Raw genomic sequence first — 144,179 nt, 5'->3', positions numbered from 1 at the left:
AACCGAGTGGGTCGTCTGAAAGAGAGGTGAGCATCAGCACCCAATCCGGCATCGGTCCCACACAAGGGGTTTCCTGGAAGGCAGCTTCCACAGAACAGCCTTCTGCATCGTTTGGGAGCAGCACTCCAGGCAGGACAGCCCACTTCTCAGTTACCACTAGAGATCTCAGGGAAAGCTCAAGTGCTGATCAACACCCGGAGACCTTCTCCTCTTCAGCACCACCTCCGTCTCCTGTATCGTCGCACAGCTCCTCCTCGGGCAGCACCCAACCCATCACTGAAGCCGTCACCAACGAGTCAGAAACTTCAGGCATCTCAGCCAGCAGCAGCCTCGCCAAGGTCACCGGGACAAATACTCTTGCTTCCCGGAAGACAGCCCCGGCAGAAACATCCGGAGTGCAACCCACGCCAGCCTCGGACACGGCACCCACCACTTCGGAAACACTGAGCAGCTCTCGGGATGGAAGCCAGGCAAGTAGCACAGCAGCTGAAACCAGCACCCCATCCACAGAGATTAGTTTCTCCACCTTCTCTGCCAGAGGATTTCCTTCCCCTTCCATTCCTAGCAACACTCTGCCAGAAGAGACATCCACGGAACACGCAGCATCATCCGAAAGTGCAAGAATCTCCCAAGGCACCATCCAGACTGGATCCAGCACAACCCTTGTGCCAGAACGGGAGAGCCGTCCTGAAGCCACCTCCCTATCTCCAACCACAGGGCACAAAGAGGTCTCCGCAGGCATTTCCCCAGCATCGGTTTCATTCGGGACAGGCCAAAGTACCTTCAGCACTCAGGGTCTCCACAGAAGCCCTACAGCAGAACGGCTGGAGGGCTCTTCCTCTCTTTTCACCTCAGCATCACAAGGGCTCGTGGGCAGCACCTCTTCCACCAGCACCCAGGTGTTCAATCACCTGACCTCCCAACAGCAGAACTCGGACCACACATCAACACCAAAGACATTCCCCGAGCCCTCCGCAACCCCCAGTCCGCTTTCCAAGAGAACCGAGGAGTCGTCCAGCTCAGCACCCTCAGCTCTGCAGTCTAGCACCTCTCTCCAACCGAGTGGGTCGTCTGAAAGAGAGGTGAGCATCAGCACCCAATCCGGCATCGGTCCCACACAAGGGGTTTCCTGGAAGGCAGCTTCCACAGAACAGCCTTCTGCATTGTTTGGGAGCAGCACTCCAGGCAGGACAGCCCACTTCTCTATTACCACTAGAGATCTCAGGGAAAGCTCGAGTGCCGATCAACACCCGGAGACCTTCTCCTCTTCAGCACCACCTCCGTCTCCTGTATCGTCGCACAGCCCCTCCTCGGGCACCACCCAACCCATCACTCAAGCCGTCACCAACGAGTCAGAAACTTCAGGCATCTCAGCCAGCAGCAGCATCGCCAAGGTCACCGGGACAAATACTCTTGCTTCCCGGAAGACAGCCCCGGCAGAAACATCCGGAGTGCAACCCACGCCAGCCTCGGACACGGCACCCACCACTTCGGAAACACTGAGCAGCTCTCGGGATGGAAGCCAGGCAAGTAGCACAGCAGCTGAAACCAGCACCCCATCCACAGAGATTAGTTTCTCCACCTTCTCTGCCAGAGGGTTTCCTTCCCCTTCCATTCCTAGCAACACTCTGCCAGAAGACACATCCACGGAACACGCAGCATCATCCGAAAGTGCAAGAATCTCCCAAGGCACGATCCAGACTGGATCCAGCACAACCCTTGTGCCAGAACGGGAGAGCCGTCCTGAAGTCACCTCCCTTTCTCCAACCACAGGGCACAAAGAGGTCTCCGCAGGCATTTCCCCAGAATCGGTTTCATTCGGGACAGGTCAAAGCACCTTCAGCACTCAGGGTCTCCACAGAAGCCCTACAGCAGAACGGCTGGAGGGCTCTTCCTCTCTTTTCACCTCAGCATCACAAGGGCTCGTGGGCAGCACCTCTTCCACCAGCACCCAGGTGTTCAATCACCTGACCTCCCAACAGCAGAACTCGGACCACACATCAACACCAAAGACATTCCCCGAGCCCTCCGCAACCCCCAGTCCGCTTTCCAAGAGAACCGAGGAGTCGTCCAGCTCAGCACCCTCAGCTCTGCAGTCTAGCACCTCTCTCCAACCGAGTGGGTCGTCTGAAAGAGAGGTGAGCATCAGCACCCAATCCGGCATCGGTCCCACACAAGGGGTTTCCTGGAAGGCAGCTTCCACAGAACAGCCTTCTGCATTGTTTGGGAGCAGCACTCCAGGCAGGACAGCCCACTTCTCTATTACCACTAGAGATCTCAGGGAAAGCTCGAGTGCCGATCAACACCCGGAGACCTTCTCCTCTTCAGCACCACCTCCGTCTCCTGTATCGTCGCACAGCCCCTCCTCGGGCACCACCCAACCCATCACTCAAGCCGTCACCAACGAGTCAGAAACTTCAGGCATCTCAGCCAGCAGCAGCATCGCCAAGGTCACCGGGACAAATACTCTTGCTTCCCGGAAGACAGCCCCGGCAGAAACATCCGGAGTGCAACCCACGCCAGCCTCGGACACGGCACCCACCACTTCGGAAACACTGAGCAGCTCTCGGGATGGAAGCCAGGCAAGTAGCACAGCAGCTGAAACCAGCACCCCATCCACAGAGATTAGTTTCTCCACCTTCTCTGCCAGAGGGTTTCCTTCCCCTTCCATTCCTAGCAACACTCTGCCAGAAGACACATCCACGGAACACGCAGCATCATCCGAAAGTGCAAGAATCTCCCAAGGCACGATCCAGACTGGATCCAGCACAACCCTTGTGCCAGAACGGGAGAGCCGTCCTGAAGTCACCTCCCTTTCTCCAACCACAGGGCACAAAGAGGTCTCCGCAGGCATTTCCCCAGAATCGGTTTCATTCGGGACAGGTCAAAGCACCTTCAGCACTCAGGGTCTCCACAGAAGCCCTACAGCAGAACGGCTGGAGGGCTCTTCCTCTCTTTTCACCTTAGCTTCACAAGGGCTCGTGGGCAGCACCTCTTCCACCAGCACCCAGGTGTTCAATCACCTGACCTCCCAACAGCAGGACTCGGACCACACATCAACACCAAAGACATTCCCTGAGCCCTCCGCAACCCCCAGTCCGATTTCCAAGAGAACCGAGGAGTCGTCCAGCTCGGCACCCTCAGGTCTGGAGTCTAGCACCTCTCTCCAACCGAGTGGGTCGTCTGAAAGAGAGGTGAGCATCAGCACCCAATCCGGCATCGGTCCCACACAAGGGGTTTCCTGGAAGGCAGCTTCCACAGAACAGCCTCCTGCATCGTTTGGGAGCAGCACTCCAGGCAGGACAGCCCACTTCTCTGTTACCACTAGAGATCTCAGGGAAAGCTCGAGTGCCGATCAACACCCGGAGACCTTCTCCTCTTCAGCACCACCTCCGTCTCCTGTATCGTCGCACAGCCCCTCCTCGGGCAGCACCCAACCCATCACTGAAGCCGTCACCAACGAGTCAGAAACTTCAGGCATCTCAGCCAGCAGCAGCCTCGCCAAGGTCACCGGGACAAATACTCTTGCTTCCCGGAAGACAGCCCCGGCAGAAACATCCGGAGTGCAACCCACGCCAGCCTCGGACACGGCACCCACCACTTGGGAAAAACTGAGCAACTCTCGGGATGGAAGCCAGGCAAGTAGCACAGCAGCTGAAACCAGCACCCCATCCACAGAGATTAGTTTCTCCACCTTCTCTGCCAGAGGATTTCCTTCCCCTTCCATTCCTAGCAACACTCTGCCAGAAGAGACATCCACGGAACACGCAGCGTCATCCGAAAGTGCAAGAATCTCGCAAGGCACCATCCAGACTGGATCCAGCACAACCCTTGTGCCAGAACGGGAGAGCCGTCCTGAAGCCACCTCCCTATCTCCAACCACAGGGCACAAAGAGGTCTCCGCAGGCATTTCCCCAGAATCGGTTTCATTCGGGGCAGGCCAAAGCACCTTCAGCACTCAGGGTCTCCACAGAAGCCCTACAGCAGAACGGCTGGAGGGCTCTTCCTCTCTTTTCACCTCAGCTTCACAAGGGCTCGTGGGCAGCACCTCTTCCACCAGCACCCAGGTGTTCAATCACCTGACTTCCCAACAGCAGAACTCGGACCAGACATCAACACCAAAGACATTCCCCGAGCCCTCCGCAACCCCCAGTCCGATTTCCAAGAGAACCGAGGAGTCGTCCAGCTCGGCACCCTCAGGTCTGCAGTCTAGCACCTCTCTCCAACCGAGTGGGTCGTCTGAAAGAGAGGTGAGCATCAGCACCCAATCCGGCATCGGTCCCACACAAGGGGTTTCCTGGAAGGCAGCTTCCACAGAACAGCCTTCTGCATCGTTTGGGAGCAGCACTCCAGGCAGGACAGCCCACTTCTCTGTTACCACTGGAGATCTCAGGGAAAGCTCGACTGCCGATCAACACCCGGAGACCTTCTCCTCTTCAGCACCACCTCCATCTCCTGTATCGTCGCACAGCCCCTCCTCGGGCACCACCCAACCCATCACTCAAGCCGTCACCAACGAGTCAGAAACTTCAGGCATCTCAGCCAGCAGCAGCCTCGCCAAGGTCACCGGGACAAATACTCTTGATTCCCGGAAGACAGCCCTGGCAGAAACATCCGGAGTGCAACCCACGCCAGCCTCGGACACGGCACCCACCACTTCGGAAACACTGAGCAGCTCTCGGGATGGAAGCCAGGCAAGTAGCACAGCAGCTGAAACCAGCACCCCATCCACAGAGATTAGTTTCTCCACCTTCTCTGCCAGAGGGTTTCCTTCCCCTTCCATTCCTAGCAACACTCTGCCAGAAGACACATCCACGGAACACGCAGCATCATCCGAAAGTGCAAGAATCTCCCAAGGCACGATCCAGACTGGATCCAGCACAACCCTTGTGCCAGAACGGGAGAGCCGTCCTGAAGCCACCTCCCTTTCTCCAACCACAGGGCACAAAGAGGTCTCCGCAGGCATTTCCCCAGAATCGGTTTCATTCGGGACAGGTCAAAGCACCTTCAGCACTCAGGGTCTCCACAGAAGCCCTACAGCAGAACGGCTGGAGGGCTCTTCCTCTCTTTTCACCTCAGCTTCACAAGGGCTCGTGGGCAGCACCTCTTCCACCAGCACCCAGGTGTTCAATCACCTGACCTCCCAACAGCAGGACTCGGACCACACATCAACACCAAAGACATTCCCCGAGCCCTCCGCAACCCCCAGTCCGCTTTCCAAGAGAACCGAGGAGTCGTCCAGCTCCGCACCCTCAGCTCTGCAGTCTGGCACCTCTCTCCAACCGAGTGGGTCGTCTGAAAGAGAGGTGAGCATCAGCACCCAATCCGGCATCGGTCCCACACAAGGGGTTTCCTGGAAGGCAGCTTCCACAGAACAGCCTTCTGCATCGTTTGGGAGCAGCACTCCAGGCAGGACAGCCCACTTCTCTGTTACCACTAGAGATCTCAGGGAAAGCTCAAGTGCTGATCAACACCCGGAGACCTTCTCCTCTTCAGCACCACCTCCGTCTCCTGTATCGTCGCACAGCTCCTCCTCGGGCAGCACCCAACCCATCACTCAAGCCGTCACCAACGAATCAGAAACTTCAGGCATCTCAGCCAGCAGCAGCCTCGCCAAGCTCACCGGGACAAATACTCTTGCTTCCCGGAAGACAGCCCCGGCAGAAACATCCGGAGTGCAACCCACGCCAGCCTCGGACACGGCACCCACCACTTGGGAAAAACTGAGCAACTCTCGGGATGGAAGCCAGGCAAGTAGCACAGCAGCTGAAACCAGCACCCCATCCACAGAGATTAGTTTCTCCACATTCTCTGCCAGAGGATTTCCTTCCCCTTCCATTCCTAGCAACACTCTGCCAGAAGAGACATCCACGGAACACGCAGCGTCATCCGAAAGTGCAAGAATCTCCCAAGGCACCATCCAGACTGGATCCAGCACAACCCTTGTGCCAGAACGGGAGAGCCGTCCTGAAGCCACCTCCCTTTCTCCAACCACAGGGCACAAAGAGGTCTCCGCAGGCATTTCCCCAGAATCGGTTTCATTCGGGACAGGCCAAAGCACCTTCAGCACTCAGGGTCTCCACAGAAGCCCTACAGCAGAACGGCTGGAGGGCTCTTCCTCTCTTTTCACCTCAGCTTCACAAGGGCTCGTGGGCAGCACCTCTTCCACCAGCACCCAGGTGTTCAATCACCTGACTTCCCAACAGCAGAACTCGGACCACACATCAACACCAAAGACATTCCCCGAGCCCTCCGCAACCCCCAGTCCGCTTTCCAAGAGAACCGAGGAGTCGTCCAGCTCGGCACCCTCAGCTCTGCAGTCTAGCACCTCTCTCCAACCGAGTGGGTCGTCTGAAAGAGAGGTGAGCATCAGCACCCAATCCGGCATCGGTCCCACACAAGGGGTTTCCTGGAAGGCAGCTTCCACAGAACAGCCTTCTGCATCGTTTGGGAGCAGCACTCCAGGCACGACAGCCCACTTCTCTGTTACCACTGGAGATCTCAGGGAAAGCTCGAGTGCCGATCAACACCCGGAGACCTTCTCCTCTTCAGCACCACCTCCATCTCCTGTATCGTCGCACAGCCCCTCCTCGGGCAGCACCCAACCCATCACTCAAGCCGTCACCAACGAGTCAGAAACTTCAGGCATCTCAGCCAGCAGCAGCCTCGCCAAGATCACCGGGACAAATACTCTTCCATCCCGGAAGACAGCCCCGGCAGAAACATCCGGAGTGCAACCCACGCCAGCCTCGGACACGGCACCCACCACTTCGGAAACACTGAGCAGCTCTCGGGATGGAAGCCAGGCAAGTAGCACAGCAGCTGAAACCAGCACCCCATCCACAGAGCTTAGTTTCTCCACCTTCTCTGCCAGAGGGTTTCCTTCCCCTTCCATTCCTAGCAACACTCTGCCAGAAGAGACATCCACGGAACACGCAGCGTCATCCGAAAGTGCAAGAATCTCCCAAGGCACCATCCAGACTGGATCCAGCACAACCCTTGTGCCAGAACGGGAGAGCCGTCCTGAAGCCACCTCCCTATCTCCAACCACAGGGCACAAAGAGGTCTCCGCAGGCATTTCCCCAGAATCGGTTTCATTTGGGACAGGCCAAAGTACCTTCAGCACTCAGGGTCTCCACAGAAGCCCTACAGCAGAACGGCTGGAGGGCTCTTCCTCTCTTTTCACCTCAGCTTCACAAAGGCTCGTGGGCAGCACCTCTTCCACCAGCACCCAGGTGTTTAATCACCTGACCTCCCAACAGCAGAACTCGGACCACACATCAACACCAAGCACATTCCCCGAGCCCTCCGCAACCCCCAGTCCGCTTTCCAAGAGAACCGAGGAGTCGTCCAGCTCGGCACCCTCAGGTCTGGAGTCTAGCACCTCTCTCCAACCAAGTGGGTCGTCTGAAAGAGAGGTGAGCATCAGCACCCAATCCGGCATCGGTCCCACACAAGGGGTTTCCTGGAAGGCAGCTTCCACAGAACAGCCTCCTGCATCGTTTGGGAGCAGCACTCCAGGCAGGACAGCCCACTTCTCTGTTACCACTAGAGATCTCAGGGAAAGCTCGAGTGCCGATCAACACCCGGAGACCTTCTCCTCTTCAGCACCACCTCCGTCTCCTGTATCGTCGCACAGCCCCTCCTCGGGCAGCACCCAACCCATCACTCAAGCCGTCACCAATGAGTCAGAAACTTCAGGCATCTCAGCCACCAGCAGCCTCGCCAAGGTCACCGGGACAAATACTCTTGCTTCCCGGAAGACAGCCCCGGCAGAAACATCCGGAGTGCAACCCACGCCAGCCTCGGACACGGCACCCACCACTTCGGAAACACTGAGCAGCTCTCGGGATGGAAGCCAGGCAAGTAGCACAGCAGCTGAAACCAGCACCCCATCCACAGAGATTAGTTTCTCCACCTTCTCTGCCAGAGGATTTCCTTCCCCTTCCATTCCTAGCAACACTCTGCCAGAAGAGACATCCACGGAACACGCAGCGTCATCCGAAAGTGCACGAATCTCCCAAGGCACGATCCAGACTGGATCCAGCACAACCCTTGTGCCAGAACGGGAGAGCCGTCCTGAAGCCACCTCCCTATCTCCAACCACAGGGCACAAAGAGGTCTCCGCAGGCATTTCCCCAGAATCGGTTTCATTCGGGACAGGCCAAAGTACCTTCAGCACTCACGGTCTCCACAGAAGCCCTACAGCAGAACGGCTGGAGGGCTCTTCCTCTCTTTTCACCTCAGCATCACAAGGGCTCGTGGGCAGCACCTCTTCCACCAGCACCCAGGTGTTCAATCACCTGACCTCCCAACAGCAGGACTCGGACCACACATCAACACCAAAGACATTCCCCGAGCCCTCCGCAACCCCCAGTCCGATTTCCAAAAGAACCGAGGAGTCGTCCAGCTCGGCACCCTCAGGTCTGGAGTCTAGCACCTCTCTCCAACCGAGTGGGTCGTCTGAAAGAGAGGTGAGCATCAGCACCCAATCCGGCATCGGTCCCACACAAGGGGTTTCCTGGAAGGCAGCTTCCACAGAACAGCCTCCTGCATCGTTTGGGAGCAGCACTCCAGGCAGGACAGCCCACTTCTCTGTTACCACTAGAGATCTCAGGGAAAGCTCGAGTGCCGATCAACACACGGAGACCTTCTCCTCTTCAGCACCACCTCCGTCTCCTGTATCGTCGCACAGCCCCTCCTCAGGCACCACCCAACCCATCACTCAAGCCGTCACCAACGAGTCAGAAACTTCAGGCATCTCAGCCAGCAGCAGCCTCGCCAAGGTCACCGGGACAAATACTCTTGCTTCCCGGAAGACAGCCCCGGCAGAAACATCCGGAGTGCAACCCACGCCAGCCTCGGACACGGCACCCACCACTTCGGAAACACTGAGCAGCTCTCGGGATGGAAGCCAGGCAAGTAGCACAGCAGCTGAAACCAGCACCCCATCCACAGAGATTAGTTTCTCCACCTTCTCTGCCAGAGGGTTTCCTTCCCCTTCCATTCCTAGCAACACTCTGCCAGAAGACACATCCACGGAATACGCAGCATCATCCGAAAGTGCAAGAATCTCCCAAGGCACCATCCAGACTGGATCCAGCACAACCCTTGTGCCAGAACGGGAGAGCCGTCCTGAAGCCACCTCCCTTTCTCCAACCACAGGGCACAAAGAGGTCTCCGCAGGCATTTCCCCAGAATCGGTTTCATTCGGGACAGGTCAAAGCACCTTCAGCACTCAGGGTCTCCACAGAAGCCCTACAGCAGAACGGCTGGAGGGCTCTTCCTCTCTTTTCACCTCAGCTTCACAAGGGCTCGTGGGCAGCACCTCTTCCACCAGCACCCAGGTGTTCAATCACCTGACCTCCCAACAGCAGGACTCGGACCACACATCAACACCAAAGACATTCCCCGAGCCCTCCGCAACCCCCAGTCCGATTTCCAAGAGAAACGAGGAGTCGTCCAGCTCGGCACCCTCAGGTCTGGAGTCTAGCACCTCTCTCCAACCGAGTGGGTCGTCTGAAAGAGAGGTGAGCATCAGCACCCAATCCGGCATCGGTCCCACACAAGGGGTTTCCTGGAAGGCAGCTTCCACAGAACAGCCTTCTGCATCGTTTGGGAGCAGCACTCCAGGCAGGACAGCCCACTTCTCTGTTACCACTAGAGATCTCAGGGAAAGCTCAAGTGCTGATCAACACCCGGAGACCTTCTCCTCTTCAGCACCACCTCCGTCTCCTGTATCGTCGCACAGCTCCTCCTCGGGCAGCACCCAACCCATCACTCAAGCCGTCACCAACGAGTCAGAAACTTCAGGCATCTCAGCCAGCAGCAGCCTCGCCAAGGTAACCGGGACAAATACTCTTGTTTCCCGGAAGACAGCCCGGGCAGAAACATCCGGAGTGCAACCCACGCCAGCCTCGGACACGGCACCCACCACTTGGGAAAAACTGAGCAACTCTCGGGATGGAAGCCAGGCAAGTAGCACAGCAGCTGAAACCAGCACCCCATCCACAGAGATTAGTTTCTCCACCTTCTCTGCCAGAGGATTTCCTTCCCCTTCCATTCCTAGCAACACTCTGCCAGAAGAGACATCCACGGAACACGCAGCGTCATCCGAAAGTGCAAGAATCTCCCAAGGCACGATCCAGACTGGATCCAGCACAACCCTTGTGCCAGAACGGGAGAGCCGTCCTGAAGCCACCTCCCTATCTCCAACCACAGGGCACAAAGAGGTCTCCGCAAGCATTTCCCCAGAATCGGTTTCATTCGGGACAGGCCAAAGCACCTTCAGCACTCAGGGTCTCCACAGAAGCCCTACAGCACAACGGCTGGAGGGCTCTTCCTCTCTTTTCACCTCAGCTTCACAAGGGCTCATGGGCAGCACCTCTTCCACCAGCACCCAGGTGTTCAATCACCTGACCTCCCAACAGCAGGACTCGGACCACACATCAACACCAAAGACATTCCCCGAGCCCTCCGCAACCCCCAGTCTGCTTTCCAAGAGAACCGAGGAGTCGTCCAGCTCGGCACCCTCAGGTCTGGAGTCTAGCACCTCTCTCCAACCGAGTGGGTCGTCTGAAAGAGAGGTGAGCATCAGCACCCAATCCGGCATCGGTCCCACACAAGGGGTTTCCTGGAAGGCAGCTTCCACAGAACAGCCTTCTGCATCGTTTGGGAGCAGCACTCCAGGCAGGACAGCCCACTTCTCTGTTACCACTAGAGATCTCAGGGAAAGCTCGAGTGCCGATCAACACCCGGAGACCTTCTCCTCTTCAGCACCACCTCCGTCTCCTGTATCGTCGCACAGCCCCTCCTCGGGCAGCACCCAACCCATCACTCAAGCCGTCACCAACGAGTCAGAAACTTCAGGCATCTCAGCCACCAGCAGCCTCGCCAAGGTCACCGGGACTAATACTCTTGCTTCCCGGAAGACAGCCCCGGCAGAAACATCCGGAGTGCAACCCACGCCAGCCTCGGACACGGCACCCACCACTTCGGAAACACTGAGCAGCTCTCGGGATGGAAGCCAGGCAAGTAGCACAGCAGCTGAAACCAGCACCCCATCCACAGAGATTAGTTTCTCCACCTTCTCTGCCAGAGGATTTCCTTCCCCTTCCATTCCTAGCAACACTCTGCCAGAAGAGACATCCACGGAACACGCAGCGTCATCCGAAAGTGCACGAATCTCCCAAGGCACGATCCAGACTGGATCCAGCACAACCCTTGTGCCAGAACGGGAGAGCCGTCCTGAAGCCACCTCCCTATCTCCAACCACAGGGCACAAAGAGGTCTCCGCAGGCATTTCCCCAGAATCGGTTTCATTCGGGGCAGGCCAAAGCACCTTCAGCACTCAGGGTCTCCACAAAAGCCCTACAGCAGAACGGCTGGAGGGCTCTTCCTCTCTTTTCACCTCAGCTTCACAAGGGCTCGTGGGCAGCACCTCTTCCACCAGCACCCAGGTGTTCAATCACCTGACCTCCCAACAGCAGGACTCGGACCACACATCAACACCAAAGACATTCCCCGAGCCCTCCGCAACCCCCAGTCTGCTTTCCAAGAGAACCGAGGAGTCGTCCAGCTCGGCACCCTCAGGTCTGGAGTCTAGCACCTCTCTCCAACCGAGTGGGTCGTCTGAAAGAGAGGTGAGCATCAGCACCCAATCCGGCATCGGTCCCACACAAGGGGTTTCCTGGAAGGCAGCTTCCACAGAACAGCCTTCTGCATCGTTTGGGAGCAGCACTCCAGGCAGGACAGCCCACTTCTCTGTTACCACTAGAGATCTCAAGGAAAGCTCGAGTGCCGATCAACACCCGGAGACCTTCTCCTCTTCAGCACCACCTCCGTCTCCTGTATCGTCGCACAGCCCCTCCTCGGGCAGCACCCAACCCATCATTCAAGCCGTCACCAACGAGTCAGAAACTTCAGGCATCTCAGCCACCAGCAGCCTCGCCAAGGTCACCGGGACAAATACTCTTGCTTCCCGGAAGACAGCCCCGGCAGAAACATCCGGAGTGCAACCCACGCCAGCCTCGGACACGGCACCCACCACTTCGGAAACACTGAGCAGCTCTCGGGATGGAAGCCAGGCAAGTAGCACAGCAGCTGAAACCAGCACCCCATCCACAGAGATTAGTTTCTCCACCTTCTCTGCCAGAGGATTTCCTTCCCCTTCCATTCCTAGCAACACTCTGCCAGAAGAGACATCCACGGAACACGCAGCGTCATCCGAAAGTGCAAGAATCTCCCAAGGCACCATCCAGACTGGATCCAGCACAACCCTTGTGCCAGAACGGGAGAGCCGTCCTGAAGCCACCTCCCTATCTCCAACCACAGGGCACAAAGAGGTCTCCGCAGGCATTTCCCCAGAATCGGTTTCATTCGGGACAGGCCAAAGCACCTTCAGCACTCAGGGTCTCCACAGAAGCCCTACAGCACAACGGCTGGAGGGCTCTTCCTCTCTTTTCACCTCAGCTTCACAAGGGCTCGTGGGCAGCACCTCTTCCACCAGCACCCAGGTGTTCAATCACCTGACCTCCCAACAGCAGGACTCGGACCACACATCAACACCAAAGACATTCCCCGAGCCCTCCGCAACCCCCAGTCCGCTTTCCAAGAGAACCGAGGAGTCGTCCAGCTCGGCACCCTCAGGTCTGGAGTCTAGCACCTCTCTCCAACCGGGTGGGTCGTCTGAAAGAGAGGTGAGCATCAGCACCCAATCCGGCATCGGTCCCACACAAGGGGTTTCCTGGAAGGCAGCTTCCACAGAACAGCCTTCTGCATCGTTTGGGAGCAGCACTCCAGGCAGGACAGCCCACTTCTCTGTTACCACTAGAGATCTCAGGGAAAGCTCGAGTGCCGATCAACACCCGGAGACCTTCTCCTCTTCAGCACCACCTCCGTCTCCTGTATCGTCGCACAGCCCCTCCTCGGGCAGCACCCAACCCATCACTCAAGCCGTCACCAACGAGTCAGAAACTTCAGGCATCTCAGCCAGCAGCAGCCTCGCCAAGGTCACCGGGACAAATACTCTTGCTTCCCGGAAGACAGCCCCGGCAGAAACATCCGGAGTGCAACCCACGCCAGCCTCGGACACGGCACCCACCACTTCGGAAACACTGAGCAGCTCTCGGGATGGAAGCCAGGCAAGTAGCACAGCAGCTGAAACCAGCACCCCATCCACAGAGATTAGGTTCTCCACCTTCTCTGCCAGAGGATTTCCTTCCCCTTCCATTCCTAGCAACACTCTGCCAGAAGAGACATCCACGGAACACGCAGCGTCATCCGAAAGTGCAAGAATCTCCCAAGGCACGATCCAGACTGGATCCAGCACAACCCTTGTGCCAGAACGGGAGAGCCGTCCTGAAGCCACCTCCCTATCTCCAACCACAGGGCACAAAGAGGTCTCCGCAGGCATTTCCCCAGAATCGGTTTCATTCGGGACAGGCCAAAGTACCTTCAGCACTCAGGGTCTCCACAGAAGCCCTACAGCAGAACGGCTGGAGGGCTCTTCCTCTCTTTTCACCTCAGCTTCACAAGGGCTCGTGGGCAGCACCTCTTCCACCAGCACCCAGGTGTTCAATCACCTGACCTCCCAACAGCAGGACTCGGACCACACATCAACACCAAAGACATTCCCCGAGCCCTCCGCAACCCCCAGTCCGATTTCCAAAAGAACCGAGGAGTCGTCCAGCTCGGCACCCTCAGGTCTGGAGTCTAGCACCTCTCTCCAACCGAGTGGGTCATCTGAAAGAGAGGTGAGCATCAGCACCCAATCCGGCATCGGTCCCACACAAGGGGTTTCCTGGAAGGCAGCTTCCACAGAACAGCCTCCTGCATCGTTTGGGAGCAGCACTCCAGGCAGGACAGCCCACTTCTCTGTTACCACTAGAGATCTCAGGGAAAGCTCCAGTGCTGATCAACACCCGGAGACCTTCTCCTCTTCAGCACCACCTCCGTCTCCTGTATCGTCGCACAGCTCCTCCTCGGGCAGCACCCAACCCATCACTGAAGCCGTCACCAACGAGTCAGAAACTTCAGGCATCTCAGCCAGCAGCAGCCTCGCCAAGGTCACCGGGACAAATACTCTTGCTTCCCGGAAGACAGCCCCGGCAGAAACATCCGGAGTGCAACCCACGCCAGCCTCGGACACGGCACCCACCACTTCGGAAACACTGAGCAGCTCTCGGGATGGAAGCCAGGCAAGTAGCACAGCAGCTGAAACCAGCACCCCATCCACAGAGATTAGTTTCTCCACCTTCTCTGCCAGAGGATTTCCTTCCCCTTCCATTCCTAGCAACACTCTGCCAGAAGAGACATCCACGGAACACGCAGCGTCATCCGAAAGTGCAAGAATCTCCCAAGGCACGATCCAGACTGGATCCAGCACAACCCTTGTGCCAGAACGGGAGAGCCGTCCTGAAGCCACCTCCCTATCTCCAACCACAGGGCACAAAGAGGTCTCCGCAGGCATTTCCCCAGAATCGGTTTCATTTGGGACAGGCCAAAGTACCTTCAGCACTCAGGGTCTCCACAGAAGCCCTACAGCAGAACGGCTGGAGGGCTCTTCCTCTCTTTTCACCTCAGCTTCACAAAGGCTCGTGGGCAGCACCTCTTCCACCAGCACCCAGGTGTTCAATCACCTGACCTCCCAACAGCAGAACTCGGACCACACATCAACACCAAGCACATTCCCCGAGCCCTCCGCAACCCCCAGTCCGATTTCCAAGAGAACCGAGGAGTCGTCCAGCTCGGCACCCTCAGGTCTGGAGTCTAGCACCTCTCTCCAACCAAGTGGGTCGTCTGAAAGAGAGGTGAGCATCAGCACCCAATCCGGCATCGGTCCCACACAAGGGGTTTCCTGGAAGGCAGCTTCCACAGAACAGCCTCCTGCATCGTTTGGGAGCAGCACTCCAGGCAGGACAGCCCACTTCTCTGTTACCACTAGAGATCTCAGGGAAAGCTCGAGTGCCGATCAACACCCGGAGACCTTCTCCTCTTCAGCACCACCTCCGTCTCCTGTATCGTCGCACAGCCCCTCCTCGGGCACCACCCAACCCATCACTCAAGCCGTCACCAACGAGTCAGAAACTTCAGGCATCTCAGCCAGCAGCAGCCTCGCCAAGGTCACCGGGACAAATACTCTTGCTTCCCGGAAGACAGCCCCGGCAGAAACATCCGGAGTGCAACCCACGCCAGCCTCGGACACGGCACCCACCACTTCGGAAACACTGAGCAGCTCTCGGGATGGAAGCCAGGCAAGTAGCACAGCAGCTGAAACCAGCACCCCATCCACAGAGATTAGTTTCTCCACCTTCTCTGCCAGAGGATTTCCTTCCCCTTCCATTCCTAGCAACACTCTGCCAGAAGAGACATCCACGGAACACGCAGCGTCATCCGAAAGTGCAAGAATCTCCCAAGGCACGATCCAGACTGGATCCAGCACAACCCTTGTGCCAGAACGGGAGAGCCGTCCTGAAGCCACCTCCCTATCTCCAACCACAGGGCACAAAGAGGTCTCCGCAGGCATTTCCCCAGAATCGGTTTCATTCGGGACAGGCCAAAGCACCTTCAGCACTCAGGGTCTCCACAGCAGCCCTACAGCAGAACGGCTGGAGGGCTCTTCCTCTCTTTTCACCTCAGCTTCACAAAGGCTCGTGGGCAGCACCTCTTCCACCAGCACCCAGGTGTTCAATCACCTGACATCCCAACAGCAGAACTCGGACCACACATCAACACCAAGCACATTCCCCGAGCCCTCCGCAACCCCCGGTCCGCTTTCCAAGAGAACCGAGGAGTCGTCCAGCTCGGCACCCTCAGCTCTGCAGTCTAGCACCTCTCTCCAACCGAGTGGGTCATCTGAAAGAGAGGTGAGCATCAGCACCCAATCCGGCATCGGTCCCACACAAGGGGTTTCCTGGAAGGCAGCTTCCACAGATCAGCCTTCTGCATCCTTTGGGAGCAGCACTCCAGGCAGGACAGCCCACTTCTCTGTTACCACTAGAGATCTCAGGGAAAGCTCGAGTGCCGATCAACACCCGGAGACCTTCTCCTCTTCAGCACCACCTCCGTCTCCTGTATCGTCGCACAGCCCCTCCTCGGGCAGCACCCAACCCATCACTCAAGCCGTCACCAACGAGTCAGAAACTTCAGGCATCTCAGCCAGCAGCAGCCTCGCCAAGGTCACCGGGACAAATACTCTTGCTTCCCGGAAGACAGCCCCGGCAGAAACATCCGGAGTGCAACCCACGCCAGCCTCGGACACGGCACCCACCACTTCGGAAACACTGAGCAGCTCTCGGGATGGAAGCCAGGCAAGTAGCACAGCAGCTGAAACCAGCACCCCATCCACAGAGATTAGGTTCTCCACCTTCTCTGCCAGAGGATTTCCTTCCCCTTCCATTCCTAGCAACACTCTGCCAGAAGAGACATCCACGGAACACGCAGCGTCATCCGAAAGTGCAAGAATCTCCCAAGGCACGATCCAGACTGGATCCAGCACAACCCTTGTGCCAGAACGGGAGAGCCGTCCTGAAGCCACCTCCCTATCTCCAACCACAGGGCACAAAGAGGTCTCCGCAGGCATTTCCCCAGAATCGGTTTCATTCGGGACAGGCCAAAGTACCTTCAGCACTCACGGTCTCCACAGAAGCCCTACAGCAGAACGGCTGGAGGGCTCTTCCTCTCTTTTCACCTCAGCTTCACAAGGGCTCGTGGGCAGCACCTCTTCCACCAGCACCCAGGTGTTCAATCACCTGACCTCCCAACAGCAGGACTCGGACCACACATCAACACCAAAGACATTCCCCGAGCCCTCCGCAACCCCCAGTCCGCTTTCCAAGAGAACCGAGGAGTCGTCCAGCTCCGCACCCTCAGCTCTGCAGTCTAGCACCTCTCTCCAACCGAGTGGGTCGTCTGAAAGAGAGGTGAGCATCAGCACTCAATCCAGCATCGGTCCCACACAAGGGGTTTCCTGGAAGGCAGCTTCCACAGAACAGCCTTCTGCATTGTTTGGGAGCAGCACTCCAGGCAGGACAGCCCACTTCTCTGTTACCACTAGAGATCTCAGGGAAAGCTCGAGTGCCGATCAACACCCGGAGACCTTCTCCTCTTCAGCACCACCTCCGTCTCCTGTATCGTCGCACAGCCCCTCCTCGGGCACCACCCAACCCATCACTCAAGCCGTCACCAACGAGTCAGAAACTTCAGGCATCTCAGCCAGCAGCAGCCTCGCCAAGGTCACCGGGACAAATACTCTTGCTTCCCGGAAGACAGCCCCGGCAGAAACATCCGGAGTGCAACCCACGCCAGCCTCGGACACGGCACCCACCACTTCGGAAACACTGAGCAGCTCTCGGGATGGAAGCCAGGCAAGTAGCACAGCAGCTGAAACCAGCACCCCATCCACAGAGATTAGTTTCTCCACCTTCTCTGCCAGAGGGTTTCCTTCCCCTTCCATTCCTAGCAACACTCTGCCAGAAGACACATCCACGGAACACGCAGCATCATCCGAAAGTGCAAGAATCTCCCAAGGCACGATCCAGACTGGATCCAGCACAACCCTTGTGCCAGAACGGGAGAGCCGTCCTGAAGCCACCTCCCTTTCTCCAACCACAGGGCACAAAGAGGTCTCCGCAGGCATTTCCCCAGAATCGGTTTCATTCGGGACAGGTCAAAGCACCTTCAGCACTCAGGGTCTCCACAGAAGCCCTACAGCAGAACGGCTGGAGGGCTCTTCCTCTCTTTTCACCTCAGCTTCACAAGGGCTCGTGGGCAGCACCTCTTCCACCAGCACCCAGGTGTTCAATCACCTGACCTCCCAACAGCAGGACTCGGACCACACATCAACACCAAAGACATTCCCTGAGCCCTCCGCAACCCCCAGTCCGATTTCCAAGAGAAACGAGGAGTCGTCCAGCTCGGCACCCTCAGGTCTGGAGTCTAGCACCTCTCTCCAACCGAGTGGGTCGTCTGAAAGAGAGGTGAGCATCAGCACCCAATCCGGCATCGGTCCCACACAAGGGGTTTCCTGGAAGGCAGCTTCCACAGAACAGCCTTCTGCATCGTTTGGGAGCAGCACTCCAGGCAGGACAGCCCACTTCTCTGTTACCACTAGAGATCTCAGGGAAAGCTCAAGTGCTGATCAACACCCGGAGACCTTCTCCTCTTCAGCACCACCTCCGTCTCCTGTATCGTCGCACAGCTCCTCCTCGGGCAGCACCCAACCCATCACTCAAGCCGTCACCAACGAGTCAGAAACTTCAGGCATCTCAGCGAGCAGCAGCCTCGCCAAGGTCACCGGGACAAATACTCTTGCTTCCCGGAAGACAGCCCCGGCAGAAACATCCGGAGTGCAACCCACGCCAGCCTCGGACACGGCACCCACCACTTGGGAAAAACTGAGCAACTCTCGGGATGGAAGCCAGGCAAGTAGCACAGCAGCTGAAACCAGCACCCCATCCACAGAGCTTAGTTTCTCCACCTTCTCTGCCAGAGGATTTCCTTCCCCTTCCATTCCTAGCAACACTCTGCCAGAAGAGACATCCACGGAACACGCAGCGTCATCCGAAAGTGCAAGAATCTCCCAAGGCACCATCCAGACTGGATCCAGCACAACCCTTGTGCCAGAACGGGAGAGCCGTCCTGAAGCCACCTCCCTATCTCCAACCACAGGGCACAAAGAGGTCTCCGCAGGCATTTCCCCAGAATCGGTTTCATTCGGGGCAGGCCAAAGCACCTTCAGCACTCAGGGTCTCCACAGAAGCCCTACAGCAGAACGGCTGGAGGGCTCTTCCTCTCTTTTCACCTCAGCTTCACAAGGGCTCGTGGGCAGCACCTCTTCCACCAGCACCCAGGTGTTCAATCACCTGACCTCCCAACAGCAGGACTCGGACCACACATCAACACCAAAGACATTCCCCGAGCCCTCCGCAACCCCCAGTCCGCTTTCCAAGAGAACCGAGGAGTCGTCCAGCTCGGCACCCTCAGCTCTGCAGTCTAGCACCTCTCTCCAACCGAGTGGGTCGTCTGAAAGAGAGGTGAGCATCAGCACCCAATCCGGCATCGGTCCCACACAAGGGGTTTCCTGGAAGGCAGCTTCCACAGAACAGCCTTCTGCATCGTTTGGGAGCAGCACTCCAGGCAGGACAGCCCACTTCTCTGTTACCACTAGAGATCTCAGGGAAAGCTCGAGTGCCGATCAACACCCGGAGACCTTCTCCTCTTCAGCACCACCTCCGTCTCCTGTATCGTCGCACAGCCCCTCCTCGGGCAGCACCCAACCCATCACTCAAGCCGTCACCAACGAGTCAGAAACTTCAGGCATCTCAGCCAGCAGCAGCCTCGCCAAGGTCACCGGGACAAATACTCTTCCTTCCCGGAAGACAGCCCCGGCAGAAACATCCGGAGTGCAACCCACGCCAGCCTCGGACACGGCACCCACCACTTCGGAAACACTGAGCAGCTCTCGGGATGGAAGCCAGGCAAGTAGCACAGCAGCTGAAACCAGCACCCCATCCACAGAGATTAGGTTCTCCACCTTCTCTGCCAGAGGATTTCCTTCCCCTTCCATTCCTAGCAACACTCTGCCAGAAGAGACATCCACGGAACACGCAGCGTCATCCGAAAGTGCAAGAATCTCCCAAGGCACGATCCAGACTGGATCCAGCACAACCCTTGTGCCAGAACGGGAGAGCCGTCCTGAAGCCACCTCCCTATCTCCAACCACAGGGCACAAAGAGGTCTCCGCAGGCATTTCCCCAGAATCGGTTTCATTCGGGACAGGCCAAAGCACCTTCAGCACTCAGGGTCTCCACAGAAGCCCTACAGCAGAACGGCTGGAGGGCTCTTCCTCTCTTTTCACCTCAGCTTCACAAGGGCTCATGGGCAGCACCTCTTCCACCAGCACCCAGGTGCTCAATCACCTGACCTCCCAACAGCAGGACTCGGACCACACATCAACACCAAAGACATTCCCTGAGCCCTCCGCAACCCCCAGTCCGATTTCCAAAAGAACCGAGGAGTCGTCCAGCTCGGCACCCTCAGGTCTGGAGTCTAGCACCTCTCTCCAACCGAGTGGGTCGTCTGAAAGAGAGGTGAGCATCAGCACCCAATCCGGCATCGGTCCCACACAAGGGGTTTCCTGGAAGGCAGCTTCCACAGAACAGCCTTCTGCATCGTTTGGGAGCAGCACTCCAGGCAGGACAGCCCACTTCTCTGTTACCACTAGAGATCTCAGGGAAAGCTCCAGTGCTGATCAACACCCGGAGACCTTCTCCTCTTCAGCACCACCTCCGTCTCCTGTATCGTCGCACAGCTCCTCCTCGGGCAGCACCCAACCCATCACTGAAGCCGTCACCAACGAGTCAGAAACTTCAGGCATCTCAGCCAGCAGCAGCCTCGCCAAGGTCACCGGGACAAATACTCTTGCTTCCCGGAAGACAGCCCCGGCAGAAACATCCGGAGTGCAACCCACGCCAGCCTCGGACACGGCACCCACCACTTCGGAAACACTGAGCAGCTCTCGGGATGGAAGCCAGGCAAGTAGCACAGCAGCTGAAACCAGCACCCCATCCACAGAGATTAGTTTCTCCACCTTCTCTGCCAGAGGATTTCCTTCCCCTTCCATTCCTAGCAACACTCTGCCAGAAGAGACATCCACGGAACACGCAGCGTCATCCGAAAGTGCAAGAATCTCCCAAGGCACGATCCAGACTGGATCCAGCACAACCCTTGTGCCAGAACGGGAGAGCCGTCCTGAAGCCACCTCCCTATCTCCAACCACAGGGCACAAAGAGGTCTCCGCAGGCATTTCCCCAGAATCGGTTTCATTTGGGACAGGCCAAAGTACCTTCAGCACTCAGGGTCTCCACAGAAGCCCTACAGCAGAACGGCTGGAGGGCTCTTCCTCTCTTTTCACCTCAGCTTCACAAAGGCTCGTGGGCAGCACCTCTTCCACCAGCACCCAGGTGTTCAATCACCTGACCTCCCAACAGCAGAACTCGGACCACACATCAACACCAAGCACATTCCCCGAGCCCTCCGCAACCCCCAGTCCGATTTCCAAGAGAACCGAGGAGTCGTCCAGCTCGGCACCCTCAGGTCTGGAGTCTAGCACCTCTCTCCAACCAAGTGGGTCGTCTGAAAGAGAGGTGAGCATCAGCACCCAATCCGGCATCGGTCCCACACAAGGGGTTTCCTGGAAGGCAGCTTCCACAGAACAGCCTCCTGCATCGTTTGGGAGCAGCACTCCAGGCAGGACAGCCCACTTCTCTGTTACCACTAGAGATCTCAGGGAAAGCTCGAGTGCCGATCAACACCCGGAGACCTTCTCCTCTTCAGCACCACCTCCGTCTCCTGTATCGTCGCACAGCCCCTCCTCGGGCAGCACCCAACCCATCACTCAAGCCGTCACCAACGAGTCAGAAACTTCAGGCATCTCAGCCAGCAGCAGCCTCGCCAAGGTAACCGGGACAAATACTCTTCCATCCCGGAAGACAGCCCCGGCAGAAACATCTGGAGTGCAACCCACGCCAGCCTCGGACACGGCACCCACCACTTCGGAAACACTGAGCAGCTCTCGGGATGGAAGCCAGGCAAGTAGCACAGCAGCTGAAACCAGCACCCCATCCACAGAGCTTAGTTTCTCCACCTTCTCTGCCAGAGGGTTTCCTTCCCCTTCCATTCCTAGCAACACTCTGCCAGAAGAGACATCCACAGAACACGCAGCGTCATCCGAAAGTGCAAGAATCTCCCAAGGCACCATCCAGACTGGATCCAGCACAACCCTTGTGCCAGAACGGGAGAGCCGTCCTGAAGCCACCTCCCTATCTCCAACCACAGGGCACAAAGAGGTCTCCGCAGGCATTTCCCCAGAATCGGTTTCATTCGGGGCAGGCCAAAGCACCTTCAGCACTCAGGGTCTCCACAGAAGCCCTACAGCAGAACGGCTGGAGGGCTCTTCCTCTCTTTTCACCTCAGCTTCACAAGGGCTCGTGGGCAGCACCTCTTCCACCAGCACCCAGGTGTTCAATCACCTGACCTCCCAACAGCAGAACTCGGACCACACATCAACACCAAGCACATTCACCGAGCCCTCCGCAACCCCCAGTCCGATTTCCAAGAGAACCGAGGAGTCGTCCAGCTCGGCACCCTCAGGTCTGGAGTCTAGCACCTCTCTCCAACCAAGTGGGTCGTCTGAAAGAGAGGTGAGCATCACCACCCAATCCGGCATCGGTCCCACACAAGGGGTTTCCTGGAAGGCAGCTTCCACAAAACAGCCTCCTGCATCGTTTGGGAGCAGCACTCCAGGCAGGACAGCCCACTTCTCTGTTACCACTAGAGATCTCAGGGAAAGCTCGAGTGCCGATCAACACCCGGAGACCTTCTCCTCTTCAGCACCACCTCCGTCTCCTGTATCGTCGCACAGCCCCTCCTCGGGCACCACCCAACCCATCACTCAAGCCGTCACCAACGAGTCAGAAACTTCAGGCATCTCAGCCAGCAGCAGCCTCGCCAAGGTCACCGGGACAAATACTCTTGCTTCCCGGAAGACAGCCCCGGCAGAAACATCCGGAGTGCAACCCACGCCAGCCTCGGACACGGCACCCACCACTTCGGAAACACTGAGCAGCTCTCGGGATGGAAGCCAGGCAAGTAGCACAGCAGCTGAAACCAGCACCCCATCCACAGAGATTAGTTTCTCCACCTTCTCTGCCAGAGGGTTTCCTTCCCCTTCCATTCCTAGCAACACTCTGCCAGAAGAGACATCCACGGAACACGCAGCGTCATCCGAAAGTGCAAGAATCTCCCAAGGCACGATCCAGACTGGATCCAGCACAACCCTTGTGCCAGAACGGGAGAGCCGTCCTGAAGCCACCTCCCTATCTCCAACCACAGGGCACAAAGAGGTCTCCGCAGGCATTTCCCCAGAATCGGTTTCATTCGGGACAGGCCAAAGCACCTTCAGCACTCAGGGTCTCCACAGAAGCCCTACAGCAGAACGGCTGGAGGGCTCTTCCTCTCTTTTCACCTCAGCTTCACAAAGGCTCGTGGGCAGCACCTCTTCCACCAGCATCCAGGTGTTCAATCACCTGACATCCCAACAGCAGAACTCGGACCACACATCAACACCAAGCACATTCCCCGAGCCCTCCGCAACCCCCGGTCCGCTTTCCAAGAGAACCGAGGAGTCGTCCAGCTCGGCACCCTCAGCTCTGCAGTCTAGCACCTCTCTCCAACCGAGTGGGTCATCTGAAAGAGAGGTGAGCATCAGCACCCAATCCGGCATCGGTCCCACACAAGGGGTTTCCTGGAAGGCAGCTTCCACAGATCAGCCTTCTGCATCCTTTGGGAGCACCACTCCAGGCAGGACAGCCCACTTCTCTGTTACCACTAGAGATCTCAGGGAAAGCTCGAGTGCCGATCAACACCCGGAGACCTTCTCCTCTTCAGCACCACCTCCGTCTCCTGTATCGTCGCACAGCCCCTCCTCGGGCAGCACCCAACCCATCACTCAAGCCGTCACCAACGAGTCAGAAACTTCAGGCATCTCAGCCAGCAGCAGCCTCGCCAAGGTCACCGGGACAAATACTCTTGCTTCCCGGAAGACAGCCCCGGCAGAAACATCCGGAGTGCAACCCACGCCAGCCTCGGACACGGCACCCACCACTTCGGAAACACTGAGCAGCTCTCGGGATGGAAGCCAGGCAAGTAGCACAGCAGCTGAAACCAGCACCCCATCCACAGAGATTAGTTTCTCCACCTTCTCTGCCAGAGGATTTCCTTCCCCTTCCATTCCTAGCAACACTCTGCCAGAAGAGACATCCACGGAACACGCAGCGTCATCCGAAAGTGCAAGAATCTCCCAAGGCACCATCCAGACTGGATCCAGCACAACCCTTGTGCCAGAACGGGAGAGCCGTCCTGAAGCCACCTCCCTATCTCCAACCACAGGGCACAAAGAGGTCTCCGCAGGCATTTCCCCAGAATCGGTTTCATTCGGGACAGGCCAAAGCACCTTCAGCACTCAGGGTCTCCACAGAAGCCCTACAGCAGAACGGCTGGAGGGCTCTTCCTCTCTTTTCACCTCAGCTTCACAAAGGCTCGTGGGCAGCACCTCTTCCACCAGCATCCAGGTGTTCAATCACCTGACATCCCAACAGCAGAACTCGGACCACACATCAACACCAAGCACATTCCCCGAGCCCTCCGCAACCCCCGGTCCGCTTTCCAAGAGAACCGAGGAGTCGTCCAGCTCGGCACCCTCAGCTCTGCAGTCTAGCACCTCTCTCCAACCGAGTGGGTCATCTGAAAGAGAGGTGAGCATCAGCACCCAATCCGGCATCGGTCCCACACAAGGGGTTTCCTGGAAGGCAGCTTCCACAGATCAGCCTTCTGCATCCTTTGGGAGCAGCACTCCAGGCAGGACCGCCCACTTCTCTGTTACCACTAGAGATCTCAGGGAAAGCTCGAGTGCCGATCAACACCCGGAGACCTTCTCCTCTTCAGCACCACCTCCGTCTCCTGTATCGTCGCACAGCCCCTCCTCGGGCAGCACCCAACCCATCACTCAAGCCGTCACCAACGAGTCAGAAACTTCAGGCATCTCAGCCAGCAGCAGCCTCGCCAAGGTCACCGGGACAAATACTCTTGCTTCCCGGAAGACAGCCCCGGCAGAAACATCCGGAGTGCAACCCACGCCAGCCTCGGACACGGCACCCACCACTTCGGAAACACTGAGCAGCTTTCGGGATGGAAGCCAGGCAAGTAGCACAGCAGCTGAAACCAGCACCCCATCCACAGAGATTAGTTTCTCCACCTTCTCTGCCAGAGGATTTCCTTCCCCTTCCATTCCTAGCAACACTCTGCCAGAAGAGACATCCACGGAACACGCAGCATCATCCGAAAGTGCAAGAATCTCCCAAGGCACGATCCAGACTGGATCCAGCACAACCCTTGTGCCAGAACGGGAGAGCCGTCCTGAAGCCACCTCCCTTTCTCCAACCACAGGGCACAAAGAGGTCTCCGCAGGCATTTCCCCAGAATCGGTTTCATTCGGGACAGGTCAAAGCACCTTCAGCACTCAGGGTCTCCACAGAAGCCCTACAGCAGAACGGCTGGAGGGCTCTTCCTCTCTTTTCACCTCAGCTTCACAAGGGCTCGTGGGCAGCACCTCTTCCACCAGCACCCAGGTGTTCAATCACCTGACCTCCCAACAGCAGGACTCGGACCACACATCAACACCAAAGACATTCCCTGAGCCCTCCGCAACCCCCAGTCCGATTACCAAGAGAAACGAGGAGTCGTCCAGCTCGGCACCCTCAGGTCTGGAGTCTAGCACCTCTCTCCAACCGAGTGGGTCGTCTGAAAGAGAGGTGAGCATCAGCACCCAATCCGGCATCGGTCCCACACAAGGGGTTTCCTGGAAGGCAGCTTCCACAGAACAGCCTTCTGCATCGTTTGGGAGCAGCACTCCAGGCAGGACAGCCCACTTCTCTGTTACCACTAGAGATCTCAGGGAAAGCTCGAGTGCCGATCAACACCCGGAGACCTTCTCCTCTTCAGCACCACCTCCGTCTCCTGTATCGTCGCACAGCCCCTCCTCGGGCAGCACCCAACCCATCACTCAAGCCGTCACCAACGAGTCAGAAACTTCAGGCATCTCAGCCAGCAGCAGCCTCGCCAAGGTAACCGGGACAAATACTCTTCCATCCCGGAAGACAGCCCCGGCAGAAACATCTGGAGTGCAACCCACGCCAGCCTCGGACACGGCACCCACCACTTCGGAAACACTGAGCAGCTCTCGGGATGGAAGCCAGGCAAGTAGCACAGCAGCTGAAACCAGCACCCCATCCACAGAGCTTAGTTTCTCCACCTTCTCTGCCAGAGGGTTTCCTTCCCCTTCCATTCCTAGCAACACTCTGCCAGAAGAGACATCCACGGAACACGCAGCGTCATCCGAAAGTGCAAGAATCTCCCAAGGCACCATCCAGACTGGATCCAGCACAACCCTTGTGCCAGAACGGGAGAGCCGTCCTGAAGCCACCTCCCTATCTCCAACCACAGGGCACAAAGAGGTCTCCGCAGGCATTTCCCCAGAATCGGTTTCATTCGGGGCAGGCCAAAGCACCTTCAGCACTCAGGGTCTCCACAGAAGCCCTACAGCAGAACGGCTGGAGGGCTCTTCCTCTCTTTTCACCTCAGCTTCACAAGGGCTCGTGGGCAGCACCTCTTCCACCAGCACCCAGGTGTTCAATCACCTGACCTCCCAACAGCAGGACTCGGACCACACATCAACACCAAAGACATTCCCCGAGCCCTCCGCAACCCCCAGTCCGCTTTCCAAGAGAACCGAGGAGTCGTCCAGCTCGGCACCCTCAGCTCTGCAGTCTAGCACCTCTCTCCAACCGAGTGGGTCGTCTGAAAGAGAGGTGAGCATCAGCACCCAATCCGGCATCGGTCCCACACAAGGGGTTTCCTGGAAGGCAGCTTCCACAGAACAGCCTTCTGCATCGTTTGGGAGCAGCACTCCAGGCAGGACAGCCCACTTCTCTGTTACCACTAGAGATCTCAGGGAAAGCTCGAGTGCCGATCAACACCCGGAGACCTTCTCCTCTTCAGCACCACCTCCGTCTCCTGTATCGTCGCACAGCCCCTCCTCGGGCAGCACCCAACCCATCACTCAAGCCGTCACCAACGAGTCAGAAACTTCAGGCATCTCAGCCAGCAGCAGCCTCGCCAAGGTCACCGGGACAAATACTCTTCCTTCCCGGAAGACAGCCCCGGCAGAAACATCCGGAGTGCAACCCACGCCAGCCTCGGACACGGCACCCACCACTTCGGAAACACTGAGCAGCTCTCGGGATGGAAGCCAGGCAAGTAGCACAGCAGCTGAAACCAGCACCCCATCCACAGAGCTTAGTTTCTCCACCTTCTCTGCCAGAGGCTTTCCTTCCCCTTCCATTCCTAGCAACACTCTGCCAGAAGAGACATCCACGGAACACGCAGCGTCATCCGAAAGTGCAAGAATCTCCCAAGGCACCATCCAGACTGGATCCAGCACAACCCTTGTGCCAGAACGGGAGAGCCGTCCTGAAGCCACCTCCCTTTCTCCAACCACAGGGCACAAAGAGGTCTCCGCAGGCATTTCCCCAGAATCGGTTTCATTCGGGACAGGCCAAAGCACCTTCAGCACTCAGGGTCTCCACAGAAGCCCTACAGCAGAACGGCTGGAGGGCTCTTCCTCTCTTTTCACCTCAGCTTCACAAGGGCTCGTGGGCAGCACCTCTTCCACCAGCACCCAGGTGTTCAATCACCTGACCTCCCAACAGCAGGACTCGGACCACACATCAACACCAAAGACATTCCCCGAGCCCTCCGCAACCCCCAGTCCGCTTTCCAAGAGAACCGAGGAGTCGTCCAGCTCGGCACCCTCAGCTCTGCAGTCTAGCACCTCTCTCCAACCGAGTGGGTCGTCTGAAAAAGAGGTGAGCATCAGCACCCAATCCGGCATCGGTCCCACACAAGGGGTTTCCTGGAAGGCAGCTTCCACAGAACAGCCTTCTGCATTGTTTGGGAGCAGCACTCCAGGCAGGACAGCCCACTTCTCTGTTACCACTAGAGATCTCAGGGAAAGCTCGAGTGCCGATCAACACCCGGAGACCTTCTCCTCTTCAGCACCACCTCCGTCTCCTGTATCGTCGCACAGCCCCTCCTCGGGCACCACCCAACCCATCACTCAAGCCGTCACCAACGAGTCAGAAACTTCAGGCATCTCAGCCAGCAGCAGCCTCGCCAAGGTCACCGGGACAAATACTCTTGCTTCCCGGAAGACAGCCCCGGCAGAAACATCCGGAGTGCAACCCACGCCAGCCTCGGACACGGCACCCACCACTTCGGAAACACTGAGCAGCTCTCGGGATGGAAGCCAGGCAAGTAGCACAGCAGCTGAAACCAGCACCCCATCCACAGAGATTAGTTTCTCCACCTTCTCTGCCAGAGGGTTTCCTTCCCCTTCCATTCCTAGCAACACTCTGCCAGAAGAGACATCCACGGAACACGCAGCATCATCCAAAAGTGCAAGAATCTCCCAAGGCACGATCCAGACTGGATCCAGCACAACCCTTGTGCCAGAACGGGAGAGCCGTCCTGAAGCCACCTCCCTTTCTCCAACCACAGGGCACAAAGAGGTCTCCGCAGGCATTTCCCCAGAATCGGTTTCATTCGGGACAGGTCAAAGCACCTTCAGCACTCAGGGTCTCCACAGAAGCCCTACAGCAGAACGGCTGGAGGGCTCTTCCTCTCTTTTCACCTCAGCTTCACAAGGGCTCGTGGGCAGCACCTCTTCCACCAGCACCCAGGTGTTCAATCACCTGACCTCCCAACAGCAGGACTCGGACCACACATCAACACCAAAGACATTCCCTGAGCCCTCCGCAACCCCCAGTCCGATTTCCAAGAGAACCGAGGAGTCGTCCAGCTCGGCACCCTCAGGTCTGGAGTCTAGCACCTCTCTCCAACCGAGTGGGTCGTCTGAAAGAGAGGTGAGCATCAGCACCCAATCCGGCATCAGTCCCACACAAGGGGTTTCCTGGAAGGCAGCTTCCACAGAACAGCCTTCTGCATCGTTTGGGAGCAGCACTCCAGGCAGGACAGCCCACTTCTCTGTTACCACTAGAGATCTCAGGGAAAGCTCCAGTGCTGATCAACACCCGGAGACCTTCTCCTCTTCAGCACCACCTCCGTCTTCTGTATCGTCGCACAGCTCCTCCTCGGGCAGCACCCAACCCATCACTGAAGCCGTCACCAACGAGTCAGAAACTTCAGGCATCTCAGCCAGCAGCAGCCTCGCCAAGGTAACCGGGACAAATACTCTTGCTTCCCGGAAGACAGCCCCGGCAGAAACATCCGGAGTGCAACCCACGCCAGCCTCGGACACGGCACCCACCACTTCGGAAAAACTGAGCAACTCTCGGGATGGAAGCCAGGCAAGTAGCACAGCAGCTGAAACCAGCACCCCATCCACAGAGCTTAGTTTCTCCACCTTCTCTGCCAGAGGATTTCCTTCCCCTTCCATTCCTAGCAACACTCTGCCAGAAGAGACATCCACGGAACACGCAGCGTCATCCGAAAGTGCAAGAATCTCCCAAGGCACGATCCAGACTGGATCCAGCACAACCCTTGTGCCAGAACGGGAGAGCCGTCCTGAAGCCACCTCCCTATCTCCAACCACAGGGCACAAAGAGGTCTCCGCAGGCATTTCCCCAGAATCGGTTTCATTCGGGACAGGCCAAAGCACCTTCAGCACTCAGGGTCTCCACAGAAGCCCTACAGCAGAACGGCTGGAGGGCTCTTCCTCTCTTTTCACCTCAGCTTCACAAAGGCTCGTGGGCAGCACCTCTTCCACCAGCACCCAGGTGTTCAATCACCTGACATCCCAACAGCAGAACTCGGACCACACATCAACACCAAGCACATTCCCCGAGCCCTCCGCAACCCCCGGTCCGCTTTCCAAGAGAACCGAGGAGTCGTCCAGCTCGGCACCCTCAGGTCTGGAGTCTAGCACCTCTCTCCAACCGAGTGGGTCGTCTGAAAGAGAGGTGAGCATCAGCACCCAATCCGGCATCGGTCCCACACAAGGGGTTTCCTGGAAGGCAGCTTCCACAGATCAGCCTTCTGCATCCTTTGGGAGCAGCACTCCAGGCAGGACAGCCCACTTCTCTGTTACCACTAGAGATCTCAGGGAAAGCTCGAGTGCCGATCAACACCCGGAGACCTTCTCCTCTTCAGCACCACCTCCGTCTCCTGTATCGTCGCACAGCCCCTCCTCGGGCAGCACCCAACCCATCACTCAAGCCGTCACCAACGAGTCAGAAACTTCAGGCATCTCAGCCACCAGCAGCCTCGCCAAGGTCACCGGGACAAATACTCTTGCTTCCCGGAAGACAGCCCCGGCAGAAACATCCGGAGTGCAACCCACGCCAGCCTCGGACACGGCACCCACCACTTCGCAAACACTGAGCAGCTCTCGGGATGGAAGCCAAGCAAGTAGCACAGCAGCTGAAACCAGCACCCCATCCACAGAGCTTAGTTTCTCCACCTTCTCTCCCAGAGGCTTTCCTTCCCCTTCCATTCCTAGCAACACTCTGCCAGAAGAGACATCCACGGAACACGCAGCGTCATCCGAAAGTGCAAGAATCTCCCAAGGCACCATCCAGACTGGATCCAGCACAACCCTTGTGCCAGAACGGGAGAGCCGTCCTGAAGCCACCTCCCTATCTCCAACCACAGGGCACAAAGAGGTCTCCGCAAGCATTTCCCCAGAATCGGTTTCATTCGGGACAGGCCAAAGCACCTTCAGCACTCAGGGTCTCCACAGAAGCCCTACAGCAGAACGGCTGGAGGGCTCTTCCTCTCTTTTCACCTCAGCTTCACAAGGGCTCGTGGGCAGCACCTCTTCCACCAGCACCCAGGTGTTCAATCACCTGACCTCCCAACAGCAGGACTCGGACCACACATCAACACCAAAGACATTCCCCGAGCCCTCCGCAACCCCCAGTCTGCTTTCCAAGAGAACCGAGGAGTCGTCCAGCTCGGCACCCTCAGGTCTGGAGTCTAGCACCTCTCTCCAACCGAGTGGGTCGTCTGAAAGAGAGGTGAGCATCAGCACCCAATCCGGCATCGGTCCCACACAAGGGGTTTCCTGGAAGGCAGCTTCCACAGAACAGCCTTCTGCATCGTTTGGGAGCAGCACTCCAGGCAGGACAGCCCACTTCTCTGTTACCACTAGAGATCTCAGGGAAAGCTCGAGTGCCGATCAACACCCGGAGACCTTCTCCTCTTCAGCACCACCTCCGTCTCCTGTATCGTCGCACAGCCCCTCCTCGGGCAGCACCCAACCCATCACTCAAGCCGTCACCAACGAGTCAGAAACTTCAGGCATCTCAGCCAGCAGCAGCCTCGCCAAGGTAACCGGGACAAATACTCTTGCTTCCCGGAAGACAGCCCCGGCAGAAACATCTGGAGTGCAACCCACGCCAGCCTCGGACACGGCACCCACCACTTCGGAAACACTGAGCAGCTCTCGGGATGGAAGCCAGGCAAGTAGCACAGCAGCTGAAACCAGCACCCCATCCACAGAGCTTAGTTTCTCCACCTTCTCTGCCAGAGGGTTTCCTTCCCCTTCCATTCCTAGCAACACTCTGCCAGAAGAGACATCCACAGAACACGCAGCGTCATCCGAAAGTGCAAGAATCTCCCAAGGCACCATCCAGACTGGATCCAGCACAACCCTTGTGCCAGAACCGGAGAGCCGTCCTGAAGCCACCTCCATATCTCCAACCACAGGGCACAAAGAGGTCTCCGCAGGCATTTCCCCAGAATCGGTTTCATTCGGGGCAGGCCAAAGCACCTTCAGCACTCAGGGTCTCCACAGAAGCCCTACAGCAGAACGGCTGGAGGGCTCTTCCTCTCTTTTCACCTCAGCTTCACAAGGGCTCGTGGGCAGCACCTCTTCCACCAGCACCCAGGTGTTCAATCACCTGACCTCCCAACAGCAGGACTCGGACCACACATCAACACCAAAGACATTCCCCGAGCCCTCCGCAACCCCCAGTCCGCTTTCCAAGAGAACCGAGGAGTCGTCCAGCTCGGCACCCTCAGGTCTGGAGTCTAGCACCTCTCTCCAACCGAGTGGGTCGTCTGAAAGAGAGGTGAGCATCAGCACCCAATCCGGCATCGGTCCCACACAAGGGGTTTCCTGGAAGGCAGCTTCCACAGAACAGCCTTCTGCATCGTTTGGGAGCAGCACTCCAGGCAGGACAGCCCACTTCTCTGTTACCACTAGAGATCTCAGGGAAAGCTCGAGTGCCGATCAACACCCGGAGACCTTCTCCTCTTCAGCACCACCTCCGTCTCCTGTATCGTCGCACAGCCCCTCCTCGGGCAGCACCCAACCCATCACTCAAGCCGTCACCAATGAGTCAGAAACTTCAGGCATCTCAGCCAGCAGCAGCCTCGCCAAGGTCACCGGGACAAATACTCTTCCTTCCCGGAAGACAGCCCCGGCAGAAACATCCGGAGTGCAACCCACGCCAGCCTCGGACACGGCACCCACCACTTCGGAAACACTGAGCAGCTCTCGGGATGGAAGCCAGGCAAGTAGCACAGCAGCTGAAACCAGCACCCCATCCACAGAGCTTAGTTTCTCCACCTTCTCTGCCAGAGGGTTTCCTTCCCCTTCCATTCCTAGCAACACTCTGCCAGAAGAGACATCCACGGAACACGCAGCGTCATCCGAAAGTGCAAGAATCTCCCAAGGCACGATCCAGACTGGATCCAGCACAACCCTTGTGCCAGAACGGGAGAGCCGTCCTGAAGCCACCTCCATATCTCCAACCACAGGGCACAAAGAGGTCTCCGCAGGCATTTCCCCAGAATCGGTTTCATTCGGGACAGGCCAAAGCACCTTCAGCACTCAGGGTCTCCACAGAAGCCCTACAGCAGAACGGCTGGAGGGCTCTTCCTCTCTTTTCACCTCAGCTTCACAAGGGCTCGTGGGCAGCACCTCTTCCACCAGCACCCAGGTGTTCAATCACCTGACCTCCCAACAGCAGGACTCGGACCACACATCAACACCAAAGACATTCCCCGAGCCCTCCGCAACCCCCAGTCCGCTTTCCAAGAGAACCGAGGAGTCGTCCAGCTCGGCACCCTCAGGTCTGGAGTCTAGCACCTCTCTCCAACCGAGTGGGTCGTCTGAAAAAGAGGTGAGCATCAGCACCCAATCCGGCATCGGTCCCACACAAGGGGTTTCCTGGAAGGCAGCTTCCACAGAACAGCCTTCTGCATCGTTTGGGAGCACCACTCCAGGCAGGACAGCCCACTTCTCTGTTACCACTAGAGATCTCAGGGAAAGCTCGAGTGCCGATCAACACCCGGAGACCTTCTCCTCTTCAGCACCACCTCCGTCTCCTGTATCGTCGCACAGCCCCTCCTCGGGCAGCACCCAACCCATCACTCAAGCCGTCACCAACGAGTCAGAAACTTCAGGCATCTCAGCCAGCAGCAGCCTCGCCAAGGTCACCGGGACAAATACTCTTCCTTCCCGGAAGACAGCCCCGGCAGAAACATCCGGAGTGCAACCCATGCCAGCCTCGGACACGGCACCCACCACTTCGGAAACACTGAGCAGCTCTCGGGATGGAAGCCAGGCAAGTAGCACAGCAGCTGAAACCAGCACCCCATCCACAGAGCTTAGTTTCTCCACCTTCTCTGCCAGAGGGTTTCCTTCCCCTTCCATTCCTAGCAACACTCTGCCAGAAGAGACATCCACGGAACACGCAGCGTCATCCGAAAGTGCAAGAATCTCCCAAGGCACGATCCAGACTGGATCCAGCACAACCCTTGTGCCAGAACGGGAGAGCCGTCCTGAAGCCACCTCCATATCTCCAACCACAGGGCACAAAGAGGTCTCCGCAGGCATTTCCCCAGAATCGGTTTCATTCGGGACAGGCCAAAGCACCTTCAGCACTCAGGGTCTCCACAGAAGCCCTACAGCAGAACGGCTGGAGGGCTCTTCCTCTCTTTTCACCTCAGCTTCACAAGGGCTCGTGGGCAGCACCTCTTCCACCAGCACCCAGGTGTTCAATCACCTGACCTCCCAACAGCAGGACTCGGACCACACATCAACACCAAAGACATTCCCCGAGCCCTCCGCAACCCCCAGTCCGCTTTCCAAGAGAACCGAGGAGTCGTCCAGCTCGGCACCCTCAGGTCTGGAGTCTAGCACCTCTCTCCAACCGAGTGGGTCGTCTGAAAGAGAGGTGAGCATCAGCACCCAATCCGGCATCGGTCCCACACAAGGGGTTTCCTGGAAGGCAGCTTCCACAGAACAGCCTTCTGCATCGTTTTGGAGCAGCACTCCAGGCAGGACAGCCCACTTCTCTGTTACCACTAGAGATCTCAGGGAAAGCTTGAGTGCCGATCAACACCCGGAGACCTTCTCCTCTTCAGCACCACCTCCGTCTCCTGTATCGTCGCACAGCCCCTCCTCGGGCAGCACCCAAACCATCACTCAAGCCGTCACCAACGAGTCAGAAACTTCAGGCATCTCAGCCAGCAGCAGCCTCGCCAAGGTCACTGGGACAAATACTCTTCCTTCCCGGAAGACAGCCCCGGCAGAAACATCCGGATTGCAACCCACGCCAGCCTCGGACACGGCACCCACCACTTCGGAAACACTGAGCAGCTCTCGGGATGGAAGCCAGGCAAGTAGCACAGCAGCTGAAACCAGCACCCCATCCACAGAGATTAGTTTCTCCACCTTCTCTGCCAGAGGGTTTCCTTCCCCTTCCATTCCTAGCAACACTCTGCCAGAAGAGACATCCACAGAACACGCAGCGTCATCCGAAAGTGCAAGAATCTCCCAAGGCACCATCCAGACTGGATCCAGCACAACCCTTGTGCCAGAACGGGAGAGCCGTCCTGAAGCCACCTCCCTATCTCCAACCACAGGGCACAAAGAGGTCTCCGCAGGCATTTCCCCAGAATCGGTTTCATTCGGGGCAGGCCAAAGCACCTTCAGCACTCAGGGTCTCCACAGAAGCCCTACAGCAGAACGGCTGGAGGGCTCTTCCTCTCTTTTCACCTCAGCTTCACAAGGGCTCGTGGGCAGCACCTCTTCCACCAGCACCCAGGTGTTCAATCACCTGACCTCCCAACAGCAGGACTCGGACCACACATCAACACCAAAGACATTCCCCGAGCCCTCCGCAACCCCCAGTCCGCTTTCCAAGAGAACCGAGGAGTCGTCCAGCTCGGCACCCTCAGCTCTGCAGTCTAGCACCTCTCTCCAAACGAGTGGGTCGTCTGAAAGAGAGGTGAGCATCAGCACCCAATCCGGCATCGGTCCCACACAAGGGGTTTCCTGGAAGGCAGCTTCCACAGAACAGCCTTCTGCATCGTTTGGGAGCAGCACTCCAGGCAGGACAACCCACTTCTCCGTTACCACTGGAGATCTCAGGGAAAGCTCGAGTGCCGATCAACACCCGGAGACCTTCTCCTCTTCAGCACCACCTCCGTCTCCTGTATCGTCGCACAGCCCCTCCTCGGGCAGCACCCAACCCATCACTCAAGCCGTCACCAACGAGTCAGAAACTTCAGGCATCTCAGCCAGCAGCAGCCTCACCAAGGTCACCGGGACAAATACTCTTGCTTCCCGGAAGACAGCCCCGGCAGAAACATCCGGAGTGCAACCCACGCCAGCCTCGGACACGGCACCCACCACTTCGGAAACACTGAGCAGCTCTCGGGATGGAAGCCAGGCAAGTAGCACAGCAGCTGAAACCAGCACCCCATCCACAGAGATTAGTTTCTCCACCTTCTCTGCCAGAGGGTTTCCTTCCCCTTCCATTCCTAGCAACACTCTGCCAGAAGAGACATCCACGGAACACGCAGCGTCATCCGAAAGTGCAAGAATCTCCCAAGGCACGATCCAGACTGGATCCAGCACAACCCTTGTGCCAGAACGGGAGAGCCGTCCTGAAGCCACCTCCCTATCTCCAACCACAGGGCACAAAGAGGTCTCCGCAGGCATTTCCCCAGAATCGGTTTCATTCGGGACAGGCCAAAGCACCTTCAGCACTCAGGGTCTCCACAGAATCCCTACAGCAGAACGGCTGGAGGGCTCTTCCTCTCTTTTCACCTCAGCTTCACAAGGGCTCGTGGGCAGCACCTCTTCCACCAGCACCCAGGTGTTCAATCACCTGACCTCCCAACAGCAGGACTCGGACCACACATCAACACCAAAGACATTCCCCGAGCCCTCCGCAACCCCCAGTCCGCTTTCCAAGAGAACCGAGGAGTCGTCCAGCTCGGCACCCTCAGCTCTGCAGTCTAGCACCTCTCTCCAACCGAGTGGGTCGTCTGAAAGAGAGGTGAGCATCAGCACCCAATCCGGCATCGGTCCCACACAAGGGGTTTCCTGGAAGGCAGCTTCCACAGAACAGCCTTCTGCATCGTTTGGGAGCAGCACTCCAGGCAGGACAGCCCACTTCTCTGTTACCACTAGAGATCTCAGGGAAAGCTCGAGTGCCGATCAACACCCGGAGACCTTCTCCTCTTCAGCACCACCTCCGTCTCCTGTATCGTCGCACAGCCCCTCCTCGGGCAGCACCCAACCCATCACTCAAGCCGTCACCAACGAGTCAGAAACTTCAGGCATCTCAGCCAGCAGCAGCCTCTCCAAGGTAACCGAGACAAATACTCTTCCTTCCCGGAAGACAGCCCCGGCAGAAACATCCGGAGTGCAACCCACGCCAGCCTCGGACACGGCACCCACCACTTCGGAAACACTGAGCAGCTCTCGGGATGGAAGCCAGGCAAGTAGCACAGCAGCTGAAACCAGCACCCCATCCACAGAGCTTAGTTTCTCCACCTTCTCTGCCAGAGGGTTTCCTTCCCCTTCCATTCCTAGCAACACTCTGCCAGAAGAGACATCCACGGAACACGCAGCGTCATCCGAAAGTGCAAGAATCTCCCAAGGCACCATCCAGACTGGATCCAGCACAACCCTTGTGCCAGAACGGGAGAGCCGTCCTGAAGCCACCTCCATATCTCCAACCACAGGGCACAAAGAGGTCTCCGCAGGCATTTCCCCAGAATCGGTTTCATTCGGGGCAGGCCAAAGCACCTTCAGCACTCAGGGTCTCCACAGAAGCCCTACAGCAGAACGGCTGGAGGGCTCTTCCTCTCTTTTCACCTCAGCTTCACAAGGGCTCGTGGGCAGCACCTCTTCCACCAGCACCGAGGTGTTCAATCACCTGACCTCCCAACAGCAGGACTCGGACCACACATCAACACCAAAGACATTCCCCGAGCCCTCCGCAACCCCCAGTCCGCTTTCCAAGAGAACCGAGGAGTCGTCCAGCTCCGCACCCTCAGCTCTGCAGTCTGGCACCTCTCTCCAACCGAGTGGGTCGTCTGAAAGAGAGGTGAGCATCAGCACCCAATCCGGCATCGGTCCCACACAAGGGGTTTCCTGGAAGGCAGCTTCCACAGAACAGCCTTCTGCATCGTTTGGGAGCAGCACTCCAGGCAGGACAGCCCACTTCTCTGTTACCACTAGAGATCTCAGGGAAAGCTCGAGTGCCGATCAACACCCGGAGACCTTCTCCTCTTCAGCACCACCTCCGTCTCCTGTATCGTCGCACAGCCCCTCCTCGGGCAGCACCCAAACCATCACTCAAGCCGTCACCAACGAGTCAGAAACTTCAGGCATCTCAGCCAGCAGCAGCCTCGCCAAGGTCACCGGGACAAATACTCTTCCTTCCCGGAAGACAGCCCCGGCAGAAACATCCGGAGTGCAACCCACGCCAGCCTCGGACACGGCACCCACCACTTCGGAAACACTGAGCAGCTCTTGGGATGGAAGCCAGGCAAGTAGCACAGCAGCTGAAACCAGCACCCCATCCACAGAGCTTAGTTTCTCCACCTTCTCTGCCAGAGGGTTTCCTTCCCCTTCCATTCCTAGCAACACTCTGCCAGAAGAGACATCCACGGAACACGCAGCGTCATCCGAAAGTGCAAGAATCTCCCAAGGCACCATCCAGACTGGATCCAGCACAACCCTTGTGCCAGAACGGGAGAGCCGTCCTGAAGCCACCTCCATATCTCCAACCACAGGGCACAAAGAGGTCTCCGCAGGCATTTCCCCAGAATCGGTTTCATTCGGGACAGGCCAAAGCACCTTCAGCACTCAGGGTCTCCACAGAAGCCCTACAGCAGAACGGCTGGAGGGCTCTTCCTCTCTTTTCACCTCAGCTTCACAAGGGCTCGTGGGCAGCACCTCTTCCACCAGCACCCAGGTGTTCAATCACCTGACCTCCCAACAGCAGGACTCGGACCACACATCAACACCAAAGACATTCCCCGAGCCCTCCGCAACCCCCAGTCCGCTTTCCAAGAGAACCGAGGAGTCGTCCAGCTCGGCACCCTCAGGTCTGGAGTCTAGCACCTCTCTCCAACCGAGTGGGTCGTCTGAAAGAGAGGTGAGCATCAGCACCCAATCCGGCATCGGTCCCACACAAGGGGTTTCCTGGAAGGCAGCTTCCACAGAACAGCCTTCTGCATCGTTTGGGAGCAGCACTCCAGGCAGGACAGCCCACTTCTCTGTTACCACTAGAGATCTCAGGGAAAGCTCGAGTGCCGATCAACACCTGGAGACCTTCTCCTCTTCAGCACCACCTCCGTCTCCTGTATCGTCGCACAGCCCCTCATCGGGCAGCACCCAACCCATCACTCAAGCCGTCACCAACGAGTCAGAAACTTCAGGCATCTCAGCCAGCAGCAGCCTCGCCAAGGTCACCGGGACAAATACTCTTGCTTCCCGGAAGACAGCCCCGGCAGAAACATCCGGAGTGCAACCCACGCCAGCCTCGGACACGGCACCCACCACTTCGGAAACACTGAGCAGCTCTCGGGATGGAAGCCAGGCAAGTAGCACAGCAGCTGAAACCAGCACCCCATCCACAGAGATTAGTTTCTCCACCTTCTCTGCCAGAGGCTTTCCTTCCCTTTCCATTCCTAGCAACACTCTGCCAGAAGAGACATCCACGGAACACGCAGCGTCATCCGAAAGTGCAAGAATCTCCCAAGGCACCATCCAGACTGGATCCAGCACAACCCTTGTGCCAGAACGGGAGAGCCGTCCTGAAGCCACCTCCCTATCTCCAACCACAGGGCACAAAGAGGTCTCCGCAGGCATTTCCCCAGAATCGGTTTCATTCGGGACAGGCCAAAACACCTTCAGCACTCAGGGTCTCCACAGAATCCCTACAGCAGAACGGCTGGAGGGCTCTTCCTCTCTTTTCACTTCAGCTTCACAAGGGCTCGTGGGCAGCACCTCTTCCACCAGCACCCAGGTGTTCAGTCACCTGACCTCCCAACAGCAGGACTCGGACCACACATCAACACCAAAGACATTCCCCGAGCCCTCCGCAACCCCCAGTCCGCTTTCCAAGAGAACCGAGGAGTCGTCCAGCTCGGCACCCTCAGCTCTGCAGTCTAGCACCTCTCTCCAACCGAGTGGGTCGTCTGAAAGAGAGGTGAGCATCAGCACCCAATCCGGCATCGGTCCCACACAAGGGTTTTCCTGGAAGGCAGCTTCCACAGAACAGCCTTCTGCATCGTTTGGGAGCAGCACTCCAGGCAGGACAGCCCACTTCTCTGTTACCACTAGAGATCTCAGGGAAAGCTCGAGTGCCGATCAACACCCGGAGACCTTCTCCTCTTCAGCACCACCTCTGTCTCCTGTATCGTCGCACAGCCCCTACTCGGGCAGCACCCAACCCATCACTCAAGCCGTCACCAACGATTCAGAAACTTCAGGCATCTCAGCCAGCAGCAGCCTCGCCAAGGTCACCGGGACAAATACTCTTCCTTCCCGGAAGACATCCCTGGCAGAAACATCCGGAGTGCAACCCACGCCAGCCTCGGACACGGCACCCACCACTTCGGAAACACTGAGCAGCTCTCGGGATGGAAGCCAGGCAAGTAGCACAGCAGCTGAAACCAGCACCCCATCCACAGAGATTAGTTTCTCCACCTTCTCTGCCAGAGGGTTTCCTTCCCCTTCCATTCCTAGCAACACTCTGCCAGAAGAGACATCCACGGAACACGCAGCGTCATCCGAAAGTGCAAGAATCTCCCAAGGCACGATCCAGACTGGATCCAGCACAACCCTTGTGCCAGAACGGGAGAGCCGTCCTGAAGCCACCTCCCTATCTCCAACCACAGGGCACAAAGAGGTCTCCGCAGGCATTTCCCCAGAATCGGTTTCATTTGGGACAGGCCAAAGCACCTTCAGCACTCAGGGTCTCCACAGAAGCCCTACAGCAGAACGGCTGGAGGGCTCTTCCTCTCTTTTCACCTCAGCTTCACAAGGGCTCGTGGGCAGCACCTCTTCCACCAGCACCCAGGTGTTCAATCACCTGACCTCCCAACAGCAGGACTCGGACCACACATCAACACCAAAGACATTCCCCGAGCCCTCCGCAACCCCCAGTCTGCTTTCCAAGAGAACCGAGGAGTCGTCCAGCTCGGCACCCTCAGCTCTGCAGTCTAGCACCTCTCTCCAAACGAGTGGGTCGTCTGAAAGAGAGGTGAGCATCAGCACCCAATCCGGCATCGGTCCCACACAAGGGGTTTCCTGGAAGGCAGCTTCCACAGAACAGCCTTCTGCATCGTTTGGGAGCAGCACTCCAGGCAGGACAACCCACTTCTCCGTTACCACTGGAGATCTCAGGGAAAGCTCGAGTGCCGATCAACACCCGGAGACCTTCTCCTCTTCAGCACCACCTCCGTCTCCTGTATCGTCGCACAGCCCCTCCTCGGGCAGCACCCAACCCATCACTCAAGCCGTCACCAACGAGTCAGAAACTTCAGGCATCTCAGCCAGCAGCAGCCTCACCAAGGTCACCGGGACAAATACTCTTGCTTCCCGGAAGACAGCCCCGGCAGAAACATCCGGAGTGCAACCCACGCCAGCCTCGGACACGGCACCCACCACTTCGGAAACACTGAGCAGCTCTCGGGATGGAAGCCAGGCAAGTAGCACAGCAGCTGAAACCAGCACCCCATCCACAGAGCTTAGTTTCTCCACCTTCTCTGCCAGAGGCTTTCCTTCCCCTTCCATTCCTAGCAACACTCTGCCAGAAGAGACATCCACGGAACACGCAGCGTCATCCGAAAGTGCAAGAATCTCCCAAGGCACCATCCAGACTGGATCCAGCACAACCCTTGTGCCAGAACGGGAGAGCCGTCCTGAAGCCACCTCCATATCTCCAACCACAGGGCACAAAGAGGTCTCCGCAGGCATTTCCCCAGAATCGGTTTCATTCGGGGCAGGCCAAAGCACCTTCAGCACTCAGGGTCTCCACAGAAGCCCTACAGCAGAACGGCTGGAGGGCTCTTCCTCTCTTTTCACCTCAGCTTCACAAGGGCTCGTGGGCAGCACCTCTTCCACCAGCACCGAGGTGTTCAATCACCTGACCTCCCAACAGCAGGACTCGGACCACACATCAACACCAAAGACATTCCCCGAGCCCTCCGCAACCCCCAGTCCGCTTTCCAAGAGAACCGAGGAGTCGTCCAGCTCCGCACCCTCAGCTCTGCAGTCTGGCACCTCTCTCCAACCGAGTGGGTCGTCTGAAAGAGAGGTGAGCATCAGCACCCAATCCGGCATCGGTCCCACACAAGGGGTTTCCTGGAAGGCAGCTTCCACAGAACAGCCTTCTGCATCGTTTGGGAGCAGCACTCCAGGCAGGACAGCCCACTTCTCTGTTACCACTAGAGATCTCAGGGAAAGCTCAAGTGCCGATCAACACCCGGAGACCTTCTCCTCTTCAGCACCACCTCCGTCTCCTGTATCGTCGCACAGCCCCTCATCAGGCAGCACCCAACCCATCACTCAAGCCGTCACCAACGAGTCAGAAACTTCAGGCATCTCAGCCACCAGCAGCCTCGCCAAGGTCACCGGGACAAATACTCTTGCTTCCCGGAAGACAGCCCCGGCAGAAACATCCGGAGTGCAACCCACGCCAGCCTCGGACACGGCACCCACCACTTCGGAAACACTGAGCAGCTCTTGGGATGGAAGCCAGGCAAGTAGCACAGCAGCTGAAACCAGCACCCCATCCACAGATATTAGTTTCTCCACCTTCTCTGCCAGAGGGTTTCCTTCCCCTTCCATTCCTAGCAACACTCTGCCAGAAGAGACATCCACGGAACACGCAGCGTCATCCGAAAGTGCAAGAATCTCCCAAGGCACCATCCAGACTGGATCCAGCACAACCCTTGTGCCAGAACGGGAGAGCCGTCCTGAAGCCACCTCCCTATCTCCAACCACAGGGCACAAAGAGGTCTCCGCAGGCATTTCCCCAGAATCGGTTTCATTCGGGACAGGCCAAAACACCTTCAGCACTCAGGGTCTCCACAGAAGCCCTACAGCAGAACGGCTGGAGGGCTCTTCCTCTCTTTTCACCTCAGCTTCACAAGGGCTCGTGGGCAGCACCTCTTCCACCAGCACCCAGGTGTTCAATCACCTGACCTCCCAACAGCAGAACTCGGACCACACATCAACACCAAAGACATTCCCCGAGCCCTCCGCAACCCCCAGTCCGCTTTCCAAGAGAACCGAGGAGTCGTCCAGCTCGGCACCCTCAGCTCTGCAGTCTAGCACCTCTCTCCAACCGAGTGGGTCGTCTGAAAGAGAGGTGAGCATCAGCACCCAATCCGGCATCGGTCCCACACAAGGGGTTTCCTGGAAGGCAGCTTCCACAGAACAGCCTTCTGCATCGTTTGGGAGCAGCACTCCAGGCAGGACAGCCCACTTCTCTGTTACCACTAGAGATCTCAGGGAAAGCTCGAGTGCCGATCAACACCTGGAGACCTTCTCCTCTTCAGCACCACCTCCGTCTCCTGTATCGTCGCACAGCCCCTCATCGGGCAGCACCCAACCCATCACTCAAGCCGTCACCAACGAGTCAGAAACTTCAGGCATCTCAGCCAGCAGCAGCCTCGCCAAGGTCACCGGGACAAATACTCTTGCTTCCCGGAAGACAGCCCCGGCAGAAACATCCGGAGTGCAACCCACGCCAGCCTCGGACACGGCACCCACCACTTCGGAAACACTGAGCAGCTCTCGGGATGGAAGCCAGGCAAGTAGCACAGCAGCTGAAACCAGCACCCCATCCACAGAGATTAGTTTCTCCACCTTCTCTGCCAGAGGCTTTCCTTCCCTTTCCATTCCTAGCAACACTCTGCCAGAAGAGACATCCACGGAACACGCAGCGTCATCCGAAAGTGCAAGAATCTCCCAAGGCACCATCCCGACTGGATCCAGCACAACCCTTGTGCCAGAACGGGAGAGCCGTCCTGAAGCCACCTCCCTATCTCCAACCACAGGGCACAAAGAGGTCTCCGCAGGCATTTCCCCAGAATCGGTTTCATTCGGGACAGGCCAAAACACCTTCAGCACTCAGGGTCTCCACAGAAGCCCTACAGCAGAACGGCTGGAGGGCTCTTCCTCTCTTTTCACTTCAGCTTCACAAGGGCTCGTGGGCAGCACCTCTTCCACCAGCACCCAGGTGTTCAATCACCTGACCTCCCAACAGCAGGACTCGGACCACACATCAACACCAAAGACATTCCCCGAGCCCTCCGCAACCCCCAGTCCGCTTTCCAAGAGAACCGAGGAGTCGTCCAGCTCGGCACCCTCAGCTCTGCAGTCTAGCACCTCTCTCCAACCGAGTGGGTCGTCTGAAAGAGAGGTGAGCATCAGCACCCAATCCGGCATCGGTCCCACACAAGGGGTTTCCTGGAAGGCAGCTTCCACAGAACAGCCTTCTGCATCGTTTGGGAGCAGCACTCCAGGCAGGACAGCCCACTTCTCTGTTACCACTAGAGATCTCAGGGAAAGCTCGAGTGCCGATCAACACCCGGAGACCTTCTCCTCTTCAGCACCACCTCCGTCTCCTGTATCGTCGCACAGCCCCTCTTCGGGCAGCACCCAACCCATCACTCAAGCCGTCACCAACGAGTCAGAAACTTCAGGCATCTCAGCCAGCAGCAGCCTCGCTAAGGTCACCGGGACAAAAACTCTTGCTTCCCGGAAGACAGCCCCGGCAGAAACATCCGGAGTGCAACCCACGCCAGCCTCGGACACGGCACCCACCACTTCGGAAACACTGAGCAGCTCTCGGGATGGAAGCCAGGCAAGTAGCACAGCAGCTGAAACCAGCACCCCATCCACAGAGATTAGTTTCTCCACCTTCTCTGCCAGAGGGTTTCCTTCCCCTTCCATTCCTAGCAACACTCTGCCAGAAGAGACATCCACGGAACACGCAGCGTCATCCGAAAGTGCACGAATCTCCCAAGGCACCATCCAGACTGGATCCAGCACAACCCTTGTGCCAGAACGGGAGAGCCGTCCTGAAGCCACCTCCCTATCTCCAACCACAGGGCACAAAGAGGTCTCCGCAGGCATTTCCCCAGAATCGGTTTCATTCGGGACAGGCCAAAGCACCTTCAGCACTCAGGGTCTCCACAGAAGCCCTACAGCAGAACGGCTGGAGGGCTCTTCCTCTCTTTTCACCTCAGCTTCACAAGGGCTCGTGGGCAGCACCTCTTCCACCAGCACCCAGGTGTTCAGTCACCTGACCTCCCAACAGCAGGACTCGGACCACACATCAACACCAAAGACATTCCCCGAGCCCTCCGCAACCCCCAGTCCGCTTTCCAAGAGAACCGAGGAGTCGTCCAGCTCGGCACCCTCAGCTCTGCAGTCTAGCACCTCTCTCCAACCGAGTGGGTCGTCTGAAAGAGAGGTGAGCATCAGCACCCAATCCGGCATCGGTCCCACACAAGGGTTTTCCTGGAAGGCAGCTTCCACAGAACAGCCTTCTGCATCGTTTGGGAGCAGCACTCCAGGCAGGACAGCCCACTTCTCTGTTACCACTAGAGATCTCAGGGAAAGCTCGAGTGCCGATCAACACCCGGAGACCTTCTCCTCTTCAGCACCACCTCTGTCTCCTGTATCGTCGCACAGCCCCTACTCGGGCAGCACCCAACCCATCACTCAAGCCGTCACCAACGATTCAGAAACTTCAGGCATCTCAGCCAGCAGCAGCCTCGCCAAGGTCACCGGGACAAATACTCTTCCTTCCCGGAAGACATCCCTGGCAGAAACATCCGGAGTGCAACCCACGCCAGCCTCGGACACGGCACCCACCACTTCGGAAACACTGAGCAGCTCTCGGGATGGAAGCCAGGCAAGTAGCACAGCAGCTGAAACCAGCACCCCATCCACAGAGATTAGTTTCTCCACCTTCTCTGCCAGAGGGTTTCCTTCCCCTTCCATTCCTAGCAACACTCTGCCAGAAGAGACATCCACGGAACACGCAGCGTCATCCGAAAGTGCAAGAATCTCCCAAGGCACGATCCAGACTGGATCCAGCACAACCCTTGTGCCAGAACGGGAGAGCCGTCCTGAAGCCACCTCCCTATCTCCAACCACAGGGCACAAAGAGGTCTCCGCAGGCATTTCCCCAGAATCGGTTTCATTTGGGACAGGCCAAAGCACCTTCAGCACTCAGGGTCTCCACAGAAGCCCTACAGCAGAACGGCTGGAGGGCTCTTCCTCTCTTTTCACCTCAGCTTCACAAGGGCTCGTGGGCAGCACCTCTTCCACCAGCACCCAGGTGTTCAATCACCTGACCTCCCAACAGCAGGACTCGGACCACACATCAACACCAAAGACATTCCCCGAGCCCTCCGCAACCCCCAGTCTGCTTTCCAAGAGAACCGAGGACTTGTCCAGCTCGGCACACTCAGGTCTGGAGTCTAGCACCTCTCTCCAACCGAGTGGGTCGTCTGAAAGAGAGATGAGCATCAGCACCCAATCCGCCATCGGTCCCACACAAGGGGTTTCCTGGAAGGCAACTTCCACAGAACAGCCTTCTGCATCGTTTGGGAGCAGCACTCCAGGAAGGACAGCCCACTTCTCTGTTACCACTAGAGATCTCAGGGAAAGCTTGAGTGCCGATCAACACCCGGAGACCTTCTCCTCTTCAGCACCACCTCCGTCTCCTGTATCGTCGCACAGCCCCTCCTCGGGCACCACCCAACCCATCACTCAAGCCGTCACCAACGAGTCAGAAACTTCAGGCATCTCAGCCAGCAGCAGCCTCGCCAAGGTCACCGGGACAAATACTCTTGCTTCCCGGAAGACAGCCCCGGCAGAAACATCCGGAGTGCAACCCACACCAGCCTCGGACACGGCACCCACCACTTCGCAAACACTGAGCAGCTCTCGGGATGGAAGCCAGGCAAGTAGCACAGCAGCTGAAACCAGCACCCCATCCACAGAGCTTAGTTTCTCCACCTTCTCTGCCAGAGGCTTTCCTTCCCCTTCCATTCCTAGCAACACTCTGCCAGAAGAGACATCCACGGAACACGCAGCGTCATCCGAAAGTGCAAGAATCTCCCAAGGCACCATCCAGACTGGATCCAGCACAACCCTTGTGCCAGAACGGGAGAGCCGTCCTGAAGCCACCTCCATATCTGCAACCACAGGGCACAAAGAGGTCTCCGCAGGCATTTCCCCAGAATCGGTTTCATTCGGGACAGGCCAAAGCACCTTCAGCACTCAGGGTCTCCACAGAAGCCCTACAGCAGAACGGCTGGAGGGCTCTTCCTCTCTTTTCACCTCAGCTTCACAAGGACTCGTGGGCAGCACCTCTTCCACCAGCACCGAGGTGTTCAATCACCTGACCTCCCAACAGCAGGACTCGGACCACACATCAACACCAAAGACATTCCCCGAGCCCTCCGCAACCCCCAGTCCGCTTTCCAAGAGAACCGAGGAGTCGTCCAGCTCGGCACCCTCAGGTCTGGAGTCTAGCACCTCTCTCCAACCGAGTGGGTCATCTGAAAGAGAGGTGAGCATCAGCACCCAATCCGGCATCGGTCCCACACAAGGGGTTTCCTGGAAGGCAGCTTCCACAGAACACCCTTCTGCATCGTTTGGGAGCAGCACTCCAGGCAGGACGGCCCACTTCTCTGTTACCACTAGAGATCTCAGGGAAAGCTCGAGTGCCGATCAACACCCGGAGACCTTCTCCTCTTCAGCACCACCTCCGTCTCCTGTATCGTCGCACAGCCCCTCCTCGGGCACCACCCAACCCATCACTCAAGCCGTCACCAACGAGTCAGAAACTTCAGGCATCTCAGCCAGCAGCAGCCTCGCCAAGGTTACCGGGACAAATACTCTTCCCTCCCGGAAGACAGCCCCGGCAGAAACATCCGGAGTGCAACCCACGCCAGCCTCGGACACGGCACCCACCACTTCGGAAACACTGAGCAGCTCTCGGGATGGAAGCCAGGCAAGTAGCACAGCAGCTGAATCCAGCACCCCGTCCACATCATCTCTTTTCACCTCAGCTTCACAAAGGCCCGTGGTTAGCACCTCTTCCACCAGTACGCATCTGTTCAGTCACATGACATCCGAACAACTGGACTTTACAGACTCCTTAGCTCCAAGCTCCCAGTTTGTCACTCAAGCTGTCTCCCTCGAACCAAAGACATCAGGTGTATTAGTCACCAGCTCTGTCCCCAAGGCATCTGGAATAATTTCCGTTCATTCTGAGAGGATATCACATGGAGAATCACAAAGCTTGCAAACCACATCAGCCTCAGAACCCACCACTTTCCTTGTATTGAGCAACTTTGCAGTGGGAGAACAGGCTAAAGCTACTGACAAATTATCCAGTTCCTCCCCAATTGTGTCCTCATTCTCCATCTCTTCTGCAACAAGTCCAAACACCTTGCTTGAGATAACGTCCCTGCCAATTAGTCCTTCCATGAGAACCAAGGAAGTGTTGAGCTCTGCATCTTCAGATCTGGCATACACCACCTTTTCCCCATTGAGTACATATTCTGAGACAGGTGAGATCATTTTCACTGTATTTCACCCTGCTCCCTGCTGTCGTTTTCCTTCGCAATATTATATATTCTGGAGGACATTTTTTTTTGTCACTGTCATGGTTTGTAGCTTTCCTTTTTGTTTTATTGGAGTTCTTGTATCTCTTGAATTCTATACCAGTTAGTCATGTGCATATGACATACCGTACCTAAAATCTTAATGTGTTAAACAATAATAAATTCATGTATATTTGCCATATCATGTTGGAGACCTTGTTGCATTACTGCCTGGGTCCAAATGGCAATGAGAACCCTAGTTCATAAGATTACTCTTTAATTTGATTAATTTTGATTTTCTTTTTTGCTGCCTTTCAAGTTTCAGTACTCCATAGTGAACCCTTTTAACAGAGAAAAACCTTTAGGAAATTTAGGATGTAGGGGTATTTATTATTGAAAAAATTCTTCTGGATCTCTGGCTCTGGATTCAGGGCTGCTGTGGATCTATTTGTTGGACATAAATGTTCCCTCTTGTGATAAATTTACTTGGGTAAAATTTATCCCTTGTGGGCATCAGGATCTGAAAAGGTTTTGTCGGAAGCTTTATACTGAGATCAAATAAATTCATTCAAGGACTAAAATTGCAAGCTGATTTTCACTTTGTAAGCCAGCATTTCAAAATCAAAACAATTCCAGCCCAGAACACAAATCATCCTGAACTATGTCATAGATGTGAAATCAGAATGAGTGTTGACTTTTTTGTGGTTGCACACAGAGATGGGAAAGAATTGGGAAAAACGACATTTGATCAGGATTCGTGATTCGTTTATATTCATCAACGATGAACTGTCACAAACTTGGTAATGAAACAAACCATTTTGTGTTTTTTGTAGTTTTTTGTTGTGATTTGGGACTTCCAGTAGTGTTTAAATGACCTCTGCATATGTTAGAGCCGCTAATTTCACAGAGAGTCTTCATCTGACTCTCCTCCCCATCCCTTCCAGTTTGCTGAAGACTGGACTTGGTATGTCTAAGTTATAGGTCCCCAAAGCAGATTTCCCAGGAAAATGCCCTCTATAACTCAGACATTCCAAATACAATCGTCTCCAAACTTGGAGGGTGTGGGAAGGAGAGTCAGATGAAGATTCAATGTGAGTTTGGCATCTCTGCAGGAGCTGTTTTGCCACTCCCAAAAATCCCAAATTGCACAAACCATAGAGCAGAGGTCCCCAACCCCAGTCCATGGCCCGGCTCTGGTCTGTGGCCTGAGCCGAACCGGGCTGCAGAGACAGGCCTCCCCCCTGTGCACGCACTCACCCCCACACAGCTGATTTGGACATTACGCGCGCTGCAGCGCGCCCGTGTGAGCGCTGCACTGCCGTTTGCACAAGAGCACTCATTCGCTCATGCACACGAGCATGGGCAGTGCCCCGCCTTCCCCAGCAGGTCCACGGGGTGAAAAAGGTTGGGGACCCCTTCCATAGAGCATATGAATCGTTATTGCCAATAATAGTTCAACATTTCATTTTGTTCTGGGCAGGCGTATTTTCCCAAAGTGCCCCAAAATGAACCACAAAATGGCATAATTCATGGGGGAGGGGTTTTGCTTCATGGTTTGCTAGTTAGACAATAATTTAAAAAGAAATAATATTTATTTTCAAAATTATGTGCTCAACAACTCGACATGAATGCATGGGATCACTAGTGGTGAAAAGAAGAATAATTTAATCTGTTTAAATGGTAGAAAATAGTTTTTCTTTCTGAAACTCATGGCTGAGGACAGAGGTCAACATAACATCCACCTCACAAAATGGAGGACAAACAAGAACTAACCAAGAAAACAGTGCCTCAGAGTGAAGAAGGTTAAGCACCTACAGTGGACCCTCGACATACGGAATTAATCCGTATTGGAACGGTGGCTGCCGGTTGAAAATTCCGTAGGTCAAGGGTCCATTTCCCATAGGAATGCATTGAAAACCATTTAATCCATTCCAGCCAAAGAAAAAAAAATCCAGGCCTTCCAAAACTGCACCCACTGCCCTCTGCCTTCTGTCCCCGCTGCCCTCTGCCTCCTGTCCCCACGGGAACAGGAGGCAGATGGCACTGGGGACAGGAGACAAGAGGGCAGTGGGTGCAGCTTTCCAAGCTCCGAAAGCCGGCAGCGGGCGCGGAGCAGCTTTCAGCTTGCAAGCCAAAAGCTTTGAAAGCTGCACCCGGTGCCCTCTGACTCCTGTCCCCGGTGCCTTCTGTCTCCTGTCCCCGGTGCCTTCTGTTTCCTGTCCCTGGTGCCCTCTGCCTCCTGTCCACAGGAGGCAGAGGGCACCGGGGACAGGAGACCAGAGGGCAGCGGGGGCTGCTTTGAATTTCCCGCCCTTTCCTGCTGCCTTTCATAGGTCGAAGCTCCGGCCGCAAGTCGAACTAAAATTTTGCAGCCGGAGCTTTTCATACCTCAAAATTTCCGTAAGTAGGGACCTTTGTAAGTCGAGGGTCCACTGTAGTGGTAAGAAGGAAAGGGAGCTGTTGATTGGTTGCTTAAGTTAGTTTTCCTAGAGAGGTTTTCTCTTCTAAAGGGGATCATGTAAACAGCTGTATTAGCAATTAGTCCATGCATAGCATGGTGAGTTGCTACATATTTCAACAATTAGAATTTAAGATGAATCTGTTTTTTATATAAGAAATCAGAAGCTCCATCCTGCTTGTTTACGTGTACCTTGAAGATATACATATCTAGGTTATTCAGGCATAGTAAAAACTTTATATTTTATAAGCATACATATTAATTTTCCTTTTATTTATTTCACAGATCCTATCCTGTGTTTCAATACACATGATTTTTGCACACAGTCCACTAAATGCCTTGCCTTACAAAAAGATTACATCTGTTCAAGTAAGTTGGAAATATTTACATGAATTGTTTCACTGTAAAGAAGGAAGAATTCTGTATTGGTGGCTTTTATCCATTTTTTTCAGGAAAGTGTACTATTTGGCAGTTGTTATGCTCACATTTCTTTGAGCATATGAACTTGAATAATGAGGCCCTTTATTTACCCGTGAGCAAAATGTATAACTAGAGATGATGTGAAGCCATCTACAGGTGCAATTAATTTAAAGATGTATTTAAATCACAGCAGATAGACAGGGCATAAGATCCATGAAAATATTAAAGAAAATAAAGGAAAATCAATACAATGCAATGATGAAATGAAAAAGGCAAAGCAGAACAACCTGTATTGAAGTATCAGATGAAATTACAATTCTGCAAAATTAGCCATAGTTAGCCCTTTATCAAACACTATATTTGCCCCTAATATTCCATCAGCTTTCTGCTTAAAGCTTTCTAAGTTCAGCAGTCTTTGGCCTAAAGAGTGAGAAAGATATAGAATGGCTTTCTGAAGACTAAGGGAAATGTGTAGGAGCAATCCAGGGCATTTCAGTTGGGGAAAAAAAGAAGGAAAATGTAAAACGTAAAATAAAGTAATGAAATCAGTTTGTGTGTGTGTAATAAATAGAAAAAAGAAAAGAGTAAGGGAGGTGTAGAATCTCCCAGGAGGAATAGTGCAACCCATTGTAAAAAGTGAAACTTCGCTCAGAATCAACGCACTAAGGCCCCAAGGCTCCAGAGCAGTCAAAATCTGCAAAAGTAAAAAAATACATAAGAAAAAGTGAACTAAAAAGCATCTCTATGTGACTGTGGATGTGTGTATGAATGAATGTGACTCTGAGTCTCAGTTTCCTTGTCCCAAGCAGCAGTTGTGTTTTGCTCTACTGACCCCCAATTTTCCTGCATTCTGGTTGTCTTCCTTACCTTCACCCTTGAAATTCAGTTCTGTGTTGGTAGATGGCAAGCTGGCAGAAAAAGTCCATTGTACTACTCTTCTTTATTCCCAGAAAGTAAATCATCCCTTTGTCCTGCAGCACATGATATGACCACGGCATCATATCAGGGTATACTCTGGGCCTGGCACCCCTGAAAGTATCCAAATGTGCAGCCTGTCCATACTGTTCCATTGTCTTCCAGCTCAGCCTTGTTGCCACAGCAATTATGTGTCTCTTTCAAAATCCTTGCAAAATTCCAGGCTGGAAGAAATCCTCAGCCCTTTTTGCCAACAGGAAGCAGTCGACGGTGCTGTTTATGAAACAAACCAAAGTTTGCTTCTATGCCATTCCATAGGCAGGCCAAACCTCATGTTTGAACCACATTGGTTGAAAAGTACCTAGAAAAGGAGAAAGAACTGACAGTAACAATCAATCTCTAAATCCTAACAGGATGAGAATGTACTCGGGCATTGCCTTTCTTTCTAGCCATAATATTTCTAAATTTTACTAAGGGTCTTTCCACTACTTCATAAAAGGAAGAGTGAATCGACAGAGAAAGAAAATTGAGGTCTGCGACAGAGATTTGGTGCAAAACATTGTGAAATGATCAGGTGATGGGATATCAGTTGATAACAGATATTCTATAGACCAGTGGTTCTTAACGTGGGCGATAATGCCCCCCAGCGGGCGATTTCATTTTTCAGGGGGGCGGTAGAACGAAAAGGGGCGGCATGGGGGCGCTGGAGCAGAAGGGGGCGGTAGGGGGGCGCTGAAGCAAGCCAAACCTGTGAAGATGGCTGCAGCCTTTTTACAGTGTGCATGAATATATATTTTCCTCCAATTTTAATTTAGTTTCAGACTTTTTGTCTTGAAATTTTTAGTTCCTGCATTTGTTTTTATGCCCTTTTTATATTTCTTTTTGTGTCTTAAAATTCACTTGCAACTAAATCATTAAATGTTACTTTTTTGGGGGGCATTTCATTTTCTTGGAATTTAATTTTGTTTTCAGGGGTCATTGGATTTAACTGTCTTAAATAAATAAATAAATAAATAAATAAATAAATAAATAAATAAATAAATAAATAAATAAATATATCATCACCGCGGGGAGGGGGGCGATGATAACTTCCTCAATGGCTCAAGGGGGCGTTTCTTTCAAAAAGGTTAAGAACCACTGCTATAGACTACTGCACAAATTTACAAGAAGGCAGTACTCACCCCCAAGAAAGAAGGGGAGGAAAGGAAGTTGTAGAATGCCTTCTCTTGGGAGGTCAGGCTGGCCCCTTGCAGACTGTTCTTCAGGCGGCAGGTAAAAGCCTCCCTATAGCAGCTCAGCAGAATTTAGTTTCATAGCTAGATGCTATACATTTTTTTGTTTCTCGTGTGAGCCAGTGTTTCTCAGTGTCTTAAAACTGCTTCTATTAGCAGAGTTTATATATCACATATTTAATCATTTCTTAATTGGTATAATTAGTATTTCCAATTCAACTTGCTTTCAATGGAGTCACCTTGAATCCCAATACAAGGAGTAACAGACATAAAGATGAAATCCAGAAATAAATATGGCAAATGCATTGCACATTAGGATTTATAATTGGGCAGTCAGTGAGAAGCAAGTAAGGCTCATGAGAGATAGACAAGAACATATAGGGCTGCCATCCCTATATAGAAAAAATGGGAGTGAAAAACACACACAACCCAATAGAATCTTCACTCCCAAATGGAACAAATCAAGACATGGATTTGCATAAATTTTTCATATGCTAATTTTGTGTTTGCAAACATAAATGAAAATAATTCCTGTAGAAGATGTTTTGATGCAGAGGACTGTCTTCTGCAAAGCAGGACACATATCCACCCTAGGATCAAGCTGCATGTAGTCACGTGAACCTCAGAAGCATCATCACCTATGGAGCAGGCTACTTGTTTCCAGATGTGTTTAGAAGGCCTCAGATCCATAAGAAGAATAAACCTTGCATTGAATGTGTTCTAACAGTGACAGTGCACTGAAGTCTCTTAATAATGAAGTTGGCAAAGCATTTAAAAAGAAATGCTGCTGAAAAGTCTACAAAGTAGAGAAGAACAAGAGCATCCTTAAATGTACCTTTTTGTATGACGATATTCAGGGTAAGGTTTTTGTGGACATATTTTTATTAAAGCTGATCCACAGATGGAGCATACATTTTAGAACCTATTCTTTTAGTGGGTCATATTTTAGAACACTGAATATAGTAAATTAATAGTAATACACATGAAACTAGATCTGAAGAGAAACTAGTTGAGATGTTAATTATATTGCATTTCTTTTCAGGCAAACAAGCATTTGCTTGCAGTATTTTATTCAAAAATTGGACGTTCATATCTCCTGATCTTTATAATCCAGAAAGTGAAATCTATAAGAACCTGACTGACAAAATCAGAAACACTGTAAGTTATTTTACATGCAAGAGCTATTTGCAAAAGACTGCTGAAAATGTTACGTTGCTATTGACGTTAATGATAACAGCGAGGTGGATATATTAATTTTTTTTCTCCCAGACCTGCTCAGGTCTCTATCAGGAGTAAGCTAATGGCTCTTAATCAACTATTCAGGACCATGCCCCTTCAAACTACATTGCATAGTTCCTATCAATTGAGTTATTGGGAAAATTCATTTCCTTATGCAATACTGTTATTATTTGGTTGCATCTAATCTTAGAGGAAAGGTTCAGGAGAGGAGAGAAAATACCCTTGGCACCTGTTCTAGTTATAATAGAACACTACTTTTGGCAAAGGAAATGTAACACAGAGTTCCTTTTTTTTCTTTTTTCTTTGAATTTCCTGACCACTCATAAAACAAAGCAAGCAAATTTGTAAAGTAGAAAATTTAGAAAAACTTCTGCTATGAGAAAGAGATAGCTTTCAACACTTAATAGAGTACTGCTTCTAAATTTGGTTATGTCTGGAGTAAAACCTACAGTGGACCCTCTACTTACAGAATTAATCCGTATTGGAATGGTGGCTGCAGGTTGAAAAGTCTGTAGGTCGAGTCTCCATTGACCTACAATGCATTGAAAACCGATTAATCCCGTAACTGGCCGTTTTTGTTCCGTGTTTGTTCCATTTTGGTTTTTTTCTGGTCTGTAAGTTGATTCTCCGGCTGCAAATCGAACCTAAATTTTGAAGCCAGAGCAGTCTGTAACTCGAAAAGTCTGTAAGTTGAGCTGTCTGTAAGTCAAGGGTCCACTGTATTACATTTGTTTCTCTGAAGATACTCTTTGTTCCTTAACCTCATCTCACCCACCACTCTATCAAGGTCATGGGTATGATGTTTGAACAACATCCTCAGAGCACTATAGGATTTTTAATGCTGTCTGGTACTTCAAGCCTATAAGGTCTGTCAGACATTTTTCATTTCCCCTATTAAGGGTTTATTTCAGTGTGACATCAGATACTCTTATTAATCATATTAAAGTGCACCTGGGTATTAAAGTACGGTATAAGTATTTTCATTGTTTGAATGGTCCATATCTCTCAAGAAGATGAGAATGAGCCATTGTTTTACTCAAAGTGAAATAAGCCTCTCTAGGCATTCTTGTCATATCCATTATCACTCCAGTGAGGTTATTGTGCAGGGGAGCAAATCCACATTCTTCAAGGTCATTCTAAAATCGGGGGCCGCCTGAACAAAAAATTATAATTTGGAAACTGGACTTCAATTAAAAAAAATTGAAACTGATGCTGTCCTACTTTGGGCACATAATGAGAAGTTAGGATTCTCTGGAAAAGACCATAATGCTGGGAATGGTGGAAGGCAGCAGGAAAAGAGAAAAACCAACACCAGCATTATTTTGTGCTTACCTAGCTACAGCTGGTATGGTTCAATAGTGCTATATTGTTCTTCTACTTATTTCTTTTGCCTCTGTTCCTGCCTGAGTGTTCAAGCTTCTATGATCATGGTATCTACCGATGCTGCTGCTTGCCAACAGTTTCATTTTCAAAATGTTTACATTTTTAATCTTATCATTATTTGTATTACTCTGTTCAACTGGCATTCTTCTTATGCAGCTGTTTTTATGTAAAACTTAATAGAGTTTGCTTGGTTTGCGGTAGACCAGGGCAACAGATGCTGACATTTTATTCATATAAATATACAACTTTGAAATCGACACACCCATTAGAATCGCATCATTTCAATTAGTTTTTATCCCTCAAGGGTTCCAGGGAAAAAGACATCTGGAGCTCTGTCTTATGTCTAGTTCGGCCTTAACCGTCATGCACCAAGATTCTACAAAATTCCCTTGCATTGTGGGAATTGTGGAGCATTAATTGTGTTGCATTATATAAAAATGCCCCATGCCTGAAGGAATTTATGAATGCAGAATCAAGTATGTTCCCCTTAAACACCCAAAGCGGAAAATACAAGGTGAAATACAAGTTAAATAAATAAATTGTGTAATTCTTGGTTATTGTGGGGTATTTAAGGATCTCCATGAATTCCAGTGTCACACAAATGGGCCAACCTATTGCCTACCAAAATGAGACTTCGCTGCATCATGTCATGCAAAAAAGTGACTCCAAGTGTGTTTTCTACATGTCAAGACACAAATTCTGCCATTGTGACTCAAAGGTAATATTGAAATACTGTATATTGCAAAGAGAAAAAAACAAATTCAAGTTAACTGGAGCCCTTCTTCCAGGACAGAGGATTGAAGGTAGCCCACTGAGGGGAACAACAATCAGTCTAGGTCTAGACAGACTGTATCATTTACCTTAGGAGACTCCCAATATAAATAGCACTTGCTTTTTTTCCTCTACATTTGCAGCAAATGGAACTTTGATGTCATGTTTTAAATTGTTCTTGTTTATGTGTAACTTACTTTTGCCTGTCCCTAATCTTATTGCTGGTATTTTGGAACAAAGGTTATTGAAGGAATGAAGCTGAAGCTTGGTGATGATGCCTTTGATATTGTCATGGTTGGATTCCGACCTGGAAGTGTGGTTGCGTATTTTACATCTCTGCTCCAAGGACAACAGTTCCTCAGTACAAGAATGTTTTCAGCAGATTTAATAAAAGTAGTGAAAAACATGCTTGATAATGAAACCGAAGTATCAGTCAAAGGTGAGTAGTAACCAACAGCTGTAGGGTCAAGCCAATAAATAAACTGAATAACAAGATGACATTGCCCCCCCTCACCCCATGCCACAAACAGAGCTGTTATATTGCCAGTGTCAACATGTGAGTCAACTGCTAGTGGCTGAATCACATGTTGCCAATGGCAATATAACAGTACTGTATCTTCTACCACACCTAGGGAAAGGGTTTAGGGGGGAACTCCCTACTCTGACATTCAACCGACAGGACCAGGTTGCCACTGCATGTGAGCACGCTCCTTCTTGAACCATATTCCAGCATCTCAGTCTTCCCAAGGCAGGAATGGCCCAGAGTCTCCCTTGCTAGAAATTATTATACAGTATTTCTACAGAAGGAAAGTCATGGTTTAGTGTTCAACTTGCGACTACTGAAAAGAGTAAAAACTTGGGGAACTGGTAGTTAGAAAAAGAAAAAAGATGTGCATTATAGTTTCTAGAAATCTATTCAGAGGTAGGGCAGAAGTTAAGAAACCTAACTTCGTTACAAAAGACCCTAGAGCTGACTTCAGTGCATGAAGATGGAAAGAAGAGAGAGACAAGTCTGTTCTCCTCTGTATCGCAATTGTGATCTGTATTGGGCACATTAGACACAGTAAAAGTAAAGAAGCAATTGTGAATTCAAACTCGGCCCAATACAAACACGGAAATGCAAATGCAAGAGCTCTGTTTCCACATATTTAAATTAATGAGCTATAATGTGGTGGCGCTGTGGGCTAAACCGCAGAAGCCTGTGCTGCAGGGTCAGAAGACCAGCAGTCGTAAGATCGAATCCACGCGATGGAATGTGCGCCCATCGCTTGTCCCAGCTCCCGCCAACCTAGCGGTTCGAAAGCATGCAAAATGCAAGTAGATAAATAGGGACCACCTCGGTGGGAAGGTAACAGCGTTCCGTGTTTAAGTCGCACAGGCTATGTGACAACGGAAACTGTCTTCGGACAAATGCTGGCTCTATTGCTTGGAAACGAGGATGAGCACCGTCCCCTAGAGTCGAACACGACTGGACAAAAATTGTCAAGGGGAACCTTTACCTTTACCTAATGTTGTGAAGTTTTTTAAGGAAAGGAATCCAATAAGTGGAATCATCAACAACAACTATTATTACTACTTCAATATGTTAGCAGTAGGACAAATATGTGATTAATAAAATGCACACCTTAACTCGTCATGTAGAGGTGTAAATGTTTTGGAAGTTTGTTCTTTCCAGATGATTACCTACTCTCCTCTCTTTTGCATTTTAGAAATACACAGACAGCTTTATTCATCAACCACCTCTTCTGAAGCTGGACAGGCTTCCACTAATGGAATGGGTGATATCACCACAGAATCCAGCATAGTCGCTACACCTCACGTAATCTCCAGATCACAGTCTCCTCTTAATACAGACAGCCTAACCATACAGAGAACTTCCCATACAACTTATTTTGCTGACCCACAGGAGAAACCTTCTTCTATACCTCCTACTTCCACTGTACCTTCTCAGAGCATGACATCCACTGCTTCTCAGTCTCTTATTCACATAAGCACTACTGAGGACAGATCTTTAGGAGTATCTGAAACCACACCAGTTACAATCTCTGCAGGAATAGGAATTGAGACTGCTCTTTCCAGTACAAGACCACTGGGGTCTCCAAAAGAAATGCCCACTTCTACACCCACAAGGCCAGAATCTTCCAATGCCGTGACACCATACATTACTTCTGAGAGAGAGTACACCTCATCAACCATATTGGATACGACTACTTCTGAGGCAGCCTCTAAGCAAAGTGCTTATTTGAAATTATTTTCTACACAGCTTCTTTCTACCACATCTGTGAGCAGTAACCCACATGAAGCCACCCACCAGAGAGTCTCAGAAAGCCAAAGAGTCCCCCACAGCACCCCTTGGCCTCAACACGCTAGCAGCACATCTACACCAAGCACCCAGGACCTGAGTCACCCGATCACCCAAGAGCAGAAGGCTTTCACCACTTCATCTCCAAACACACTCCCTCAGGTAACTGCCACGTACAGTCCTTACAGGAGAACTGAGGAGTCGTCCAGCTCGGCACCCTCAGGTCTGGAGTCTAGCACCTCTGTCCAACCGAGTGGTTTGCCTGAAAAAGAGGTGAGCAGCACCCAATCCAGCATCGATCCCACACATGGGGTTTCCTGGAAGGCAGCTTCCACAGAACAGCCTTCTGCATCGTTTGGGAGCAGCACTCCAGGCAGGACAGCCCACTTCTCTGTTACCACTAGAGATCTCAGGGAAAGCTCGAGTGCCGATCAACACCCTGAGACCTTCTCCTCTTTGTCATCACCTCCGTCTCCCTTACCATATCACAGCACCTCCTTGGGCAGCACTTGGCTCCTCAGTCAACGCACCTCCCACGAACCAAAGGCATCAGGCATCTCAGCCACCAACCGTTCCCCTGATGCAACGTGGACAAATGCTCTCCCTTCTGGGAGAACATCCCAGAGAGAAATGCAAAGCACAGCCTCCTCTGAAAGCACAAGCATCCTTCAGGGCACAACTGGATCCAGCACAACACTTATGGAGGGAGGTGGTGGGAGCCATACTGTAGCCAGTCCCATAGCTCCAACTTCTCTTCAGAAAGAGGTCTGGATAAGCTCTCCTTCAACAACCCCTTCTCTTGCAACAGGTTCAAGCTCCTTAAGGACTGTGGGGGTCCATGAAATCCCAACAGCAGCACTAAAAACAGAAGAATTCTCTTCTCTTGTAACACCACCTTCACCTACACCTTCTGACAGCATGTCTTTTGCAAGTACTGAGCTCCTGAGTCTCCTGACATCCCAAGAGCAGAACTCTTTCTCAGATAAAATTAAAATTTCTCCTCAAACAACAGCAAAAACCACTAGACATTCTGCATCCTTAACATCTTCTTCTGCAAGTAGTGTCACAGGTGAATATGAGACTAGTCAGTTAGTTAGTCAGGATCCAATATCTACTTCCTATTTTGTGGGAAAACAACACACAGAGACTGTTTTGACCTCTGTTTCAATGCACACCAAGAATTCTGTATTTTTTTCTACTGTAACATCCACCACCCAGAATCCTCATGAATGTTGTAAGTATTAACTCTTAATCCAGTGTTCTTTTATGTATTTATTTTTTGTGATTGATAATTTTCTCAAAGTGCATGTATTTTGTTTTCATTTAATTCTCTCATTTAGAAGGATAACATTTGGTTGTTAACATCTATTGTCATCATTTATTTCTGAATCATTATTATCATCCATGATGAAATATCTTTGTTTAGTAGCGTGAGTCTTTTACAAAAGCGTTCAGAGATTCTGGAGAACTCTTTATTTTAGGGTAACGGATTTAATTTTGGGGTTGGGAGAATTAAGTCAGAACCATTCCTCAGACTTCTGGGAAGTGACTACACACAGTTGGCAGAAAATATTGAGTCAATAGGAAAACAAAATCAGAGCAGTGGAGTTGAAGGCTTGGTGGAAGCATAATGGAGGTAGTATGTGCTGAGGAGAAAGGAGAGTTTAGTAATAACTTGGTAAATATAATGATCTACTTTAAGTTCTCTGCCCAGTAACTAAGGCATAACTGAATTATATTATGGCTGTATTGACTAGGGATGGGGCTTTCACGTTTTAATGAAAGACCCACAACACAAAAGAGTCTGTCTTTCATGTAATTTGCGTTCTTTTGCAATTGCCAGAAGAGAGTCATTCATGTTTCCGAACAATTAAGTTCTCTGCCCAGTAACTAAGGCATAACTGAATTATATTATGGCTGTATTGACTAGGGATGGGGCTTTCATGTTTTAATGAAAGACCCACAACACGAAAGAGTCTGTCTTTCATGTACAGTAATTTGCGTTCTTTTGCAATTGCCAGAAGAGAGTCATTCATGTTTCTGAACAATAGCTCTGTGAAAGTTCTGTAAATCTTTTGTGTTTCTCTCTTTCATGTAATCTCTTTCATAGTTTCATCCTATGCCCATCAAATCACTGGAGAATTTTTTTTCATCTAATAGCATAGCAAGGATTTTCATCAGCCAATCCAAACATCCAGTGGGGAGTGGGAATGTTAAGTCCATAGAAAGACCTAGAATCCTCTTTGCATCAGTTTTCCCTTCCTTTTATGCTCAATTGCATGCAGTCATTATGCACTGTAAATCTGAATTTCAAAAAAACATTTAACATTAAAAATTAACATGTAACTTTTTCTGTCTGAAATGTTTTGCAAAATTTTGCAGTATGAAGTGCTTCTGTTAAGACTCTCCACACTCCATTTCACTTCCTTTCTAACATTTTTCCACCTCAGTGTTTTTGATGGGCAAAAGTGTATTTAAAAGGCAGTGGAATGGAGTGTGGAGAGTCTCAACAGAAGCACTTCATACTGTAAAATTTTGTCTTGCTTGTTTATTCCACGTTTTCGCTATATAGAAAAATAGGCAATTTTTGGGTAACTATTTCCAGCACTTAAGCCTTTTGTCCCTCATAAAGCCAAATCAGTTTTTACATTTTGAAGTACTAATGATCCAACCATGAAATAGGGCTTATTTGGAGTTTAAAATAACTTTCTAATATGTTATACATTTGCATTCTTCACCATATCCCTATGCAACCTCTGTATTTGGCCTGTATATGCGGAAGCTTTATATAATAGGACGTACTTACACAGAGCTCTTCCACATGAGGGAAAACCCTGACTGAGAAAGGTATCCCCTCATGTGGAGGAACTCCATATGCATACATTAGAATAAATGTAGACCCTTTGATACTGTGGACCAAAATATGGAAGGTAGAACGATGTAGCATCAGATTGTATGTATTGGCTGCAGAAAGAGTAACCAGAGAATAACATGGTCCCACAGCCTACTGCATTGTTTCTACACCATCACATTTCAATTACTGCAAATATCTGATTACAGAATTGTGGAGATCAAACATGTGCATCTCTGACATCAGTTGTGTATTTTTGTTTGTAGCTACAGGGCCTTTGTACATCACTCTGGATAGAGTAACCAGTCAAGTGATACAATTCCATTGGATGCTTCTGGATGGGAGAAGAGACAGCCCTTACCTAGTATCTCTGCTAGAAGATAAAACACTTAAGAGTAACAGTAGTACCAACAGCACAAGCACTGTATTTGAAAACCTTCATCCAGGCAACTGGTATACAGTATCTGTGGAGGTGTGGAGCTGTGGTAGAAAGATCGGTTCTTCTGTGACAGTACGGACAGGTATTCTCTCCATTATCTATTGCCATCTGCCTTCTTAGAGCAATGGAGGCCAAATACTATGCTGAGATGTTCTTGTCAGTCCACTCAGAGCAGTATCCCAGAAAGAAAGAAAAAACAAATGAGCAAACAAGCTAACAAACCAGTAAGGAATTCCAACCTTTTGCTGCCATTTTGAAAAAGCAGGTGAGGGCCATGAGACCTGGAACTTTGCTTGCACGGTATATAGCTGTGGCCAATTCAGGATCCTTTTCATTGCTCGCCCCTTTCCTTCTGTAAATGGAGGATCCCCATATGGGCAGGGAATAGCAAAGTGACTTTGCCAGACAGAGAGCTTGCATTTAAAAGAACAATGAATCTGTTGCCCGCCCACCCACTTCGCAACCTCTGTTAGGATCTGTTTTCAGTAGCAACAACAGCAGAAGAAATATTGCGTAATGTGTAAATGGCTACCTGCTGCATTGGACTAAACAGTTTGGACTTTTCTTTGTAGAAGCCACAAGCTATATTGGAACAGCAAGGATTAAAAATGAAAAACACCTACCGGAATATAGTAACTCATCAAGTACTGCATTTCAGGAATTTCATAAGAACTTCACAAAACAGGTACCACTTAACAGCATTCTTATGATGAAATATAGTTAATGAAAACAACTGCACAAGACCTAACTCAAGCTGAGCACATTTAAGTTCCAACAAAGTCAATGAAAAAGAGATAAGGATGAGCTTAATGATCTTGGACACCAGTAGAGGGCCTCAAAAAATTCAAATTCAAAAGAATCGTGTGTATGCTTAGATTGTCTGAAAATGGTCACTGGGTCTGCTATTTCTCCCCACGCAACAGAAGGTGGAAAAAAAACTGCTTTTCACACCAGTTATGAATACAGTGGTGCCCTGCATGACGACGATAATGCATTCTGTTATAGCTGTTAAGTGAAATCGTCATCATACGAAAATAAAACCCCCATTGGAATGCAGTGAAAACTGGTTAATGCATTCCAATGTGGGAAATAACTCAAGTCCAGCGAAGATCCTCCATAGGGGAAGCCATTTTTGATCGCTGTCTTCCGGAAATAGGTCCAGAAAACAGCGCGAAGCCATTTTGAGAACCGCCGATCAGCTGTTTGTAATCATTGTCAAGTGAAAAAACGTTTCCCAAAGCAGGGACTGAATTGATGTAAAGCGAAAAAAACCCATAGAAACATCATTTTGCGATTGCTATAGCAATAGCAACAAAGTCATCGTAAAGCGATTTTGTCATCAAGCGGGGTCGTCGTCAAGCGGGGCACCACTGTAGTTGCTTCCTTGAACCAATCAACACCCACTATGTTAATCTGAATCTGCTGGAGGGATTCTCTGTAGAACTGCAATCCCATGAGGGCATCCATCCAGAGGCAGGATTTCAAAAACCAGAAGGAGAACCTATATGTGTACAGCAGGTCCCCTCTCACACAGTTACATTTGCATGGTGAAAAGTACCTGAAAAGAGCTAGCCATTATCTAGGGGGAGATTTCATATAAATGAATAAGCGATGGAGATGTACGTATTTTATATCTTATGCAATGTACTATAGTGACCACTTGTCATTATGTAGTCATGTCATGCTTCCCCACGGCTGTTCACAATTGTAACATGATGCTTTCAGGGACATGAAATGCAGATATTACCATGTCATGAAATAGATTATGTGTTACTATGGATTCTGGAGCCAGAAACCCAATGTCGGGTTTGCCATTTTTAGTGGCAGGCCTATTCCTTTCCTATATTGCTTTTTCATCCATCATTACAGATATAATGGTGAATGATCTGTTGTATTAAAACACATGTTGCTGCAAATACAACAAAGAGTCTTTGCCAATTTTGCTGCAACAGGCTAGTGTTCTGTGCATTTCCGCATGTTTTTTTTAAAAAAATATTTAAATTCAACATACAGAAAACAAAAACAGAGAAAAAAATAGGAATAAAAAAAACTTAACTTATACCCTCTATTAAACTAAACCCTCCCCCATTCCCGCATGTTATTGAATGAGTAATAACACAACCTTTCAGGCAAAGCCATTTCTACAAAGACTGGTGTCACATATATATATTCTCATATATACACTCTCATATATATATATATATATATATATATATATATATATATATATATATATATATATATATATATATATATATATATATATATATATATATATATATATATATATATATATATATATATATATATATATAGTTATAGTTATAGTTATAGTTATAGTTATAGTTATAGTTATAGTTATATATATTCTCGAATTGGCCTCCTCAGCCACACCAGACGCTGTTCCAAGTCCTCCATACAGAGCACGCTACCATAGTCTTTCGAGACTGAAGGATGCCTACATATATATATGAGAATATGGGGCTCATATACATGAGGAATACAGAAGATTTGCTCTGAGAATGGAGCTTTCTCCAAAGACACTGAGAGAAGGAAGCCTCAGACAAGAGCAAACAGCAGGAAACAAGGAGGACCAGAGGCTATTGGGCTGTTGAAATGTGAAGACTAGCAGTTCCTTTATCTGGAGATGGTAGGCAAGGTGACAGACCCATAGGAGAATGGAAAGTTTTTGAGCAAGTCAAAAGAACAGGCAGAAAGGTAACGATCCTGCAGGAAAAACTGTCATAATTTATCTCTTCTCAGGCACAAACATGGCTAAGTCTGTGTCAAGCCATTTGTGCTCCTTGCTATTGACAGGGACAAGCATGCAAAGAAGTCAACAGGTAGAAATCCAACATTTACCAGAAGAAAAGTTGTCTAAAATAGTCTACAAAATTAGTTTAAGGGGAATGAAGGTAAAGAATATAACCACTATCCTCCCAACCTAACAGCTAGAAGAAAACCTGCCACCTGCATTCCAGGAACTATTGAATTCTGGAAAAATACGTATAGTAGTCACTGGGATTCGTGAAGGCAGTGTGATTGTGACTTTTGACATTGTGATGGTTCTAAATGGAACTGTAACACATGAGGAAATTGAACATGCTATTATTGGAGCCTTAAACAAAAGCAGAACTCTGGATGTGGACTTCTCTGCAACATCTATAAAAGGTATAGTCTTTCTGTGATACCATTTTCCTCTTCTGCATAAGGTCAACTGTTTGAGTCATACCAGGTTGTACTTAGTTGATCTGGGTTCTTGGCTGTTGTGTGGACATGTGGAACCCTGCACAGAGACAGACCATTCATCCATTTGATCTACCTCCTTTAGGACAAATGGGAGTGGCCAACACAGCTCAGAGCTGTTACATGAGCCATCAGAAATAGACATGTTCCACCACAGCCAAAAAGTCTTGATTAGGATACATTAGCTGGATGGGCTGGCTATCAACATAACTAGCACAGAATTTACCTTACAACAACCTCTTACAGTATTGTAAGGCTTGCCAACTAAAGGAGACAGCAAAGTCAAATTGTCAGATTTTGGGAGGCAGAATTAGTCAGATTACATTCTGCTTCCAAACTTACATTTAACTCTCAAGATTCTTAACACTGCATCCAAGAGACAAATTGGTGGATGTGCATGAATGCATTTCACTCATATATTTGTATATATCCTCATTATTCCATGTCCCTTCACTTGCCTGAGTACTTACTATGCATTTACTGTATGGTTTAGTTTGGCCCTCTCTTGTAACAGCCACCTTGGGTCTTTTTTAAGGAGTAAAATGAAAGTAAAGAATATAACTGGGGTAAAAGATATTAATAAATAAATAACATATTAAGGACACATAAGCCAAATTTTTGGTCGCCGTTAAAACCAAGAAATGAGACTTGATATTCTCCAACATGTCTAAATGGTACAATTTTCAGCCTAGGGTTTTCTCTTATCTGGGCCATCATGCCAAAGACTGATCAGATTTATTCTGTCTGTTTAGCAGCACTGCACTCCTAATTCAAATATGTGGTATCTGCAGAGATAAGGCACAAGGTGGTCCTGATGGCAAAAATGCCCTTCCGCTAGCAGATCCCTCTGCTATCAGGTCTTTTGGCAGAGGGACCTGTGGAAATAACAGCTCTGTTGCTTAGATCTGCCAAAAAACAAAACAAAACAAAACAGAAAAGTGGCAGAGAGGGGACAGGAGAAAAGGTGTTGAGTGAGTCCATGTCCGAAATCTTCTCGTCCAGAAATAATGCAACGTAAGCATATCTAGTTGCTTCTGTGTTGATCTTTGTGTACAAATATTGATAATGGTTTCATTTAACCTCCTTATAGCTGCCCTTCCCTGTCAGACAGGCTACAATGGCTGTTCTGAAAATGCTGTCTGCCTTGAAGTAGCCACAGGATATACCTGTCAATGCAAGACCGGATTTCAGGATCAGAGTCCCAAGGTGCAAGGGAGACATTGTCAAGGTAAGAATACATTTAAATTAAATACTTAAATGAGTAAAACATCAATGGCAAAGGGTGTTGTTAAATTTCTCCAATGTCTTACACTGTATGCTACCCACATGACTGTTCACTAATATTGAAGATTAATCAAGACAACTGTCACTTCTTTTCTAGAGATAAATGAATGCATGAATAATCCATGTTCCTCCTTGGCTTCGTGTACTAATACCATTGGCAGTTACCAATGCCAATGTTATCCAGGCATAACAGATTTGGATACAAGAAATCCTGGAAGAGTGTGTCAAGGTAAATATATAAAATCTCATCAGTGATTTTGTAATTCATGTTTTGTAGTTATATTGCTAAATAAAGAAGGTACGTTTTCTGAAGTCAGACCTATGGTAGCTTGTGGAGTTGAATAGTATACTTTTGCTGATCTCGACTCCACCAGCCTGTTCAGTTGATTGGAGGGGGAATCACTGTCACACCCTCCTTGTCTGCCTGTTTAGTTCAGTTTGACCCTGTAACAGTGGAAGAAGTGTCCAGGATGCTGCTTGGCTGCAGTCCCACTACCTCTGTACTTGACCCTTGCATAGCTTGGCTTTTAAAAAAAGGGTTGCCAACGGGGCTATGGAGGATTGGTCAAGAATATTGTCAACTCTTTGCTGAGGAGGGATTTCTTCCCTCCCATGTGAAAGAAACCCATTATTAAATGCCCATAATCGGCAATAGATGACCTTAATAATTTTTGTCCAATTGTCGACATACCTTTCTTGGGCAAGGTGACTGAGCAGGTTGTGACTAACTAGCTTCAGACCTATCTGGAAGAGCAAGATTGGCTTGATCTGTTCCAGTTCAGATTTAGGCAGTGATGCAACTCTATCTCTCCTTCACCACCTTTATTTATTTATTTATTTATTTTATTTATATCCCGCCTATCTGGTCGGTTAAGACCACTCTAGGCGGCTAACAGCAGTGGAGGCCATCCAGATGCTTGAGCGAAGCCTGTCGTCAGTACTGGAATGGGCCAGGAGAACAGCCTCAAACTTAACCCAGACAAGATTATTTTGTTCCTATGGGGGGAGCCCTCTAAAAGGTTGGAGGGGGTTGTCCCTGAACTGGATGGTGTTGTCCTCCTGTTAGAAATCAAGTTGGTATTCTGGACTTGGATCTTTTCTTGGGATTCCCAGATTGCAGTAGTTTCCAGATTGGCCTTTAAACAGTTTAGGCTCATCGCCCAACTCCTCCCATACTTTGGCAAGGGTTCCCTCAGGGCATTTTGGTGCACTGGTGATCTCCTGGATTTATTACTGCAATGCTCTCTAGATGGGGCTACCCTTGAGTCTGGCTCAGAGACTACAAAGGGCTCAGAATGCGGTGGCCAGACTTGTAGTTGGTGCGAGCAAATTTGATTGCATCACTCCAGTCTTGGCCAGCCTGCACTTGTTACCTACTGTGCTGGATCAGGTTCAAGATCTTGACAATTGTGTATCATGGTTTCGGACCACATTATTTGGTGGAGTGACTTTCCCCAATGTCATCTACCTGACCCACCAAAGCCTCTCAGGTTAGGCTTCTACAGGTAGCCATCCTGAGAGGGGCTCAAAAGTCATCTTATTTATTTACTGTATTTATTTATTTATTTATTACATTTATACCCCGCCCCTCTAGACCATGTCTACTCCCAGAGGTAGGGCCTTCTTGGTGGTGATACTGAGGCTATGGAATCAGCTCCAGGAGGAATTACACCTGCCCCCCCCTCCTTGTATTCATTTAGGAGACAGCTCAAAACACTACTCTTCAAAGAGGCTTTTCAATCCAATCTCAGTTGAGTGTCTCCCATCTGGTCCACTTTCTTGTGAAAATGTGTTGGCGCCATTGGTTTTTATGCTTTTGATCTGTCATTGCTATCTATCATATTTTAGTGTCTATAGTTTGTTTGTTTTGGTCTTTAATTTCCTGTAAACCACCAGAATAGTACCTTGGTACTAATGGGGCAATATATAAATTTAAGTAAGTAAGTAAGTAAGTAAGTAAGTAAGTAAGTAAGTAAGTAAGTAAGTAAGTAAGTAAGTAAGTAAGTAAGTAAGTAAGTAGGTAGGTAGGTAGGTAGGTAGGTAGGTAGGTAGGTAGGTAGGTAGGTAGGTAAGTTGGTAAGTAGGTAAGTAGGTAAGTAAGTAGGTAAGTAAGTAAGTAAGCAAGTAAGCAAGCAAGTAAGTAAGTAAGTATGTATGTAGGTAGGTAAGTAGGTAAGTAAGTAAGTAGGTAGGTAGGTAGTAGGTAGGTAGGTAGGTAGGTAGGTAGGTAGGTAGGTAGGTAGGTAGGTAGGTAGGCAAGTAAGTAAGTAAGTAAGTAAGTAAGTAAGTAAGTAAGTAAGTAAGTAAGTAAGTACTGTAAGTAAGTAAGTGATGTCCAGACTACCAGAGTCAGTGCATACAACAGTTTCACATAGATTTCCCCATTACTAGCTGGGCAAGATAGTACCAGAAGTCATCCTAAACTATCCTGTACATGTGTCATCAGCATTGAAATATGAGACGAATCTGCTTTATATTAGTATTGGAAGAAACCATAAGCCCCATCCAGCTCTGCTACATGTTTTGAAGTTTATATTTAAGATGCATATAACTTAGCATACTTGGGGGATGACTTTTATTGTTTTACAGGTCCACTGGTTAATTTAGTGCTGTATTTATTTTACAGATCCTGTCCTGTGTTTCAACAGATCTGATCTGTGTTCAGAGACCACCAAATGCCTTGGGTCACAAAAATACTACATCTGTTCAAGTGTGTTGATGCGTAAATATTTATAATGAATTTCTTAATCATTGTAAGATATGATTGGGAAACAGATCAAAATGCTGCCTCTATGTCTGTTTTCAAGTGATTTTCTGTAGAGGCTGGGAGCTCTTGTGCGAGTTAAGGAAATGTACGGCATGACAAGTGCATTTACAGGCTCAGAGACTACGAAGCATAGACATGAGCCTATCAGTCTGAAACAATGTGCTGATGCATGACCAACTTCTCTCCATCTAAACATTCTGCTTACCTGCTATTGTTTCATAAATCCTACTCATAACAACAATGTACTGTAAGAATGTATCCCTGCAACAGAATTGCGTATAGATCTGAGCTGAATTGTTCTGCAGTACATAGTGATAAAGTATGAAACCTAATTAAGTGCCTGATGGGATATAATTTTTAGGATATACCTGATGCTGAGCTGGATGCTGAATGTTAGATCTGCAAAAAGAGTAATCTAATACTGCATCAAGGAAGCTGATATTTCAAAATCAGTGGTGCCTGTAAGATTTACATATACTGTATTACGTATATTTTATACAAGCAAATTAATTGATCAGTATCAGCTCTTTTCTCTCCAAAATTTGAATGATTTAACCTAAAGCACTGTGATCAGAAAAGTGGTATGGGTATGCAAGGGACTGTTAAAATGTACAACTGGAGGATGTACTAGAAAGTGTGTCCATCATTTTGAAGAGAAGACTGCTCTTATCCTGTGGAAAAAAGAACAGAAAAATAGAGCAATTCCATCTTAGAATGGATCTGTTTGACATACACGTGTAAGTTTTCAGAACCTTGCTACCAAGAGATTTAACACTTCTGGAAATTTTAAAGCCATAAGGGACATGCACACACGCACACACACACACACACAAAAACACACACACTTTCCCTGGGAAGAAAGAGATACTATATCTGGGAGGAAATGTGGAAAAAAACCTCTTATTTTTGTATCAAACATAAACTAATTTTATTGCTTTAGCAACATAAACTTGTTCATCCTTTACTTAGCATATGAAATGGCACCTTCTGGTAGGTTTATGAAATGTAAACATATAAAAGCCTTAATTTTGCACAAGCAAGGTTGTGAATTGTATGTTTTTGAATATAACAGGAACATAGCATACAGGATTTTTTTTTATTTTAGAAGTTTCAGTGTCAGCAGCTAGAGATGACACATGGAGAACTAGTGTTGAGGTGGAATCAACTGAGACATTAATTATATTGCATTTCTTTTCAGGCAAACAAGCATTCGCTTGCAGTATTTTATTCAAAAATTGGACGTTCATATCTCCTGATCTTTATAACCCAGAAAGTGTGGTATATAAGAATCTGACTGACATAATAAGAAACACTGTAAGTTGTCTTACATCTAAAGGGGCTTCGTGAAAAGCTGCAGTGTCATTATCTGCCGTTGCTTTTGTTGGAATGACAATGACTGCAGTGTTGATGATGATGATGATGATGATGATGATGATGTATAGTGTGTACAGTACAAAAGCAAAGTGTGATATCACTACCACAAGATATAGCAATAGTCAAAGACAATGTGAAGGCTTTAAAGAGAATTGAACAAATTCATGGATGATGGGTATATATTTGTATTCCTGTATTGAGCAGGGTGTTGGACTCAATGGCCTTATATGCCCCTTCCAACTTCATTATTCTATGATTCTATGATGTTACCTCTGTATCTCAAGTGCTGGGGAAAAGAACCCAAAACAGGGTGCTATTACACTCATGTCCTTTTATTGTAGGGTTCCTATAGACAGCCTGTGGATAACTCGGTGAGCAGAATGCTAGAATCAGATCAGGCTTTGGTCTGATCCTGCGTGGGTTTTTTTAAAATGTTGTTTTGTTCTCATAGTATAATTAAAACCAAAGTAGTATTAACATAACAATCAATGATATAAAAAATGATATCAGCAACTCCAGATGCTCAGAGCAGAATAATTAATCACATAGTTTCAAGATGCTATAAAGCTCAGAACCTTTGGATATAGAATCTAAATAAATAAATAAATAAATAAATAAATAAATAAATAAACCCATCTACAAGGCCGTGTGATCCAGAGGCTGCTACTGCTTCTGTACCGCTTGGAACATATGAGCCACTTCTAAGTTGGTCTTAAATATCACAGTTTCAGACGCTGGTTTTTTTATGGCCCACCATATTTCTTACCATAATGTGAGAAGTGTGAAAATCTTTGAAAGGTGCCTCACTTATTTGCTTCACACTCTGAAACATGATTCCCTTTGTCATTCCTCCATACAATATTTGGAAGTTTCCTCTGCCATTTCCTTCTTTCACTAGACCTGAGTGTTGTCGTGTGTAGAGCAAATCCTTACCTGGTAATGTTCTGGTCGCAAATTCAATATTGTGTGCTTGAGAACAGGAACAACCAGTTTTCTTGTTTGTTGTTGGCCCATATGATACAAAGCTAACGAATCCTGCTTAAAAGCCAGGATGTACAGCAATCCCCCAATGAATTAAGTGCACATAGACACTGCCTGCTCTACTCTGTGTCCTTTTGGTGCCAATGTGATCAAATCTTGATCTGGGACTGTGGCATTATTTCTGAGTTTCTTATGTCCATGAAAAACCCTGTTCCTGCAAGTGGAGAAAATAAAGTACTGTAAAGCTGTAACCTGGGGATACTGTCAATTTTAGAGAAGTGGTAAAGGGAAGAATTTTACTACCCACACGCACCTGTCTGGCAATTGGGAAAAGGAATGCAGGCAGTGAGATCTGCATACCACGAAGAAGAAAGGCAATGGAGGAGGAAAGGAAAGGAAAGGCGGAGAGTACAAGCAGAGCAGTGGTGTCACTAGGAGGCTGGTGTTACTTACACTAGTCTTCTCTGTGTGTCCTGGAAGCCTTTCTACAGCATGGGAGGAGTCATCTGGCTTTATGGGGCTGAGGGAGTAGGAAAAGAAATGCCTTGCTAGTTCAGCCCTGGAAGGCTTGCCTGCCTGCTTTACATCCTTCTGCCTTCTTACTTGGCATCATGTGGGCCTGTAGAGGAGAAGCAGATCTTCCTCCTTGATCAGGACTTACTGTTATCTTTACTCATTCTCTCATGCTCTGACTAGGGATGTTGTTATGTGTAAAATGAATATTATATTGCTGTGTTATAACAATTTAATATTGACTTTTATACTGTCAATTGTGCAGCATTTTGGAAATGTTAAACAGTATAATTTGTGAAAACAACTCTTTCATGTTCCATCGCCAGTTACTCCAGAACAGTTTCTATGCACTGTTTCTCTGTATGGTGTTTGTATGTCACTACATATCTTTCTCATTTATTTGTTTACTAACTGTATGCAACAAATGTCAAAACTTTCAGGTTATTAAAGGCATGACAGTGAAGCTCGGGGACGAGAGTTCTGATGTCATAATGGTTGGATTTCGACCTGGAAGTGTGATTGCATATTTTACTTTTTTGTGGCAAGGACAACAGCTCATCAAAGTAGGAAAATTTAAAGAAGATTTAACAGAAGTAGTGAAAGAAATGCTTGATAATCAAACTGAAGTAACAGTCAAAGGTGAGTGCTAACTAGTAACTTCAATTGTAATTTTAGAAGAGGTAGTCATATTAGTCTGTGCTAGCATATCATGCCAAAACAAAAGAAAAAAAGATGACAAAATATTGTGGCATCTTGAAGGTTAACTGCTATATTTTAATGTGAGATTTTGTGGACAAGTCCGATTCCACAGACTGAGGAATCAGACTTGTCTGAGGAAGTGGTCTTGTCCATAAAAGCTCACATTAAAATATATCAGTTAGTCTTTCAGATGCCACCATGTTTTTGTCGTCTTTATTTTTTGTTGTTTTTTTTTGTTTTGTTTTAAATTGCACTATCCATCTGACACCTGATAGCTATAAGGAACCACAGTCACTAACATAGCCTTCCCCAATTTGCCACCCTCTAAGTGTATTGGACTACAATTCTCATCAATCACAAGCAGCTGTTCCAGATGACATACAAGGGGCTTAGATTTTTTTTCTCTCTTTGGAGCATGTGATATGGGATATACATTGGGTGAAATACTGTTGCTTACTCTAGTATATGGAGTGTCAACTCCTCCATAAGTTCAAATGGGCTTTCTGTAGTGCAGTTTACAATGCTGTTGTTATGTGCTGTCAAGTCAGCACTGGCTTATAGCAACCCTAATAGGGTTTTCAAGCTAAGTGTTATATTTCAGGAGAGGTGGAGTGGAGATTTGAACTCTCTTCTCCAGAGTCCTAGTCCATCACCGTATTCACTACACCACACTGGGAACCTTAGCTTACTGTGCTAAGGAACAGCCATTGCTTATTTACAGTTTAGAGCATGCTCTCTTTCTTTTCGTGCACGCACTGAGGAAAACACAGTCTGCTAAGAGGTCCAATCCAAGGCGTTTTGATGTCCAAGTTGGACAAGACTACTCTGACCACCCACCCCTCTTCTACAGAGCCAATTTCCCAGGGCAAACAGCAGGCAGAAGGAACAAATTAAAATTTGGTCCGTGACAATATCAAATGGCTAAGTCTCCCTGAGCCATAAGCTGCAAATTCTAATTCCATGGAAAATAGGCTTTGGCAAGGATTCATAGGATCCCATTGTAGTTTGACGTAATATTCTCCCATGTTCATTTCATTACTTGACTGGTCCACTGCTGCTTCGAGAATTTTTCCATTATGCCACATTAAATTTGTGCCACTTTAGCTTTATCTTCTAGAACACAGCTGTGCTTACTATGACTGGAGACTTAGCTAACTGTTCCAAAATATTCTTTCAGCCATTCCTACATCAAAACCAGCAGAAGAAGATTCAACATGGAAAACAGGAGTAATTGTCCTTGCTGTGCTCTTCTGTATTGTATTAATATGTCTCTTGCTGCCAATTTCATTATGGTTTTATATGAAGAATAAGACTGCCAAATATATTATTGAACCATAAGGACTGAAAGGAAAATCTGCATATCTAAACTTGTAAAGTTCATGTTGTTTTCTAGCTGGAACTTTTCTTCCACCCAACATTGTTACAGTTTTTATAAAATAGGCCAACAAGCCAGCAATGGAAAGTGACGATCAAGAGAAGCGGCAGATTATTTATCTGTGTTTGAACAGGAAACAAATGTTGGTATGATTCAGAGGAATTTCCCATATTGTTCAAGAGGACAGGATAAAAACTCAGAACAAACAGAGCTCAGTTTTGCATAAAAAGGAAAAGGAATCTTTAAAGAGTCCTTCAGGATGTGTTGAATATTTTCAAACATTTCACAGTGCCAGATTCAACCTCCTGTGTACAACTGAATGTATGGAAAATGGCTCAGATGCCACTCAATTCAACAACATATTTAGCTGTTCCCCCACACAGTGTATTGAACAACGTCCTGTACTTTTTGTTCCTCATTACAATTCCACAGAGCAATAGCTATGGCATGTTGATATGAAATCTTGCACTTGTTAATTAAGTGTTTAATATACAGAAAATGTCCAGGGTGGAAAAACTAACTCATGATTCATTACTCTGCTGCCCTAAATGATCATGCTCTGTTTTGCTCCTGTTTAAAATACTTTGCACACCAGCACTTACAGTTCCTGAATATTTATGTCTCTAAAGTAGATTGGCTGGGTATATGCTGGGTATATGCCCCGTGTATGTGGCAAACACTGTCAGCTTTGATAGCATGGATCACCCATTGGAGACGGTAACAACAATCAGTTTTCTGCTTCTCATATTTATGACCAGTGATGTTGCACCTGACAGTTCCAGTGACCTAGATGAGGTAGGGATTGCAGGGCTGAAGGATTGGGAGTTTTTGATTAGCAGGGATAATGACATGATCTGCCACTCCCTAAGGCTTTCCCTTCCCAGTGAACTTAGTGGGAGTAGCTGGTCCTTGCACTAGCTGGGTTGAAAATATATTTTCCCAGCAGTGATTTATTGTTATGAACTATCCCAGTTATAATGGGTATCTCCTTTTCTTCAGGGTTTCCTATGCTCTTAATTTATTCTCTGTCAATCATTGTGCTTTATTATTATTTCTTCAACTGTTTGTTAATATTGTTTGTGCATTTACCTGTTTTAGCTGATCTCATTGTGATCCACCTTGAATCTCGGTTTTTGGAGAAAAGTTAGAAATCAAATAAATCTAACAAATGCATTGGAGGATAGCTTGGTTTTGGTAGCTACTTAACATCTATTAACTTTTAAAAAAACCTATTTGAGGTGGAGATGAAATCTACCAAATTTAGCTTCTTGATATGGAGCAACACAGATGCCCAACACATGTTTAGACTCTCCTTAAGGGTAAAGCCATAAGGACCATCATGATAAGTGCTGGAACTTATCACCACACCAGTGGGAAGCTTTCTTTTGGTCCAATACAACTAGAGAAATATGAATAAGAAATAGTCCAGTCTCAAAATAAATTATGATCACTGCAGAGAAAATCAAATGAATATTCAGGATCTTTTGGTATTAATATTCATACTTTTATTTGTATGTGGTGCACAAGCATTGCCAGATGCCACTGAGTCATTTGAACAATTGTGGGCAGTTCAGTTAGATTTTAAAATGTAAACTGACAAATACTGTGCAATACATCTGAACATTATTTTAAAAATACTAATATTAGTTTATATGACTAATTTTAATGTTCTTTGAAGCCATATTGGTGTAAATGGGGGGGGGGGAGTATATATCAGAGCTCAATTTGTATAATTCTATTTATTTTAAATCTCTACAAGAAACATTTCATTATATATATTTCAAAATAATTGCAAATAAATCTGTTATTTTTCCTATATAGTGTTTGTCAGGATTTTTATTTATAATTGCATTAATTGTTTATTTTTATTTATTTATAATTGCATTAATTGTTTATTTTTATTTAAAAGTCAGATAAAATTAAAGGGTTTTTATAGCACTGTTTGGCACTGTTTAACTGTCAGCTCATGCTTGGTTTGTATGTGTGGCAAGGTAGATCGGGATCATGGCATCAAAAACTCCCCATGGTTGCCACTGGCTTCAGACTGCTGATGGGGGGGGCTTTCCTTATATTAAAAATAGCAGATGTTGGCAGGGGGTGCCCAACTGGGAGTATGGCAAGGCTAAAATCCCCCACACCATGGTTCTAATCCAATTTGGGTAATTTTCAAGCTAGTTATGCAATAAAATGATTAGCTTGGCCCTGATGATTCACCATTTTACTTTGATCAGTGGATGTAAACTTATGATGCATTCACATCAAAGAATCCTTCTTGGTTTGAACAATCAAATAAATCTTGTTGAAAGAAAGAAAGAAAGAAAGAAAGAAAGAAAGAAAGAAAGAAAGAAAGAAAGAAAGAAAGAAAGAAAGAAAGAAAGAAAGAAAGAAAGAAAGAAAGATTATTTATTTAATTATTTAATTTATATACCACCCAATTAGTGCATACCACTATTCTGGGCGTTATAATACCAAAACAAAAGCAACAGTGACATAATCAAGCAAACAACAAGTAAGGAAAAACAAGAGTATAAACCCAGATGGTGTAATAGAACCAGGCAGTAGTAGAAGATGGACAAGATCAGGGGGAGGAGGCTGCCACTGAATGCTTTCCGGAACAGCGGAGTCTTCAGCAGCTTCCCAAAGTTGGAGAGAGAAGGAGCCAAGTGTAGCTCTGTCTGAAGATGGTTCCTAAGAGTTGGTGCCACTGTCAGGAAGGCCCAGCTTGTCAAGGATTTTCTGTCAATTTTCTGTCAGAAACATTTGCCAATTGTGGAGGTAAGAATTCATAATGCAAAAAATCATTTGAGCATATCTCTGTTTCTCAAACTGGAGTGGGGGAGAGCCTTTTATTTAAAATAAGAAGTTATGCTTCAAAGTGTTTCCCCAAAAGTAAGGAAATTCAGAGCACAAATCAACTTTCTCTCCTCACTCAAAAGACAGGCCCCATTGATGCATCTTTCTTGTATCTTCTTTTCTGCTCCAAGAAAATACAAGATGTGAACTCCACATTTTGATTTCCTATTGAGGAAAAAAAATATATGTTTATATAGGAGTTAAGTTTATTTAAGACAATGTATCTCTTCCCTTAAATACAGAAACATCTGACTGTACCAGTAAAAATTACATAATTGATGGTAAAGGTTCCCCTTGACATTTAGACCAGTTGTGTCCAACTCTAGGGGCGGTTCTCATCCCCGTCTCCAAGCTGTAGAGCCAGCGTTTGTCCGTAGACAGTTTCCGTGGCTACGTGGCCAGTGCATCTAGACACAGAACACCGTTACCTTCCCACGGTGGTGGTACCTATTTATCTACTTGCATTTTTACATGCTTTCAAACTGCTAGGTTGGCAGGAGCCAATTGATGACAGGGCAGCAAATCTCCTGTCTATAGGTGCTGGTATTAGCAAAACCTGCTTTTCATTTCAGTTCTGTCACACCATGATGAAATGCAACATAGGGAATGGAATGTCTAGTAGGACTGTGTTGTGCTGTTTACATGGGCTTGAAGCTAAGGCACAAAAAAAAAGAGTCTATTAACATACCCATTTTTTGAGGTCAATCTGTGTCCTGAATTTCCATACTTTGGGGTTACTGCTTCAATTGCAATGTTATGCTTTAAACCAAAGTCTTTTTCTTCTGGAAAATTCCTCTTGCTTTTTAAAGTATAGGAAGACATAAACAACAACAGACAATAATGCTGGAAAAGAAACTCTGTCTCTTCAGAACAGTTTACAATAAAAAAAATTAAGCCATTGGACAAATAAACAAAACAAAAAGTCAACAGCAGGATGGCACCTTGGAATCATCAAGGCTTCTCCTAAATAGCTTAAATCAGAAGGAAAGGAGTCTGTGATGGATGGGAGTTTCTTAAGGATGAGAAGCTGAACACACAGTCACATACAATTTATCTGAGGCAATAAAAGTGGGAGACATCTGAAGAAAAGGGGGTGGCTGCATAAAGAGCTTACAGGTGAGCTGAAAGGGGCATGCAGAGGGAATAGAAGGAGGGGAGTGTTCTGGAGGAGTACAAACAAGTTGCCAACAGAGAGAAGGTCAGGAAGACTAAGCTCAAAATGAACTCAGACATTCAAGAGAGGTTAAAAATAATAAAAAGGATTTTATTTTTCTTCAAATAAGCTCAGACAAACAGGAGGAAGAAAGAAACAGTAGATCCGCTATTTCAGTCTTGCAAGACTACATTTACAATGCAATGTGAGTCATCAACCGCTAGATGTCACAATGAGGATTATTTTTGAAGTTGTCAAAGGATGTGAAAGGATATTCAGATTTGCAGACAGTAAGTACCCATTGGAGGCTTCCAGCATATACAGAATATGGGAAAAATAGCCACGTGATCCTTCTGTGAATGGAGCACACAACTACTGTTTATATCTGTTGCTGGAAATACCACAATAAGCTACCTAGGATAAATTCTACTGCCATGGGAAGAGGCTGTTTCATGAAAGGGCGCTCTGGTGAATATTCTATCTCTTCTGATCGCTAGGTTTGAGTACCAATTATCTGCCAATTGGGCTGTACTGATGCAAAGACTGCCATCATTTATTTATTTATTCATTACGTTTATACCCTGCTTTTCCACTAAAAAATAGCGCTCAAGGCGACTTATGAGCTTTTTAGGCAGGCTTGCAAACATTACCTTTGAGAGCTGGTTTGATGCACTGGACAGAATGTCAAGGCTTTTGCTCAGGAGACCTGGGTTCAAGTCCCCACTCACCCATGGAAGCTTACTGGGGAGTGCCAATGGAAAACTACCTCTTGAACATCTTGTATACCTCAAACATCCTTTTAGAGTTGTCATAATCCTGGGAGACAGCTTGATGGCACACAACAAGAAAGACTTAACAACAGCTCCATGCTTTGCTGCTCCAAGCACATTACAAAACTAAGATAGGAGGAGGGAGCCAACCCTTTGTCTTCTGTGAGATGGAGAGTCTGTAAATTAACACTTTTGTTATCTTCCAACATATCCGCACAGTGGCGTTGTCTCAGGTGTCTCAGAATTACTGATGTTTTTTTTAAAAAACTATGGATTTAAAAACATAATCCCGTTATTTGTGTCCACACATGAGAAGGATATTTGTTGTTGGATTTACTGGGATGCCTTGTGTTGCTGTACCACCTCTTCACACACATCACTCTCAACACAAATTGATCCCCACCCCCCACTTTTACCTGTCTTCTCTGCCTTCTCTCTACTTACTTCACTTGCTCTTCCTTTCCCTCCTTGTTTTTCCTATCCACAGTATACAGAAGGTAGAGATAAAGCAGCAGAACAATGGCCATAAAGAAACACCATTGTGACGGCTGCGATGACGTCACCTGCCTATCAATGTTATGCTGGAGCTCATCTGCATATAGCAGGGCAGGAGGTGGGACTCCAGGAGGTGGAGCTATGTATATAAGGGGGGGAGTGAATGATGTGAGGAAGAGTTCTTAGCTAGGATGAGAAGAGAGAGTTGAGTTAGGGCATGAAGTACTGTGTTAGATAAGGTCTGAGTGTTAGTGTGTTTGAGGGGATACTTTATTTATGTATAGATTATAGTGATTAACTTCTTTACTTGTTATAATAAACAATCCTTTTTATTTAAAATCCATACCTTTGTCTGAGGAGTCAGATATATGTGTGTGGTTGGTGGCAGCGTGTTAAGAGAAAGAGAGTGTGAAGTGGCGTCCCTTCTGTGACGTATGAGGAGGCGGCCACTCATATGACAGCCATCCACAAAGTGGACAGACCAACACAGAACAACAGATTCATAGTGCACATATGAACAGATCCCTCATTAGAGTAAAGCAGAGCAAAAATACATCACCACCTGGCAGTGGTGTAAAAACATCAAGAAAGGACATTTTTGTTCTACTCTGTTGACACTAAGTTCGATCTTGCATTGTGTGGTCACTAGGAGGCAGTATCAGTATCATGGGTGAAAGGAAAAGTGAACCTCGTGTGTATGGACTTTTGTGTCCTATGCAGAATCTAAATGTCCATTTTACCTTTCTAGCAGTCTGAATGCATGATTCGTTGTCATCACATCTACCCTATTTCTGGAATTTCTTCTCGACCCACCAGGTTTTAAATCATCTTTGCCTGATGAAGAGATCTAAAAAAAATCAAAAGTTCACCTCATTTGTAACTTTTTAGCGATCCACCACAGGTATTGCCTAGCCCAGAACTTAACTGTGCATAGATTGTTTGCAGTAGTAAACAATAAACCTTAAACAGGGGAATGTCAAAACCTATTCTGTTCAGGTAAAATTAATCCACTATGCTATGACAAAATTAAGTTCATATATAAGGATAAATAAGACTAAGAGTAGGTTAATTTATATTTGCAGTCAGTATGAATTTAGCCCCATGTTGTCAAAGCACATTTTAATGACATATCCAGCAATTCTACTTTTCATTTATAGTCCCAACTGTTTTATAAAGGATAAATGCAAAGATGGTTAGATTATCAAAATTAACAAATTTGAGGCTGAGTACCCCAGATGCAAGTGCTTGTTGTGTAAAAGCGTACCATCTTGTGTATTCTGCAAGAGAACATAGTTAGCATTTAATTATTATATCCTACCATTGCTCCACTAAAGGTGGCATACATAGCTTTCTTCTCCTCTGCTTCACCTTCTCAACAACCCTGTTAGGTAGGTTAGACAGAATGAGAGAGTGTCTGACTGGTTTAAGGTCACCTAGGGAGTTTTATGACTCAGTGGATGAAACAATGTGGATCACCAAAGGCCCAATCCAAAACTTGAACCACTGCATTATACACAGGTGCCCTATGGAGAGCTGTGAGAGTCCAGAACAAAGAGGGCAGAAGATAATAATCTTAGAATGGCAGAGCCGGAAGAGATCCCATGGATCATTGAATTCAGCTCCTGTCAAGGAGGTACTATGGGGAATCGAACTCCCAACCTCTGGCAGATGCCTAAACCACTGAGCTATCCAGTAGTTACAAGGAGTCCGAATAAAAGATGCTTCTCAAATGGAAAGGTAAATAGCAAACTTTGTGCTCATACGCTGGGTTATGATTTTTACAAGGCAAACCAGGGGGTTGAACAGTCAAGATGAAAGCCAGGGAGGAACATCTCAAAAAGGAACAGGTGAAGCACAATTCAGACCCAGGAACCACAAACAAAAGAAGAGACAGGCAGGTGGACAAGCCCAGAAGGGCAAATAAAGAACACCAACAAAGCCATGTATGTGGCTGAAATTAAGGATTTGGGGAGTTCAGGATAAGCAAAGACAGAAAAATAAAAGCAGTCTATTTCAGAGAGGTCAGCACACCTCACAGAGAGTTGTTCTGGCCAAACCATGCCCTCTTCTGATCATCCATTTAGGGACACTTTTGCATGCTGCTATGAATGGACAGCAGCCTCTGCCTTTGGTTTTGGATCTTGCTTCAAATACTTGCTTCAGTTTAGGGATGTGCTCAGAGGATCAGTTTATACCAGTCTGAAACTAATCTGAAATGAAATGAAATGATGGACATTAATATAAGCCAACCATATTGTTTGGGCAATAAGATATACTATAATTAAAGTTGATGCTTGTAGGAGACAGACCTAACCCATGATTACATCTTATACATTTGCCTCTTTTTCTTCTTCTTTTTCTTGCGATTCTCCCTCCCTTCCCCTTGCATTTTTGCAATGTAAAATATTTTAACAAATAACAACTAAGACTTTCTCAAAAGAGCTTGGAGGATTGGTGCCTGCCCTAGAAATGTTTAGACCTGCAGCAAAAAGTCAAAAGTTCTTTCCCAACTCCAGCTCTGAGTGGCAACTTTCCCTTTTTGTTTTTTCCCCTTGAAAACACAGACACATTGACTGGGGGAGGGAATGTTTTCCAAAGTTGGGAGCTTTATGTGGCTTCACCCAAAGGTCTAGAATTGCCAAGTATGAGTAGGTGTATAAGCATAATAAAAATTGGTTGATTATTGTGATCAGGGTGCTTGTCACTGTGATTGATGGGTGTTGTTAGGTCAATGAACTCTACCCAGCCGCAAGGACCAGTGATCACTACACACAAAAGAGCAGCTAACACCCATCCAGCAAGCACAATACATGACCAATAATTCCTTTCTGTTCTAGCATATTCATGGCTGTGTAGTAAAGTTACTGCCAGGTACATGAGAATGTTCATGCATCGAAGAGATTCAAACATCTCTCCATGATGCTCTACAACAGAGGTCCCCAACCCTGGGTCCGCAGCTTAGGCAGCACCAAGCTCCGGACACAGATCCCCTGTCCCCTCCACACACACCCCCGCGTGCCACCACGCACGTGTGTGCTCTGCCCCTTGAGAGCACACTGTGCGCATGTGCACGAGCTGCCACTGTGAGGATGCACGTGAGCATGTGCCACCTCTGAAAGCATGTCATGCGCATGTGTATGAGTGCCCCCCATGAGCACACTGCACACATGTGAGTGAGTGCGCTCCGCCCCCTGTGAGCATGCCATGCCCCCTGTACTACACACATCCCAACTGGTCCATGGTTGGGAAAAGGTTGGGGACCACTGCTGTACAAGATCAATAAAAATAATAAGCCATTTATTTATTTATTGTTTGTTTGTTTGTTTGTTTGTTTGTTTGTTTAATGCATACTATACTTTTTCATTAGCACTCATGGTGGCTTGCAAACGTTTCAAAGAATAAAAATAGATAAAACCATTGTTAGTTGAAAAAGTCAATAAAATCATATAAACCCGCCCCATCATAAAACCATCAAAATGTGTTATGTGTGTGTTCTCTGCTGTCAAGTCAGAACCAACTTTTAGCAATCCTAATAGGACTTTCAAGGTATGAGATATTTAAGGAGTATTTGTGCCATTTCCACATCCTCCGTGAGTTTCCATGGCCAGGTGCGTATTCAAACCCTGTTCTCCAGAGTCACAATCCCTCATTCTATCTACACTACACTGGGAGTCCCAAAATGCATTATAAACAATTAAAATCAGCAAAGGATACCAATGAAATAATACAATGTGGCAAGCTAAACATCAAACACTATTCTAAAAATATGTGTTTTGACTCTCTTCTTACGATCTCACTGGAAGTATGCATACTGGTCCCTGTGGAGGGGTGCACAGAGTTTTACTTTAGGTGACCAGATTTAGTATGAATTTTATGTTAAAAGGTACTGTTTATTTATTAACTGTTGATTGTTATATTTTGTTTTATGTTATATATTGTTTAGTAGTGTGAGCTTGTTTTGGGTGTTACTTTTGCTTAATTTTTATTTTTTAAAACAAACAAATAAACATGTATAGGACAGCGGATAGTGAATGCCAATAGGATTGAGGCCAAAACTGCAGACAGGGAACCAACAGGGAAATATCAGCACACTTGTGGAAACTACAGAAGTTTGCTGAAGTCCCCCATGAAAAACAAAGTTCATTAAATACTCTAAGTTTGAAAATAGATATCCAAAACAGCTCCTTCCAAAATGGCTGAGCTTTCTACAGAATGTCTGCTGAGTGTCTGTGTTGGGGGCGGCGGGTGGGGGGGGGAGGAATGGAAAATACAGGTTGCGGAATGGAATGGAATGTCCCAGAGAAGGAAAGGGCTGGAACAATGAAAAAGAGTACTCCACACACCACAACATTTCATTGCCCTTTTAAATGCAGAAAGCTATAGAAAAGAAGGTATGTGTCTCACCCAGACAGGCTTGTCCAAAGGACAACAGCTCATCAGGCTGAAGCATGCACAGAAGTGTAGAAGCCCAACCGGGAAATGCCATAATTCAAGTGGAGAGGCAAAACAGAGTCCTACCAGAAAGTCAGATATACCAAGTGCAAAAGAGACAAAGCAAAAGTCCTTAAGCAATCCAAAGTCAAGCTAGTCCCATAGTAACCAAAATAAAAACAAAAAACGAAATAAACAAATAAAGAGAAAGAGCTCAAGAATAATAGCCAAGTCAGACTAAAAATCATACAAGCCCAGAAATCAAATCAGAGTCTAGAGCTAGCAGAGAAACCCGTCTCAGTCTTAGATTTATAAAGTTGGGTTCCTGAAGCCCAGTTGAGAATGCAGTTACAGCTACTTGGCCAGTGGGCAAAGAAGCTCAGATGCAACCTTTGGTTAGAGGTCTCCCTAGGAGAAAGAGCTTTCCCCACCATGTTCATCTTTCCTTTCTTGAGGAAGCTTCTCCTCCTGGATAGTCTTTCTCTGCAGCTAAGCTGTTTGCTTCGGGCTTTTGAGTCTGGCTTCTGCCTCCTTCTCATGGGCTGGATCACGGTCCAGACACTTCCTCCAAATCAGTCAGAGCTGCCTTCACGCCAGAGTCCAGCTTCCTGAACCCTCAAGGGAGCAGGGTCAGTGGGATGGCAATGCCTCTCCCACCTCCCTTTCAGGAGAAGTCATCCTTGCTGGAAGTAGCACTGGAAAAGGCAGGGGAGAATGACACATAATTTAGATGAGAGTTGAAAAACCTTCAGCAAGGAGCAAAAGATGAGGTAATTTTCTGAGATCATTAGTCTATGAATAGCAATAACAACGGAAATACCCTTTAGCTATTACTTAAAGTGCAAGGCGACAGTTAAACTATACAGAAACAGCCCTGAAGGATGCAGGCAACATCCTGGAGGAAGCAACATCCACCCCGGGGGCAATTATTCTGAAATGATTTACAGAAGGCCGAACCATCCCATCATTTGTATGGATCGTAACAGATTTGTTTTAACTATGTACCTAGGTAAGCGGGGCCTGACTTCTTCCTTACAGGGTGCTTCTAGAAAGATTTTGTTGTGCAAGGAGCCAAACCCAAGCACAGACTTTTAAAAGAGGAAAAGACTGAAAAGTTCCAACTGTCTTTTGATTGGTAATGCCGGGATCTACTGGAAACATCCACGGTTCCTCTCTTTCATGGTCTGCGGCTGCTGCCACATTCTAAGCTACAGAGCCTCTTCAATACAGTATTTGGACAAATTGTCTCTTCTAGCATTTGCCTAGAAGCTTTGCAGTGAAAAGGATAGAGCATTTGGAAAAGGACTCAGAAGATCTGGGTTCAAATTCCTATTCAACCATGGAAGCTCACTGGAGGGTGGGGGGCACTGGTAAAACGCCTCTTTGAATTTCTTACATACCTTGGAAACCTTACTAGGGTCACCAACCAACTTGATAGTACATAACACACATGGAACTATTTATGTAAGATGTCACACACTCTAGAGCAGTGGTTCTCAAACCGAGCTCCCCAGATGTTCTTGGACTGCAATTCCCAGAAGCCCCCACCACTATAACAGCCAAGATTTCTGGGAGCTGCAGTCCAAGAACATCTGGGGACCCAAGTTTGAGAACCACTGCTATACAGGGAGAGATTTTATTTCATTTTATTACAAAAGATTATCAGTAATCATTCATTAAAATTCTTGATGTACTTAAGAGTGTTAACTTCTGTCTATGTTCTTATTGGCTGTTTAAAAATGCCTTGGTTATTTACCAGTATTCAATTAGTTGTGCTAATTTCTTACTTGGATTTTATGTATCAGTAGCGATTGACGATGCCACACAGTCCTTTTAAAGAACAGCCTAATTATGAAAAATAGGAACACTTAATTTTTTAAAAAAAGAAAAGGTAATAATACCGCCTGCTGTACATGAAATACAATAATTGATATTTGTCATTTCTCTTTATCATCAAGGAAAACATATATTTCATGATTTCCATGTTATGCCTGTCTACTCACAGCTAGTTCTCCAGAATTCAGTGGAAATCACTGAAGATTTTAGATCATGTGGTTCATGAAGCATGAAGGAATGCAAAGTTAGAAATGCCCATGAATCTAAGCAAGCACCACCTAATTACTGTTGCTTAAGCTCTAAATTCAGATGACTTCTGAACAGGAGAGCTGTGAGATTTAACAGAATACAGTACTAACACTGCAAATGACTTGAAGGACATTAATTACTTTCAGAAAACCCAAGAAAGGAACTCCTGAAGTCAGAAGCTTCTTTTAGGAAAGTTCAGTTCTTTAAAAAACCTCCAGTGTATGAATGTGGGATATTTTATCTCTGTACCCACAATTCAAAAAGCCAGGAAATGGCTCAATGTGTACTACACACAGTATTGAGCCCATGTTGTCAGCAGGAAAAAGGATAGCAAGCTTTACATAGCAAAGGGAAGCCTGGATATATTTTGTAATAACATTGGCTCCCCTTTATTTCAACACCATTATAAAGATTTTAAGTTATATTTTAAAGCTAACTATAATTGAAGATATATTCCGTAGACATACTAAGTCCTTAAATAATTCATTTATTCATTTATCAGAACTTTTCTATTTCATTAGTAAGGGTCTGATATAGGGATGTGGTGGTTCTGTGGGTTAAACCGCAGAAGCCTCTGTGCTGCAAGGTCAGAAGACCTGCAGTCGTAAGATCGAATCCACGTGATGGAGTGAGCCTCTGTCGCTTGTCCTAGCTCCCACCAACCTAGCAGTTCGAAAGCATGTAAAATACAAAATGCGAGTAGATAAATAGGTACCAGCATGGTGGGAAGGTAACGGTGTTCCGTCTCTAGTTGCGCTGGCCATGTGACCACGGAAGATTGTCTTCGGACAAATTCTAGCTCTATGGATTGGAAATGGAGATGAGCACCGTCCCCTACAGTCAGAGACGACCGGACAAATTGTCAAGGGGAACCTTTATCTTTACCTTTTAAGGTTTTGATGCTTGCTACATATCTATTTTTAGGAGAAAGTTATTACATTAATTCTGCTTGCATTTTCAAGAAGAAAACAAAAACAAATTTCAGGAAACTTTGTGTGGTTCTTAGGCAAAATATTTAAAGGTAATCCAGAGCGAAAACACTATTTGTGCATGATAAATATTCCCTTTGTAGGGCTTTTATGGGCATTGTGAACCAAAAGATTTACAAAATACAAGTGAAAGAGTAGATGATACCTTTATAGACTACGGTATAACAGCCTGGGTGCTACTGAGCTTAAAAACAAACTGGCACAAATTGCCAGTTTGGCACTTCATGCCCATCTCTACTCTCAACATCAGTGAAGCTGGACTGCAACCACTAGGTAATATTATTTTGCCTTTAATTTGACCCGTTGGGAAAACCTAGTAAGTTTAATACATTTTCACCCCAATACCCAGATAGATAGAGGATTCCATGTTTTTTGTGTCAACCTATTCCCCGGCCAAACCAGGGGAAGGGGGCACAAGGGAAGATGTGCGCATAACCCACACCTCTTTGTTTGAATGTTGACAACACCAGTGGCAGCAGTCAAGATGGTCTACAGGTTATTTTCTTATGTTCACACCCATTCATAAAGTGGCACCACCAAGAGAAAAATTGCAGAAGCTGACTCCTTTTTTCATCTGTGATGGCACCTTTGGACTGGTTTTGAATCAGTATGTTTAGCAAATCTCAATATCTCCCCCACTGAAATCAACAAGATTCATTGACTGATTCATTTGGGCTGGGTCGTGCCTTATGTATGCCTTTTACCCACTTTTAAAACAACTATATTTATTTGAACAAGGATCTGACAACAGAAAAGCCAGCATGCTCTTTTCTTTTTTCTTCCCAGAATTGTGTTGCCATGGTATTTAATGTATTGGCATTATTTCCCAAGGGTTATCCTACTTTACACTATTGACAATGTATAATGTATTCTATAATTGTTTCGAAATGGCTTTTAAATGATTGCTTTCCCTGCACTTTCATTGTTAAGGGGGGGACCTCTTTTTTCCCAGTTTTCACTTGGAAGATGAGCATTTAGAGACTGGACAAAAATAAAATGGATACATCTTCACTTCATCTAGTTATCAACAGAAAAAAAAAAAGCATGCTTTCTTTCCTACACACCCACCTGCCTTCCTGTTTATTTTGGGATGCCAAAGTAGTCTACAATAAAAATATTTAAAATAACAAAAAAACTCATATACGTAACAATAACTCTGAAAATACTAAAAATAAAAAAATTTCTATACATCATGTGGGATGACTGGAATCTTTCTTGGTCTCAAGTTGCTGGTGCCGTACATGGCCCTCCTCAAAAAGAGGAATGGTTTGGGTCAGGAACCAAATAATATTCAGCAGGACACAGAAAATTAATAGATAAGAAACAAAAAAGATCCTGGCACAAGATGAGAAACAAATTTTTGATAACCACATTTCTGGTAACAATGGCATTGTCCTAAATTTGTCGGATCCTATAACTTCAACATCTGGCCAGGATGATGATGTTTTGACCTTTGATCTCTCTCTCTCCACCCTTCCTCAACCTCTTTAAGTGGAGCTGTGGTAACACAAGGGTTATGTGATCCCTGTAACCAGCCCCAGCCGGCAATCCGGTTGCTGTTTTGGACCTGATGAAGTTTCCCGAAGATGCTTTGTGTAGCTTCCTCTCACGCTCAGGACTGAAAACAGTTGACTATCAACTGCATGTTGAACCTCCAGGGCCAGACCGACACCAACAATATACTTCAATACAGCCCTGCCTCCAACCTCTGTTGTTCACATGGCATGCAGGGAAAACCCGCAGCTACTTTTGGGTCAGCTTTTCCAGGCTGGCTGCACGTTTTTTATATACCCTGTGCCAAGATTGATTTGTGGATGTTGTGTGCATTGATTATGTATGCCTATTTTGTGGTGCTAGTTTTATGTTTTTTGTCACTTTTCCACCCCAGAGAGATGTTCCCTCTTTGTCCCACACTTAGGATCATCAGACCCCCCCCCCAATTGGCATTCCCTTCCTCTCTTTCTTCTCCTGTTGTGCTCCACTGCAGACAAGATCGGAAAAAAATAGTAGCAAATCAAGTATTACATATCAATGTGTTCCCCTGATTGGCCAAAATTCTATTATGTTTTTATAGAAGCATAGCACAATCAGCATAAATCTCCATGGTGAACTGGCACATATTCAGGAGTCAGTGTATGCATTTGTTGTTGCAAGTGAGTTGCATGATTCAGCACAACAGCAAATGCCTACATTGACTTCTTAATGTGCAGTAATTCACAGACAAAATTTATACCAACTATATTACACCAGCAAGTATAACTAATAGGGCTTTGGCCTCAATAATATTTGTTTGTTAAATTTATTTCCTGAGTCCTATTCCACCATTCTGATCATTACCGCAGAATTAGTTGTAGTGGCCACAATAGTATGGTATCTGGCAGAAGTACTACAGGGAGAACTCTTTGCAGAACTCAGTTCAAGTCTTGTACCTGTTTACTGCCAGATCAATACTCTTAGGGCAGCAAGGAGTGGTTTAATTTTTCATTATGATAATATAGACTATTTTTTTCCATGTGCCATTTGCAAAGTTAATGCAAGAGCTGGAACACAGGGGAGTTGCTTTCTATTTTTAGGTAGCGGGTTCTGTAATTTCTTTGATTTCCAATATCCCAGAGTGCAATTTTATAGCAGTTCAGAATCCTTGACACTTCACAGTGGCTTACACAGAGATGAATCACTTACTGATTGTCAGAGGCTCTGCATATAGGTGAATCACGTAATGGGAAACCCGAACGCCTTTCTCAAGAAAATCCATTTGAAACTCAAGAGAGAGTTTCAAGATCACATTAGAACTGAATGCTGGGTAAGGACAGAAGATAAAATTTCAGAGACTAGAGCTGTGATGGCAGAAAACTGTCAGGGAATCCAACCAAACGCAGGCTCAAGGCCAATGGAAGACCTATCCCATGGCAAAGGGAGCAGCAAGAAATCATTCTTCTTTGCCACCTTGCATCTGCTGGGTCATCCAGCAGAGCTCTCTTGACTAGTCAAGGGCCTATTACATATTGGCCCACTTGTAGACCACTCAATAACCTGCAGTGAAGAATTTGCACAGCACTTTGAAGGCAAACACAATCAGATCCACTCTGACTTGGATTCTGTTGTTGATATAGGTAAAGGTAAAGGTTCCCCTTGACAATTTATGTCCAGTCGTGTTCAACTCTAGGGGGCGGTGCTCATCCCCATTTCCAAGCCATAGAGCCAGTGTTTTGTCCGAAGACAATCTTCCGTGGTCACATGGCCAGTGTGACTTAGACCCAGAATGCTGTTTACCTTCCCACCGAGGTGGTCCCTACTGATCTACTTGCATTTGCATGCTTTTGAACCGCTAGGTTGGTGAGAGCTGGGACAAGCGACAGGCGCTCATTCCGTCACGTGGATTTGATCTTACGACTGCTTGGTCTCCTGACCCTGCAGCACAGGCTTCTGCGGTTTAGCTCGCAGCGCCACCACGTCCCACGTCCCCCTTGTTGATATAGGTCCTGTCAAAATGTAACTTTGGCTGCTGCCTGTAATGATGGATAAATTTCAGTTTTTGCAGCCTGGAGATGTGGACAGGACTCTTGGAGAGTTGAAAGTCAGCACATATGTATTGGATCCTTCCCTTCCTGACTTATAAAAGCAGTCAGAGAAGGACTGGCATAGTGGGTGGGATGAGTGATGAATGCCTCTCTGCAGCAGGGCAGATTCCCAGCATGCTTAAAGGAGGCAATAGCGTAACCATAGCTGAAATTCCAAGTGATTTTGCCTGCAAAATGTAATGCAAATTCTTCATAGCAGGCTTGAATCCCATGGTGTTGGATAATTATCAGCCAGTCCCTAATGTGATGGCTTCTCAGTTCCAGAAGTTCCTGGATGAAACAGATCATCTAGATTAACCACAGTCTGGTTTCTGGGCAAGTTATGGGACTGTGAAATGGTTCTGGTCACCTTGGTAGATTTGGTGCCTGTTGTTGTAGCAAAGGATCTTGGTAGGTATGCCAGAAACTGGATAGGAGTGTGTCCCCGTTTGTCTTCTCAACGGCTTTTGATACCATGTTCATGTTCCGGGCTATTTCTTTGGGACAGGACCTGGAGGCCCTGTTTAACAGTGACCTTGGTCATTCTTGAAGGGAACAGCTCTGAAGGTGGTGCTGAGGGGACTCTTGCCCAACACCCTCGTCATTGGCCTATAGCAGTGGTTCTTAACCTTTGTTACTCAGATGTTTTTGAACTGCAACTCCCAGAAACCCCAGCCAGCACAGTTGGTGGTGAAGGCTTCTGGGAGTTGCAGTCCAAAACTCCTGAGTAACCCAAGGTTAAGAACCAGTGGCCTATAGCATTACTCAGAGTTCTATTTTGTCTTACAGGCTATTTAATTTATACATGGAACTGCTGGGATACCATGTACAGAGTTTGGAGGGTTCAGCTTCACCAGCACACAGAAGACATTGTATTGCTTTTCTCCATCTAAGTGTGATGAGGTCTCTTTCAGTTCTAAATCAGTGTCTAGTGTCAGTAATAGACTGGATAAACTGATAAACTGAAGCTTAATCCGAACAAGCCAAATAGCACATCAGGGAATAAGGATCCAGACTGTACAGGGCAGAGTTACCCTTTCCCTGAAAAGTCAAGTCCACCATTCAGGTGTGCTCCTGGATTGGTCTCTGAAGCTGGATGCACAAGTCTCAGCAGTGGCCAGTAGTGTGGGTTTGGATAGTTAAAACTAAAGTGCCAGCTGTACCCATTCTGGAAATGTCTGCTCTCACCATGGTGACACGTAGCTTAGTGTGAATGGGTTTTGTTTCAAATTTTGACAATTCCTCACTTTGCACAAGAAATAGCACAGGAGATGTCTTCTTAACTTTAACAGCTTCGTCTTTACTACCAACTGGTAAAATCAACATTATTCATGATGGGATCGAAAAAGCTTAATTCAGGCAACAAGCCATAACTGTCCAACACGTAGTCTTGTCCTCCTTCCATTGCACTTAGAGGGGTGCTGGGCCAAACTTCTCAGCATCTGTTGGCTTCCGAAGGGGTGCCCTCCGTACTGCGCAAACGGTGCCGCAGCATGGGTGCCTTGCCCAGTCACCTTCAGGAGGGGGAGTGTTGTAACACGAATCAGGTCTTATCACCTGCCGCCCGCACCCCTTATTCTTGGGAAAGACTACTATCGACCACGGTAGAGTCTCATACTTCACCTCTCCACTCTCCTTCGGTACTGGGTCCAATAGCAACCCTCCGAGCTTCAGGTCAGAGAAGTCCCTCAACAGCTCCTGAGTCTTTATTCTCTCGTATTCCCTCAACCTCTCCAGCTCCCTCTTCCACAACTCCAGTTCTACCTCAAATCAATGCTGTCCCTGGCTACTTATACTTTCCTCCCAAACTGACAGCTCTTACCCCTCCCCTCTCTTACCCTCACATTCTTCCTCTAAACTCACTTCAAATTTCCCCACTCCTTTCCCTTTTATTGCTCATTCATAGGATCACCATAAGTTGAAGGTGACTTGGTGGCATATAACAGAAACAAAGCTATTTCTGAATATACTATATCTAGAAAACCCAGGAAGGAGTCACCCACAAGTCAAAATTGCCTTGAAGGCACATCATCACCATCATCATCGATGTTCAACTTCAGTCAAAGACTTTGATATAATAAATAAAGGATAGGCTGGTTTTCTTCCAAAAATTCTTTGGTATGCTCCAGCATTCAATCTAGCGGAAATTTAACAGCCAAGATTTGTTTGCCATCCCATATACCCAGTTCTTGGCGCATGCAGCCAGACAATTAGAAACCGTGGTTCTGAACATGTGCAAAGCGCTGTCGCCTTGATGGCTCATAACTCACAACCTGAAGTGTATTTCTAAGGTTGGGGAAATAACTCAGCGGAGAATCTTGTGTTGGAAACGGAGCCTTGAGAAGAGCCGTCGGCTTCGTTCTCCGTCCCCTGACCAGCTCTCAGTCCCTCAGAGGCAGGAAACACCCCCGTGAGCGGGGCTGGCCGGCGGCCGAAGGGAGCGCGAAAGGCCCGGGCGAGGAGACGCGAACCCGAAGGCGACCAGGAGGAAAACAAGAGCACGTTTACCTGCAAGGAGTAAGCTCCGCCCCTGGTCCTCCTCATCCAATCGGGTACTAGTTGGAGGCGCGGAAGAGCCAGTGGGACGCCGAGGCAGAATAGGCGGGGTCAACCAGAAGCCGGCATCCAGAGCAGCCCCGCCTTCTTCTCTCTACCCCCCCCCCCCGTTTTTTCCTGCTGATCCTGCCCGGGGCTTTTACCGCTTCATTGGAAGTCTTCCCCGCCGCTCCGCATTTTGTTTGCTGGTTCGTTTCGGCGGCTGCTTTTCGCCCTGTTCATTTCTGACTCCTCTCCTGGGTTGCAGCCTTTTGGGGGGCACATGGCATGTCTGATGGCAGCTTTCTCAGTGGGCGCCGCTTTGGTAAGTAGTAGAGGCGGTGCTGGCCTTTTCTCCCACTTGCTCCGTTACTTTTTAGGGGTGGGAGGAACGGAAACGATATGATTGCCTTTACTTAGCAGTACAAGCCCTAGCAAAAGGTCTTAGCTTGCATTCATCCTCTTCTTTTGGATGGAGGCAGAAAGGTGTGTATTTGGGGAGAAATAAAGGGAGGTGAGCAAGGAATAGGATTTAGGGAGCCGGTGTGTCTTCTCAGGAGCGGAAAAGTACTCCCACCCAGCCCCTTTAGTTCCTTTGCCTTTCCTTGCCCCCCCCCAGCCCACCGCCTTTGGCTCTTTAAATTGCTTTTCTGTTGTATATAAACAGATCAGAGGCAAGAGCGATCAATAGCCAGATCTAAGGGAGACCAGCTGTCGCCTCCGTCCCCAGCCCCTAGGCGTTCTGCTGAAAAATGCAAAAAGATAACGCCAAGTCAAAAACCGACGAGTTCCTCTGTTTTTTGGTCTGTTTTTACAGTGAGAGGAGAGGGATGGCCGGGGGGGGGGGGCGCGGACACTTCTCCAGAAGTGACCTAGAGCCGGCGCAGAGACTGAGTCGGCGGTTGCCTCGTTAATCCGAGCTTTCTGTGATGGGTCAACCCTCATTTTAATTGCTTGTGTGTGCGCGTTTTGTCTATTGAATGCAAGAGGAGGCATCTTCTTCTGTTTAGCTTTAATTAATAAAACCTTGATCGGGCACATCAGCGTCGGAGTTGCCTTGGTAAGGGAACGCCTGCTGTCTCTTCGCCCAGTGTTTGGCTGCACTGGCAATGGCATTTATTATTATTATTATTATTATTATTATTATTATTATTATTATTATTATTATTATTATTATTATTATTATTATAGTTGTCATGGAAGTGTGGTTGCAAGGCAAGCTGTATAATTTGTGTGAAGCCCAGCCTCAATGCCAGTTTCTTCTTCCTTCCAGGGGTTTGATTAAGCCCCCCAAAGTTGTGCAGGGGTGTAAATTAAAATGTGATTTTTAAAAATAATGTCATCTTGCAGGTATATGCTGGTTAGAATTGCGGGGTTTGCTTTGTTCTCTCTCTCTTTTTTGCCATTTACATCATCTTGGATTTGAAGTCAGCTGCACAGAGCAGGGTTTGACCGAGAGTTACCTCTGCCTTGCGCGCATGAAAAAAGATGGAGCGAGGGGAGGGGGAGAATTAAGTGATGTTCTGAGCATGCTCAGGCTTTCACCACCGCATCCTAGGATGTAAAAACAGATTTACCAAGACACCGGTAACCTCTCCAGCTCATTATATAATGGATTTAGTGGCAAACTTCTTACAACAAAAGAATGTCTTTTCTTTGAAAAAGGAACTTCTCTTGGTTGAAACATAGTTCCCCCCCCCCCTCAGAGTGGGTGTTATCCTGCTTTGAAAAGGAATGTGTTTTTCGCTCAGTTTCTTGTTGTGCAACATAAAACACTCACAAAGTGAAATCAGAGTGAAATATCTACCTGTAGGAAAGCGGAGGGAGCTTTGAAGTGGAGATATGTTGTAAATCCCAGTTTACGTAATACACTAGATTTATGCCTTCCTTTAAAATATAACGGATCTCCGAGGGGAATCAGTGGATCTTAACAGAACTTTCTTTGATTTCAGCTGGTCTACTCTAAACAGCCTGGCCCTAAGAAATCTGGCTATGTCCACCATAAGATACTAGGAACCTAGGTTTGTTCAGAAAGAGGGAGAGAGAAACATAGTATATATTACCTAAGGTTGAGCCTTTTGGTTTTTGCCACCTGAGTTCACTGGCCTTTCAGGTTTTACCTGTGTAAAATTTACAACTCAAAAAAAAAAATGAAAATTGATTTCTCATATCTTTGACAAACAAAATTCCTGTATTTAAGGTAAGTTGGTTAGTTCTAGAGGGACGTGGTAGCACTGCGGGTTAAACCGCAGAAGCCTCTGTGCTGCAAGGTCAGGAGAGCAGCAGTTGTAAGATCGAATCCATGCGACGGAGTGAGCTCCCGTCGCTTGTCCCAGCTCCTCCCAACCTAGCAGTTTGAAAGCATGTAAATGCTAGTAGATAAATAGGTACCAGCATGGTGGGAAGGTGACGGTGTTCTGTGTCTAGTCGCGCTGGCCACGTGACCACGGAAACTGTCTACGGATAAATGCTGGCTCTGCGGCTTGGAGACGGGGATGAGCACCACGCCCTAGAGTTGGACACAACTGGACTAAATGTCAAGGGGAATTTTTACCTTTACCTGGTTAGTTCTACCAACCGGACATGATTTTTAGAAGAAGCAAGCACACGATGGGCTAACATGCATAGCTGTTTTTTTTTTAAACCCATAGGGCCCGATAAACATCTCAGCATGAGGACAAAAATAAACATCAAAGTGGGTTGCTCCAGAGCTAAGACAGTGCTACTCTTTTAATGATGAGTAATGAATAATGAAAAGCTTTAGAGAGAGAGGGAGACTATGGATTCTTAGTACTTCAAAAACAGATCTTTTGAAGCTATTTGATGTTGGATATTGTCCGGTACCTGTTTGCTCATCTCTAGAGAACAAATCACACCTCTTCCAGAAGTTGCATAGTTTCAAGAAGCAGGGCAAGTTTGATCTTTATCATTTAACAGAGAGGACATCATACTGCTGGAGCAGGTCAGCTTCAGCCTTTTACACTCCAGTTCTTGTTTGCTCTCCCTGTGGTCTAATACTGTCTATTGAATTTTAAAAACAGCTGTGCACACCCAGTATCTCTGAAGAGTTCAAGGATGTGCAGCCCCGAGGACTCCCCTTCCCCTCCCCTCCATACTTGAACTAAAGTAACTTGTTGAGTCCAGACTAAGATCTAGCATTCTTAGCAAGAATTGGAGGAGGAGTTAGGTGGGCTGTGATTTTGCTGCTGTCATTTAGGAGCACATGGGCCCAGAGGGGCTGTGCATATCCTTGAAGAATTCCTTGCCATAAGCTGTAGTGATGGACATGGGCTAATATGGCTTTCAAAAGAGAACGTATTTCTGGAAAACAGGTCTGTTGCTCACTATAAATCAAGTCTCCATGTTTAGAGACAGTGTATATGTAGATAACTGGAGGTGAATGTGCAAGAGGAGGAGGAGAACCAGGGGAGAGCCCTTGCCCTTATAGTTATTTTTAATAGCGTTATTAAAGATAGTTATGTTTAATGAGAATGAATATCAATAATATCAATATGAATAAATGCTGAGTGTATCCCAAACAGAGCAATGGTGTTCTGGAACCAAGGCTAGCCACTAGCTGTTGTATGGAAGAGATTGCTGGACCATGATTCCTCTTGTTTGTTCCAGCAATATTCCACTTATGATTGGGCTGCAGCCCATAACTTTGTGAGCTAAAACTGGCAATCCTCAGACACGTTTTCAGGTCTGCTTTGCTGGAGTCTTTAAGAAGTACAGTTGCCTTCCTTACTGTTTTAGGAATGTAGAGGCAATGGGCAACAACTAGCATTAAACTCACTTTGATTTCTTGTGCAGACCTTTGACTAATGGTGGCAGGATGGCAGTCTCCCAACTGTAGGAAAGATGATCATGGCTAGATCCAGTTTTGCAGCTGCCAGCATAGAAAGAGCAAGAGTTTTAGAAAATGAACCCTCTTTTTCTATTTCTTTTAAAACCTTATTTCAGCAGGTATGCAAGCACCTGATTATTTGTTAAAGAGGGTTACTCTAACAAATAATTAGTGTAGCGTTCATCACTTTGGACCTGTGTGGCAAATGAAAATCAGCAACCATATCTGTGATGTCTTGTGCTGCACACCCTCCTCAACCTAATAGGAAATGGTCAGCAAACTTTGAATGTTACACTGTTTTCTCTATTCCAGTCTGGGTGGAGCACAGAGATGTAACTCTGAGAGTTCATGAGCCATAGACAGGCCAAAATGGCCAAGATCTGGCAAACACAGTTGCCCTGGTTGATCACCTTGATGTCTGAGGAGAAGATGTACTATGTAGGAGGAAGCAAGAGTTGCAAAACATGGGGCAAAAAGCTACTTTAGGCACAGATTCTTGGCTTCCCCTGATCTGCTTTTGGCATCTTCCTGTTGTACCCTTCAGTTTCCTCTCCAGAAAATGTGCTTTATAATAATAATAATAATTTAATAATAGTAATAATAATTTATTGTCATTGTAAGTATATACACAGTATACCCATACAACGAAATTCACATTTATGCATTAACTCTTCATAGCCTAGCAAAATGCAAGAAGTCCAAGACAAGAAATAAATTGCATTGGGGGGAATGGGAAGTGTAGTGTTCACAAGGACAAAACATAGAAAGGGGGGGGGGTTCCCAAGGTAATATAGTGGGGTTTGAAGCTGCCTGAACTAGTGAGGAAGAATACAGGAATCATGGAAGGTAGCATATATTCTTCCTGGATATTTCCCAGTGGGATGAGGAGGAAGTGCTGAGAAGAGTAACAGGCAGGCCTGGGACTACTCTAAAAAGTAGTTAAGCCACGAGTTCTTTAGTAGTTATAGGTAAACCACACCTTCCCTCCAGTGAGCACAAGGCAATATAAGCGACTCTTCCTTTTTTTGGCCTTTTATTTCCACATCTCTTTGAGGTAGACCAGGATGGGAGAGAGTCATGTAGAGAATGTTGTAGCTTGTTTGGGACTTGAACCCTGCTTCCCTTTCATAACACAGAATTAGCAGAACTTACACAGTCTAGGTTGGTTGTTTTTCTCTCCTCCTCCCCCACCACCTTCTCCTTTTCATAGTACTGTGAGTTAAAGCAGTGGAACAAATGTTTCGTGAATTGATTTTCCTTGGAAATGTTTCAGAAAATCATTATTTGATTCTTGCCCCTTCTCTTCTAGAATGCCAGCCATTCCGCACCCGCTATGCCTGAGCCAAAGTCGGTATGTGTCTCAGTGGATGAGGTGGTCTCTAGTGGCACAGACACACAAGATGTCCATTTGCTCAGCGGCCACCTAAAAAAGCTGGACAATACTTTGACGGAAGCCCATCGCTTTTCCTACCTTCCTCGGAGACCAGCCGTGAACATTGAGTTTAAAGAACTCTCCTATTCTATCCAGGAAGGACCATGGTGGAAGAGGAAGGGTAAGCCAACGAGGCCATTCATGTGCATTGCCTCAGTAAAGGTCAACCATAGACATTACATGAGAGCAAATACAGCAAGTGAGGTGTTCTGATGTTTCACATAAGAGAGTCCTTTCTGTTGTGAGATATCAGAGCTGAGGCATTGAATCATGGTGGCCTTCTGCTACCATGATGCTTTCCTTCTTTGGCATTTTATACATTTTAGACTAAGGAAATAAATAGCTGGGTGGTGGTTAAATATATATGAGTGTTTTAAAAGGAGGAATAATGCGCCATTTCTGCTCCATTTCTTGGCTAGTGTGATAACTTGCCCTTGATTTCTTGCTGAATGATAGACTCAGCGCCGAGTACATGGCCCACTTTTGAAGTGTCAGGCTTCCTGTGGAGAGAGAGAGTAGAATATCTCGTTCTTACTGTTATCATTCCAAGGATTTGAAACAGTAAGAATAAAAATAAGATGATGAAATGCCTTGATCTGTGTTATTTACAAATCATAGAGTGGGATCTGGGGGAAACCAGCTGGAAATGGTTCTCAGAAATGTTATGAACTAATTAAAGGTGGGCTCCACTCCAGGTAAGTGTTTGGAAGGAAAGAAGTGTTTGCTCCTTAATGAGCATCAGCAGCTGGGAAAAGACAAGATTTCTAAGCTTAGGGATGCTTCTACATGGGTGGTTCTTGGTATTACCTAGTTGTTTCTCTTCTATTGGTCAACTACTAGTAGAATTCACAGTTACTGCATGTGTGGGTTTTGATTGGTGGAGTTAGGAGCCCTCCTTGTAGAAGTAAGTATCCTGAAAATAGAATGTAGTATGCCCACTGTAAATGTTGTAATAAATGTGTGCCAGGTTGGGATAAATTCAGTTTTCAGATGCATATACAGTATGCCCACATCTAAACCTTTCTCGTTAAAGAAAAGACAGAAGGGTAATACCTAAAGCTGTGTATGTGTGTGGAAATTGTAATCCTATTTTTAGGAGGAGGGGGTGGGATTTGATTTTCTGTCATGGGAAGAAAATCAGAAGATTGACAGGAAAATTCGAGATTACAGTGATAAGATGATAGACTTAAAAGGAGAGGGGGAATGAATGTAGCTTGGTGACTCTGATCTTAACCCCTTCTGTGAAGGAGGCTTTGCTCCATAGCTCTAACGGAACTATAAGTGCTGCTTGAAAGAATCCCATGATCTGAAATTAACACAGAGATTAAGGATTCAGACTCGTCTGTGAAGTAGACCTACAGTTATTTAATTTTGAAGAGTGTTTTTGGCCAAGATTAATGCTGCCCCCTTGGAGCAGTTCAAAGCTGTATGTGAAAAAGCCTATATATGGTATCTCAGAAATAAAAATGAGGAAATAACACACTTATTACTTCTGTCAGTAATGAGATATGACTACACTGGGAGTTTCTTCTGGGTCTGCTGAATTGTTCCTTGGGGTTTCAAAACTAGGAAAATGTCACATTAATCTGTGAAGAGTTCTCTCTTGTTTATCATACTTTTAATGCTGTGTAAACAGCATCTAATGCTTGGAAAGTTGCCTCTCAACAAAATGAATACAAAGGCACATTGAAACCATTGGTAATTCAGTAGAGGTAGCAATATGCTCAGGAACCTAACACATCATCCTGTCACAGGTGAGTTATGGATGGCTTCAGCATGTCATTATTTCTATATATCCATAATTTCTCAACTCGGGTGATGTCTTAATTTAGTGAGTTTTATAGTTGCAGAGTAGGTTGGTCAGCTTCATGTAAAAGATCACAAGTCCTTGCATAGTAAGCAGGGCATTCAAGAACATGAGGTTTTTGTTTGAATTACTCAGAATATATTTTGTTCAATACAGCCAAGGTTTAGAAACATCTTTTTGAAAATGATAACTTCAGAGAATAAGATTATTCTGATCGCCGGGACAAATAATAGCAAAATCAGAAATATATTTATTAACCTGTTTCCTAACTTTACCAAGTTGGGTACTTGTTTATTTGAGGAGGAGGTGGGGGGACCCACATTTTTTGTTTCTTTCCCAAAAATAGAAATAAATTGTATTTGTAACTTAATGAGGGATAATTTTACTCTGTTTATGGTGCAAGTGTAGCTTTTAAGCTACTTTTATCGTTGGGCGGTGTGATGTCATTAAACAGTAAGTTGCAAAGATCACACAGTTCAAATGCTGCCTGGTTTTCTGTTGCAACAGCTGAGATGGCAGCAAGAAGGATAAAAGAAAGCATCAGATGCTCAAGGGCAGTGACTTATAGCATTCAAATACTATTGGTTTATAGAATAACTGTTTTAATTCCTTTTGAAAAACAGGAAAACAGACGTATGTTTTCAAATATACCTTTAATGGTAGGATACATATTTTCCAGAAGCCAAGATGAACAGATCGGGGTAGAATAGATAGCACTGGGCTAAAGATGTGTTCCCTTTCCTCCTTTTTGTTTAGTTATTTTTTTTGTTTGTTTTTTGTTTTGTTTGTTTTTGCTTTTTTGGTGTGCTAGACCACAGCTGTGTGCAACTGCTAAATTATTTATAGCATTAAGGATTATAAAATAAAAATTGTCAGTTTAGGGAAGTCTAAGCCCATGCTGAAAGATTGCTACTTGGGTTACAAGTCAAACTGCTGTAAAAGCATAAAGGATTCTGACGTTGTCATCTGAATGATTAAGATAAAGAGTGCTAAACATTAAAAAGCCCTTTGCCAGAATTCTGTTGGTTCCCATGTAGGATTTATGTACCGCAGGACATCCTTATCCATGCGATCAGTATCAACTGATTCATGGTGTAAAAATATTTAAAAAAGAAAAATTGAGAACCCCCCCCCCCTAGTTTCACATGTATTACCAGAATCAGCCACTAGAGGGAACCAGAGACTGAGCTATGAATACTTGTTAGTGATGAATACAGTACGTAGCATGGTCTCTGGTGTCCTCTAATGGATAGTTCTTGTAATGCATGTGAAAATATGGTATATGTATATACTGTTTGCTTTTATCCACAGTTTTCGGTATCTGTGGGGGGCTTGGAACCAATCTCCAGCAAATAGAGTTCTACTGTAATTTGCTAAGTTGATCAGTTAGGTGTGTGACTAGGCATGGGCAGGAAACCCACACCAGCACCTCAACAATTAGCTACCACAAGTTATGCAACTATAGCATGAACACCAATAGGATTCTGGCCTTTAAAGTGACACTTTATTTCTGCAATTTAAGATAAAGGAATCCATGGGGTAGTTATTTATATATTATTTATGTAATTAATTAATTTATATGCCACCCACACCACCCAAACGTCTCTGATTTAGGGTACTTCCTGTTGACACTAGAAGGAGCATTTTCAGCCTGTTTCCTAATCCAGAACCAGATCATTTAATAATAGAGGTTAGAGCCTGGTTTCTTGATTCAGGGTTGTTTTCCAGCATAGGACAAAGGTGGAATGACATTTCTGAACAAGTCTCTTTTCTAAGATATATATTATTGCACAGATTCTAATTAGAACAAGGAGTTTCTTGACTCCGAGTGGAACATGCTGACAAAATGATATCATTTGGCAGATGCTGTTCTGGATTATAAAAGATATAAACTACAGGAAACAGTTATAATAAAGTAGTGCATTCCTCATGGGATATTTATCCTTCATTCAAGGAGAAAAAGTGTATGAGATTCCCAGTAGCAAGTACTTCCACAGCAAAAATTACCCTGGAGAAAAAGATGTAACTCTTGAGGCTTATGTCACATCTTTTAATGAAGTAATTACATTTCCATGTGGAATCATTGTATGATGTGTCTGCCGGCATGGATATATGCCAACATTTATGTGTTTCGTACTTTTAAAGTCGCGTTGATACATGGTACTGTTAAAAAACTTCAACTGCTCATTTTATTATCAGTGTTTGTTTTAATACATGCTGAAAATTCTGTCCTTGTGTTGCTAATTTTTGCTTGGTGGGGGGAAAGTTATCTTCATGGCCTACAAAATCCAAACTTCCCCTAGTGAGCATGAGGGATTCTTCATATTTTGCTAAAAGGCTGTTTCTTCTCTTTTCATATGAAGTTAGAAGCTCAGCTTGCCAAACAAATGGTTCATCTGGTGGACCCGAGTCTGCTTTACCCAGGGGGGAATGTGAGAATATTTAATTTTCTACAAAAGCAATTCTTTCTCTGCAATAGATTTACTAGGTGGCCTTTGGCAGGTCACTTTTTTTTTCAGCCTCAATTCTTAAATCCATAAAATGGCAGGATAATATTGTTGACTTAATGCATAGGGTGCAGTTAAGGATTCCAGCTACACAATGCGCATGAAGTGCTTCACTCATTTGTAAGTACCATGCAAATAATAATAATGATAATAATACACTATTGCTGTTATCTTTTAGATTAGGAGTTCTTAAAATCAATGGCAAGTTATTCTGAAATTGGCATGTGAGAAGAAACTGGTACTAGAGTTGATTGCGTGCATAAGTTTAACATAAGAAGAGTGAAAGAGAACTTGACCTGGACCATTTGCACTGTACTTTGAGGATCAGACTACATTATTCTGCACATATTTCCAATGGGGAAATACACACAGTCTTCAACCAAAAATAGTGTGCAACACTTTAGGTCCAAGTATTTGGGTTAAGGCGTAAAATTCTTATATGCGGAAATCAAAGATACTGAAAGGACAATTTGAAATAATTGTTAATTTAAATTAAAGGATGAAAAAGGTGGGAAATGCCATGTACTGGCCAAAATCCTATTGATTTTTTTTATATCACTGAAATTCAATGGGCACAAATGTCATTGGCAGATTCCTACAAAGCAAGGAGTTAGCATAGGCATTTGCTGCTATGCAGTAAGTTGCACTGCTTGGCCCACGATAGCAAATACTGATGCTAAATTTGTGTACACCTTTCCCCCTTTTCTAAAGGACCAAACCTGTTTCTTATTTGTTGTTCATCTTGGCAAAAAGTAGATAGACACAAACTAGTCCTTGTATTTTGGAGTAAATTATTTTCTTGTCAATTGTAGTGTGTTTTCAACTGGCTGAATTCCAAAAGGACATTGTCTATGAGCTTTCCACACAAACCTTTCAGAAGCATATAAAATATTGTTGATTAAACTGTAGTGAAATAGAAACTGGGTAATTTTTTAAAAATGCTGTGCATTTAGGTTATATAGAAGTTTTATCACCTACTGAATCAATGGCACACTTTTCAGCTGCTTTAAAAAAAACACCAACAAGCAGAACAACCTGTTCCTTTAGTATAGAAGGGGTATCAGCAGAAGAAAAAAAGCCACAGGTAATATAAATTGTACACTGTATAATAATTTTGTATAAGATTTCTTTCTGAATTTGTGGTTGCTTTGTATGTGGCACTGATATGTGTCTTCATGTTCCTTTATCTTTCTTTTGTTTTATTTATATTTAACCTTTCTCCCAATAATACAAAATATTTAGAAGATAAATTCAGCTAAAATAAAATAGAATAAATTCCACTATCTAAAAAGCAGCTAAAAGTATCTTGTTACAACCAATGAATAAAAATACATTTAAAGCAATGTACTACAGCATTTTTTTTTTTTAAAAAAGAACACCCAATTCTCCATTAAAGCTTCTTCCACAGGAGCCAATCAGTTGCCTAATGCCAGTCTAAACAGAAAGGTCTTTGCCTGGTGGCAGAAGGGCAACAGTGAGGAGGCCAACCTGGCCTCCTTTGGGATAGAATTCCATAGCCTGTGAGATTCTTTTGACTGGTTTTGTATCAGCATCAGGTTTGTTGTTGGGGAAGGGGTGCATCGTTCACTACTTGAATGACTTTGGCTTTGCTGGGGAGAAAGTCCCATGTTCACATGTCTGATGATAAAGCAAAGCAAAGCGTGCTGCTTATATACCGCCTCATAGCGCTTCAAGCACTCTCTGGGCGGTTTACAATTTAATTATGCAGGCTACACATTGCCACCCCCCCCCCCAGCGAGCTGGGTACTCATTTTACCTACCTCGGAAGGATAGAAGGCTGAGTCAACCTTGAGCCGGCTACCTGGGATTTGAACCCCAGGTCGTGAGCACAGTTTTAGCTGCAGTACAGCGGTTTAACCACTGCGCCACGTATAAGTTTCTGCCTCAAACTGAAGAAGAGATAAAGTGATTGATGTGATCCCAAGTTCCATGCAAAACTGAGGACAAAAAAAAGCTGCATATGGCACAGGCACATATCTCGAAAGAGTAGGACCTGCCTGATTTTATTTATTGTTAGAAAATAGATGTGCCCTTTGTGCATCTGGAAACTTTCCCAACATGAAAAGAAATACGGGAATCCTGGCATGTCCATCAACACTGCTGCACTGGGGTGAAACTCTTTTTTCTCCCTTTTTTAAAATTTTAAATTACACATATGGGTTCTTCATCAGTATATAAAAAATAAGATTTCATTTTCAAACAGCACAAAAACTGACAGGGGATCAATATAGGCAACTTTTGTATCATCAAGAAATACCATTAAATTGCAACCTGTTTGTTCGTCCCAAGCCATAACACATGCCCTGTCAAGAAAGCTCATGCATAAGCACCACTGAAGAGTATGGGGGCTTCATAAGACAGTTGTTTTGCTTTTGTTCAGGTTCCATTCACTTTAGCAGCACTTGCTCCAGAAACATGTCCAAAATCCTTGCATTTTCTTAACTTCAGCTGGGGCATAAATGCTTTACTTATCCTATTATATTATCTACCTTTCATCTAAACAAAGGACTACTATTCATGTACCTAATACAGTATATGTACCTTGCAGATCTACCAGTAAACCCACTGTAGGATTAATAGTTTTTATTCTGCATGAGCAGGTCTCTGAGATTCTTTTCATTCCCACCGTCTCATATTTTTGACTGGAAACTACTCAGTTTGAATAGCATTGAATTTGTTCATTGAATGAAATCCAGTTGCTTAATATTGTGAGTCACACCAGAATAGGTCCATTGAATCAATAAAGATCTGATAAGTCAACTCCTCTGTAAGTTCTGCTGATTCAAATAGGCCTACTCTAGTTGTGATTTCTTTAGCATAGTAACTCACAACTAGAATTGGTCTATTTGAGTCAATGGAATTTATGGAGGAGTTGACTCACCAAATCCCCACTAATTTGGTAGGTCTACTCTAGTGTGACTTACTGCGGTAAGCAACAGGATTTCAACCATCATCTGATTAATTTTATATGTCCATTTGTCCATAATTCCTCACCATTGGCTATGCTGTGTGGGACTAATGGAAGTTATAGTCCAGGGCCACAAGTTATAGAGGGCCACAAGTTGCCTACCCACCCCCTTTAAACATATTCTGAAAATAAACATCCTCTTGAACATTGATAAAAAGTGGTCTGGCAAATGAAGTGACATCTCTGAAACATGCTTATGTTATTGGGGAAGATTTTTTTTAACATTGAAAACACAACTGGTTTAGTCAACATTTGTTCCCTGACTGGTATAAAGTTTACATACTTATCTTTGGCTGGCTAACTCTTAACAGGGTTTGATTTAAAAAACTAAAATTTGAGCCAAATTTCAACTGATAATAGACTCTTGCTTTTGAGCTGAAATACAGTGGTGCCTCGCTAGACAGTTACCCCGCCTGACAGTTTTTTCGCTAGACATTGACTTTTTGCGATCGCTATAGCGATTTGCAAAACAGTGATTCCTATGGGGGAATTTCGCTGGACAATGTTTGGTCCCTGCTTCGCAAACCAATTTTCACTAGACAACGATTTTGACAGCTCCCTCCATGCTCGCAAAATGGGTGTTTTCGGGACCTAAGCTTCGCAGGACAGCTATTTAAACAGCTGATCGGCGGTTCGCAAAGCGGCTTTCCTATGGCCGATCTTCGCTAGACAATGACGATTCTTCCCCATTGGAACGCATTAAACAGGCGTCAATGCATTCCAATGGGGAAATGCTTTTCACTAGACAATGATTTTGCTAAACAGTGATTTCAGTGGAATGGATTATCATCATCTAGTGAGGCACCACTGTATCTTAAATGTGAAAACTGTATGTATGAATTAGTAAGGAAAGCAGACTTCACCATAGGCTACCCACATTGTTGTCCAGATAACAAAACCTGGATTAAATATACTGGGTTTCTCTGGGAAATGATTATTGAGGTACTCTTACAAATTCATGGTGACACCTTAAATCTAAACAGGCACATATTTTGTTCTGTCTTTTCCTGCATAATTCTTGCTTAGTACATGGTTATCTGTTTTCACCCTATTTTGTTTTGCACCCCTCCTTATAGACACCAGAAACCTGCCCAAAGGACTCCTAAATTTAACCTGAGATGTGGACTGAAAAAACAGTATGGAAAACCTAGATTAAATACACTGGGTTTCTCTGGGAAATGATACTTGTGGAACTGTCACAAATCCATTCTGACACCTTCTATCTAAACAAGCACATATTTTAAGATCTTTCAAAGGCTCAGAGTATGAAACGCAAATGATCAAAATTAGGATTTGCACTATATTGTTTGCTAATCCTAGTTAGAGGAGTCAAGAAAAGCCTGTCCTGTTCATAGCAGGTGCACTGCAGCAGAGATGCCGCATGAAGCAGCTCGCTTATTCATGAGCGGTTACTGTCGGTCAATGCACTATAGTAACCCCGGGCTGATGCTCAAAGCAGTGACGTCGTGGATGTGGATTGGTTGCACTTTGTCTGTTGCTAAGATGAGAACGGGAGAGAATGTAGAATCGTAAGGACCAAAATTATTGCTAGGGAAAGATACATATTGCTCTGCTGTAAAGTCTTTTGATTTCACAGTTTGCTGTTGTGAGGCTGGATTTCGTAACAGAGCAAGTATTTACATTTTGATTAACACGTTTAAAAAAAAGAGGCATTGATAGTTAGTCTGAATGGAAGTATAAATTCAGCAAAGAGGTATACTTTTTAAGCAATTCTTCATGCACTGCACTTGGTTTACTGTTTTCCATATTATTTTATCCCTAATAATATTGAGCCAACTACTTTAAATATGACGGTTGTTGTAGCTTTTTCGGGCTGTTTGGCCGTGTTCTGAAATGTGTTTGGCCGTGTTTCAGAACACAGCTAAACAGCCCAAAAAACCTACAACAACCATCAGATCCCGGCCATGACAGCCTTTGAGAATACTGTACTTTAAATACATTGTTGTACTTACTAGAAAGACTACATTGCATTTGATCACCTGACCTATATACATAGGAGGCTCTGATCCAGTTATTTTATTAAAATATGTCAGCGAATAATAATTTCTAATGAGTCTTTCTTCCTTCCCCTTTTCTCACCTTTAAACGATGAAACAAAAGCCCTTATGTTAACAGTGCCATCATTATATTGCCATGAGCTGCATGACAATAGAATGTCTAGAAAAACGGAAGCAAAGTGGTATGATACAGCATCTGAACTGGGCAATTCTTGCTTCTTTAACCACTCCAGTGGAAAGAGAGCAGCAAATTAAATATTCAAAATAAAAGAAAATGACTGTGTTTTTAATCACTGTTTATAGCAGTGCATTAAATAAAGGTTTAGGGGGACCACAGTGTGCAGAGAAGCAGTACTGTAGCAATGATCCCCATGCCCAACTTCCCTCTTTGGCAGAGAACTACAACTCTTCTGTGGACGTCAAGGGGGTAATGAAGACAGGCAGAAATCATCAATAAAAGTCAGTGTGGTTGTCTCAAGGCGTGAAGCCTTGCTTTACCAAGCTGTGTGACAAGTAACTTAATCTAAAGATTAGTGCTTCCAGGATCCTAGTCTCCAGTGCTGTTCTAGGGAGTGTAGATCTACAAAACATCCTCAAAGAACCCTCAGCTGCTGCCTGGCTGGTACCATTGCAATATCTATCCCATCTGGATTCTCTTTCCCCCAGAAAACGAAGCATACTCTGCAAAATACAGTAAATTTGTTTCTAATTTGTTCATATGATCAATGCAAGAGAACTACAACATCCATCTTTTAAGGAATTTGGCATGCGGGGGAAGAGGGATAAATTTGACAGATCAAACCAGGCCCACTTTGCCCTTTCAAGCACTGTGGCGGGTGTGTGGAAAAAGGGACAGCCAGAGAAATAGCTTGAAAGCTTTTGGAGTTTCCCTCCTCTCCCAGCCCAGTCTTCATGCAAATTTATGAATGTGCAGGCCAAATTATGCTGCTTTCAGGGGGCCTGGCCTCTTTTTATGCTTTTTTCTAACAACTTCCATACTTCTGCAAATGTTGGTGTTCTCTCGGGTTGGCTCGTACCTTTTTCCTGTTCTGTAGGTGATGTTATATTCAGGCACATTTCAGCTTAACATTGGAAACAGTTACTTATAATGAAGATAGTCTTGAAAAATGCAGGGTCTGTATCTCTCTCTCTCTCTCTCTCTCTCTCTCTCTCTCTCAAAATAAGCAGATACTCTTGCCTAGAAATGACTTCCTTAAGATGAGCAGTCTTGTTTGCGCTGCTTGCTGAAATTATGTTGTTGTTATATGCAGCCAAGTTGCTGCTTATTCATGGGGACCCTAATAGGACTTTTAAGGATGTGAGATGTTCAAGGAGTGGTTTACCACTGCCACTACCCCTATTGAGTTTCTGTATCTGTGTGGGGATTTGGATTTAGGCTAGCTGTGTAGCTTGGTGAGTAGGAGCTTGTAGAGCCAGGAGTTGGAAATTTGATTGCTCACTATGTCTTACAGGAGAAAAGCCACCAATGTGCTCTTGAGCAAGCTACATAGTCCTATGGTGCCAATTGAACAGTGGTCCCCAACCCTGGGTACCCAAATATATTGGGATTACCACTCCCAGGAATCCTGGCCAGTACAGCTAGTGGTGGAGGCTTCGGGAAGTTTTAGTCTGAGAACATATGGGGACCCAAAGTTGAGAGTCACTGCTATAGAAGAAGGGAATGTTAAACCACTTATCAACTATCTATACCTAGGCAACCTGGAAGGGGTTGCTATAATTTGGAATTAACAATGTAGTAGGTAATTATAAATTATTATCCCGAGTCCTGATTCAACACTGCATCCACTACATTGAAATGGACCTTGAGTTTATGATACTGCCAAAAACAGGTGGCCCCAACTCCCCGCTACATAGACAGTAGGAAATCTCCCCCATTAATTGTGAGGTAAATAGAAAACATAAGGGTACCATTGTTCAGTTAGCAATGCACTAAACTGAAGACTTGACCTCATTAATTACATATGGCAAAGTATGAAACAATTATTCATCTGCTCTTCTAGTCAATTATCAGCCATTTCTCCTTTTCCCTTCAAACCACTTTACACGCTGTGCTCCCTTTTTTAACGTAAGTATAACTTATAAATGTCCATAATATCTCAAACCACAGTTTGATCCGTGATTCTTTCATTCCAGGAATGTTCGTTTTCAGTATATCCTGATATTTCAAAAATTAGAAGAACAATTAAACCCAAACCAAAAATATTTCAATCATTTCCATAGCACAAGACCTTCTAGCGGACTGGTTCTTAACCTTGAGTTACTCAGGAGTTTTGGACTGCAACTCCCAGAAGCCTTCACCACCAGCTGTCCTGACTGGGGTTTCTGGGAGTTGCAGCTCAAAAGCATCCGAGTAACAAAGGTTAAGAACCACTGTTCTAGTGGACTGCTATGTTCTAAGTTCTTTCCTTAAAAGAAGGACCAATACAGAAGAAAAAGACATTTGGGCTTTGAGACTAAAGGAATCAATCCTAAAAGTTCTGCACAACACTTCATTATTTTGCTGCCTACGTTTGCTACTCTGTGAAAATAATTCCTTTTACAGCCTTTTGTCTGGAAACTGAAGAACTTATCCTATGATTTTAAACTGTCTGCTGTTCCTAAAGAGCTACCAGACACCAGTGAAAATCAAGCCTGTTGCCTGTCTCAAAAGAAAAGTCATTCATGTTTTCTAACTGTGAGCTGGTAAAGGCGTATGAGTTCTGTTCAGTGCAATTAATTGTGGGGTCCCTCATGCAAGCCAGGAAGCTGCTTTTCAAGTAAGATACAAATAATATAATCTACCAGGACCATTTAAGAGGCCAGGGTGATTTGGACCTAAGCCAGAAACGAGTCTTCTCTCAGATTTAACCTAAACTAACCCGACCTAGATCTAACTAGTGAAGTAGAATTTCAGCTGTATACTTATCTCTGTATGACTAATGGGGTGTTTGGAACTAACTTGTTTTTGCAGTACTTCGACCCCAGTTGATAAGACAGCTGCAATACCCTGAATGTTTCTGCCCGATAACTTTTTTTAAAAGGTGTCACAAGACTCTTAATCGCTTTTGCTGCAACGGAGTAACTTCAGCTATCTCCCTCAAAATTTTGTATGTTAATACCAATAGTGAACAAGGGATAGTTTTAATCCCCTTTCAGTGTAGCTGTGACGCTTAATTTCTTTCATAATTACAGTATTCTGGATCTCACTACAGTACTTAGGAGTATGGGTTTTTTTTTTTACCACAGATGAGCAACCTGTAGCATTTTTATTTTAGTTACTTTTAAATAATGAAATGGTAAAGATTTATTTTAAAAGTGTAGCTGTGTTTAGCTGACTCCTAACAGTAACTAACAATAATGATAACTACAGCATTGGAACTGTAATTATACACAATTATTTGTTAGAAGTAACTTTGGTATAGATGAAAATGAATAGAGCACTTTGGTAATATATTGTGCATTCTTCATGGTTTTTATGCTTTTTTGTTTGTTTGTTTTATGGAGCCCTGTGTTTTCTTCATAAGCGCAGTGTCAAACTATATGTTTCAGACAGGATATTATTAGAAGTCAGAATAATGTTGGTATTCAAGATCCTACCAGGTCTTTGCACCTGAGCAATAATGTATAGGATAATATAGGTCACTACTAGAAAACAGTGTCATGACATACAAGTATGTATCCATACACAGAGACACACACCCCTACCTACTCTCCCATACAACAAAGACAGCCAGAAACACACACATCAGGACATTATAATAACAGTATGCTATCTGGGATATATAATTTGCAAATGAAGTCCATGATTACCTCCAGATTACCAACTAGAAAGCAAAGCAAGACGGCTTGCAAATTTAGGATGTGCAGAAGCACCTTCAAGTTATTTCCTTTGTTCATGATACGTTATTTGCAAGGTACAGTGGGATCTTTATCTCCTTTCCCTACTACTGAATTTTGGAATGGCATTTCTGGACAGCAGGATCTTTTATGAGGGGCCAACAGAGAAATGAATGCTTAATTTGGACTGCGAGAGCTTTGTGTCTACTTTTGTTTTGCAGTTGGCTTGGATTTTGGGATTCATTTTGCTGGATAAGGGCCTGCAAAGAATATGAATTATTGCCTGAATATTTTTGTTGGTTGACTTTCATTTTGGTGGGTCCCAATGTGTCTCTTTCCATCTTAGTTATATGTGAGAGTAGGATGAAGTGTGTGTGAATCACAATCTCTTGTAAAATAATCTTCGATGTGATTCATTCTGGTAGAACACGTACAGGGTCCCCTGTGTTCTACGCAGTGTTGGCAAAACAAATCCCAGTGAAACTTCTTGGGATATCTCTAGGATTGTTACAGTCAAGTCATTCATCGATGGATGACAAGATCTAGGGTTCACCATAGACTATATTTCTGGCAATTTCTACCATAGAGGCAGCCTCCATCTGGAAGACTCTCTGAAAGCAGTTGCTTCCCACCTTTATGTTGTTGCAACATGCATTTTATACAATAGAGGAAACTTCCATCTGAAAACCTGTTAGGGTTCCCAAGACAGTTTCTTCCTGCCTTTAGGTCTGTTAGCTTCCAACGTTCACCAAAGCCCTACTTGCACACTGGAGAGCTGGAACAGTACAAGGGGGTGGTGGGCAAACTCGAGGATATGGAAGCCATTTCCCCACCACAGTTCCTCAGTAACCACACAGACTTCTCCACATGGAACAGGGAATGATAGGAAGGTCAATTCCTAGTCTGAGAAAATAACACTAAGTAGAACAAGCTCTGCCCCGTAGTGTTTGCCTTTTAAGGAGCCTCATGGTGCAGTAGTTAAACTGCAGTACTGCAGCCAAAGACTCTGCTCATGTCCTGAGTTTGCTCCCAATGGACTCAGGTAGCCAGCTCAAGGTTGACTCAGACGTTGATACTTCTGAGGTCAGTAAATTAAATATGCAACTCTCTGGACGAGGGACAATGTCTAGTCTGCATAATTGAATTGTCAACTTCCCAGAGAGTGCTTTAAATCAGTGGTCCCCAACCTTGGGCCTCCAGATGTTCTTGGACTACAACTCCCAGAGGCCTTCACAACCACCTCTGCTGGCTAGGATGTATGGGAGTTGAAGTCCAAGAACATCTGGAGGCCCAAGGTTGAGGACCCCTGCTTTAAATGGTATGGGACATTATTTAAGCAGCACACTTTGCATTTTTGTTTTTGTTTCCCTCTTAGCATGGCTTGGGTTGCATCACTGGACTGCTGCTCAGTAGTGGACAATCTTCAGCACTTCTTTATACTTGTTTATCTGTAAAAGAATTCCCAAGTTCTATACTCTAGGACTTAAAAGAGAACTAAGGGCTAAATCCAGTTGTTTGTTCTGGACAGAGCAGACCCATTAAATCAATCAGGCTTAATAAATGTTGGTTTATCAAAATCCATTGATTCAACAGTGCTCTAATTGGGACTAACGATGGATTTAGGTATAAGTAATTAGATTTATGGATTCCCAGTGTGGTGTAGTGGATAGAGTTATGGACAGTAACTTATGGACAGTTGGATCCCCACTCAGCCATGCGAACTCACAGGGGAAGTGGGACTGCTAAAACCTTACCTTGAAAGCCTGAATTGATAGCATAGAACACACACACAATTAGATTTACATGTGTACAAAGTTTATTTTGTGAACTGTAAAATCAGAGTATGCTGCTTCTCTGTGTGTATTGACTAAATTGCTTACACTTTTACTTTAGGAAGGCAACATAGTACCTGAAATACTTTTAATTGCAAGATTCAAAGTGTCCTGCATATTTTATGCGCTGTTAATTAATCTCAAATGCAAAATGGAGGTCAGCTAGTTTTCTTTGAAACACATGGAAATTCAGACTTATGTGATTTCCTGTTTCACAGATTCTGAACAGCAGGAATGATAAGAATCAGCCTGCTGAAATCCACTCAATGTAATTCATATCCACTCAGCTAGCACAGATGCACTTGACAAGAAGTTACAGGTGGTGGTGGGGGGTTCTGGGATGTTTTCACAGATCCTGTGTTCTCTGTGTTAACAGTGATAATATTTTCATTTTGGAGACTTCAGTAGCACAAATGATTGGGAGGATAGCTAAAACATAGTCATAAATTATCTGGATGTAAATTTAAGAGCTGGCGAATATTCATAGCTTGTTCCTGTATTCTGGATCGGAAAGACTAATTTTTAGTACTCAGGAGCACAGATGCTACTGTATTGTTACATTAGATTTTTGGAAAACTAAAAAGATATCTATCTGTTTCATTAGCCTTTTAACAATGTTTGGTACGGTAAGGAATTCAGAGGAAAGTCTATTTTAAAATAAGGACCTTCACATTGTGTGTTTATCTTAAGCACTTGATTATCTTACATTTATACTTTTAAAAAACAGCAGCACAGCAGAATCCTACATATGTATGCCTACTCTAAATTAAGCTCTAGTTACTAGGCTCTAGTACATCCAATAAGATTTATTCCCAAGTAAGCTGACTGGATAGCTCAGTGGTTGAGCCGTAGTCTGGAAGTTCAATTCTCCACTGTGCCTCCTCTGAGTAGAACCAGCCTGTGTGGCCTTGGGCAAGCTGCACAGTCCCAGGGTGCCCCCAGAAGAAGGGAATGGTAAACCAGCGGTCCCCAACTTTTTTGGGGCTGTGCACCAGTTGGGGGGGAGTGAGCTCCATGCACGGGGGGCAGAGGTACCCCTGCACTTGTGCGGTGGGCGTGTCACACTCACGGGCAGATGGGGGTGGAGATCCGTATCTGCGGCCCAGAACCAGGGGTTGACGACCCCTGTGGTAAACCATTTTTGAGTACCTCAAAATCTTGAAAAGGGTTGCCATAAGTCAGCATTGACTTGATGGCTTATGATTATTATTTTAAGCATGTATAGCAAACTTTACAGCATAAACAGTATAATAGTTGACCGTAATGCTTATCCTTTCCCAATCTATGTTCCATACTTGTATGAACCCGTATATGTCTCGAGCACATTTTTTGTGTCCTTGTGTCCTGATATATCCTATCAGAAAAGGCTTCTATTTTTAAACAAATGGAAGACCCTCCCCCTTTTTATAAGTTTTGATTTCCTGAAACAATAACAGAAAAATGCTTGCGTAAGGTTTCAGTGCCTTAATCGAGAAATATTCGCAGAGTTGCAAGAAAGATTAGAATCATGAATCATATGAACTGTATCTCATCACGTTTCCCCATATTTGGACAGAAAGAAATGAACAGATTGTGGGTTTTGAGCAATACGCATCATGACTCTTAACTCCTCAAACCTGTAAGGCATGAGGATTGCCTGCAGAATGCCTCGCTTGAATCATTTGCATGAAATCGGATGGGAGCGGGGTTATTCTCGTTCATTGACCCATTTAAGTAGCTTTCTCTGCTCTTGGATGCAGGCTTGGGGCTGTACCTATTTATATTTAGCTTTATGTGTCCCATGCAATCTTACTATTTCTGGTTTCGGCAACCAGGTCCTAGAAAAATCTCCTTATTGAAAGACAGAATTTAATGAATTATATATATGTGTGAGGGAATGGTTTTTATTGCCAGAGGCTCTGGAGAAAGCGAGAAGTTCATTATCGTATCAAAAATGTGAAGAACAGCTGAAGTGTTGTGGTCTTGTGTCTGTCAGGCTTTCTTCTTTTCCTACAGAAGTGCAAGCTGGCAGATTGTCTGGCATTCTATTGTGCTGGGATTAAAGAAAAGAGCTCCTGCTTCTTGGCATAACCTACTGCAGACCGTAGATGGTTATTTATAGCATACCCTTTTCTATGATTTGCCACTTGGACATCGGCAAAGGGGATTTAAGAGCACTGCCCCAAACATCATATACTGTAAATATAAGCACAAGGGATAGAACCAATACTTTTCAGTATTTCTGAATATGGGGCCTGTCTTTCAAAGGAATGCAAATTAAATTTTATAGTTTAGGAAATGAGAGAGTTGGCTATTAGCTTTGTTTGTCCAACAGCGCTAGGTGTTGGAAACCTGAAACCTTAATGACGCCTAATACAACTTATTTAAGTCTGTACCTTTGCCTTTACTCCATTGTAAGACTCCTGACATGACCTTCATGATGTTAACATCGTCAATCTTTTGCCCCATTTTCCTTTTTCTCCGCTTTTTCTTCCTTGATGAAGAGATCTGAAAGCCTGGCCACTGTTGTGTGTACACCTAACAAAGGTGTTGCCAGACCAAGAATTTTGTAATGGAATGTTGGGACAGGCCCATGGCAGACGCAGCATCCATGAACTCCAGAGCTACTTTAGTTAGCTGTGTCCCTGCATGTACTGTACGTTGAAGTCCCCTAGAAGCAAAAGTCTGGGGAATTGCAACACATCAGCAGAGACATATTCCATCAGTTCTGGTAGGGGGAATGTGTTGATTCATAGGGGGAGCAGTACACCAACACCTACTCTGTCCCAATTGTCCAGCATGAGGTGAGGACACTCCAAACCTGGGAACAACAGGGCAGAATCCTATGATGTTAATGGAATTTCTATGAACTATGGAACAGCCCCCTGCCATTATGTTGGATTGAATATCCGAGGATCATAACTGGGAAAAAGGCTACTCCCCTTTCTCTCACACCTAGGTTTCAGTTATACACACCAGGTCAGCTTTTCATTTTCTATCAGATGTAACATTAGGTCAGATTTATTTTGGATTGACCTGGCATTTAATGGCAACATGTGCATATCAGAAGGTCCATTTGATAGGATTAACTCGATTCTGATAGCTGCAAATTTCCAAGATTCTGTCTCTGTGGCTCAAAACAATTATATTGCAATCCCATCTACCTCTGGTGATTTATTTCTTCTTACTGCTTTTAGAGCAGCTTTTACTTCCTTTCTAGAACTGCAGGTTCATCACAGGAGTCCTCTTCAAAGGAGTCTTTTGTCCTTTCTGTATGGGTCTTCAGTCGATGTCCATGTGTACAGCTATCTGTTCAATAGTTTGAAGTACATATTTGCAATAAATAAATTACTGGTTTTGCAGAACTTTAGGAATCAATCATATCTGTCCTCTAGGTCAAATTTTCTAACAGCATTTGGTTCTGCTTTGTTCCCTCCTTTTTATTTTAATCACCTATGGTTATAACCATGTCTTGCTCAGGTGTGTGATCAATTTCCTCTTGGACACGTTTGACTTCATCTTCTTCGGTATTAGTAGTTGAAGCACAGACTTGAATTATGTTTTTGTTGATCGTTTTCCATGGAGTCTGACTGATTTTACAGCAAAAGGGAGCCTTTACATCAGGAATTAGTTAAACTGAAATAATTAAATAAATTGAAATAACTTAAATAAGGCTATGGGACCCCATCAAAAATTTAAAAAAACTAAAGGATGAGCAGTAAGCAAACTAAGTAATCAATTAATAAATAGGAATAGAAACTAAGCAAGGGGTTTCATCGGCTATAATTACAGGAAGTGTCTATCTCCCTTCTTCTTAGGTGAGTGTCCTTTCTTTGTGCTATGAAGAGCCAGGAGAAGCTCCCTAGTTCTATGCAGATGGCGAAGTGTTGATGAATTAAGCCCCTTTCCCACTTCCTTCAAAGTGGTATAAACAGTATGCAATTATTTAGAGAATACTTTATACTATAAATAGACCAAAAAATCCAATTTCCTCTAGAATTAAAAAAAAACCACCTTAATGTTTCCTTGAGGTATGAATGAAAGTGCACACAAATTACAAGATTACAGTAAATGATGAATTGCAAATGACGGGTAGATAGTCAGGAAGAATGAGAGTATGCCATCTGCTAAACCTTTCAGCCTTGAATTCTATAGTGCTAAAGGTCTATCTGCCTAGTTGGCTGTCACATTTCATTAGTTTTTCTGAAAAAAACACATTATTCCGTTATTAAATTTATACAATGAACAGACTGCATTCTGAGAAGAAAGCATGGCATTCAAAGCTTTAGAAAAAAAACCCATGAACCTTATTCAGTCAAGACTTTGTTCTGTGAGAACACAATGCTGTCAGTCAGCTCTAATGCCTAACTGAAATATAATCTATGGTTCTAAGTGAACAATAAAGCAAGGGGATCTAGTAATGTTTATGGAATTCAAGTTCTTAATGGATGAATAATTTGAAATGAATTTTTCTGTTCAAGTCCTATTTTCTTACCAGCCTGATTACCTGCTTTTAGAGACAGGATATATTCAATTCTTCAAAAAACCTTCAGTTTATGACTATTGTGCTTCTGTATCCAAAATGCCTGGAAGTGGCCCAATATTGCTGCACATTATTGTTCCATTGTTGCCAGTACGAAAAAGAACACCAAGTTTTACATAGCAAAGGGCAGCCTGAACGTTGACAGCACCAATGGCAGCAGTCAAGATGGTTTACAGGAGACCCTATTGTGCTCATTACCATTTATGAAGTGATACCAGGCAAGTGAAAATCCCAGAAGCTGTCTCCTTTTTTCATCAGTTTATCACTTCAGACACAAAGCAGTTGTCAGGACTGTTTTTTGACACTTGTGAATGGTAATGAGCATAAGAGGATATCCTGTAGACCATCTTGACTGCTTACCTGGGAGGTTAAAAGATATATATGTTTCTCCATTGTATGTGTTGCACCAACTCACATTTTTGTTTCATCATTTCATTAAATCCAAAACGGCCCTTCAAATTATTTTGGCACAGAGGGACTACAGCTACGTCCAAACTGTTCTTGCTTCTGTCGTCTCCCAGCAACCATAGTACACTATATTAATTTATTATATAATATATATTAATATGTATATGGTGTTAATATAAGCACTTTTACCTGTAGAGAAATTTATTGTTGTAACAATGTAATAACATTGACCTGTAGATAAACCAAATCAAGATATAGAAATAAACCAATGTGTTTAGAGTCATCATAAAAATTAACTTCAATTTGTAAGAGAATAAAAGTATTAATTTTATACCATTCGGAAAGTGTTTGATCCTTGGTAAATCAAGAAGTAGCCATTGAGCCAAGGGGAAAGTGTGCTTAGGAGCCACTGTATCAATGGCCAAGAGAAATGGTTCATTCATGAGCTCACCCAAGTTATGGGCAAATGCTTCCAGAGTTCATGCTTCAGAAACTTTCGTGTTTTGAAGTAAATAATCATAGGAAGCATGTAGTGCCAATATGAATGTATGGGTTAGCAGATTATAAAGAAGATTAGCCTTGATATTCTGCAAAAGAAAGACTTTAGTTATTTATGTCTCTCAGTATTTTTTAATCCTTGATAAGGGATTATACAGGGCACAGTGGTAGCATTACACAGTTCAGTTTGCCTCTGCTTGGTTGACCTTCATAAGCAGTTAGACCTTTCACCCATTTCCAGAAAGAATAATGTACATCATTATGTCTTAGGATTCAGGTAGCCTGAAATGCTAATGAACAACATCTAATTCAATTATTTAAACTTCCCTTCTAAAAAAATGAAAAATAAGGCTCTTGTGCATTGTGTTTTGGGAATAATTTATAGAGATTAGCTAAATGCTTATTAAAGCAGCAATACATAGAAAATAGACCAGTTGTGCAAATCTGTCAAATACAGTAATGCCTAAATCTACATATTTTAAAGTATCTTATTTTTATTTGCCTGCAGATTTATCCTTCTATAAGGCTAGCTAGGTTTTCTGGACAATTATTAAGTCTTATAGCTCAGTGTGTGTCATTCATTTTCAGAAGTTGACATCTTTGTCAGCTTTCTTTGTAAACTCTATTGCACTGAGATTGTTTCAGGCTGTGAAACACTTCAGGATAAAACTGCCCCAAATGTGATTTAGCAACATAGAAGTTTTATATATTTTAAGAATATAAGTAAGGAACAGGATTATATTTTGCTTTTGACTCATTTACATAGTATTACAACAAATACTGAAAAATTAGTGATGCTGTATTTCCAAAACTGGTCTAGAGCTTTGTTGTTGTTGTTTGGTCGTGTCCGACTCTTCGTGACCCCATGGACCAGAGCACGCCAGGCCGTCCTGTCTTCCACTGCCTCCCGGAGCTGGGCCAAATTCATGTTGGTCGCTTCAATGACACTAGAGCTTAGTATACTAAAACCCTGTGACATTCATATATTAAACAGGTAATATTTATAGGAATGATAGAGATTTAGCAGCTGGTAGGACTGTCAGCACCACACCTTCCCATTGCCTGAGATTTCAAGGCCAAAATCCCTTTGAATTGCTAAAGAAGAAGGGGAAACAAAACCAAGGAAGACATAGTTCAAAATGCAGTAATTAAGAGAGATGTATGAGCCTATTGCGTCGGGACGTGGGTGGCGCTGCGGGCTAAACCGCAGAAGCCTGTGCTGCAGGGTCAGAAGACCAGCAGTCGTAAGATCGAATCCACGCGATGGAGTGAGCTCCCATCGCTTTGTCCCAGTTCCCGCCAACCTAGCAGTTCGAAAGCATGCAAATGCAAGTAGATAAATAGGGACCACTTTGGTGGGAAGATAACAGCGTTCCGTGTCTAAGTCGCACTGGCCATGTGACCATGGAAGATTGTCTTCGGACAAAACACTGGCTCTATGGCTTGGAAACGGGGATGAGCACCGCCCCCTAGAGTCGAACACGACTGGACAAAAATTGTCAAGGGGAACCTTTACCTTTATGAGCTTATTGCAGCAGGAGAAAATTAGTAATAAAATGGTGTGGAGCTTTTGCCTACAATAATTGTATGTTCATGATGCAATATGAATTTTTGCATTGAAATTCTGCAGAAACTCAGGATAATGATAACAAAGACCAAGTGATTAACAAATGAAATATGTGGTCTCAATAGAGTATGGTGTTATTATATGGTTCCTATCAAACAGGTACTTATGCTGAGGCATTAGGGAGTCTTTTCACTACTGCCTGAGAGAGCTTGTGAAGCTGTCAGGCTTGTTGAAAGAGAGTGGGTGGGTTTGAGCTGCCCTGCCTTCTAGCACAATAGAACTACTAGCCAAATGTGGAGTAGATTTCTAAACATTGTATGCAAATCTCATTTTGACAGGTTTCAAGACTCTGTTGAAAGGAATTTCAGGAAAGTTCAGCAGTGGAGAACTTGTGGCAATTATGGGTCCTTCTGGAGCTGGAAAGTCAACACTCATGAACCTTCTGGCAGGATACAGGTCAGTGATTGTAAAATGCACACATTAGGTTCTATATCCAATTGGTGGTGCCAGCTGGAGTAGACTTATTGAATAAATGTGATTTGTTCAATCCTTTTGATTCAATTGGTCAACTCTAACATACTTTGGCCTTAACTTTTATATTTTTAGATAAATATGATTTTTCTAAGTGTATAACTAAAAGGTAATGTGTGAGGCAGATGTGTGTTCAAAAACATAGGTAACATACAATTATCCTCATTAGTGAAACAGGATTAACTGTATCTCTTTGTCAAGTTTGCATACGGTCATAAACCTAGACATTCAGAAAGGCTCTAAGTCTTAATATTTTTCACATCATCAAATTATCAAGTGGTTTAACTTTATATTTATAAAATACCTGTATTTCTGAAATGTGTTATTACATATCAGTAACATTGTTACCCAAACCTGTTCCTCCAAACTGTTGGTCAAATTTCTCTAGCTGCATAGCAATTTTAGCTTCAGTTTCCCTTGTTTCATCTACCCCCTTTTCTCATTAACTGGCACTCAAGTTCTGAAACATTAGTAAGAAAAAGAGAAAAACATTTCATTTACTTACAATGAACAGATAATAGCAAGCTAACAACATGGCTAACTGAATTTCAGCAATAGGCCTCAACAGACTATTGTTTTTAAGAGACTGAAAAGAGGGAAAGAACTCTTAGCAGAGAGGCATGGCTCTCTTTGAATCAGAGACAGGGAAGGAACAATTGGTTAGTGCTAGATAGATCGACAGTTGTCCTAACCCAGATAGGTCTTGCCCAGTCAAACCTGTTAAAGACAGCATGGGAGGCTGGTCAATAACTCCAACAAACCTGGATATCCTTAATGAATTACCTTGCTAAAATTCTTACTTAAACACAATTCAGCTTTTGTGTCACAAATATTTTCACTGAAGTTGCTGTGTGACTGAAGGACCTCTGAAGAGGTAAAAATAGACAGTATCATTGGCTGGTTGGCACCGTGTGGATCTACAATCTCATAAGTTCTTTTTAAAAAGTATTTGAGCTGTTGGCAGGAGTCTAGCAGTCCAAAAATGATTTGTTTCCAGTCTCAGAATCACCTCGGTGGCCATAGGATTCTGGGAACTGTAGTCTACAAAATAACTTTCTCAAGCTCTGTGCCAATGGAAATAATCAGCAATGGAAATAATTGTATCACATTTCATACTCACTTAGCTTGTGGAGACACAAGATAGACTCCCACTCATATGTTTAAGACAGTACGTCATCCTGTGTTTTTTTCTTGACCAACTTCAGAGAGACCGGGATGAAAGGAGAGATTCTCATAAATGGACAGCCCCGTGATCTGCGCTCTTTCCGCAAAGTGTCCTGTTACATCATGCAGGACGATATGCTGCTTCCACATCTTACAGTTCAAGAAGCCATGATGGTAATTTAAATAAATAAACTAATAACTTGCTTTGGTCTGTAAGTGCAGGCTCTTAGGGCCATTTCACATTTTATATGGCAATCCTGTTGTTTACTGTGGGTGAAGTGCAACCTTGTTACCCTGATGGCAGCCATAACTGGTGTAAAGAGTGTGACGTGATCTGTGACTTGAGTGTAGTCAGCTTACTCCGGGACAATCAGTGAGAGAATTCTTGTGCACGCTCAAACTTACATAGGGTCCCCAAAGAAGTGTGATACAGTCCAGCTTCTGAAAGGAATTCAGAGGAAGATTTGCAAATAGCATTTATCTGGAGCACTAGCTAAATATATATGGCCACAAACACCCACTCAAGTACCCACCCTTTCCACTCATTTGCAGTAAATTATTAAAGGACCAATTTGATTATTACTCCTTTTCCTATCTTCAGCGAGCTTGATCTGCATATGCTACTCTGCATATAGAATTAAAACTATATTAGATGAAAGCAGAAACTCATGGACGTAACAATCTAATTTGTTCGAAAAGTGTTTTGTGCATCGAAGTGCCTCCCTTGCCAGTGGGAAGGGGTTGATTTAAAACTGCAGTTTCCATCTCCTTGATTTTTGAGAAACCCTGATACCTCTCTGTATTTCATTTAATATTATCTCAGCTTTTAAGCCAAAAAAGGAAATTGTAATTCGGATTTGAAAATAAACAAAAACAATGTATTCGCGAAGGCAAAAACACTTGCCGAAACCATTGTAATTAAAAATAAGCACAATCTTCCTTTTCACAAAAAATGGGATTTATCTTTTAAAATAGCAGAAGCAAAACACATTTAATGGAAATAATGCTGCTGCACCTCAGTTTCACTCACTGCTTGGAATATCTTCTGATGCTTCTATAGTATATCTGGTATTTTGTTGATACCCAGTTCTGTGCTGCACTGCTCTTTCTAGCAATCCTAGCTTGTCTGTCTTGGGATGGCACCAAAATAACCTGTCCTTGCCTTTTCCTTCACTTCCTCCTAACAAGGTCACAAGGTTGCTTGTGCTCTGTAAATAAGCACTGGAAGGGAGAGCCAGCTCCCTTTGGTGCAGGGCTGGAAAGGTCAAACTGAACAGACAAATCTAAATTTGTTGTCCAAATTTCTGTGAATTTAGCCTGTCAGCCCTGTTTAGACCTGCCAAGCCTTTTGTTATAGGGTTGGCGGCTCTAAAGTTTTTTCACCCGCTGTGGGTAAGAGAATCAAATCTAGAGCTTGGATTTAATGTTACAAGTAATGTAACTTAAAATTTCTTTCTTTCTTTCTTTCTTTCTTTCTTTCTTTCTTTCTTTCTTTCTTTCTTTCTTTCTTTCTTTCTTTCTTTCTTTCTTTCTTTCTTTCTTTCTTTCTTTCTTTCTTTCTTTCTTTCATGAGGGTGTAGTAGTGTCACATTTTAAAACACAAAGGCTGCTTAGTGTAATAAGTAACAACTGGAGTAGACCCATTTTCATCAATGGAGCTTACAAAAGAGCTGACTTGCCAAATTCCCACTGCTTCAATGGGTCTGTTCTAGTGTGACGTACTATACTGAACATCAGGATTTTAGCCACTGAGTGGGAATTACGGAAAGTATGTATGTGTAATGAGTTATTATCTTAATTTTAAAGACAATTTAGGGGTTTTAGTGGAAGTTTTAGGCAATTCTCTGATCAGTCACTCACCAACGAAAGTGACAAAAGCATACCCAGTGGCATAATGATTTAATTAATGTAATGTGGTAGGGGAGTTAATACTGATGAATTATTAGTTATCTATTTGTGTTGTTTGCCTCCTACCAGATTACTCAATGGTAGAGTGCTCTGAATAAAGGAGAAATGAAATCCACGTGAAATGTTTTGTGAATTTTATTGAAACTGCTTTCGCTAGCCTTCAGATTCCTCCGATGTTTCTCTTGATTGGAGAAGCAGTGGTGGATTTGCATGCTCTGGCTTCCACTTCACCTATTGACAACTGAAATATTTTGAAAAGTCTCATTGAAATACTTTTGGCTTCTTTTTGGATTCCATGCATATTACATCTATGGGAAGACCCTCACATTTCCATCAGTCTTGACTTCTGGTTAACTTTCAATTAATGTATTGTTAATGTAAGCACTATTCAATTGTGCTTTGAAGCCCATATGTACTGGGGGAAGCATCTTAGCCTCATCTCCATTTTCTTGGGAAATGTGACTGTCTAAAAAGAAGAAAGCCGCTGTTTCTGGGTAGCCTCCCCAAATTAGGTGAATGCTCCTCCTACATTACAGTTCTGGCTCATGTGCAGCAGCTACATGAGTACAGCAGCCTGCCCCTCTTCTTTAACATTTCCATGTTGAAAATGACAGCATAGGATGCATAGTGTCTGTGGGCTTTCACTGATAATCCGTTGTTTGCTTTCATGTTATCTTGACAGATAATCACCCTAAACAACATTAAGGTAAAGGTAAAGGTTCCCCTTGACAAATTGTCCAGTTGTTTCCGACTCTAGGGGGCAGTCTTCATCCCCTTTTCCAAGCCATGGAGCCAGCGTTTGTTCGTAGACAGTTTCCGTGGTCACGTGGCCAGCGCGACTTAGACATGGAACACTGTTACCTTCCCACTGTAGTGGTTCCTATTTATCTACTTGCATTTTTACATGCTTTCGAACTGCTGGCAGGAGCTGGGACAAGCGATGGGGGGGGCCTCACTCCATTGTGTGGATTCAAACTGCAGCCCAGAGGCTTTGCGGTTTAACGCCACATTTATGCAACATTAGTGTTACTAATTGTTTCCCCTTTTAAAATGCTGTTTTCTGGTTTTTATATGTTAATGGTTTTGCTTTATTTTTCTTAATGATAGCAGCAAATTTGTAGTAGAAATAATGTGTACATCTGTAGCATCACTGAGCCCCTAAATATGATTGTTCCTGACAAAAACCATGTTTCTGCTAATATTAAAGGTGTCAGCACACCTGAAACTTCAAGAAAAAGATGAAGGCAGAAGGGAAATGGTGAGTATATTGTTTTGCTCTGAGAAGTAATTTGACACACTTTTACTTAAGACATACTGATTTCAAAGGACTAAGCATGTTATTTAGGGAATCGGCATCCACTGGATAAATTTTACTGAACGTCAGGATGGTGTGGGTGGGAGGGATATATATAAGTATAATGCTCACAGATTTCCTCAGACAATGACAGGGCTACTTCACTGAAGAGTAAAATATATATTCTTAACTAGGTTTGCATCTTAAATAACTGGCAGTATAAATGGTTGCTATAGATATGGGGTTAAAAGGACAGTGCTGCAGAAAGTTCATTAATGTGTAACATGAACATATGCAATGTGGTTAAAAGCAGAGCATCGATGAAAGCTGAGGTAACTTGCATTGTGTGAAGTGATTCTTAAAGTTAAACATGTAGCTTCGCTGCAAACCTTTTGCCAAAATCATAGTTTAAAATAGTGTGATCCTAAGTGTATTCATCTAAAAGGAAGTCCAGCAATGCTGAATGAACTTACCCCCGAGAAAGTATGCGTAAAATAAGACATGCAGCCTTCAATGATTTCCTTTCTTTTCCTTGAACAGAGGGCTACCTGGAAAATGAGTATTTTGAGCAAAACCACACAGAAAGACAAATATCCAATTTTATCACAAAGTTTATACATTAAAATGATATTACATAGCATAGATTTTTATATTTACTTTGTCTTTCTAGATAGGAAATACTCTTCTGCTCTGTGGTGAATAAAGTAAGGTGCCCTGGGAAATGGTAAAGGGTGAACCTTACTTTGGTACTATTTACATGGATAAAATGAGTATAGGTTCATAGTAGTCACTAAGCTGGATTCTCTAATAGCAAAGGAATTAAAACACACAAAAAGAATACTGAAGAGATTTTGAATGACCTGGGGATGTATGGGGGTTTCCCCTGTTCCTATGTTCTACCTTCCTACATACCAAAAGATCCATGTTACTTCAGAACCCTTAGTGAATCCCACCCACGTAGCTGTCATTTTCTTTGTATCAATTTATATTCAAACATTATCTCAGGATGCCAATTTTTCCTTAAATGTCACTTTTTATGTTGCACATCAGTATGGATGGTGCCTGCGGAAATGTTTTGCAATATTCTTGATGTGTCACTCCTCTCCCCAGGTAAAGGAGATCTTGACAGCTCTGGGGTTGATGTCATGTGCCAATACGAGAACTGGAAGTCTTTCAGGGGGCCAGAGAAAACGTCTAGCCATTGCTTTGGAGCTGGTGAACAACCCACCAGTTATGTTTTTTGATGAGCCTACCAGGTAATTGTGTTCCAGTACTTGCTCATTATGGTCCGTACTGTAAGATATGCTGTTCTTTGCTAGCACCCGAAAGAAACTCTGGATTTTCCTTTCAACTTGTTGCCCTAAATACAATTGCTGGCCCCAGCTAGAGAAGACCTTACCTACAAAACATGGTACTTACGTGCTGACCATGTTTTCATTGATTCAATGGATCTAATGTACCTGGGGCTGACAACTGGATTTAATCCCAATTTAATGTCTGCAGTTCTATTGAATTTTTAATTTCTGGTGGTTTGTAACTGTTTGCTAAATTGCCTTGAGTCCCTATTCTCTAAGAAAGGTGCACATAAAAAATATAATCTATCAATCAGTTTAAGCCAGTTTTTGAAGTTGTAGTTGTATTAATCTGTGCAAGCTTATTTATTCAAGCAGACATTTTCCTGCTTGAAGAAACAAACAAGATATTGTTTTTCCCCCTTTTCATCTCCGGCCTGCTGGCTGAACACTGCTGATGTCGTAAGATCCTTCACTATCCCTAAGAGCAACAGAACTCCTCTTTTCCAGGTTAAATATATTGAACTCTCTCAACCATTCTTCACAGTGTTTGGTTTCCACACCTTTTACCACTCTGGTCACCCCTTTTTGGACATGTTACAGCTTGTTGACATCTTTATTAAGTTGTGGTGCTCAGTACTGGACATAGACATAGTGCTCCAGGTGAGATCTGACTGAAGCAAATTAGAGTGGTTCTGTTACCTCTCTTGATTAAGCCACTGTACTTTGCTTGTCAGAGCCAAGAATATTAACATAACTTAGAAACTTTTCATGGTTGTATAGTTATATGTTAGGGATGCTTTATCTATGGATTTTCTGCACCAGTAAGAGATGGACTAGATGAACCAGAGAGTTTTTCCCATCTCTATAGTTCTGTCATTCTGTTACTCTAGTTTGTGGGAAATAAACCTGAGAAACTGATCTTTCTTTCTTTCTTTCTTTCTTTCTTTCTTTCTTTCTTTCTTTCTTTCTTTCTTTCTTTCTTTCTTTCTTTCTTTCTTTCTTTCTTTCTTTCTTTCTTTCTTTCTTTCTTTCTTTCTTTCTTTTTTTTTTCCTTAGTGGCCTGGACAGTGCATCTTGCTTTCAGGTCGTATCACTGATGAAGGCTTTAGCGCAAGGTGGCCGGTCCATCATTTGCACCATACATCAGCCCAGTGCCAAACTCTTTGAGCTCTTTGATCAGGTACTATTTCAATATCTTTGATGAATTAATTACTCTGTAAATACTGCACTGACAGATTGACCATAGTTCCTAAGTGACACTCTTTTTGAAGTCTTAAAATGTTCTAAGAGAAACTTAATATTACATACACTGTTTAGTTTTCCAGTATCTATTCACTGTTGACTTTGATAAGTCAAAATATATTTTGGTCCTGTCTCCCTTCCTGCAGAAGCTTCTTCCTCTTCTAAAATTCTCGGTGCTTTTTAAGTGTAGGCTCTTTCTGCCTGATATATTGGCAAGCTTCCCTGTGGCACTCAGGGGATATGTCTTTGGGAAGAAATGAATGAAGTGGAAGTGTAGAGGGGAAAAAGCTGTCCAAATAACAGATATTGCAGTGTTTCACGAGAGGGCAATCTTAGAGCTTTTCATTCTTCAGCAGGAGGGAAAATCAAGGGTTAAGGAATAGTCACAGAATGCTGTTATTAGGCAGGACCTCTGATGGCACTTGGACACAATTTTCAGACAAGAGATTGCTACATCAGAATGCACTTTGTGGCAGTTGGTTCCTTGAAAATGCTTACAAATTGAATCCGATTTCATATGCAAACCTCAGGTGTCAGGGAGAAGCTTACAGGCTGGCTCTCATATGTAGATTTGGGTTTGTTTTGTGCATCTTGGCTATTTTTAGGTTGCATTCTAGCTGCAAACCTGATGTGTTAGCTGCAACCTCTCACAGGCTATTTCTGTGATTTATGCTAGCACATTTTGTAATCAGGGCATCAGCCACTGGGTTGTGCTTCAGGTTCTCCAAGGGCTTGATTACAAACTATCCCCTACACAAACTATCTGCAGACATGTGGAGAACTAAACCTCAGTGTGACTTAAACCCCTTTGGGATGGGAAGAGGCAGTTCAGGATGGCTCATGGACCGCTCTGGAATATCTCACGCCAGATCTGGCACATTTATATCAGAGAAATCTCCTGACTTCCCAGTCTTTGTGTGAGCAGCCTCCAGATTCATTGCAGAGTTCTCTGATTACAAATCTTAGTAAGCAGTCTTGATGCTTTCCCAGCCAGATAGATGTTCACTGAGCAGGGTCACACCATATAATGTTGAAGACTGTATGCATAATTTCTTGGTTTGTTTTTTGTTTTTAAAAAAAACTTCTTCTTTTTTAGCTCTATGTCTTGAGCCAAGGGCAGTGCATTTACCGTGGAAAAGTGTTAAACCTAGTTCCCTACTTGAGAGATTTGGGTTTAAATTGTCCAACATACCACAATCCAGCAGATTTTGGTAAGTTCAAAGGAGGAATTCCTTTTTCCCAAAATATTTTGATTCCCATCCCCGCTCACACACAAATGCTTCATATCGAAGCTGAAATTTGTAAATAGTGATGAAACTATGACTACCCTCTAGTGGTAGGTTGTGATACTGATCTCTTCTTTGAAACGAGAACCTGAGCAAGTGAAGTTCAAGCCTCTGTCAGTGCTGAAAGAAGTCATATTGTCAAAGCTGCTGCTCCTGTGTTGCTATTAAAGACACAGGAGGCTGGTCCAACTTGAATTTTGTAACCTTAGTGGCTAGACTTGCTAATAACATTGATGTATAAAAAATTTCAAAATTATAAGCTAGCCTTCTTGTATGTGTGTGTATGTGTATTTATGTACAGTATATATGTAAGTGTATATCAACCTTCATATAAAATATCCCTTCCCTAAGTTAATAAATGTGGCTTACAGTAAAGATAAAAACATGTGTAACTTCTGAACAAAACATTAGTATAGGTTCTTAATGTAGAATATGTAAGTAGCTACATTTTTCCAAATGATGTTCCAAGTGTCTTCTTGTTCTTTCCTTAGATCTTTCTAGAACTGTCATGATTGCAGAATTGTTTGCTTTTTATTATGCAATTTATTGAACAAATTGTTTAATTTTGTTTCTCAAACAATTTCTCTTGTGGACCAGAATTTCGCATCTCCACTATTTCAGTGGGACGGCAGCCCATTCTAGAGTAATCATCGGTTCCGTAGCTCAAGTGTTCAAGGGTAGAACCCTTTCCTCAAATGAACTGAACGCAGAAACAACTGAAGCTATTATTTGCATTTTTAAGTATTTTTATCCTGTAGTTTACAGACTTCTTCACTTTGTGTTCATACCTGTGTACACAGGTAACTGTGGTACAGTTATTAGAGTGCTGGACAGGGAGTTTCAGATGTTTCAAATTGGGTTCAGGACCCCAATAAGCCTCTGTTTCAGCCAGATTCACCTTTCAGGGTTGTTATGGTGGTGAACTGGGGAAGAGGAGAGCTATACACGCCATATTGAGCACGTTGACAAATATGAGGCATATGAATATATATTTTTAATAAAAGAATAAATACAGAGAATCCTGTTTTCCATTGACTGTTCCACAAATGTTCTGCATAAAAATTGATAAATACTTTTCTTCCTTCTTTTCAGTGATGGAGGTAGCCTCTGGCGAGTATGGAGATCAGAACAGTCGGCTAGTAAGAGCAGTCCAAGAGGGAAGGTGTGATGCCGATTACAAGAGAGACTCCGGGCCAGAAAATGAACTTAATCCATTTCTATGGCACAGACCATCAGAGGAGGTGATTCAGTTTAATAGAAATGAGAGGATAGCTGAGAAAAAGCAGTCAGGTTAGCTGCTACTGTTCTCAGAGCAGCATATCTAAGAGACGGTTGTGCTTTTCAAAAAATGATAACAACAAACCTTTCCTACTCTCTGGATATAGTGTTAAAAGTGGAATTAAGTCAATTCATAGATATGTCTGTTAGTGGCTGTTAGTGATGACAGATAAAATGAACTCTTGGATAGAATTTTCTGGGTTAAAGGTATTGTTTTTTTGCTACTCTTGTGAACTTTCCAAAAGCAAAGGGATGGCTATAATGTCGAAAACATGTCTTTTTTAACTGAACAGTGTTCTTTTTTAACTGAACAGTGTTCTTCTTATGTCCTTAGATCACAAAAGGATAGGTTGGCTTCTGACTAAATTAATTGACCTTAATTTACATTGAAATCAATTGACTTCCATGGAAACAAAACACAAATGCTTTAGCCTGGATCCAACCTGCTGATTTTTGAGAGTATTATACAATGAATCAACTGGGAGATGGATATCTGCTTGGAGATCCTTCTCAAGTCATGTGTTCCTTCCAACTTCTCGTGCAAAATGAAGAACAGACAAAGACACAATGTTTAACAACATCTTTTGTTTATTTATTCTGTCAGGACTCTTCATCCACTGAAGGCTGTCATAGCTTCTCAGCCAGCTGCCTTACTCAGTTTTGCATTCTTTTTAAAAGAACTTTTCTCACAATAATGAGGGATTCGGTAAGGCTTTTTAAAATACTTACTAATTGGATGAAAAAATGTATTATATATTATCAGTTTTGGATTGAACTGATTCAACGGGTTCATTATAATTGAGATTATTTACAGGATTTGAACCAGTTTTTCATTTAGTATCCACATGTTATACCTAAAATTAAATTTTAAAATGTTACAGCGTTTGCTAACACCAAATTCTTAACACAATGATTTTTTTTTCCATACTAGGTTTTGACACATTTACGGATCACATCTCACATTGGGATTGGACTTCTCATTGGGTTGCTGTATCTGGGGATTGGAAATGAAGCAAAGAAGGTCTTGAGCAACTCTGGCTTCCTCTTCTTTTCCATGCTGTTTCTTATGTTTGCTGCTCTCATGCCCACAGTCCTTACCTGTGAGTAAGGGTGACACAGTTCTGCAATCTATAAAAAAAAGATAAATTGTGTAAAATATACAAACATTTCTGAGGCATGCAAACTCAGAGGGTGTGATTCTGTTAAAAATTTCAAAAATTTGTCAGCAATTTTAGTTGAGTTGACTCTCATTTTTAATATATTTGCAAATTAAATTAAAATTTGATAAGCAACATTAATGGTTGTTGTAGTAATCTCAATATAGTATTATGGGTAATATTCACAAATAAAGATAATAGAATATAGTAAATCCGACAATGTTCTAATCCCTTGTGATTCCATGTTTTTGGTCCATACTATCAGACGATTGATAAGGCATGTATTAGTCATTAATATAATGAGACACTCATGCAATTTTTGAGAATTAGTATATGCCGTAATAATCATCACCATGTACTATCAAGTCAGTTCTGATTATGGTGACCCCTTTTCAGGGTTTTCCAGGTAGAGAATACTCAGAGGTGGTTTACCATTCTCTTCTTCTGGGGGTGCTCTGGGACTGTGCAGCTTGTCCAATGCCACATAGGCTGGCTGTACTCGCAAGAGGCACTATGGGGAATTGAACTCTTAGCCTCTGGCTCTGCAACTAGATACCTAGACCACTGAGCTATCCAGCCAGCAATCATACAGTATATACCTTACTTTTTCTTTTCTAAAGCAGTGATGTGCAAACTGTGGCCCTTGGACAATATGCAACCCGCTACAGCTGTTATGTTGCAGCTCCCAGTCCTCTTTTGTTGAACTGCACTTCTGGAATCCTCTATGATGGTGAATCACCTTTTGAATAGGTCACAGGCTCTCATTCACCATTTAATAGCCACTTTTCAAAACTGGTGCAGCCACTTCCTTTTTTTGCTTGTGTGTTTGTAGTATTTTTTGTGATCTGTTCAGCCCCCAGAGAGTCCCATGGAGCATAGGCCCCATGACCCACCAAAGTTGCTATAAAGAAGTGTAAGGTTCAGTTATAATTTCTGCTAGTCTGTGTATGTGAAACCATCCACCAACAAAGCAAATAGTTTATGGACAAATCAGTGAGAATGCAAACTCAATAGAGTTATAAGGGAACAGTGCACCAGAGGCAAGCTTGTTCAATATTCAAGGTCTAAGAGCCCGAAGGATGAAATGCTGCAGCCGGATGTAACCCAGGCTTGACTGCTGCCTTCCTCTGTCTGGACCTAGATAGGACGCTAGTTCTAGACAGAGAAGAACCAGCCAAATTCAGTAAGTGAATGAGCAACAGCTATATATAGACTTTGTCTGGAATGGTCTTCTATGAATCTTGGACCTTGTTTGGTGAAAGAGAATTGTGGTGCCTTTCCTCTTAGTGCATCCTCTTGCCAGCCAAATACAAGGGTGAACTGATTATATGGATATGAATGTTGTAATGTTGAATAGCAGTGCACTAATCTCTGTTTTCATTGAAGATTTCTTTTTCTTTGTCCAAAATAGTTCCTCTGGAGATGGGTGTATTTCTTAGAGAGCATCTGAATTACTGGTACAGTTTGAAAGCTTACTACTTAGCTAAAACAATGGCTGATGTCCCCTTTCAGGTAAATGTTATTCTGGATTTCACATTTTACTTTGTATGACAATTCTTCCTACATTTTTTTTCCTTATATGTATTATAAAGCAGAAGGAAATACAGTGGTGCCTCGCTTGACGACGTTAATTCGTTCCAGCGAAATCACTGTAGAGCGAAAACGTCATCAAACGAAATTTTAAAAAACCATTGAAACACATTAAAAACCAGTTAATGCATTCCAATGGGCGAAATACCTAATCGTCCAGCGAAGATCCTCCACACGGCGGCCATTTTCGGGTGCCTGTCTTGCGAAAAATGCCTCCTAAAAACAGTGGGGAGCCATTTTGAGCAGCCGGTGGCCGTTTTGAAAACCTGACTTATCAGCTGTTTTGATCGTGGTAATGTGAAGAAGCAGGGAACCGATTGTCGCAAAGCGAAAAAAACCCATTAAAACATTGTCATGAAGTGGATTCGTCATTATACAGGGTAATCATTAAGCGGGGCACGACTGTATGTACATTCATAGTGGATTCTGTTCCTTCAAGCCTGCCATGTTTTTCTGTACTTTCCCAAAGATGTGCCACACATAAAATAGCTTTGGGGAGCCTTGTTGAGAAACCATGGCAACAAGAAGAAACAGACTCCTACAACATAATAATGGCCACAAATGCAAGGAAATAACAAGCCATACCTCTATATCAGGATCATAGTTTGAAAATGTTATCTTTTTTGGGACTGCAACATGTCTATGTTCTCTTGTTCAGTCCATCACTCATCACATGAGGAAAGTAACAAAAGTAATGACCAGCAGGAAGGGAATCACTAATTTGGTCCCTCCACTTAAAGTGGATTGCCAAGCATCTGAATAGGACTAATGTAACTCTTTATTTTCAGTGTTGACATAAAAAAAATCACATTCATGGAAACTTGTTTCTCTCTTGCAGATTATGTTCCCTGTAGCTTATTGTAGCATTGTCTATTGGATGACAGCACAGCCCTCAGACGCACTTCGGTTTGTCTTGTTTTCTGCTCTGGGGACAATGACCTCGCTCGTGGCTCAGTCTTTAGGGCTTCTAATTGGGGCAGCATCCACCTCACTACAGGTTTTTTTTCTTAATTTTCATGAAATATATAACTGTATATATGTTAATTTGGAAATTGTACCTTATTCTTTGTTGTCATATGTGGCCATGTGGAATGCAGTCCAACAGACACGCTTGGCCCTGAAATAACTTTTAGCAATGATAGTTGTGACAAAAAGTTGACCATGTTTTTACTGTTTTCCCTCCAATCTCCTCCTTTTTTAAAGGTGGCAACATTTGTGGGTCCTGTCACCGCCATTCCAGTTCTCCTCTTCTCAGGATTCTTTGTCAGCTTTGATACTATCCCAACATACCTCCAATGGATGTCTTACATTTCTTATGTCAGGTAAATCTGAAGAACCTGGGATCTTTCAATGTAATTTTCCAAAGGCTTTATCATTTAAATGATAATTTTCAGGGCGCTGTTTTTTAAAAAAATATATTTGTATTTTTAAGTAGCAAATATACTTGTGATAGGATGGCTAGGAAAAGTACTGTTTACTTTGACTTTTCAGAGACCACAGGCACCTAAAGAAGTTTAAATCAAGTAGATGGCATCTTGAACTTGAGCCAGGGAGCCATATGTTCAGGTTTTACCGATAAGAGCCATTGAGTGCAGATGACAAATATTCTGCCTCTTCTCTATCTGTAAAACAGAACTTCTTGTCTTCTGTTAGAGAGGTGTGTTTGAAATACTGTAGGTGAAAATGATCATAATGGCCCCAGTTTACAGTTGCACTCACATGTGTTTCACTATAGCCCCCTCAGCTTGCTTTCTGACAGGTGGTTGATGCTGATATACATAATCACAACCAGTGAAGGATTTTAAAAAAAATATTACTATTCCACACAATACATGTACAACCTAGCAAAATGGCTGCTTGTCTATATGGATTGTTCTTATTAAGTGATGGTATTTAATATTCATCAAGTGGGGTTCCTCTAAATATGAAACATATCATCTGTCTTTTGCTTCTTATTTTTTGATGCATACATATATTTTATAACATGTGTTTTCCCCACTTTGTTTTCATATGAGCCCTGTACATTTGATTAGCCAGAGCTTGTGGTTTTCTTAAGGTTTCACACTATATTATATACCTGAACAAGGACTCAACACTACATTCAAATTTAACACTATAATTGCAATGTGCATAACAGCCACAAGTAGAAATTAAGGCTGATGGTATTAAGGCTTCTTTTGTGTATCATCATATATGGAACTTGATGGACAAAAGTATAATTAACAAAATGCCCAATGTCTTAATCAATAATTTATACAATGATGACTACTGTAATATCCCTTCATATTTTGGTACAGCATATTCTTCAGCTTGCTTTGACCTTGCCCTTGTAAAACATTCTTCCTTGTAGATACGGATTTGAGGGTGTCATTCTTTCCATCTATGGTTTGGATCGAGAGGATCTCCACTGCGACAAAGAAGATACTTGCCATTTCCAAAAATCAGAAGCTATCCTCAAGGAACTGGATGTAGAAAATGCTAAACTTTACCTGGATTTCATCGTGCTTGGGATTTTCTTCATCTCCTTACGCCTCATTGCCTACTTTGTCCTCAGATACAAAATCCGAGCAGAGAGGTAGAGGGAAAACAAAGGCAGCAACACGAAGTTGTAGACTCTTCTTATTTGTCTGGTTGTGGCAGACAAGTCTCCAGTGCCCAGATGCAAATGATATTGTGATCTAGTCCCTAGGAAACATGTCATGTTGGATTAGTGAGTGCATAGCTGCTGTAATAAGTCCAGCGGGGGTAGATCGTATTCCTTTCAAATTTTCTAGCTTTATCTAGGAAGGAGAAACAAAAGGGAGTTTTGTGTCACACTTGAAAAAATATTGCTGTGGATCCCAGGAACTTTATCTTATGAGAAATATTTCTCCTAAAGTTGCTGTGCTGCTAGCAAAAAGATATAAGCTGGCTGGAGATTTCTCATCTGTGTTCCATCAGCTACCAAGTGGAAATGTGAGGACCTCTCTTCCTGTTGTATCTAGACTTCATCTTCACACATTTTCTGCATTTTTGAGCAAATTTTCCAACCACAAGAAATCCTCTATGAAAGCAGAAGTCTAGAAATTCTTCAGCCCTTCAGCTTATCTCTTTAAAATGAATTAATACATTTTTAAAAGACATAAGTTATTTGTTATTCTCCTTTGCAAACAGAGTCTGGAGTTTACTCTTAGGAGCTGGTCTCATTTTCCTTCCAAACTGGTATGTTAGAATAAAATGTCAAACTTCATGTGAATTTCATGTGAATATTGTAAAAGAATTATAGAAGGAGTATTAGACATATAAGATTGTTCCTTTTAGAATTCTGATTTTGTGGTATCCTTTTCATCCTGTTTTTGAGTGGAATTTGAAACATTATTGTCTATGTTATCTACCTCCCATGAGTGCAGAAGCCAGGAATTCCAGCAGTGGTAATTTGAAGCCAGCAAAGCAAACAGATTTGAAAACTCATATGAATGTTTAAACATTTAAAATGAGGTTTATAATGACAGAACAACCACTATTTCTATGTCATTCAATGCTTACGGAAATGGGAAATGTCTCTGCCATCCATATGTAGCTCTCCCAGTTTTTACAAGGTCAGTATGCATAAAGTCCATCAGTTCTGGTTTCCACTGTCCTAACATCCTTTAAAAATGTTAATGCATGCATTCACCACGATTCAGTGCAAAGCTAAGTAACCTCTTGAACCAAAGGCAATTAAGGCAACCACATTCTGTCCTGGTGTGTAAACATTTGGTTAACTGGATTTTGTCACTTGTTTAATATTTTTGTTTTCCTTTCAAGTCATGTTCAACTTGCAAAACTGTTGCTGAATGATTGGGACTGTACCCTAATTTCAACAGTTCCAAAATACTTCTGTACATAAATGTGTTTTTGCAATGGTGGCTTTGCACAGGATACAAAGCTGTTTATCTGAAAAGCTAATGTTGTAGAAAGATATGCAACTGTCTTGTATGCTTGGAGGAGATACACATGTCATGTCTGGCTTGGGCCAATGCATGTAGTCTGGAACAGTGCATGATATTTGGTTGAATCCTTGTGATTGAACTAATTCAGACTTGAAGCAGTTTGGTTTCAGCTACTTGTTCAGAAATTACATAAATCAGCTAATGCAAATGAATTAGACAATGTGGCAAATGCTTAGATATCCTTTGCACAATCCAGTAAGAGGCACTGTTGAACAATCTGTTCTAACCATTCCTGTGATTTATCTCTGTTAATCTCAAACTCCTTACATGAAACTATAGGGTTTCCTCTGCCCCGAAAAGCTTCTGAAATTGAAGATGTCTGACTATCTCATAGAGAAGCGAATGGTACAATTCTAATACAGTTTGACTTATTTTTTATTAATCCTGTATATTACTGGGGATAATTAAATATTATCTGCACCATTAATTGCCATGTAGTTATCCAAGAATTCTGAAGGCCCCATTTATCTAAAATGAAAGATAATTGAATGTGATACTCATTTCCAATGTCAGTGTATGCTGTGCACTATATAAATATGCAGTCTTTTTAAAAAAGATATCTCCAAATCTATTATTGTAAATAAGGATAAACAGCAACATTAAAAAAATACTTTGATAAATTGTGCTAAAGACATAATTCCTTCAACAACTAGTCATGAAATTTGAAAACAATATATGAATTGTAAAAATTTGCTTGGAAATCTATATAATCCCCACAATCACTTCAAAAGTGATGCTATGTTAATCTAATTTTGTGTAGATTCACTTTCCAGCACTGCAAATGTTTGTAAATGCACTAGAGGAATTGAGCTTTAAAGAGTGCTACCAGACATTTCATTTTGCATGTAATGAAAACTGATTCTGCTTAGATTTTATTCTAGTGCCTCTTTTATCAAAAATCTATAAGGGTTTTCAGTGCAAGGCAGCACTGGTTTTAAATGCAACAATCATATGAGTGTCAAACCGAACAACATGTGAAATTCATGTCCTGTGCCTCGCTCCCAGGAATCAGTCTGGTGGGGGGAAAACTACGCTGACAGAACCCAAAGGTGAAAATGTGGACACTTTCTAGAACACTTTTGAACTTAAGTATGTGAAACTGACCTTAGAATGTGGCATTGGTCAGGACAGGAAAATCTTTGACCAAGTTATTGTAATAAAGCATCTCAAGCTTCCTGTGTTCCATGCATTGCCATGAAAAAGTGACATGTTAAATATGATAAGAATGTGGAAAGATGAATATCATGGTAAGGTGTTTCCTTTAAAAATTAGCTTCTTCTGTATGGAATGTTTCATATTTTGCAATCATGTAATTAAAGGATATTGGGTACAGTTTAGTGAGCTTTCTCCATTTATTTTAATGGGATCTCATCAAAAATGTATTAGAGTGAATCGAGAAAGCTGTATGAGGTGATTTAAGACCATGCTTTGCAAAGTCTGTAGTCCCACAGTGAAAGAGTATGTGACGAATGAATAACCTTGTCATTGCAATTCAATGGTCTTGACTCAATGCAGAGCAGAAATAGTTAACCTCTTCATCTTCCCTGACCAGTTTCAGGAATGTATCAACTCAGCTTAGAATTATTATAAAGTCACTTGTGCCTATATTTTTGTGTTTGTCAATCATCTTGGCACCACTTGTTACTTCAGTGGCATAGCCTCAGGTACTGTCAAGTTTAATTCATGTCAAATCTGTTGTTCTGTATTACTATTTCCAAAACATTGTCAAACTTGACAAACTTTGGGAGAATAGGTTGAACCAAGAATTCTTCTGCAGAATTTTGCTAACAGTCCAGGAGACTCCCTTTTTTTGTACTTGATTGTCCTGTGGACAAAATATATACAGCAGCCAGTTACAGTGTCCTCTTCACCTTATCACCACCACCCTTGGCTACCTTTTGAGTCTTTGTGTAGACGTGTAGGATAGTAGGATGTCAGGGATCATAAAGAAGTGCTTCGGGTTTTTGTTCTTGTTTTTATGGTTGATTTGTAGGATTTGGAGTCAAAAGAGCCAGCCCCGCCAAGCCCAAGCTAAAGACTGATGACTGAGGACTATATTTCCTTCATGCTGGCTGGAAATATTCCTTGAAGCAGATAGTGCATAAGGTAGCATGTCCCTCAGTCCTTTTTTTCCCCTCTCTTTTCTGTGTCTCCATCCATCCACTGTCTTCTGATCATGGAAGTGGATTTTAATCCAATAAGTTTTTTATAAATATTTTCTGGCTTGACCCCATCGACTCCCAAAGGCTATGTACCAGATTTTTTTTCCTGGGGGGGGGGGAGGGCTAACAGATAGAAACAAATAGCATAGCGTGCCCTTGTTTCTTTGCAGGGCATGTTTTGTCAGGTCATGCGTGTATGCGCATCACCGTTATCTCTTTCAGACGGGTTCAACATCACATTTACTGTTCATTCTTCCAATCATTCTTATTAAGAAGTGTTCCCAGAAAAAAAAATTACGGGATGTAAATAGAAAGTCATATTTTGAAGCTTCCATTGAAATACCAAATGCCGAAGAGAGAAGCTTACAGGAAGTGTTTTTAAAAACTACGTAGAAGTGCTTAATTTTTCTTTCCTGTATATTCTCTGCTGAAAAGGCGTTTTGTCAACTGCATAACTTTATTAAGCAAAAACAGAATATGTTTGTGCAATAGCTATGTAACTGTTAGATTTTGAGTTTTGACACAGCCTTTTACTTTTAGCCTCAAGGTGCAAGCTAGAAGAATTGATGTCTGCTGATGCAGTTCATGTTAGTAGCTCATCAGTGATCACAATTATTTCTCTGCCCTGTAGCTATTATTTCTGTGGACCATGAATAAGTGCAGGGAAAGGGAATTTAGTTAACAATTGGTGTCTGTTGATGTGGCATATTTTAAAATGTTTTTTAAAACTATAACAGGAAATTAGTTGTTGTTGTTTTTTTATTAGTTTTCCTCACCATGCAAAAATTAAGCACTATCTGCTCACCCAGAGCAATGGACTTCATACACTTGTGGCATACTGCCACAATGGTCTTGAGTTTGCTTATAATTATATGGCACTTTCCTTCATTAAGTAACAAGAACTGGCCACACAATGACTGCACAATGGCCCATACTTGCCTTGCCAATACAACCACCCTGTAGTTTCATTTTCTTTGGAACTGATGCTGCATGCATTCTAACCAGAATGATTTTGGGGACTTATTCCCCCTAATTACATAATGCAAACAACATGCTTTTAAGTCAACTTATTTCCTGGTTTTAAAAAAAGTGCATCTTTATATTTCTTATTAAACAACAACAACAAAGCAAATCTGCATTACTTTAATATTGCACACATGAGCCCTTGATCTTGCCTCGTTACACATTTTAATCTCCATTGGTCACAATGTACTTGGGTTCTTCTGGATAGTAAAGTTGTCTCAAGTGGCTTTTAGGACTGAACTGTTTTACAAAAGCTTTGGAGGAATGGTCAGTCATGTGGTACCTTTAAATGAATACATTGCCTGAATAATCTTGATTCCAGGCATCAGATGTAAACCCACTGGCAGCCAAGCTATTGAGACTCTTGGTTGTTGTGGGTTTTTCGGGCTCTTTGGCCGTGTTCTGAAGGTTGTTCTTCCTAATGTTTCGCCAGTCTCTGTGGCCAGCATCTTCTGAAGATGCCGGCCACAGAGACTGGTGAAACATTAGGAAGAACAACCTTCAGAACACGGCCAAATGTGCCAAAAAAACCCACAACAACCATTAGATCCCGGCCGTGAAAGCCTTCATGGATATATTGAGACTGTATCTCCTTTATAGAGTCAGAGTTCACCAGTTGTTCAGTTAGTTGTATAGATACACATTGGCTTGTTTAGTGGCTTAGAACTATTACTGTACTTCCTATTCATTTTACAATACTTTAACTGAATATTTAATACATGAATCATGCACTGATTAGATTGGCATGTCGTGGATTGAAATAATTCTGTTTGCAATGGTGCTCCTACCCAATGACGGTCATAAAACTTGAGAAGTGTATACAGGGCATAACAAAAGGACTGTTTGTGAGTGAGCTGTGGCTGCAAGAGACCATTTCTTTTGAGATATTTATCTATTTGTATAATAGTCTGCCAATTGTGCTACTAACAATAATTCCTGTGGCATCAGTAACAATTAACACAATTTTGTATTGGTTGTAGAAATTGCTTCTAATTATAATACAGGTATTTGCTAAAATATAGAAGTCATCAGTTGCAACAATAGCTGCAGCATTTAGCAACTGACAATCCTAGGATGTTAAAATTGATGGTATTCCAGCTATCCCATACAAAGCGCAGGATTGTGTTAAGCGATTTTTATGACCTGCTGATTCTAATGGCAGACTGTAAGCACACATCTAATTTTCCAATTGAAATAAAAGGATATTTAACTTTTAGCCAAGTTAGAAATGCTTAAGCTGGTTGAGATCACATTGATGCTCCTGTTTGTTCTTCAAACAAGCCAACTGAGTTTTGTTTAGAGGACAAAAGAGCGATTTTGAGTTTGAGTAGCTTGATAAGTGGGAAACCAACACAGGATTATATAGTTGGCTTATTCCATGGGTATTTGATATATTAATGAAATAGTTTGAAATGAAAATGGGCTGACTGACATGTCAGCCCATTTTCATTCCCCCACCAACATCACAAAGCTTTCACCTCAGGTTTATTCAGGACTTCTCCTTGTTAAGAACACTATACGCACCCATTTCAGACCACTTTTTAAAGGCCAAAGCACATTTCTTCCTCTTACAAATTCGTATTTCTTCCTTGGGCATTCAGTGCCATATGCCTGAGACATCCAATAAGGAAATAAAGCTGGGTAACCTCTAAACTGGCCAATTACAAAGCTAAAATCAAGCTAAGTTGCCAAAAGTTGATTGAGGCAAAATCATGTTCAATAGTCTTTTCCCCTTAAGGACACTGCTTTCTAAAGCAACGAGCACCTTGTCTAGAGAGTTAACATGTGAGAGTAGGTAGCTCAGGACTATTCCTATTCCTAATCTGCAGGTGCAGAAAGCTTATGTGTGCCCATAAATAGCTTGTACTTGGACCTTTTCCAGCTGGTCAAGAACCCTGTGAAAAGCAGAGTCCTGGATGATGGATATACCAACCACAGTCAAAGACTTTGCTCAGACCTGCAGCTAGATGTGCAGAGTTTTAAGACTGTTGACCAAGATTCCAACTCTCCCCAGTTTCAGTATGTGCACAATTAGTATATGAAAATCACTTGAGGTTGTTTTGGTTTGTTGATTGGTTACTTTTCAGGACATTCAAAGTAAGAAATTGTCATTTAGAGCAGTGGTCCACAATCTTGGGCCTCCAGATGTTCTTGGACTTCAACTCCCAGAAATCCTGGCCAGCAGAAGTGGTGGTGAAAGCTTCTGGCAGTTGTAGTCCAAGAACATCTGGAGGCCCAAGGTTGGGGACCACTGATTTAGAGAATTGGACACTTGTATTTTATGTACAGGGTCAGAATGCCCAGTATGTTCTCTAGTGAAGCCTTGCAAAACTCAGTCAAGGAAAAGATATACTTCCTCTATGAAACTGTAGTCCTCCACTCATTTACTGGGAAATAATACCTGGTAAACTGAATAGGACTTATTGGGGTATTTTTTTTTCTTTGTTTCAATTTTGTCCTGCCTTTCCAGTAAAAATTATCAGTGAAGGTAGTTAACAAATATTAAAACCTTTAACTAGATTTAGTTAAAAATCTGGAATACGAATGTAGTTCTGTAGTTTTTCCTAAGGCATAATATTAACCCCTCCTGCATAATATTCTTAGCAGTCTTCTTTTAGGTATTGATTAGTTACTAAGCAGTGTACTGAACTCCTGCAAAAGTCTACTGAAATTTTATTAACCCATTATTCCAAGAAAGAAACCAGGGAAATGTCTTCCTGTAGCGTTAAATGAAGTAGTTAATTGTTCCTAGGGAATTTTAAAAGGAAGGAAGAAGGAAACGATGTGAGTTGCATTGCAGCAGGGCTGCTTACATGTTTTTAAAAGCCCAGGACTGTGATATCTGCAGGGCATCGGTTGCAAGCCGCCGCCACCCCGCAGATGCCAGAAACTGCAAACAAGAGTGAACCCTATATATATCATTGTCTCTGGTTCCCCCAGTTCTGATAATTATATCATGGAAATATGTATTTCTGGATTCTTTCTTTTAATATTTTTAATATTTTCAGACTATGGATAAGTGAAACAGTGGATACTGACCCGTGGATATAGGGTTCCTACTGTAATCTCAGATTGTTTGTGCAATGCCAGCTCTCCAAATTGGTGCCCTTAAATCTTACCTGGTTGTTTAAAAGGGTGTGTATGTGTGTGTGTGTGTCAGTTTTTAAAGTTCTTTTGTACACATAAAGCAAGAGTCAATGCAAGTAATCTGTCAAAAACACAGCGTGCTAAAGTGTGTGTATACTGTATATATCAATTAGCTCTTCTCTTTCGGCTGAGTAATGCAGAATGCATTACTTTGATTCTCTTGGTTTTGCTGTTGTAGAGACTGCTGCTGCTTGCACGCTGTGATAAAATTTGCACTGTTGTAGATACATGTAGACTTTGTGGGTGTGTGGGGGTGTTTCCAGGTGGCTTGTTTATCTTTCGTAGTTCAGATGATAACAGCTGATTGAACTACACGTACTTGGTTCATGTACCTAATGAAAAGATGTAGGATGTTCGACATTCTAACTGTAATTTAAATAAACTTACATTAAAGGCTTTGTTTAGTTGATTCCTATAGGATATTTATATGTGCATCATTTTCAAAATTAGAGCTCTTGTTTTCTGAAAATGGAGAACATTTATAATAATGTAAAAAAGAATGAAATAAAGTATTGCTATTTTCAGATTACTCTCTTGGTCTCTTTCTTCTATTGAAAAATGGCTAGATTTTAGTGCATATTCAGAGGAAGTTGAACATGTTCCATATGCATTGTCTCCGACACATTTTTGGCATTACCTGGCAGGACAAAGTTCCAAATAGTGTTGTCTTGGAGCAAGCTGGAATTGTTAACATGTAAACTTTACTGAAACAGTGACGTATATGTTGGCTCGGGCATGTCATGAGAATGGTTGACGGTCAGATTCCAAAAAATCACATGTATGGAGAATTAGTGCAGGGAAAATGCCCCAGAGGGAGACCACAGCTGCGATACAAGGATATCTGCAAGCGGGATCTGAAGGCCTTGGGAATGGACCTTAACAGATGGGAAACCTTGACATCTGAGTGTTCAGCCTGGAGGCAGGTGGTGTAGCATGGCCTCTCCCAAATTGAAGAGATACTTATTCAGCAGGCCGAGGCAAAGAGGCAGTCTTGAAACCAGCAAAATCAGGGAGCTGGACAGGGGACAGATTGAATTTGTATTCAGTGTGGAAGGGATCGTCATTCTCGAATTGGCCTTCTCAGCCCACTAGACACTGTTCCAAGACCTCTATTCAGAGCACATTACCATAGTCTCTTGAGACTGAAGGATGTCTACCAGAACTTTTAAGTCCTGAGGCCAAGTGGAAATACAGGATGATACTTAGCTTTTATTTTAC

The 144,179-nt window shown here is 45.5% G+C and overlaps 2 protein-coding genes across 3 annotated transcripts; both read left to right on the top strand.

The window, feature by feature from the left end:
• The first annotated feature begins 46,834 nt into the window (after positions 1-46,834).
• LOC110074045 (uncharacterized) lies at positions 46,835-76,257 on the top strand. Its single transcript, XM_072994169.2, has 14 exons — positions 46,835-47,496; positions 50,273-50,356; positions 53,597-53,712; positions 56,188-56,386; positions 57,657-59,483; positions 61,367-61,621; positions 62,112-62,224; positions 64,491-64,710; positions 65,876-66,013; positions 66,167-66,298; positions 68,696-68,779; positions 70,035-70,150; positions 72,145-72,343; positions 73,581-76,257. The coding sequence occupies exons 1-14, from the start codon at positions 47,049-47,051 to the stop codon at positions 73,739-73,741; spliced, it is 4,092 nt and encodes a 1,363-aa protein (XP_072850270.2). The 5' UTR covers positions 46,835-47,048; the 3' UTR covers positions 73,742-76,257.
• Positions 76,258-92,740: 16,483 nt separating this feature from the next.
• On the top strand, positions 92,741-139,724 carry ABCG1 (ATP binding cassette subfamily G member 1). 2 transcript variants are annotated; one of them, XM_020783946.3, is made up of 15 exons: positions 92,741-92,974; positions 97,806-98,049; positions 120,252-120,369; positions 121,650-121,782; positions 124,724-124,774; positions 125,921-126,066; positions 127,162-127,285; positions 128,444-128,558; positions 129,726-129,874; positions 130,516-130,617; positions 130,843-131,011; positions 132,480-132,580; positions 133,497-133,655; positions 133,862-133,980; positions 135,009-139,724. In XM_020783946.3, the coding sequence occupies exons 1-15, from the start codon at positions 92,933-92,935 to the stop codon at positions 135,235-135,237; spliced, it is 2,001 nt and encodes a 666-aa protein (XP_020639605.1). In that variant the 5' UTR covers positions 92,741-92,932; the 3' UTR covers positions 135,238-139,724. The 2 variants fall into 2 exon arrangements, with proteins under 2 accessions (XP_020639605.1, XP_020639606.1); XM_020783947.3 differs by lacking the exon at positions 92,741-92,974 and adding an exon at positions 93,009-93,709.
• Positions 139,725-144,179: the final 4,455 nt, after the last annotated feature.

Source organism: Pogona vitticeps, chromosome 3 (genome assembly GCF_051106095.1).
Source record: "Pogona vitticeps strain Pit_001003342236 chromosome 3, PviZW2.1, whole genome shotgun sequence".
Lineage (NCBI taxonomy): Eukaryota > Metazoa > Chordata > Lepidosauria > Squamata > Agamidae > Pogona > Pogona vitticeps.
The sequence above is the reverse complement of the archived record's forward strand: the minus strand, read 5'-3'. Positions and strand labels throughout refer to the sequence as shown.

What these genes read in the sequence shown, in the direction of transcription:
- LOC110074045 (XM_072994169.2), top strand. Translation starts at nt 47,049, where the DNA reads ATGACATCCGAACAACTGGACTTTACAGACTCCTTAGCTCCAAGCTCC. An exon ending in GAGTACATATTCTGAGACAG is followed by an intron (nt 47,497 to 50,272) that starts GTGAGATCATTT and finishes TTTATTTCACAG; the next exon opens with ATCCTATCCTGTGTTTCAAT. An exon ending in AAAATACTACATCTGTTCAA is followed by an intron (nt 68,780 to 70,034) that starts GTGTGTTGATGC and finishes ATTTCTTTTCAG; the next exon opens with GCAAACAAGCATTCGCTTGC.
- ABCG1 (XM_020783946.3), top strand. Translation starts at nt 92,933, where the DNA reads ATGGCATGTCTGATGGCAGCTTTCTCAGTGGGCGCCGCTTTG. An exon ending in TCTCAGTGGGCGCCGCTTTG is followed by an intron (nt 92,975 to 97,805) that starts GTAAGTAGTAGA and finishes CTTCTCTTCTAG; the next exon opens with AATGCCAGCCATTCCGCACC. An exon ending in ACCATGGTGGAAGAGGAAGG is followed by an intron (nt 98,050 to 120,251) that starts GTAAGCCAACGA and finishes TCATTTTGACAG; the next exon opens with GTTTCAAGACTCTGTTGAAA.